At 41.8% G+C, this 144,179-nt stretch overlaps 4 protein-coding genes across 6 annotated transcripts; 1 reads left to right on the plus strand and 3 right to left on the minus strand.

The window, feature by feature from the left end:
• Nucleotides 1-33,572: 33,572 nt before the first annotated feature.
• On the plus strand, nt 33,573-39,276 carry fgf16 (fibroblast growth factor 16). The gene is made up of 3 exons (XM_026191110.1): nt 33,573-34,512; nt 35,903-36,006; nt 37,839-39,276. Exons 1-3 carry the CDS (start codon nt 34,239-34,241, stop codon nt 38,082-38,084), a joined length of 624 nt encoding a protein of 207 aa, XP_026046895.1. The 5' UTR covers nt 33,573-34,238; the 3' UTR covers nt 38,085-39,276.
• Nucleotides 39,277-42,666: 3,390 nt separating this feature from the next.
• Nucleotides 42,667-77,558, minus strand: atrx (ATRX chromatin remodeler). The gene is given in 35 exon segments (XM_026191120.1): nt 42,667-42,912; nt 43,419-43,547; nt 43,621-43,716; nt 45,987-46,103; nt 47,725-47,874; nt 55,219-55,410; nt 56,950-57,127; nt 57,273-57,381; nt 58,153-58,253; nt 58,338-58,488; nt 60,211-60,350; nt 60,473-60,567; nt 60,831-60,923; nt 60,925-60,962; nt 64,849-64,966; nt 65,060-65,235; nt 65,332-65,469; nt 65,833-66,010; nt 66,095-66,241; nt 66,476-66,585; nt 66,709-66,850; nt 68,438-68,614; nt 68,878-68,977; nt 69,069-69,183; nt 69,297-69,461; nt 69,563-69,705; nt 69,986-70,058; nt 71,209-73,133; nt 73,245-73,312; nt 73,420-73,529; nt 74,098-74,178; nt 74,265-74,380; nt 74,506-74,555; nt 74,652-74,713; nt 77,261-77,558. Coding segments are annotated over 35 exon segments (6,024 nt in total). The 5' UTR covers nt 77,277-77,558; the 3' UTR covers nt 42,667-42,687.
• A 5,070-nt stretch (nt 77,559-82,628) lies between these two features.
• Nucleotides 82,629-97,365, minus strand: kif3a (kinesin family member 3A). Of its 3 annotated transcripts, XM_026191162.1 has the most exons (19): nt 97,181-97,365; nt 96,431-96,704; nt 96,131-96,275; nt 95,239-95,323; nt 94,841-94,946; nt 94,402-94,541; nt 94,080-94,277; nt 93,626-93,800; nt 93,420-93,527; nt 92,787-92,855; nt 91,277-91,285; nt 90,610-90,766; nt 90,333-90,513; nt 89,437-89,547; nt 89,092-89,217; nt 84,386-84,439; nt 84,213-84,281; nt 83,976-84,106; nt 82,629-82,950 (listed from the first exon to the last, which is right to left on the minus strand). In XM_026191162.1, exons 1-19 carry the CDS (start codon nt 97,184-97,186, stop codon nt 82,902-82,904), a joined length of 2,193 nt encoding a protein of 730 aa, XP_026046947.1. In that variant the 5' UTR covers nt 97,187-97,365; the 3' UTR covers nt 82,629-82,901. The 3 variants fall into 3 exon arrangements, with proteins under 3 accessions (XP_026046947.1, XP_026046929.1, XP_026046939.1); XM_026191144.1 differs by lacking the exon at nt 92,787-92,855 and having other exon boundaries at nt 93,429-93,527; XM_026191154.1 differs by lacking the exons at nt 91,277-91,285; nt 92,787-92,855 and having other exon boundaries at nt 93,429-93,527.
• Nucleotides 97,366-105,547: 8,182 nt separating this feature from the next.
• sh3rf2 (SH3 domain containing ring finger 2) lies at nt 105,548-125,280 on the minus strand. Its single transcript, XM_026191133.1, is given in 12 exon segments — nt 105,548-106,142; nt 106,243-106,544; nt 106,691-106,950; nt 107,036-107,310; nt 107,543-107,713; nt 107,863-107,984; nt 118,389-118,772; nt 119,803-119,898; nt 121,855-122,136; nt 124,194-124,568; nt 124,571-124,628; nt 124,971-125,280. Coding segments are annotated over 12 exon segments (2,541 nt in total). The 5' UTR covers nt 125,006-125,280; the 3' UTR covers nt 105,548-105,961.
• Nucleotides 125,281-144,179: the final 18,899 nt, after the last annotated feature.

Raw genomic sequence — 144,179 nt, forward strand, 5'->3', positions numbered from 1 at the left:
AGGGGTTTTCACTTTCATACTTTCATGTTTTAAATATTGCAGAATTAAAGCCACTGCCTATTTATCTCTATTTAGCAAGCTGTGAAACATGCAAGGTCACTTAGTTGAAACATCTCTAAAAATATGACACTATGCATCTTTTTCATTTGTCTTTTATTTAGCTAGCAATAGTTTTCATGCTGAAACAGCAATGACTGATGGCATAATGTAATGCTGGGAAAAGAATGGGATCCAGATCATTACCTTCTGCGCTGTGTCGTCTCTACTGATGCGAGATTACGAGTGCTGAAAGTGAAAGTCCATCAACCCATCATAGAAATCAGAGGGAGGTATAAGATTTTATGCCCATTCCAGTTCAGTAAAAACAAAAAGAGTACAGCTGTGCTTTTTAAAGTCATGTGAAAGGACGAATGCAGGAAGAGGATCCTCCAACTTGGCAAACTAAAGGTTCTTGTTAGAAATTTCTAAAAGGTTACAAGATAATTTATTAACCATCTATATAAACATGAGTTAACTCGTAGCAGTAACTTCTTAGAAGGCGCCAATTTTATTTTATTATTTTATTTGTCGATAATTGATTGGGTTTGACAAAAGTGATTCACTGGTTTTTAACCATTTTTATACATAATCCCCATTTTTAAAGTCTCAAAAGTAAAAATTTTACTGGCAAAAAGTTTCATGACCTCGTGATCTTTCTTCATCATGACAAATGAACAGAGGAGGGGAAAGTACAGACTTTCTTTACTTAAGTAGAAGTACAGATACTTGGGTTAAAATGTACTCCAGTAAAAGCTGAAGTAATGAGCCAACTTTTTTACTCAAGTAAAGTGAAAAAGCTTCATCGGGTGAGGGCCTCCAGCTCGCACTGGAACGGTTCGCAGCTGAGTGTGAAGCAGCGGGAATGAGGATCAGCACCTCCAAATCTGAGGCCATGGTTCTCAGCCGGAAAAGGGTGGAGTGCCCACTCTGGGTCGGGGATGAGTTCCTGCCCCAAGTGGAGGAGTTCAAGTATCTCGGGGTCTTGTTCGCGAGTGATGGGAGAAGGGAGCCGGAGATCGACAGATGGATTGGGGCTGCAGCTGCAGTAATGCAGACGCTGCACCGGTCCGTCGTGGTGAAGAGGGAGCTGAGTGTAAAAGCGAAGCTCTCAATTTACCGGTCGATCTACGTCCCTACCCTCACCTATGGCCACGAGCTGTGGGTAGTGACCGAAAGAACGAGATCACGGATACAAGCGGCAGAAATGAGCTTCCTCGGAAGGGTGGCTGGCCTCTCCCTTAGAGATAGGGTGAGAAGTTCGGCCATCCGGTAGGGGCTCAGAGTAGAGCAGCTGCTGCTCCACATCGAAAGGAGCCAGCTGAGGTGGTTCGGGCATCTGACAAGGATGCCCCCTGGGCGCCTCCTGGGTGAGGTGTTCCAGGCATGTCCCACCGGGAGGAGGCCCCGGGGCAGACCCAGGACACGCTGGAGAGATTATATCTCTCGGCTGGCCTGGGAACGCCTTGGTATTCCCCCGGATAAGCTGGAGGAGGTGGCTGGGGAGAGGGAGGTCTGGGCCTCTTTGCTTAGGCTGCTGCCCCCGCGACCCGGCCTCGGATAAAGCGGATGAAGATGGATGGATGGATGGATGGATGGATGGATGGATGGATGGATGGATGGAAGTGAAAAAGTACAAGCTCTGAAATGTACTCAAAGTAAGAAAGTAAAAAGTAACTCCTAAAGGACAATTCTAAACATTACTTTTTACAAAGGTAACTGAACCTTATGCTATGTTAATATAATGTTACACTCAACAACCAGAAGGCCAGATTAGACTTTGCCAGAAAACATCCAAAAAAACCAAAACCCTACGCTCTTTTAGTATAAATCTTTGGACAAACTTGTACCAGAATGGTAGTAAGAGAAAAGCACGGAGAAAGAGACAAACAGCTCATGATCTAAAAAATACCACATATCTCTCAATCATGGTGAAGGTATTGTTATGTCATAGGCTTGATCGGCTGTCAGTGGACCCAGGTCACTACTGCTTATTGATGATGTGACCGCTAATAGAAGTAGTCGATGAATTTTGAAGTTTACAGAGCCATGCTCTCTTTTCAGATTCAGCCATATGCTGCAAATGTAGTTAGAAATCTTTTTACAATGCAAATAAATAATGACCAAATCGTCCTACACAGAGTTTCACAAACAAGCAGCAACTGAAGGTGGCTGCAGTTAAGACAGAACGTCTCAAGAAAGGAAGTTGTATGTGAACAAAGAGAAAAAGAATCAGCCGTGAAAGTGTCAGTGTGGAGTTTGTGACGCATTGTCGATTCAGGGTTTGCCTTCTCATGCAAATGGGTCTCAGGGGCTCTTTATTTTTTAAGCTTGACTGCAATTTGGATAAGCGAGCCAGTGGTCCCAGGGAAAGAGACGCCAACCCTGACAAGCTGCTGGAGGAGCCGTCCACAGGGTCACAGAGGCAACCCCATCTCCTACGACACTAGAAGACACCTTATGCACGTGCACACACTCGCTCGGCACACATGGTGCACACACACTACATGTCCTCGTGAGCAGGGGAGCTCATCAGTGTGTGGTTGTTTACTGTGTATTATTTCCACTACACTTATTTCTGTCTTATTCACTCCTCCACCATAACAAAAACCCCATCTTAAGCCATGGAACGCAGCTGCAAGACAACTTCAAACGAATGATTTTCCAACTATTATCCCGTTCAAGTGTATTCACAGAGACACAAAAATTGTTTCCCTCATACTGGACAATGCATGGACTAATTGTCAGGCTGGTACTTCATGTAATGTAATGAGGGCAGCGAATGTTTTGATCAGGAAATTCCATTATAACTGCAAAGGTTAAGCCTCCAAAGTCTGGCTGCAGACTGGTTGATGGGATTAGAGAATACATAATTATTTGCCAGTCACATGTGTCATAAAAAGACATGCCAAACCCTTTGTAATGAGGATTATGTGTCTTTTCCATGGATTCATTTCTCCACTCCGTGACATTATTGTGTGAGCTGTGGGGGCCTGTATCTCTCCCATCCTAACTGTCTTTCTCTGAATGCACACGCGGGCCAACTACCTTGACTTTCCACTGTGCACTCTGTTTTTTACTGGTCAATGCAGATAAAGAGCACCACTGGCCAAAACCTGTAAAACTAGCACAAGCATGTTTCATAGCACTACAAGGTGTGAACTAAGAGAGTCTTTGAGTTTGGCAGCAGAGAAACCTTGAAGCGAATCCTTGGACCTTGACTAATAATTGTCTGTTATTTAGCTTTTACTCAGGAAAAGTCACGATGGTTTATGACGAAGGACACTGGAGGAATTTTCTGTTAAATACACGTGTGAAGCTGTTTATTGCTCGGTATATTAATTGACTGTAAGTGCTCCCACAGGCGCCATAAAGTCAAATTAAATAGCCACAGTTGTATAAATTCTCCATCAGAAGGTGAATACAAAAACAAAAAGAAACCTCAAATAATCAAACAGACAGAGAGATGGGAGGAGATGGTAAGAGAAGCAGACATGGATATGAATAGGAATGGATTATTTAATGTTAAATGGTGTAAAGATGAAGAAATGAAAGCTCAGTTCACTCAAAAATAACTCACTGTGGACACACTAACATCATTTTAAATGTAAGGATTGGTTTTTAATACTTGGATGAAAACCCTGCTCTGCCTGGCTGTTGCTTCAGCCGTCTTCAGTTGCTGCTTGTTTGTGGACTTTCTGCCTTCAGTTTGGTTTCAGTAACTGAGAAGCTTGCTCTTGTGAGTTTAGATCAGGTTGACTGACTTGTCTTTGAAGAATATCCCATTTATTTGCCTTGAGAAACTCTTGGTTGCTCTTGCAGATTGCTTTGGGTCTTAATCGATTTGCACCATGAAGCGTTGACCAATCACATCATCAATAAACACTATTGGCCCATTTCCACTGGTAGCCATACAATAACACTGCCTCTACTATGTCTGCAGATAGTGTCATATGCTTTTTATCATAAGTTGTTTCTCTGATTATCCATAGTTTTCACTTCCTATCCTCCATCTTGGTTTCATCTGTCCAACGCATGTTTTCTTGGGTTTTTTTTAGAACTACGCAAGTGCTTTTATATGTTTTCTGGCAAAGTCTGGCTTCTTGGCTTTCTTGTTACCGAGTGTAACCAGTGGTTTGCACCCTGTTGTCTTGTTTCCACTCGAGAAGAAGTCCGTGTTTTGACTTGGTTAGATAAGTTGTTTTTCTTAACCATGAAAAAAGTTCCATCATCATCCGCTTTAGTTCCCATCTGTTGTCTTTCAGGACTTTTGGTGTTGGCCAGCGTATTCCATCTTTTCAAGAATGAACCAGATTGCCGATTTGGCTGTTCCTAGCATTTTTCCTGTCTCTCTGGTGGGTTTATTTTGATTTTTCAGCCTAACGATGACCTCGCTTACATCAACATCTCTTTTGCCTCATATCGAAAGTTCCAGTGAAGAGCAATGAAATTCAAGTTCAATCAACTCCAGATCTTTTTGTAACAAGGGACCAGGCCTGAACTAGCTGTGAAACTTCTTGTCGGTCAATTGTCAAATTATCTTTAAACCTCTGAAGATGAGGAACTGCGCATAAAAATTCAACAAGCAGCGAATGAAAGCTTAAAGTCTTCACTCCAATTACATGTTTATTGATTGATTTAAAACCCAGTATGGTAGTATAGAGAGGCAAAATACAAAATAAATGTATGAATATGGACTGAACTGCACTTGTCTGCTTTGACCTTTTGAGAATTTTCACAATTGTATCCTGTCCCCCCTCCCTGTTTCTGTTTTTTTCTCCCACTTCTCTGCCCATTATAGCCTACTCCTTTTTTCTCCTCACAGTCTGTTGTGTTGTTTTTCTGTTTCTCACTCCTGATTTCTATGGTGACACTGCACTTCCCAGGAATAATGGAGGCTGGGGGATTGGAAGGCGTGAAGGCGGATGGATGGCTTTCTCATAAAAAAGGTAAAGAAACTCCAGGAGCTAGATGGATGGGATCAGCAGATGTGTGACATGAGCTCAGGCTTCTAATTGGAGACTTTTCCTCCACTCTGAGGCACAGGAAACCAGGAAACATTTTCACAGGAGAAAGACAGACACCTACCTTCATGACATCTTGTCTAAACTAAGAGGCCACTCTGTAACACCACTTTATCCCTGTCATAACCAAACACGAGCAATACACACACCGAATGCGCATGTACACATCCCCATGTGCTCCAGCAGGTAATGACATCATCAGATGCCACTTGCAGGTTTCATCACAGGGAGGCTGCATGCTGACAGGATCCCATCCAGCACTGTTCCAAATGTTATACGAACCGCGCACACACACTCACACTGCAAAAACCTCAAGTCAAAACACATCAAATAACTCTCTCACACACACAGAGGCAGCAGGCAGGACAGGAGGCTGAACAGAAAAAAAAACTGGGCATGTTTAAAATCCAATTTGACTTTTCGGTGTGAGGAATTCGGGCTATTGGAGAATTTGTATGGATGTTTCACTGCACTGTGCAATAAATCTTACACAGTGTGAAAAAAAGGAGTTGAATTTGTGGTTATGTCAAAGGAAATGCCAACTTCTGTGGTGTAACACTACTGGCCTTTAGAAAGTGAGAGGCAGAGACAGTGTAGCTGCTGTGTGTGTGTTACTTAGAGAAGGTTTGTGTGCTTGAGAGCCTAAAACATCCAGTGGCTGCTGTGCTCCATATTTGCCTGACCGCGGTAACCACAGGCGAGCCACAGCTAAGCCTCCAAAGCCAGTTAAAATGTTATGAAGTGCAGTTCGCTTTATTTATTTATTTATTCCTCCTGGCGGTGGAAACAGCCAGACAGTTATTGTAGCTACACAAAACTGGCTGTGAGCATCAGATCTCCACCTCCTCCCGCCGCCTGTGGGAAACCTGCGAGTGGAGGTCCCTCTGAGGTCTGGCTGGACACACCAAACCTCCAGAATTTTTGAACAGGCCGTCAGACAGAGTTACAGCAGAGAGGGGAAGGCGTGTGGAACTGGTTGCCGTGAAGCAGACATCAGACAGAGGCCACAGGAAAGGCCTTCTCGCTGCTCTGAGACTTGCCTGCTCTCTGCATACCGAACATATTGCGCAGTGACGCATGTGGCATTGACCAGTAACCCTGCGCCATCAGAACTAAAGCCTGTAAGCACCTGTGTGTGTGTGTGTTTGAACATTAAAGGAAGAGATCGCCTCCCTTACAAAAACATCCTGCAGGTCCAGCTGAACCCATAGAAGGGTCCCCAGCAGCTCACAGCTCCACACACCGCACTGCGCTGGCAAACACACACACCCCCCAACCCTCGTCTCCAACTCGCCCAAGGGAACCTCAACCACACTTTTCCCAGGCTGTGCTCACTTTGTGTGTCACAGGTGTTTGAGTGCAGAAACAGCGGCGAAGCCTCAAAAATAGTCCCGCCGCACACGCCGTCGCAGGCGTGAGAGAACATGCTTTATATTGCCTTGGCAACATCTTTATTTCTTTGCTGTTTTACCTTCGCCCCGACAAAATGCTTCTCACCTAAGTCCATGTACAACACCAACACCCTGCAGATGACAAGGCATCACCTGAAGTAATACCCAAGTCCTGATGTAATCCACCTGGCCTCGCTCTGCAGCACAAGTATGCCTCTTCTGCTTGTGTGTGTGTGTGTGTGTGTGTGTGTGTGTGTGTGTGTGTGTGTGTGTGTGTGTGTGTGTGTGTGTGTGTAGGTGTGGAAATGAAGAGCTCTTATTTCTCTCTTTCTCTCTCTGAGTTTGACAGTGTGTCTGTGTGTGATAGGCACCACAATCAGAGGGATTACACCTGATTGTGTCTACTATCTTGCTCACTGTGAACTCCTTTATCTCCTTGTTCCCTGTCTCTCTCCCTCTGTCATTCTCACACACACACACACACACACACACACACACACACACACACACACACACACACACACACACACACACAGAATCCCTCAGGGCTCCTCCACCTCCTGATTGAGGAATGTTTTTCTCGCTCAGCCATCAACATAGGGGGGAAATTGTTTGTGCATGTGCCCATGTGCACAGGCTCAAGAGAGACAGCTCGTAGAATGCCTAAGTATTAGCAGCAAGACAGTGTCTCATGTCTTTGCAGGTCGAGGAGACAAAGTAAACAGCAAGCAAGCACAGTGGGAACATGACATACTGTGCCTCGATCAGGCGGAAAGTTCCACTGCGCACGCATTGTTTTCCGTCCGTAATTGTGCTATCAGAATAGATCACATTTGACTCATTATCGTTCCGTTTGATATGTAAGATGCATAGCATGAGAAAATCAGCTGCAAACCAAATTACAGAATGGAAAAACCTTCTTTTTTCTTCTTCTTCTCCGTATAATGGCTGAGAAGACATCTTTCATCTTTTAAATCACATGTCAAATTGTTTTTTCTAGTAACCACTTGAGGCTGTCATTCGCTCGGAAGGACAATTTGTCAAAACAAAATACAAACGCCCAGTGGATGAGGTTATGAGAAGGATGCTCTGAAAGGAATGAAGGAATTCAGATTGCATGTTCTGAAAGAGAAAGAGATCCAGCTCTGTCCGTCGCTTGGATGAAGAATGATGATGTTAATGGTGCTCTTGTGGGATGATGAATGTGTAAAGACTTGTGTTTCTCCAGCGCCCGAGAGGTGTGCTTCCTCGCTTTCCGAAACCTTTGATATCACGACTTCCCTGCAGCGTGTCCGACCCTGGCAGGAACACCAACACTTATCCTCCCCTCTGGAAGGAGTGGGAATATTTGTATTTGTCAAAATGGTAGGAAAAAAAACTTTGCAAGCCAGAGAAAGACTTTTCCCACAGATCTGAGGTGCAACCTGGAAGCAGCCCTGCAGCAGCTAAAACTGGACACAATGGTGCATGTGTAATTGTGTGTCAATAAAGATATAACAGATGAAAACCAGTTAGCGTCTGTGGAAAAGTCAAAACAAATCCTGACGACTGTAAAAGTGTCTGAAAAAGAAGGGAGTTCCTCGGGCTTTGGGAGAAATTCTAAGATTCCCAAGTCCTCCAAAAACAGCTAAGTGTATGATCCAGGAAATACCACAAAGACATAAAGTTGTGTGAGGAGTTGAGAGGCTTCATGTGTAATTAGCTCTGCCTGTCCACGCTCCACTTTTGAGTTCAAGTTCTTGGATGTATGCACCAATTCTCAAACAAGAGGTAAATATTTCAGTGTGACCGTAGAGCCAAACCTTACATCTGACTTATTTCACATAAATAAAGATACTCAAGCAAACGAGATCGATCAGATCTCCGTTTTTCACATTTATCAAAGCTGGTTGAACGCAAGTTGGATTCATATCTAGAAACGTCTTTGATTCGCTTTTAGTAAAAGAAAACATTTTTTCCCTTTGCTTTAAAAACAAACAGTGGCATTCTTTCCAATCGAGTCTACCGTATGTGCAGGCGCATATTTCTTTCCCCTTTCTCTCCCCTCCCCCCACCAATTCCAATCAATTCCTGATGGAATTACAGCATTATTCCATGGAAACTGCCTAACATGAGCAGGTGTTTCAGACTCTCGAGCTGATTGCCAGGCAGAGCAGGCCGGGGTGCAGCTGACTGTTAGCGCTAATGTGAAGTGACAGGGCCTCTGAAGCTGGGAATGGATTCATTGTGCTTTCCAGAGCCGCTCTTAGAGTTATCAGGTTAACCACAGGTTAAATCGGAGAAAACACTTAGATCCAACGTTGGTGTTTTTTTCTGCCTGACAAGCCAAACTGCAGTTGATTAAACATCAGTGTATTTCATTGCTAAATGCACTTTAAACACTTGATGCTGTGCTAAATCATAAAGAGATGAAAGTAAAGAAGTCTTGGTCAGGACTGCCAGAATAAAGCAAAAGGATTTATTAATGATATATTCATCTTAGGAGTGTATTCAAGTGAATCATTTTTCACGATAATACTTTTCGTTGCATACAAATTAATGATGGATGCTGTTTCTACTTCAATTATAACGCAGCATCTATGACACACATTTGTCTGTTTTATGAGGATTAAAAAATACCCATAAATCACACGCTGAACAAAAGCAGTTTTTCTTTCCGCATGTCTTTCCATCCCCTTTTTAATTTTTTTTGCGTCTGGCTTTCTTCTGTACGGCAACGCCAAAGACACGAGAGTATCAACTTTGATTTGACATCCGCAGCAGGTGATTTGAAAGCACAGACACACTCCATAAATCCAATGAAGAACATGTTCACAGGCAAACAAAATGTCATCAATTCGACCAACCACCAGGTTTTCGATCGAAAACAGAAACCAGCAAGAATCTTGCTCACATCTGTTTCTTGTGACGCCAGTCCGACAACAGACATGAAATCACTCGCTAGAGAGGCGGAGTGGGTTGGAGGGAGAAAGAGAAAGTCAAGGTGGTTCTAATAAGAGAGCTATAGATAAACCTTCATTTATCTGAGACTAGGCCTCAAAGAATGTTAAATTCACACCACTGGTGAAAAGAGTCTTCTTTAATAATGAAAGCTGATACGTCTATCAGTCCTGGGCATCATCATCAGCTGTAGGCTGTTTTTAACCAGCCATGCAGACAGCATTAAGGGTAAACACATGCAAAGCCTGAACCTGCACTCCCTGCACTGAACCCCTGAAAGGGAATAACTGAACAACTGCCATGGCAGCCTGGACGAGGAACAGAGACAGGACCACATCTGTTAGGCTCATGACTGCACCGACTGCAGCCTGTGCCCCTGCGCAGAGAGAACAAAGTTTAAAAGCGAAAAGTCACATCCACCTTCAGACTTCTTCCACTTCGCCCCCTCATCGAAGCCCATCCAGCTCAAATAAACCCGCAGTTCATCCCCCAAAACATGATATCCCCAATAAAGACCATGCTGTTTTGAAATCCGACTGTCGGGACAATAGTATACTGCAAAGATGACAGCACCTCTCAGTTTAAACTTCTTGTCAGCATTTAATATCGCAAGGCAGAGGGCGTATGACTGAAACCTTATGGGCCAGGTGCATCCGCAGGACAGTGTCACAGTCTGATTGAGGCACAGGCAGAGGAGGCAGACAAAAAAATGGGCTTTTGTGAGGACAATGAAAAAGCCATGTGTCTGTGGGTAGCTGCAGATCCCAAGGGTCAGAGATGTAAAATTTCATAATGTGGAGATCACTCTGCAAAACCTAAACAAGGCAGATTTTAACCTTAGTGCTCTCCTCTGGAAAATGCTTCATGTCTGGACCTCTGGAATGTGTTTATGGAGGGCTGTCCACCTGACAAAACCATCGCCAGATATATGAACTACTGTCACAACTCACTTCAAAGGTTATGCTTATATCTTCCGAAGAAGCTACCGCTGTGTGTGTTCTGTCTCCATCATCCTAACATTAAAGTCGACAGAAGGAAATGTACTTATCACCACAAATAGAAACCACCAGGCCATTGTCTCTGTTTCCCACAGCCTGGTAAAGTCATCACTGTTTATTAGTATTTTAGGATAACTAGTAAAGTTACTTAGCATCACTGCTAACAATAAGGGGAACATCATTGACCAACATTATGTTTGGGTTACAGGCTATGTGTGGGTAAAAAAAAAAATGTGATCAGGACTACACTGCTAGATATTTATTGGCAGACTAGCTCTGTCCTGATCTTTAGTGAATTTTGGAAAATTTTACACTCCAGGTTATCATTATTATTATTATTATTATGTAACTTGTAAACCCTTTATAAACCGGAACACGTAGTAATACTAACTGCAAGGATTACCTACAGTGGAATATACAATCACTTTATAAGGTACAGCTGTTCAGCTGTTCATTAACACAAACATCTAGTCAGTCAATCACAAGTGGCACTCACTCAAGTCAGATGAGAATGGATCAGAATCAGAATCAGAATCAGAAAGGGGTTTATTGCCAAATGTTGAGCAGGTTTACAACATTAGGAAATTGCTGCGGTGCTTCAGTGCAAACATAGTGTCATAAATAGCACTTAAATAGACATGAAAAAATAAAAGTAGGGATAAGAATTAAAAGTGCTACGTAGAAAGATATGTGCATGAGATATACATGAGATATATACATGAGAATAAGAATTAAGAGTGCTACGTTGAAAGATATATACATGAGTGCAGGTGGTGATCAGTGCCAAACATGGAATGATGCAGTGATAGACTTTTAGAAATGATAGGAAGACAATGGTAATCATTCATTGCAACCAAGGTATGCAGAAGAGCATCTTTGAACACAAAAACAAATTGAATCTCGAAGCAAATGGGCTACAGCAGCAGAAGACAACACTGGGTACCACTTCTGTCCGCAGGAATGATGGAAAAGGAGGCTACAGTTTACACCAGCTCACCAAAACTGGACAATAGACGTTGCCAGGTCTAATAAGTCTCAATTTCTGCTGCAAGATTCAGATGGTAGAGTCTCACTTTGGTATAAACAACAGGAAAGCATCGATCCATCCCACCAAAAGTATCAGACCATGTAATAGCACCTATTTAAGTAACTGGATAGTGTACATGGAGAAGCTGTCTCTTTGTTTTAATGTTACATTGTTTTCACTGCTAAATGTTAGTGTATTGCACCAATGGGTATTGATAGTGTATTGCTTCCCATTCAAGTCCATAATTTGAGCTACAGTGGGTACCATAGGGCAAATATGTTTTAGTCAGCAAAGAAAGATCAAAAACATTAAATTTAGACACACTCTTTTATCCTATATCTGTGAAAAACTGTCAGTCCACTGTTTACCTCAGCTGTCAATGCCAGGTAAGAAATGTCACCTTTATTTACTCTTGTTTACTCTTTACTCTTATTTATTCTTGAGGAGGCTGTACTTCGTGAAAGGAAACAGAGATGCTCACTTCTAAACAATGACACACTTTTTTTTTTTTTTTTTTTTTTTTTTTTTTTTTGGCCTGTCCCGTTTGGCTCTTTTGCCATCAGAATTGTTGTCTAAAGGCAAAGAAAGATGCCCAACGGATTTACTTTACCAAACTGACCATCCCAGCCTTGCCGTAATGGTCCATTTGATTCACCTTTTATTGTTTATTTTATTTTCACTTACTGAATACGGGACAGACTTGACTGGGGGAAAGAAGGGGAGAAAGAAAGAGGGAAAGAGAAACAGCTGAGAAGAGGGACGGGGGAGAAGGGCAAAAGACAAAAACCAACAGAACGGGCAGAGAAAAAAAAATGCATATATCAATCACCTGGATCACCTGCTGAGAAAGAAAAAAGAAAGCAAGCAGAAGAGGACAAGAGTAATAGAATAAACAACATACAATGATATATGGGAATATGACAGTAAATACTAAATGTTAAACATTATTGTGCAGCACATAAGATCAACAGAACACAGTGTGCTTTGAGGTAGGAGCCAAAAAGGGTGTAGTTTGTGGGTGTGATCACCCGTGTGTACACCTGTGAGCATGGACGCGCTTGTTTTTTGTTTTTTTTAAAAGGTTCCTTCATGTAATAATCTGCTAGAGGGTGTGGGGGGGCCACAGCCCCGTCCTCCAGGGCGTGAAGCAGGTGTGGAGGAGATCAAAACTCCAGACATCCAGAGGCCCCCAGAACACAAGAGACCAAGGAAGACCAACAGAGGGGCAGCTGCGCCACTGTCCCGGAAAGAGCTGAGGAGAGTCCCAGATGAGGGCTCACTCAGCAGCCGCGGAGCAGAAGCCAGGGGGAGTTGCAGTGACGCGCCCGTGAGCTCCGCCAGCAGCCAGCTGCGCCTGAGTGACCGAGCCCCAGGCCGAGAGGCCGGGGGCACCCCACCTCCGAAGTGGCCCGAGCGAGCCCCAGGCTCCAGGCCCCGATAAGCGGCCGCCAAGGAGTGAGCCGGTGTGTACCTGGACGCCCATCCCCGGACACAAAGAACCACCAACGCACCGATGTCTGAGGGGGTCCGCCACTGGCAGGGGAAGTGGTGGTGGGGGGGAGATAGGCCTCCAAACCTTGGAGGGCCTGAGATGTCCCCAGAGAGGTGGCGCCTGACACCCAACCTGACATATAGACACAGACATACAGGCACACACAGATACAAACATCCATTCCCACCCTCATGCTCTCATATGCACTTACTCCACACTCAACCAACGTGGAGACAGACATAAAGAGACGTTGTACACACGATCACACTCCCCAAGCGTACTCTACAAACCGGGTCTAGGTGCCCCCGCCCCTGGAGGGGGGAACTGCACCCAGACCCAGGTGGTGTTTCCCTTTTCCCTGCGGTGGGGGGAGGCAGACCGCCCCGACTCCGCAGCAGCAGGAAGGCTCCACACTCCAGACCGCAGTCGGACGGCCAACTCCTCCTCCTAGTCCTAGCCCCCCTGCTCCAGCAGGTCGCAGAGAACGGGGGTGAGAGAAGACTCCGAACCTCCCTCCACCCGCTCATTGTAATGTTGATGCATGTGTGTTCTAAGGTGCATTTAAAACCCAGGAGGGCTTGGAGCTACCTGCCAGAGAGCAGCAGGTAAGCGCATGGTCCCTCCTGCTAGCCCTCAATGTCTACGTGTATTTAAATTGAGAGGTGGGCAACGATGCCAGGGGTGGGGTGTACACCCTGATGGTACTTTGGACTCCGTGTATCGTGCCCACCCCCAAGATCCTATATGTATGTGTAATGAGAGTGTGAGTAATGTGAATGTCTAAGTTGTGGGATAAAATTGAGGCAGAGGCAGCCAGAAGGGGACAGAGGGGGGGTAGCCTCCTCTGCACCCTGGTGACATACCCCTACTCCAAGGCCCTGCATGTGTGGGTGGTTGTGGTGGAGCGGGAAGAGGGAGGCAGCTGGAGATGGGGAGGGAAGGAAGGGAGGGGCAAGTGACCCCTCCCTGGGGCCAGCTCCCCCACTGACCCCAGTAGGCACCCCCATACTCCGCGACCCGCCAGGGAAAGGGGGCCCAGGCCCATCCAGACCGGGCCCAGTGCAGCAGCGCCGCCCGGCCCCACAGAGCCCGGGACAGTCCACCCAACCCCACCACAGAGAAAACTGCACCCACCCCACCATCCACTCATCTTCCAGACTACATAAGACAATAAACACCCAGGCTGAGATCTTCCTGTCGTGGTCTGGGTGGTTTTCCACAGCATCAGCTCCTCCCCACTGGGTGGAGTCTTTGTTGTTTCTCACCTGATGGCAATCGGACCAGCAGTATTTATGACCGGCGCACTCAACTGGTCTTCGCCAGATTATCTGCCAACTTTAGTCAGTTCTCGGCCTCACGTCCATTCCTTGGTGACTCATCAGATGTATTAACCGTATCTCTGTTTTTCTCGTCAGCCGCGAAAACCCACCTACCAAGCTCTCCTGGAAACCAGTTTGCTGCCGCCGGTAATCCCTCTCCGTGTCGGAGCTGCCATTCTTTCCTGCCTGCCTCCCTGCATTGCATGCAGTACCCACCTGGACCTCTCCTGCCTCCCCCCTCCACGCAACCCTCACCTGCAAGTTTGTAAGACAGCTCAGTGTACTATCCTTAGATTCACTCGCAGCTCTCTGTGGGATTCCCCTGACTGCTCTCTCCTCTGTTTCAGTGCCCTGGCCCGCCACAGTTTCCCCTGCCCAGTACCTGCACTCAGTTATCCCTGCCGTCTAGTTATCATCACAGTATCTTCTCTCGCCTCAGACATCTAGTTTATGTTCATTGATTCTAGTCTGCACTTTCTGTTAGCCTTTGAGCATTGTAAAATAAATATCTCTTTTCGTTACACCTCACCCCTGGCCTCCGGTTTTGAATCTGCACTTGAGTCCCTTCCATTTCCACGGGCCACTGCGCCTGACACTTCCTCCACCTCTCCTGTATCTCCCCCTCCTGCAGAGGCAGCTCCTGAGGAGAGGAAAGCTCCTGCAAGATGTGACAATCTCCCCCACCAGTTGAAGAGCCCCCCAGGTGGCTCGACGCACCGGCGGCACCCTGCTCCAGGGCTGGGCCCCCATGCACCCACCCGCCCACAACCCCGGCAACACACCAACCAGGACCCAAGCCCCCGAGGCCCGGTCCGGGTCCCAGCCCAGAGACGGAGCGCCCCCAGAACCTCACGCCCATCCCGGACCCACCCAGGAGCAGCCAGGCTACCAGGTCAGTAACCCACGTCCGTCAGCACAGACCCTCCCCTAGCCCCGCTGCACGCAGCCGCGAGGAAACAGTCACCGGAGAGCCAACAGAGCCCCTAACCGGACATGACCGCTACCCCGGGTTGAGCCCCCCAAGGAAGATGCCTCCGGGGAACCCCCCAACGCCCTAAGCCTGTCCCTACCCCCACACCAATCACAACAGTGAAGGCGGGACCAAACTATGACCCCCCACCCCCACTAGGTGATGGAGCTGATCAAAGGAGCCCAGAGCAATTGATCTGATGTGGTGGCAGAGGCTGTATCAAGACTCATGTAATCTAATAGATCATTTCTATATTGGTTAGAATTAAGATTATTTTTATTTTTCCAGTTCATGAGGACTGTTTTCTTGGCTATGCATAGGGCAGTGAAAACCATATGGGCGATATTCTTTTCTGAAGTGACATTATCTAAGCTGCCCAACAAACACACTAAGGGGGAAGTTGGAATGTTACATTTCAGACACTTCGATAAGTCTTCACATATCTCGCGCCAAAACTTCTGAACTGGTGGACAGAACCAAAGAGCGTGGATATAATTGTCCAGTGAATTGGTTTGGCAGTGTGAGCAGTTGTTGGTAGACGTAAAGCCCATCTTGAACATCCGATGACCTGTATAGTGCACTCTATGTAATATTTTGTATTGAATTAATTGAAGACTGGGATTTCTAATTAGATGAAAGGTTTTTAAGCAAATCTGAGACCAGAAGTTTAGGTCTAAGTTAACTGATAAATCCGCTTCCCATTTTGCAATAGGAAGTGATATTGATTCATCTGTTTTAGAAAGCATTCTGTATATTTTGGATAGTAATTTGGGGGGTTTAAGAGTAAGAAATTGAACCACACTTGGTGGTGTTTGTAGTTCAACTTGACCCGGTTTAAATTTCTTTTTTACTATGGATTTAATTTGTTGATATTCTAAAAATCTTTTCTTGTTGATCCCATATTGTGTAACTAGTCCGTCAAATGAAATAAATTCTGTTCCTTCTAGTATATGTTCTAAATATTTGATTCCTTTATCACTCCAATCTGAAAAGTTTATCATATTATTGTTTTGTAATATGTCAGGGTTGTTCCAGATAGGTGTACGTTTGCATGGGATTAATGAAGACGCCGTCAATTTTAGAAACTCCCACCATGCTGTCAGAGAAGAGCTGATGTTGATGCTTTTAAAGCATTCATGTCGTTGGATGTTTGAGCTGATAAATGGTAGGTCTGAGATCTCTAGATTATTGCAGAGTGCTTGTTCTACATCTAGCCAAGGTTCATCTAAGAGGGTGTGTTTTAGCCATCCTGAGATAAACTGAAGCCTGTTGGCTAAGAAGTAGTGCTGAAAGTTAGGCAGTTCTAGTCCTCCTTTATCCTTGGTCTTTTGTAGTGTTTTTAAGCTTATACGTGGGGGTTTATTTTTCCAAAGGAATTTGGACATACATGAATCTAGAGATCTGAACCAATCTTGTGGCGGTTTAGTTGGGATCATTGAGAATAAATAATTTATTTTTGGTAAGACCATCATTTTTATAGCGGCAACCCTTCCCATGAGTGATATGGGTAGACATTTCCATCTAGCCAGATCATCTTCTACCTTCTTTAAAAGTGGGATATGGTTTAATTTAGTTAGATCTGCAAGCTTGGGAGAAACATTAATACCTAAATATTTTATATTTCCCGATTGCAGTGGTGTAGAAGAGGAATTATGGAAGGAGCAATTAATCGGTAGGACTGTAGATTTTGACCAGTTAATTGAGTAATCTGATATTCTTGCAAAAGAGTTTATCAATTCAATCACCCCAGAGATATTGGTTTGTGAATTTTGGAGAAAGAGTAACACATCATCCGCATAAAGGCTGATTTTATGTTCCACGTTCTTGCATTTTATGCCCTTAATTACTGAATTCTGTCTAATTGCTGCTGCTAGTGGTTCAATAAAAATTGCAAATAGTGAAGGGGAGAGTGGGCATCCCTGCCTGGTGCCCCTCAAGAGACAGAAGCTGGAGGATGTCTGGTCATTTGTTCTAACACAAGCTGTTGGGGAATTATATAATATTTTTAACCAGTTTATGAAAGAGGATCCAAAACCAAATTTGTGTAAAGTTGCAAATAGAAATTTCCAGTTAACTCTGTCAAATGCTTTTTCTGCGTCTAAAGAGAATATTGTAGTTTCTAGGTTTTTACTGTATGAGTAGTCTATCAAATTAAGTAATCTACGTGTATTTGTTGATGAGTGCCTACCTTTTATGAAACCAGTTTGGTCAGGATGAATTAAGAGGGGGGTTATTTTCTCCAGTCTCTTTGAGAGAGCTTTGCAGATTATTTTAAGGTCTACATTTATAAGGGATATTGGACGATAGCTTGAGGGATATACAGGGTCTTTGCCTGGTTTTAGCAGGAGATTAATGTTTGCAGAATTCATATTTGATGGAAGTCTGCCCTTTTCTTTAATTTCCAACAACGTTCTGTAGAAAACTGGTGCTAGAATCGACCAGAATTCTTTGTAGAACAATGACACACTTTGACATTTGATATCCTCAAATGTCAGGAAGTGCTGCTGTTTTTGCCGCTGTTAGCTTATGTTTGTTTCTGTTAACTAGCCCCTGTTTGCTACTGTTAGCTGGGGTTAGTGAAACTGTCTTTGAAGTGGATGTAGTTTTGTTGGACCAGAATGTAACCAAACTGTTTGTCACAGGGAAAGTTTGATTTTTCGTACACTCAAGCCTAAGAATAATGTTAGCTTATAACTAGCTATTCGTTTTTAGCTAGCTTGCTGTCAGCTGTCCGGAGATGTTGCATGTCTAATCTGCTGACAATAAATAAATGCAAAAATGAACAAAGGAACAAATGAGCATGTAAATACATGTTTTCATGTGTTAGAGACCTGAGTTCAAAGCTCAAAGATGGCACCTGCTCACTTCAATAAAAGTTGTGCTAAAATGGTTTGTCTTCTAGGTTTCCTTTCATTGACTGAATAAGAAAATCAGAATAAAAACCATAAAGCCCACAATGTTTTGTAGTTGCTTTCTATGGTGCAAAAACTCATTATAAGATAGCTTTGTTAACTCAATTAGCTAACTAGCTACTGAACTAGAAAAAATCCTACCAGGTCTAAGTGATCCAATTAACTCTGTACCCTCACACACCCATGCATACATTTACTTTGCTCTTTTCTTCAGTTGCCTGAGCTCTCTGATGAAACGGCATTTTGTGAGTAACACATCACTCTGAGGCACAAAGGTCTATTTCTGTCTCTCTCTTTATATACAAAGCTGCCTGCTGCCTCTATGAAATGCAGCTGTTGCCTTTACTAGAGCTGAGGGACCATGATAATTAATAACCTCACTTGTGCCTCACACGCAAAAGCCAATACGAGCAAGTTTAAAGTCAAAATACACACAATGCCATGACAAATTGTTCCATTTTTCACCCATGAAGTTGCTGTTTTGGTTTGCAATAGCCAGCAGTGTCTCGTATTCACTATGGAGAGCTTGGCATGGAGTTGATGTTGTGTACTCTGTGTTGATTTGTTTGAGGTTTTTGGAAACGCAAAAGAAAGTTCATGATATCAGAGGATTTTAGAGGGATGCTGTCAGACTTTCAGAACAAGTGAAGGATGGAGAGAGACCAAACCACTTGTGGATTCGACTGCTCTTTTCAAGTTTTGGAAAAACAATATGAACACATACACACAAGCAAACACAAAGCAGATATCATACACGTGTACCTAATCTCTATGGTTCAAAATAGAATGAGATTGTTTGAAAAAGCTGTCTGCTGTCTTATCCCACTGACAGATTTGAACCTGTGCAACCTGAACCACAAAGGGCAGACAGAGTCCAGGTTTGATTCAAGTGTTGCATTGTAAAACAAAAGAAGATATGAACAAGACTTAACTACAGAGACAGGGCCAAGAGGGCAGTTCTGTTTAAAACTGATATTCTGTACTTTACCGTCCAAAATATTTGACTACTAGAATCGCAGACTGATCACATCCAAGTTAAATAGTTGGACATTTAGGGAAAATATGCTAGGTTAAAAGAGAACACTAATACAACCTCATGTCTGCGTTTTTAATATGTTGTTGGACCCAGCAGTCAGATAAAGTAAGCTTTTAGCCTTTATTATAACAGAACGGTAGAGACCACTGGGGAAAAAAGGACTGTGGAAGACACCCAGTAAACGGTTGTATTCAAGCAGCCCTCTGCTTAGTCTTATGACATACAGGTCACTTGCTAAATCTGGTAAACTATATTGACACCCAAAGTAGTAGTAGTTGTTAGCTTAAAAAACAAAGCAGAACTTTAATAAACTATGAATAAATACCACAAGATATCATGGCCTTTTTTAATCTATTATTACAGCTACTTTTGGCAACCAGGGATCTGACTGCAAGGGTCTCTAGCCTACAACCCCTCCTCCAGGTGTGGGCCTACAGTGGGGCAAGACTGTGTTTTGGTGTAGGACCAGCCAGATCCCTATGGGTTAAGCCCTGGATGCTAGGTGCTGACCCTCAGGTTTTCTGCCAGTCTTGGTTCTTCAGTAACACTGATCCTTTTCTTCATAGGGGTATTATTATTCTTAGTCTGGCCCGTCATGCAGGGTTAGTATTCCTGTCAGCGGCAAATTGGCTTTGACAACATACCTCTTGGTGTCATACAGGCACACAAGTGGAGAGTAGTTGGTGCCCCAAGTGGAGTTTAGGTACCTCATTGTCTTGGTCATGAGTGAGGGGGAGAATGGAGTGGAAGATTGTGCAGGCTCACCTTTGGACAAAAGCTGTGCAAAATAACAGAAAGAATTAAATTGTAGACACAAGTGTGAAAATGACCTTCCTCTGTAGGATGGCTGGGTCTCTCTTAGAGACAGGTTTGTTCATTTGAGTAGACCCAATACGTCTCTATATTAGAAAGGGTCCAGTTGAGGTAACTTGGGCATGGTAGTAGGACATGGGCATCTCTGCTTAGACTGTTGCTCCTGCGACCCAGAGCTGGCAGAAAATGATGGATGGATGGATGGATGGATGGATGGATGGATGGATGGATGGATGGATGGATAGGTGGATGGATGGGTGGATGGATGGATAGGTTTTACTGTGCGGAGTGTGGTGGGTGCATCCAGATTCAAATGCAGAACACACTAGATGGAAGTGAACATAAAGTTGAGCCTACTTGCAAACCAGAAACAAACCCCACAAGGAATCACTGGGGAAACACCAGAGAGAGCTGGTATGACTATGCTGGCATGACTCAACAAAGGACAAACAAAGGGGAAACTGAGACAGGAGGAGAACGAAGCTGAAGCTAGTCATGAACGACAAGGCAAAATAAGGGAAGTAAAGTGAAAAACCCCACAAGATGCACATGACCAAGGTTACCAAAGTAAGACGCAGTGAGTGATATAGTGTAGTGGTTAACAAATTCACCTAACATGTGACAGACACCTCCATTCACGACCAGGAAGGGACACAATGTTTCAGTGCTGAATTCCTGCCTCATGTCTCTGAAAACAATGAAAATGAAAGCATATTGTGAATTTTCTCAATAACCTTTTATTATTCATTGCATTCATTTTTGTAAGATCTCCTGAAAAGCTCACTTTGTTTTCATTCTTTCCTCTCTCTTGCCAGCCTAATCTGTAATGTATTATGTCTTTTATTGTTTTCTTGCCTGTGTAAATAAATGTACTAAATTACACTTTCAGTTAGAAACCAAAAAACAAATTAGCTTTTTATATTCCTACGGCATTTACTAAACTTTGTGAACAAATCCAGCCCGAACCAAACTGGAAGTTCACCACAAAGACGCCGTTCAAAGCGAAATGGAAAATCAGAATAAACCAAAGAGTCATTGTTCTACCACCGTGTGTCTAATAACTACTTTTATCTTTGCCCACATTTTTCTTTCTCTTTCTAATCCCCTACACGTCGACCCAAACAAGGAAATGAAAACTTCTACTTGATTCCATAAATCCATTTGGCACGTAAACAAAGCCTCCTCTCAGTGTGTGATCCCAAAGAGAGGCAGTGCCTCATCAAATTACCACCGCTATTCATATCTGCCTCTGCCCTACTGGAAAGATTTAGGTAGAGACCAATCCCATCTTTCTTCAGCAATCTTAATTGTCCGCTGTTTAACGACTAGATTAAATCGAATCAGATAAACAGCCGGCGAGAGTGAAATGAGCCTCTCATTGTAAACTAAACAAGAAAAACTCCAAGGCCATTTCACTTAAACTGTTTAATGCTTCATATTTAAAACCTCATCTCTTAGTTATCAGTTATCAGTGTTGCTGCCTCACTCTCGTTGCTGTTTTCTTTGAAGCTTCATGTCAGCCACAAGGGGGCAAAAATATGAGTAAAGGTTTAATTGTACCTTCTGTAATTACAACTTCCTGTTTTATTGAGATAAATATTTCCAGTGGAAGAAAGTCTTGATGCATTCTGCATTCATCCAGGAAACGTTTTGTCACTCATCCAAGTGACTTCTTCAGTCTCAGCTGACTGCAGGTTTCCCCAAATCTTATAAACAGTAAATTTGCATAATGACTGAAACCAGCCCACTGAAGGAACAATGGGCTGGGAGGTCAGTTCCTTAATCATAATTATCCAAATTCTCATCACCATTGATCAACAACCACAGACCAAAACCCAGTGGTCAAAGACCACTGATCAATGGCCATGAGTACCATTCACAGAGAGTTGGGGAATGGCTGCAATCACAGCACTGTAAGATGGCGAAAGATGTACCCTTAGGCCCCCTCCTCGATTCAGAGATGGTCTTTCCTTTTCACGTAAATGGCCTCCTTGACTCCCTTGATTTGGGGAAACCTGCAGTCAGCTGAGACTGAAGAAGTCACTTGGATGAGTGACTAAACGTTTCTCCCACAAAACGTTACGTCCAGATGAACAGAATCAACTTTTGGAGAATGGAAGAAAGTGTTTCTACAAAATACCTAAAAGTCACAGTGGTATTTATAGTGTGCAAGTGTTTAATTTGAACCAAATCACTTCATTAAATTACATTAAATAATGTAATTGCTGGCCCTGACTTACTGTTCCTCAGAATAGAAACACAATCAATCACTGTTGCCCAAACAAAACTGATGAAATGACCAAAACAGCCTTTCTCTAGAGTTTCTCGAGCAAACATCGCCTCCGCTTGTTTGGAGAGTCAGACATTTCGGTTTGTCACAGCAAATATGGGTCAAATCGATCCGTTTGGCAGGATCCAAAACGTGTGCAGGTTGTTATTCTTAGTACGATCTCTGTGGACTGCAGGGACGGAGAAGCTTGGAAGTTTTGAAAGACCTTTTCAGTTGGAGCTGCACAAAAGTCCAACAAGTACATCCTGTTGTCCTCCAGGGTGACGTTTCCGCTTTATTTATTACCTTACTAGAGGCCACCTACAGCTTAGCACTGCTTTACTGTCGCACTCATTTTGCTTCTGATTGATGGGGCGTGGGAAATCATATCTGTTTCACATACTTTCACAAGTTTACTAGGTCTGAACTTTTGTGATTTTGAGTAATCAGTGCTTTGGCATCTAGACAACTCAGCTGGCCAAGTGCAAAACAGCTCTTTTTTTTTTTTTTAAATCACATAAAATTTACAAACTAAATGCAACATGGCATTTGTGTTTGTTTGACTGCAAACACCTAGATTGATTAAGCCTTTGTATGAGAGTGGAACAACAGGTGTCTTTGTGTGTAAAAGGCTGCAGTGAGCAGAGCGCGGTCGGCGCTTAGGGTTTCATGCTTTGAAAGTGATATGGGTGAGCTGCTTTTCTCAGGCCTAACCCCAGATCTGCCGCTGATGGACAGACCACCCAACTCTCGGCGCTTATAGGCGCACAGTGGGGCCACTCACAGCAGAGGCAGTCCCCCTGTCATTCTCCTTTGCGAAGGAAATGGATCAGCCGACTGTTTGTCAAGTACACTGTCAGGGTCTCCTTCAGAATCAAACAGCCAGCATTACACTAATGGATACCACTAGAATGCATTCAGTGCTTTGCAAACCCCCAACATTAGTCTTCCAAAATGGTTCAAAATGTGACAGCAGAAGCAGCAACAGGAAAAAAGATAACTCCTGCTCTTTGTTGAAGTACAGAAAACTAACTTCAAGGGAAAGCAGGACAATGTGACCGAGCAGAATAAAAGATAAATTGCATTTTTATGGTGATCGGTCCCCCTCGCCTCTGCAGCTCAGTCCAAGGTTTCTCTGTTTCACTGTTTTGTGGGACTTTATAGGAGCTTTCCGCCACGTATTCTGATCAGAATAAAGATTCCCCCAGGACGTCACCGTGCCAGAGCGGAGGATGCCAGAGCCATTGGTCAGAGGCGGAGGAACAGGGCTTAGCCTCCCCGGGCTGCTCAACTGACAGCGTGTTGTGGCCAAGAGTGGACTCAGGCCGAGACAAAAGATTCACACCCATCCTCTCCTCTCCAGAAACATCTTTTCCCTAAAGTCTTCCTGATAAGTCACAGGGCGAGGAAAGCCACCAAATACACGTGTTTTCTGTCTGTGTCCTCCATGATGCTGAATTATAAAAACTGAAGAAAAAATAAATGTAAGGTTTCAAGCAGGGATCTGGTTCTTCTTCCCAGGAGGAAAGGCCTGAGAACAGCCAAATGTTGCATTAAATCTTGAGCCAAACAAGCTGCTCTACCTCTTGTCCTGGCACATCAGACCTACTATCTTCTTGGACAAAACCCCTACCATGTATCTCCCCCGTAAATCTTTTTTTTTGGTCTCTCTCTCAGAAAAATGTTGATAAATACATACACTAAGCGGCCAGGAAACAAGTTGTATTTGGCTGGTAAAGGGGGCAACCCTGTAAGTCCAAATCCTAAACATATGTTCCCCCCCTTCAGTGGTTGAGATCTGAGATACTGATAATTATTTTCATGGCTTTTGCCTCTTATGAGGGAACCCCTCCCCAATTAAATCAGGGCCCCATGTGTCTCTCCGATGAATAAAATGCGAACTGGACTGAACACTTCAGCCAAAAAAAAGAAAGAAAGAAAATGACAATAGTTGGCCTCAGTCTAACATGGATTAAATCAGCGTAAGTGCATAATCCATATGCATATAAAAGCGTGAAATGTTACAACTATTTCTAGAGCTTCGGCTCAGCTTCGAATCGGTGACTCTCCTAAAGTAATCCAGCCTCCAGCCCTGAAATAAATCAATCTATTGCCACATAAATCATAACAGCGTATTAAACAATGGGGCTGAGAAAAAAAATTAAGCCCATGATTAATTTTTCTCTGGACATTTTTTGTCAAAACGCTTACTTCATCCTATTCTTTATTCATTACTCAAACACATCTGGCTGACAGGTGCCCCGTCTGTTAAGCGTTGAGTAATTTCATTCCAGCAAAGACGAGCAAATGGAGAGCAGCGGAGGATAAGGTACTCTATCTTCTATCTGTGATGACATCAGGGCTCAGAGAGCTTGTTAGAGATGGGGAGGTACAGCGGCGTTGCTCGCTTTCTACAGACAAGAAATAGAGCCCCGCCGCTGTCAGTGCCCTTTCAAAAGCACTGATTACTCCATTTCCAAGGGCCTAATCTCTGTAAACAATCTCTGTTTTCATTATCTTTTAAACTGATTAGCCCGATGAACATAACTTTCCAGCGCTGGGCTCAGACAGAAAAAAGCTTTGCCATATTGATGCCAGCTGTAGCTGCATGACCTTACAAGAGAAATAAAGCTGTGATACAAACACAGATAGAGGAGTGGGCTGCGGAGGAACATATGTGGCTAAAACATTGCTTGAAAAGTATGACAGACATTGGATTAAAAAGAAAGACTTCCTGAGGGAAAATCCTTTAACCTGCTTGTGGTTTTGCACAATTTGCAGCTGGAGATTATGGCCGAAACCTGGGAATAAACAAAGTCTCAACCGTTTTCTCTCAGACTGGATTGACAGTTGAAGCACATAAAGATTTGTTTTTTGTGTGCTCAGTGTTATATATTATCTTCAGCTGTAGGGCTTGGACAAATGCTAAAATTAAATTTTTGATTGATTTCTCTCTTATCTTCCTCTTTCCCCGTCTTTGTATCCCAGCGTCCTTCGTGCCGTTGGAAATTAGATGTTGCTTTCTACCCCGTCCTTGCTCTCTCTCCCCTCTTTCTGGTCAAAGTGAGGTAACGTTTGCCAGCACATGTCTCCATCTGTTAACAAACACTTCCAATATGTTGAGAACAACATCTTGGCCCTCAGTCTCCTCCATCAGGATGTGATGAACATGGTGCACCTGTCTCAGCCTCCAGCCTTGTTTCTGGCAGCGGAGAGACTGTCTCAACCTAACAACTATTCACCCCCGCAACATCAAAGACGGAGAAGCTGAAGGCTTCAGATGAAAACAGTGAGTTTGCGAGCTCTCTTTTCCATTTTAACCTCCCAATACAAATCATCAACAATGAACCCGCTGCCCCCATTAGTTCCTCTGGCGTTTTCTCATTTGCCAAAAATCACTTGAAGTCAATTAAAACGTCTCTTGGGGAGAAACTGTTTAATGTCGATGAGCACGCAAAAGACATGCCTTGTGATAATCTTATTTGGTCCACAAATGGTGCGTTCTGAGGCGCAGGCTCGCACAATCTAAACCTGAACTGTAAATCACTCAGGACACTAAATTACCCCTACAAATATAGCAGATCTAAGAGTTCGCTTAAGTCAACAACCAACCCAACAACAGACGGGAGAATAACAATGAAAACTACGTCAGAAACTGAAGCGGCCTTGATTACAGAAACTGAGAAAGAACTCGACCAATCACGCCAGGGAAGTCGGAGAGTTGGACCCGGCTCCGCTTTTGCATCGTGACACGGAGGAGGAATGTTTAAGAATGAAAGCGAGAAAAGAGAGACGACCTGCATCACCCTGCTCTGAACTCCCCACTTTAATTAACTAATGTATCTCCATTTGTCATAGCGTGACATTGCATGATTCTGAGGCAATCTGAGATGTTGGCTGAAGCTCTGAGAGGGAGGGAAGCATCAGCACCCTCTACTGACAAGCCAGCCAGCTTCAGGGCCCCGGTGGACTTTGATTTCATTTCCTTTCATTTACATGAAAGCTGCTTGTCTAATTATCATCTTGTGATAATGCTGCCACCGAGCTGATGTTAATGAGCACCAGATCCCTCCCAGAGCGAGAAACCTCTTTGCGCTGCTTTGCATCGTTTAAGTCACTGTGACTGTTACTAAACCTTAAGGAATAAGAAAATGACATAAATGCAGTTAAATGACAGAGCCACACAAAGAAAGCACACTTAGGAGTCAGTTCTGGTTGAATGAATGGAATCTGTCCACGCTTGTTTCACTGTGTCTCGCAATGTTTGGCTGTAGAACAACTAATAAGAGGGGGAAAGAAGGGGGAAGAAAGGAGGGAGGGCTATGCATCTGAATTACAGGGATGTGTCTCTAAACTTTTGTCATCGCGGATTTCTTTTTTTCAACTCTTGTGAGCTACAAGGCATAAAAGAAAGTTTGGCCATTTCTCCACCCCTGTCAAAATTTTGCTAACTGAATGTTGCATGAGAACTGTTTTACTAATATGTTAATATTTGTGCAACCGTCCTCAACTGCTAATGCATTTCGGGGTCGCTGTGGCTCAGGAAGTAGAGCAGGTCACCTACTAATCAGAGGGTTGGTGGCTGCATGCCTCTCTACGCATTTTTTGGTGTGAATGCACTTAAGCATAGATAGATGAATAAGTGGCATATACTTATTCCCTGGTTTATAAATCAAGCACCTTGGCATGCAGACTGCTCCTACAAACATTTGTGAAAGAATGGGTCATTCTCAGGAACTCCAGTGAATTCCAGTGTGGTAAGTGGAAGCGATTGGGAACAACATCAACTCAGCCATGAAGTGGTAGGCCATGTAAAATCAGTGAGTGAGGTCAGCAGATGCTGAGGTGCATAGTGCACAGAGATCACCAACTTTCTGCAGAGTCAACAGCTACAGGCCTCCAAAATTTATGTGGCCTGCAGATTAGCTCAAGAATGGTGCATAGAGAACTTAATGAATGGGTTTCCATGGCTGAGCAGCTTAGTCCAAGTCTCATATCACTGAACACAATGCAAAAGGTTGGATGCAGTGGTGTAAAGCAAACTGCTTTACACCTAGAGCAATGGAGACGTGTTCTCTGGAGTGACAAATCAGACTTCATCAGGCAATCTGATACACGAGGCTCTTTAGTTCCAGTGAAAGGAACTCTAAATGCTTCAGCATGCCAAGACATTTTAGGCAACTTCATGCTCCCAACTTTGTGGAAACAGTTCGGGAATGGTCCCTTCCAGTTCCAACATGACTGCACACCAGTGCACAAAGCAAGGTCCATAAAGACATGGATGAGCGAGTTTGGTGTAGAAGAACTTAACTGGCCTGCACAGTCCTGACTTCAACCTGATAGAACACCTGTGGGACGAATTAGAGCAAAGACTGAGAGCCAGGCCTTCTCATCCAACACCAGTGTCTGACCTCACGAATGTGCTTCTGGAAGAATGGTCAAAGAATCAAATAAACACACTGCTAAACCTCGTGGAAAGACTTCCCAGAAGAGTTGAAGCTGCTATAGCTGCAAAAGGCGGGTTAACATCGTATTAAACCCTATGGATTAAGAATGGGCCGTCACTTAAGTTCAATACTTTTGGCAATATAGTGTCATTTGGCTCAGTTTTATTTATATAGTCCCAAACCTCAGTAACAGTTGGCTCAAGGCACTATATGTTGTAATTTAAAGACTAGAATAATACAGAGAAAACACCAAGCATCAGATGGCTCCAAGCACTTGGCAATGGTGGGAAGGAAAAACTCCCTTTCAACAGGAAGAAACCTATGGCAGAACCAGGACTCAGGGAGGGGCAGGCCCATCTGACGTGACAGGTTGGGGGTGCTTTGAGTGCTAAGGCAAAGTAGAGAAAGAACTCAATAAGAATCAGTCCATTTACTTTGGTTATTAGTGAAGATAGCTGCACTATTATTTTAGACACTGAGTTTGTTGCCGCTTTTTCTCCAACTGAAGGAGAAGTTATCGAGGCCCCATTCTCTGCAGTCATTTGGGCATGGTCCCTTAAAAAGCTCCAACTTTACAGATGAGTTAAATTAAGCTGAATAACTCACTTTACAAATGGCTTTCCTCTAGCTATGCAAGAAGTGGAAGGCATTTTATATCGCCTCACAAGATTAGTGAGAAAGCAAACAAAAACTCCGATTCCAGGAATGATTCTCATTATAAATCCGTCTCTCCCACATCTGCTTGGACTAGAGGACTATAAGTCAACATAGCAGGTAAAGTTTTTCGGGGAGGTGGATATATTTGGCTTTTCTGTGAAAGCGACCAACTAAATATAAAGTGTGTGGGTAAAGGTTTGCGTCACCCCCGAGATATTCTGAGATATGGGACGCCTGGCCTTTTTCATCTCTGCGTGAGCGAACCTGCGTCAGTATGTCACTGTCTCCTCAGCTAAACAAATTTGTACGTTTGATTGATCAAAGTTTATACGAGGGCAGGTATTTGATTTCAAAATGGGAGGGGAGGGGAGGAAAGGGGGGCAGGGAAAGCGAGGGGATGTAAATGTGTAGACGCGGGCAGAATGAGAGGGCAAAAGGAAAGGGAGGGTTTGAGAGCAGGAGAGAAAAAGGAGAGAGACTGAGCAGCTGGATTGCCATGTAAATAGCTGTGCAGATAGGTAGGGTTGGGCTCTGTGCCAGAGGCTCTACAAAGGGCTCCTAACATCTGTTTGAGACTAGATTCCTGCTCTGTGTTGTAGTAAGAATAATAGTCTCACTCTGAGGGCTTGTTCCCTCATCAGACAGGATCATGAGCACGCATATACAATCTCTAACATCAGACCGCAGCCCTGCAGAGCTGAGAAACAGCTTAAACGCTGTTCTTGGTATTCATACACCGCACCTCAGCACGGGTGGACAGGTGGAGCATCACTTGGGTGACGGGGACTCGCTCAAAGCAACAGCACAATTAAATTAGCAAGAATCAGGTCCAGTATAATGCTGTAAATGTCCACTCGTGATAAGGAAGACTGAGCCAAAGAACATCGAGGAAGGAAAAAACTTATAACTCTGCTCCTTGTATCATGGATAAGAAGGAAGTTTATTCCACGAAACACAACTTTTATTGTTCCAGTTTATAGTTAAGTCAGGCCTCTGATGAAAAGAGAAAAACCACAAGTTTGGAGTATGGATAATTAACTGCTAAACCAAAATGTTAGAGACAAACTTGAAGTATTCCTACCAAGGTTTTCCCTTCGGTTTAAAAAAAAAGGGACGTCTCTGTTGGTGTCATAACAAGGATCTTTTTTTCCCCTCTCCCAAGAACATATGTAAGCAATTTGTATAACAAATGTTGGTTTTAGACCGTTTCCCTTGCATACAAGTGGCTTCTCAAAACCTACAGGGCTCCATTCGTTAGTGCTTGAAAGCAAAGCAAACAAATTAATTAACACTATCTTTACATGGGGTGGCCAAGGAAAGCAGGCGCTGAAATGTTACACCATTACCTAAATTCGCATCTGTCTATGCCCCCACCCCACCCCATGCCTGCCCTAGTCCTCCCCCCCAATGTGTACTCTCCCAACCCTGCCCCAGCGCACACAGCGCCCTTGAACAAGGCTGAAGGACCACCTGTGTGAAAGAGGAGACCCTCTCTGTTATGTCTCTGCTAGGGAATGAAATAACATGGAATCCAGCTCTGCAAATAACTCACAGTGAAGATCATTTTCCACATGCTGGTTGACAAAAGGTAAAATAAGAACAGATGATATCCCCTCTCTCTCTGGATGTTTGTAGCTCTGCTCTAAGGCTTATGCTTCGCAGCCTTTCTTTACACTTACAGTTGTCCAGCTCTGCGTGCAGGCAGACGGGAGGTCCTGACCCCTTTAGCGGCCTCATTAGCTGAGCAGTATGCGATATGAGGCCTCAGTCTTATACTGAGTCAGCCTTTTTTTTTTTAAATGCCCTCACTGGGGTAAAGTTGAGAGGGTTTTGAGGAATCTGATCCTAGATCTGTGTGCCATCATAAGAAGCTGGAGGTCTTCTTCTAAACTGAGCATCCGTCAGAGTGAAGAGGCTCCACTGTGACTCTGGCCAAGACGTAGTCCAGCACGTAACCTCCCGTGAACCCTGTGTTATTTTGAAACTCGGGTTTTTGTAGCGATCAAGCAAACAAGACATAACATGGTAGGAACTGAGGCGATGGTGGGGGAAATGGAGCCAGCAGATCTGTTTCTTCTTGTTTCCAGTCTTCATGTTAAGCCAGGGCTGACTCTAGCTGTTTTGATGCCCTAGGCAAGATCAGAAAGCAGTGGCCTCCAACAGCTGTAATGAGCTCATATCAGAACCTGAAGATGTCTGCTGCGTAACAAACGATCGGACTGTAAGATTGGCATTCTGTGTGTGGATCTTACAGCTGCAGGTAACCCCAAAGAAGCTGCAGGTATTTAATAAGCTCAGAAGAAAGACTCCTACAAACAGCAGAAAGCAACAAGCGCTACTGTCGCGTTTAATTTTATATTTACAATCTAGTGATTCTTACCTCCATATTCTTCTGTCTTCCTCCCCTTCCTCTCTCTTTTTTTTGCGCCACTTTCAGCGCCTTGTGTTTCTGATCATTTTAAAACCTTTCATGAGTCATTTCGCAGATGTGATTCGAAGGCGGGATTAGACGCAGACATGGAGGATAGCGCACATGCTATCAGGAACTGGTTTCGCGTATCACATCACGATAGCAGGCAGTGTTTACTCATGTTGTGCACATGAGACTGACGGTTCAAAAAGCGCACTAGATTTATTATTGTAAATAAAAATCTACTTTTGTTGATGATGTTGTTACTGATCTCTTGGCCTTTCAGATCCTAGGCAACCAGACCGGCTCTGTGCTAAGCTAACCAGCTGCTTGATTCTGTTTACTGTGAGACCTGCTTTAGTCTTCCCACCTAAATCTGGGCATGAAAATGTATCTTGTGTATCATAAGAAAAACTTTAAACTTCAATAATGACTCTGACAAGCATCTCCGGAGAGATTCATAATCAAATTAAGCACACCTCAGTCTGTGCATTTCTTTTCCTTGCAGGCCTTTGTTCACCTCTTGGAGGAGGACACATAAGAAGTTGCTCTAATCCAAATAAACAGGTGAGGTGCTTATTAGCCCCCCTGTTCCCAGTGCAAGTGTAACTTCATTTTCAATTCTGACTCTCTCTCTCTCTCTCTGTGACTCACGGGAGAGCAACTTCAAAGCTGTAGCTTAATGCACTTGAGGTCATTATCTTCATTTCTATATCCTCTGCAGGTTCTCAGCATATGGGAACATTTTGACTCTGGATTTTTTTTTCATCTGCAGCCATAAATCTGCCATGTCAACTATAAAATATGGCAGACCAGCAACAGATGTAGCTCTAATAGCTACCAAAAAAGAAAAAAAAAAAGTAGAAGAAATCAAAATTTACCACCACTACATTTTTATTCTAACATAGATTGATTTCAGTTTTGTACAGAGGTGATGGACACCAAGCGAAAATCAGAGGAGGCCCGTGGGGAGGGAGGAAAAGTGTGTTTCCTTTTAATGTTCTGTTATTCTTGCTCAGTCACTTTCTTTCTCCTCTTCCCCCTTTTCTTTAATCCTTCTCCTTCCACCCTTTTAGCTGAGACCAATTCTCCTTTCATCCTCCTCGGCAGCGAGGGCCCTGGTGTCTGTTCACACAAAGCCTGCCCATCAGTGACTCCTCATCAACCCCTTTTTGCCCAATTCATCAAGCAGAGGCCCATGGGCATTTATCACCCCTACCACCTTTCATATCCTGCACCAGCTGAAAGCCACTGTCCCTCCTCTGACTTCAATGCAGCCATGACACACCCCTAAGATTTATGGAGGCATAATTAGTAGCAGTGAAAAAGGCTTGCATGCTTTGGAAGGTCAATCATACTGTATCCCACTCCGAGAAACTCTGAAAGCCGCTAACATCTGCTTCAAAATAGATTGCGCCAGTGCCACAAAAGCTGATAAATTAGCCCCAAAAAACAAGAAGCCAAGAGATCCATCTAAAGCCTGACAGTGACATCAAAACAATCATACACACTTTGGGTGATTTTAACACGCTGTTCGTCACTGTTCATTGGAAGTGAGACACTGTCATAAATCCCCTTTCTCTACAGGGAAGCTGCTGCTGCTGCCTGTGATGAGCAGCTCTGAGGTGAGAACTCCCCCTCAGGACGGGGGTTTCTGAAAGCAGCTTGAGGGAGGTCTAAAACAACACACCTTAATAGTTAAGTGATGTTATTCATGTAATCACTCCCCTCTCCTTCCTTCTAAACCCATCCTGCTGTCACTGATATCTCAAGAACAGTGAACTAATTAAAACGCTCCCGGAGTTTAGTTTTGATCTTCGAACAGGAATACAGTCTTCACCAAACAGCTTTGTTTTTCTCTCTCTCTCCCCCCCCCCCCCCCCCCCCCCTGCACAGCTACACGTTAGGACCTGTAGTGCCATTGTGCCCAGGAGAGATGCAAAAATCCCCATTCAGAGCCATAAATTACACCTATTATTCATTAGTCCTGCTGTAACTTTCTCTGTGTTCTTTTTCACGGGCACGATGGCAAACATCAAATATTGTGCTCCTCTTGATTTATTTGACAGCTGTAGTTATTAGTTGCTTTTCAGATTGTTATTTTACATCTAAAACATGCGACTGTCTTTAAGACTAATTTAACTGAAGATGAAGAATGCACAGTCTTGGCCAGGCACAGCCTAGAGGAACTTGGAACAATAATTTAATACATTTTCTACTACTTCTACTACTCTGACATCTAACAGCTTCTGACTATTGCTACTTTTAGTTAATTAAGTAAGAAGCAGAAATATTTCCTCCCCGAGAATGGCTATCTGTGGTGTTTGGTGCTTACTCTCTTGATGTATTTAGAAGTTTTCTGTGCTGCTAAAGTGACTGTTTAAGACTCTGCACCAGTCACATTTAATGCTACATGTCATCAGCATTTGGATTTTCCTTCTTCTTCTTTTTTTTACACCCCCCCTCCACCCCCACCCCTTCCTTGCCAGTAGTAGAAGTGGTTAAGCTCCTGGTTTCGCTGAAGCACGCTGCAAACGTTGTGCAGAGGGGCAAGGAAGCACCTGCTTCCAAGAGGAGGTGGAGAAAATGCTCTCGTGAAAAGCTCCAACTGCAGTGGTTGGCACTGAAACTTGTGCGGGAGGTTGGATTACTCCGAAAGTATGCACAGGTTATTTTGATAATCTTGTGTGTGTGTGTGTGTGTGTGTGTGTGTGTGTGTGTGTGTGTGTGTGTAGTGTAGGGTGGGATGGGAGGGGGGGGGGGGGTGAATGTTTCTTTGCGGTTTTCCTTTGTGGCTTCCAGGAGTCTGTGGTGTGACTCAAAACCCAGTCAGTATACATTATGGATTGGCTTTGTGGTGAAGAAGTTCTCACAACTTATGGTGCATTTTCGGCTTTACGCCAGCTGTCATTTGTCTTTTGGCCATGGTGATCTTTGATTCCGCTCCACAAACTTTTACCAGACTTTGCTGCCCTGAAACAAGCGGTGCGGTTTTATCCGAAAGCCACGGAGCGCAAAACGGGGGAACTACGCGAAGAAGATACTTCTTGACCAGGATTTATTTGATCGGAGGATCAGATACGGCTCTCTGAGAGGGCAGAGACACGCACGCACGGACAGCGGCACCATCACAAGTAGAGAGAAAGAAGAAAAAAAAAGTTGGACTGAAAGTGCACATTAAGTAAAGCAAACTGATGCGCGTAAGAAGGGATGCCAGCCAGGCGTGGCTTGTGTCTGAATATCCAATGTGAGAATGCGTGGGGAGCATGTATATAATAGAGTCTTTCTATTTGATAAACACAGATATCAAACTCATGATTGCAGCAAAGCACCATCAATAAACTGAGAGGACTGCGCTGATTTGGAGGAGCAACGGCGCGCTGCGTGGTACGCTTTTTGGCGTGCATGGACCGGACTTCTGTGAACTTTTCTCTCCTTCCTGAATTTACCGATTACATCCCAAAATACCGTCGTTTAATTTGACAGCTGTGCACACAATGGCAGAGGTCGTGAGTGTTCTGGGGACGCTCGGCTTGGATTTACAAAGCACTCTCTCTTCGGTGGGGACTATGCCCGTAACAGAGTCCCCCATAGGGCTGAATGAGCGACTGGGGCAGATTGAAGGCAGAGTGCAGCGCGGGTCGCCCACAGATTTCGGCCACCTCAAAGGGATCTTGAGGCGGCGGCAGCTCTACTGCAGGACCGGCTTCCAGCTAGAGATATTCCCCAATGGCACAGTGCACGGGACAAGACAGGACCACAGCAGGTTTGGTCAGTATTTCTTTATTCTTTGATCTATTATTTGGAGACAGAATTTCATTTTAATCTTTACCGAACTATTTTTAATACCCCATTTATCTCCAAAACGGTAAATGAGAAAGGGGTCAACTTTCCCCCATACATATATACCCGGTTAAGAAGGGGTTTTATCAAGAAGTTTCTTCTGAGCGTCCCCGGTGAATACTCGTTCGTGCGTCACTGTCACCTGGCGCGAGGGCACACACCTTTTTCTGGCAATCCCCGCTGCGCGTGGGCCACAGGTGTCTCTAATCAGGCGCAAACAAGCAGCGAGCGCGCGCGTCCTGCAGCGACAGCAACAACAGGCTCGCAGGCTCTCGCGCGCGCAGGTCAGAGGGTTTTCTCTCGTTAATTAACAGACGTTATTTCACAGCAGGAAACACAGGTATGTATATGATATCATTAAAAAATAACAGTACTTGATTTAATTCTAGTCTCGTGGCCTGTTTTTATTATGTTTGTATTAACTTTACAAATAGAAGGTTGAAAAACTGTGTGCGGCTCGCGCGACACGCGAATCAAACGAGGTCAGAGGGCAGACTCGCACATGTCTCGCGCAGACTCGTCACAGGTGCAGGCCGGGCGAAAACGGGTAAGAGGGAAAAAGGCGGAATATCTCTAAATTAAAGCGTGACCACTGCGGAATTCAGAGAAGGTTTAATGTTCAAACTTGAGCCAAAACGAGCCGGTTTTAGAGACATGGGTGGTCCGCGTGTTTGTTTCTGGCTTCGCTTAGATTTAAAGTGCAAAGATCTTTGTGAGACCTGCGTGGTTTTGATTAGAGGGGTATGGGACACACCCCTCTTCAAATAAATAAATAAATAAATGAGAAGGATCTTCTATGTCATCCTCTGACATGGGATGAAGTCGCGGAGATGGGGACCAGGTGGCTGTAGGCTGGCCTCTCTGCCAGTCAGCACAGGCAGCTGGATCCTCTCTGACTAACCTCCGCATCAACAGTGGCTTTTAATTTTACCAGTTGTTTCCCAGCCTTTGATGTAGATGTTCGCTTTATTGTAACTTCCTCCGAGTCAGCGGTTCACTAAACAAGTAACCCACGTCTCGGCTTCATAAAAGCGACTTCACAGCCTGCGGGGGAAGTCCCAAAGACAGGATGAGCGCATTTATAAGCTATTAAAAATCTCATAGGTAGGAGAGGCAGCCCTTCGATTGCTTAATGGTCTTAAAACGGCAAATTTTCAAATGAAGTCTGGAATAGCTGCAGGATTTTGCATAAAATGACAGTAAGGACTGGTCTGCAGTCAGATTAAAAGAGGCCACCTGCTTGCGTTCTTTAGGGGTGATCACACTGAGTTTGTGGGCTTGTCTCACCAGTGTTTCCATGTTATGTGTTTGACCTCAGGTATCCTGGAGTTCATAAGTATAGCAGTAGGTCTGGTGAGCATCAGAGGGGTGGACGCTGGACTCTACCTCGGCATGAATGAGAAAGGAGAGCTCTATGGGTCGGTGAGTCAAAAACCCCTCCTTTCACTTCACCACCCCTCACCGACAACCTCTCTTAAAGAATATACTATCACCTAGTCATTCCCAAGGAATTAAACTTTCCTTCATTCATGTGTCTTTCTTTTTTTCTACAACACATGTCAGTACAGAGCTATCAAAACGTTTAACAAGGTTCCCATATGCAGCAGATGGGCAAAAGCACAGTCAGACAAAACAAGTATGTTTCCTATTACTTACACTTGTTTTCTGTGTGAGGGGAGTCGAGGATAATCAGCTTTTAGAGTGAAAACCAACCACTTCATTTAGTTTTGAGATATGCGGAAATATTTACATATTTTCCCAAAGTGGAGACGGGAAGGGCTGACGTTACTCTGGATGTGAGCTGTGTGTGAATTTGGTGGCGATTGCACCTCCCTGCTCTTCAGTTTGACCTGCAGTGCTGTAAAAAACATAGAAGAGAGATCTGGTAGTTTTTCCAACAGCCTCTCTTTCCGACCGACACATGGTGCATACCTGCAGTCACAGGGAGAGGAAAGGGAAGAGATGAAGACAATGAAGGGGAAGTATGTGAGGCTTTACCTGTATCAGGTGTCCCAGGGCATTACCTGAGGGGGCCTCTCAGGGCTCAGACTACCCCGCACCTCCCCCGAGCATTTCGAACAGAGGCTACTTTTAAGCACGGCCATTATGTGGAAAGTGCAGATATTGTTACTGCATACTATCAGAGTCTGGCTCCCATCCTGGAGCTTTGACCCGGGGTGGTGGTGGGAGGCGGTGATTTGGGGGTAATTGCACACCTGACTGAGTCATCTGACTGACAGAGGGAGCCATGTAGACATGTATGAGTCTGAGGGGCCAGGGAGGGGAGGATAGCGGGTAAAAGGGTGCTTCCGTCCAACAACCACCAGACCATGACAAGCGTTTGATCCAATGAGGTTTGCGTGTGTGTGTCTCTGAGAGAGGATGTGCACACCTGTATGTGTGTGTGTGTGTGTGTGTGTGTGTGTGTGTGTATTAGGATGGAGCTGGCCCAGTCATGTGCCCTCTGGGCTGTGTTTACAGACAACAGCTTCGCTACACAGCCGCAGCCAAGCAGAGCCTGACAGCCAATCAACAAAATTGCTTCTGGAATAAAACACGGCAGTCTCGCACAGATGCTTCTGAGTGTGTTAAAGGCAGAGAATGAGAAATATTTCATGTTCTGTAGATGTATTTTCTACCAAAAAACACAAAAAAGGAAAAAGAGCAAGCAAACATTCAGAAGTGGTCCTCCGCTGAAAACCTTTTACTTGACAGGGTTCGACCCTCTTTACAGACCAGCAGAGGCTGACTGGTCTTGGCAGGAAAGCAGCTCAAACACTGATGTCTCTTATTGTTCCCACCCATCACCCAGCCAGCATGCTCTCACCTGCTGAACCCACAGCCATCGCTCATGCTGTTCTGTCAGTGAAGGCTGAGGCTTTGAAAGCTGCTCTGTATATATGTGTGTGTGCATGTTTGGTTCAGAGGTGGGGGTGGAAGACGTCCGCTTGGCGTTGTCATTGCATCACAGGGAGGGGAATAGTTCTCCATGCACAACGAGAGGTTAACAGGTCTGCGGAGCATAAAGTGAAAATCCGCTCGTAATGACTTCGCTCCTTTTGTCATAATGAGCACCTGCCTAAATGAGTTTCCACTGGTTCATTTCCACTTCTAAGTGCACAGTGTACAATAGTTAATGACAGACATAAGCTGGTGCATCAAGAGGAGAGGAATCTGCATGCGAAGCTCAGTCTTGACTGCGTTTTTTGCAAATGTTTTCTGCATTTTCAAACCTGTTGTTTCCTCTCCTGCAGAAGAAGCTGACAAAAGAATGTGTGTTCAGGGAGCAGTTTGAGGAGAACTGGTACAACACCTATGCTTCAACTCGGTACAGGCACACGGACACGGGGCGCTTCTACTATGTGGCTTTAAACAAAGATGGTTCGCCCAGGGAGGGCGGCAGGACTAAAAAACACCAGAAGCTCACCCACTTCTTACCCAGACCGGTGGAGATTGAAAAGATCCCTCAGGAATTCAGGGATTTATTCCAGTACAGGTGACCAGTGCTTACACTGGGAGAGCTGGTTATTTCTGAAGGAACAGAGATAAAAGAAAAAGACAAAAATGAGGGGGCGGGGGAGGGATATTGCGGATATTTTGGACCTGGTACAGAACTGTTTACCCTCACCCCCCACCTGAGGTTACCATGTTTGCATCATCTGCAGCGGACTTCAGAGAGGAGATAAAACTCTCTTATAAAACCCCTGTTATCATGGACAAAGGAGGCCCTCATGACTGCCCAGCTGTGGCTGAATCAGGAAAATCAAATCAGGTGCCATGTTTTCTCTATAAATGCATAACAGAGGTTCATGTGTAGATACCGAAGAGGCAAAATGGGAGTGGTCGCTCTTGATGGTTTTGGCCGGGACAAGGAACAGTCAATGAGAAGTGACTTTTAGGAGCTAAGGACATAAATCCCTGCATGATGTCACAGTGTGCACACTGTTATGGCAACATTAAATGTAAAGGAGAGGGAAGGAAAGCACATTCCACATATACAGCAGAGACGTGCAAACTTTGTGCTACATGTTTGTTAAGCGGTAGTTTGGGATATGTGATGAGATTGTCTTTGAGTTAGCTACGAGCAAGTTTTGTTTCAAATAAAAGACAAAGGATGGGAATAATGTCTCCGACTCTGGGATCAATCGAACTGCACTTACTGCACATCCCAAGTCTCAGCGTCACGCTCGGTTGGTCTGAGTTTAAACATCAGATTAAATTCAAACAAACACAAAAAAGCTATGGGAATTTAATATGCAAAAAACAAAAGCAGTTAAGCTCGGGCTAAAAGCACTTCATCCGACTGGGGTTGTGAAGACTAAAGAAATGGGTGTTCTTTTTAAGGATGATGACTTGTAATGTTCAGAGCATCGGGGAACATTATTAAAAATGCAAGCAGCTGAGGTGTACATATGGGTGTTCCTATTTATGAGATGTACAATATATTTATTTTCTACATATAAAGTATAAATGTAAATCTATATATTTATTTATTGCAAAGACTTTATTTTGTAATGAACTTGAAGTTATCTGGACTGCAGATTCTACTGAATTGACACCAAAAAAGGCAAACAAAAAATGAAGAACTGCAATGAAACGTGACAATAAAATTGTCCTGCTATCGCAACGTCATTGTGAGAGACCATTTTTGCTTGCATTAAAGTCTGTACCAATTAAAACCAGATATGTGAATCCTGCATGTCTTTCCTGTTATTTCAGCCTATTGTGGCAAAATATTTCACTTTTAGATGCTTCTATCACTTTAACATTTTCACTGACATTAATGCCAAGAGAGAATAAATTAAAAAAAAATGTCAGATTCTTTCCCATACCAATTTGCCCTCGTAAACCCCTTACCAAGTGAAGGGTTACATTATCAAGTAATGTGCACAGGCTCTGTCTCCATGAGGTCTTAGCCAGCCTACATCCACCATACAAAATCAGATTCCTTATGCAACCGGATCCCTAATTGGCTTTACACATCAGCGTGGATTAAGAGCAGTGATTGGTCGTTCACTGCAGGGGCCTCACGGTCTGGCCCTACAGCGGGTCTTTTCAACAGACAGAAACAGCTGCATGCGGTGCGCAGAGAACCAGCAGGGATGTGCTGCAGACCTGGAGTGGTGGCTCTGAAGTTAAGTGAGGATGGGATCAACATTTCAACATCTGCAATAGTTGTAATGTTTCTCCACTGGCAGATATCTGTAAGCTGGGAGAGCAAGCTCCCCTGGGGGGGAGGGAATGGAAAAGTCAAAGACATGCAGGGGGAAAACCCTGGCAGGCTGAGAAATGAAAACAATACCAGCAGAGGGGAAAAATAGATGAAAGATTGAAGGGAGAAGAGAGTGGGACAAAAGGCACTTTGCTGTGGGTGTGAAATACAGGGACGCTGCATCAGGATGAATCAGCGTCCCAGCTGTTAAAGGAATAGCCGTAAATTTTGGGAAATGATTTGCTCTCTTGCCAAGAATAAGTTAAGAAAACGAATACCGCTCTCATATCTGTCATAAATAGGAAGCTGAAGCCAGGAGGCAGTTCATTTAGTTTAGCATAAAGCCTCAAAGTTTGCCTCGTAGTAAGTTGACGTCATACACCATATTCAACCCAATAGCCCCACCATCACCTTTATAGTGTTTTTGCTATGATAACCTAAAGTAAGTAGCTGCTGACTGTAGCTTCAGATTTACACTACTGTGCAAAAGTCTTGAGCCACACCTCAGTTCAAGGAGCCAGACCACTTTGTATTTTTCTCTGGTCTTGAGTAATAGTTCTCCAGGTTTTCTGAAGGTCTTTTAAAGTTCTTCTTTGGCGTATTATTGGCTTTTTTTTTTTTTCCCCCATTTGAAGCCGTTCTTAAGATTGACTGAAAACCAGTGGCAGCTGATTTTTATGGAAAGATGAATTCAAATTTGAAATGGTTAGTTCAAATTGTTGTCAATATGTATGAAAGAACAACCACGAGTGTCTCCACAGTGGAGGCTTTGTCATGGTTTGGGGCTGCATTTGACAATGCAGCAAAAGCAGACCCGGATTACAAAACAGTGAAACACTATCAGTCATGGATTGGCCTCCCCAGAGCCCAGACCTCAACATTATTGAAGCAGTTTGGTCTCACTTTGCAGAGAAGGGAACAAAAGGCAGCCAGCAGTAAAAGAGGAGCTTTGAATGTCCTTCAAGCAGCCTGGAGAACTAATCCTGAAAATGACTTAAAGAATATACAAGAAAACTGCCTGAGAGTGGTCAGGCTGTGTTAATGAATAAAGGTGTTTATAACAAACACACCTTGTTAAATAAACCTTGTTAGAACTGTACAAACTGCTTTGCCTCATTTTTCTTTATCTCTTTTACCCATTTCCAAACCAAATATAAAGAAATGGCAGGTGGCTCGGGACTTTTTGCACAGTACTCCAACAAAGACAAATGTAAGTGGTAACAATTCTGTAACACTTGGCAAGAAAGCAAATATGCACGGTTCACAAAAATGCAATCAAAACCATTTCCTGCCTATTAGTTGTGCATTTGTTTCCTGTGTATTATTCCCCATCAGTCTCCACCCAAACTCTCCTGTCTAATAAGGCATAACATGCAACGATCATCAAGGTGGAGCTAATCAGAGAGAACAAATGTGCAACCAGCATTCCTCTTTGTAAACTCAGCGAGGTGAATCAGTGGCAAGTACTTCAATCCCTTTAATAAAAAATAAAAATAAAAAAAAGACTCCAACACATGCACCGGTTATACTTTTGGTCACTTTATTAAATGTTATATTAAATACTTATCAAGATAATAGCAGATCAGATTCATGGCAAATCATGTTGGTGTATTCGCTAACGTAAGAACATTCTTAGACAAGGGCAAAAAACGTTTTCTACATTTATGAAATACACCTTGTGCAAACACAGGAGTCAATCGGAGAAGGCAAGTCGTCTCTCCGTGAGAAACGTTCATATTCCTCATGTTCAACAGCTACACCAGTTTAAGCATTTAGAAGCATGAATGTGCCAAAGTAGAATACAAGTAGTCTGGGGGCCTGCCTGGTGAGACTAAAGTGTCCAGGAGAACATTTCTCACAAAGCAGAGGACACAAATCAGCCAGGTATAATAAGATTTCCAGCCTTTACTCTGTCAATCCCATCTGGAAACGCATATTTCAAACGCTGAAAGATGCTGAAAGGTAAAAGTTCTGGGCCCTCTGTGACACCTGGCTGAACCGCCTCCGCTTTGCGAGACCCGGCCTCTCACCCAGGCTCGGGGATCAACACAAGTGGAACGTAATGAACGAGACGCACGGTGCTATGCTAGACGACACGTGACAATGAGGGTGACGTTACAAAAGGGTCATAGGAACTGGCAGGCAGTTTCTGAACAACACAAGCATTCCGTTACCATGTTCAGCGACAACTAATGTAAACACTTAAAAGCATAATAGAAAAGATTCTCAACAAACCTCAAATCTTTACAGAGCTTTTTTTGTTTTGTTTTTTTAGCAAATCAATAAGGCCATATTTTTTTTCCCCCAGTACCCCCCCCCCCCCCCCCCTTTTATCAGTTTCTCCCATCTTCCAAAAAGAAAGAAAGAAATAAAAAGCAGGACTTGCAGCACCAACAGCTGTCTGCTTTGCTAGATAAAGGTGGAGGAATCTACTGGAGTTCATCATCGTGTAGCGCTTTGCATCAGAGTCCTGTCACCAACAATACTGGTCCCACTCAGGTGTAGATAGTTAGGCATTTAAAACCGTATAAAAAAACTGAGCTGGAAATAATAAGGAAACCCTTTTTTTAAAAAGGGCAAATCAATACAATGCCTTAAAGCATTGGGGGTAAAACTTTAAATACATGAAAAATGAAGATATAGAACTTGAATAACATTAAGGCGGTATATACATTTTTTTTCCCCCTCTCCTAACAGACATTTCACACAGTCATTTATACATTACATCCTCTCAGTGAGTTACAGAATAAAGCACTGAGAGTCTCTCTCACTTGAGGCTCCAGTGGACAGCAGTCCAGTCTCAGTCTCTCACCGACCCTCTGGCTCGTTGCATCTGTGTGTTTTGAGCTTCTTCTTCTTTTTTTTTTGGGGGGGGGGGGGAGGAGAAGGACCTACAGGCCCTTGGAGGGGCCAGGATTTTTGCCCATACCCTGATGGCCGCCGAGGCCGTGGAGCTGCTGGTAGAGAGTGAGCAGGTCCATCTGACTGAGCCCGCCGGCTCCCATCATGCCATTCTGCAGGGCCAGCTGGTTTAGGTAGCTGGCCTGATTGGCCATGGCCAGCTGCTGCTCCTGCACCTTCCTGTTGGTAATCAGCTTCTGCACGTACATCATCAACTGAAACACACAGACATTGAAAATTAACACAATTCAAAGGTAAAAAGTACACTTTGCCCTGTCACGGTTTAACACAATGACAACAATTATAGGAAGTAGTGAGGGTGGCAGTCCCTTGTCCTCGTTAAAACCCAGCTCAACAGCTGACATCAGAGGTCACATATAGTGGTGTCTCTGAGCTGTAGTCAAGGCTGAATCAGAGCTTTTAAGAGGTCAAACTGCCTCATGCTTTCACAGACAGACAGTAAACAGAGATACTACTCCCACGCTAACCTTTTTTCTTGGCTGGTGCAGGTAAACCAGTATAGCCCTCTCAGCACAAAATGTTGTGATGCACAGTGATATTATTGCCAGTTTTTGGCCTTTTGACTGTTTGGCCATAATGGATTAATTTACAAATTACCCTGTTTAACCACCATAGATAAACTAATGAAATTAAACTACTGTGATGATTTGTTGGCGTCATTCAGTTGTCTGTTCTGTCTCGTATACAGAGTGGCTCTTACCGACTGCTGCCTGTTGAGGACATCCCTGTAGATCGCTTCCCTGCGTTTAAGCTCTAGCTCCACGGTGGCCTGTCGCCCCAGAGCGGCAGCCTGGACCTGGTTCTCCGTAAGCGCTGGGTTCTCTTTCCACTGTGGTGAGAGGCAACAGCCATTAAAACATACAGTGATCCCTGTAAATGGAAAGTGATTTCAAAGACCTCACCACTCTGCTGATTATATCTTCCAGCGACTCCCGTGATAAAGACTTTAAAGCATTTGTAGCCTCGATGACTTTCTGTCGGCCCTGGTTTATGAGATCCTGAGCAAAAACAAAACAAGGCAGAGAGAATACACATGAGACGAAGGCAGGTGATCTTTGCTTGTATTCACTGTGTCGAGTACTTGGTGACCAACAGTAGAGCAATATATTCAGCTGCCTCTTCAGTGAGCCTCTCTCATCCATCACAACTCCCCCAGAATGTTAGTTAGTGTTAGTCCTTCCCTTTCAGCCATGATAGCACCAGTTCTCCACCTGCTCAGGAGCAGACCTCACAGCAAAGACCAACACATCCTCTTCAACCTCAGGATAACAGAGTGAATGTAGAGGCCGCTCTACATTCACTAGAGGTGCCTCTATTCACACATTCACACAAAATAATATCACCACTATGACTGATCAGCCTGTCTTTGGGGAAACAAGACAGGAAACCTCTGAGCTAGTTGGCTAATAGCAGCAGAACTTCAAAATAAAAGCAGGGACTCTCCCATAGGGCTGCTCGATTATGGCAAAAATGATAATCACGATTATTTTCACTGAAATTGAGATCACGATTATTTGACGATATTTATTTAACCCTTTAAGACCTACTATAGAACCAAGTCCACCAGAGCTTATATTATTTTTTTTACATGCTGTAGTGCCATTTGTGGGAGCATTTCAAGTTGCTATACATCAATACAACTGTTATAGCCCATATTTTAATAATATGTATGCATTAAGTCCATAGTAATTACATAAATTGCAAAAAAGTGCAATAAACTAAAAAAAATTGAAAATCGCTTTTGTTTTGTTTACATATATTTCTACTTGGAGAAATTTAAGAGGTTTATCCCTCAAAACTTTAAATACAATAAAGTTGCAAAAAATAGTTTCCCACCACAGGAAATTTATTTTGAGTGTCTTCATAGTTTTATTTTGGAGATACAGCAATTTTTATATACTGCAGGAAAAACAAAAAACAATCCTATGAAGCAAATTTGCAAAGAAAACAGCATGTGCATCATTTCACTGTGGGAAGTGTTACGAACAGCTGATAGGAACGGCAAAGCCTGTTTCTGGAATATTATGTTTTTGTTCCTGCAAGCGCTTTTTATGCAGTTTTTGCAAAGCTATATGTGGAACGAAACCGTGACCGAGGACAAGCTGATGGCATCAGATGTAAGTACAACTCCTCCGGTTTCATATGCAAAACAAATTATTGCGCTAGCTTACACGGTTCAGGTTCTACAGGGATTTAAAAATAGTTACGCAAAACGGAGCGTGCTGCTCTGACCGGATCTAAAGGGTTAACAATGACTTTAAAAAAATAATATAAAATAGTGTGCAACACCACTGAAGTTTTTTTTTTTTAAACTCTTTTCAACCAACGGCAGTCACTCTCCAAATAACTTCTGCTTAGCTTTCCGAGCTTCCCTCGGGTCCTCTTAATCAGCGGTCTCCAACCTTTTTTGCGCCACGGACCGGTTTATGCCCGACAATATTTTCACGGACCGGCCTTTAAGGTGTCGCGGATAAATGAGGGAGGGGCTAATAATCGGCGCAGTCATTTTTAATGATCGTTGAAAGCCCAGATCGTAATCGTGATTAAAATTCGATTAATTGAGCAGCCCTACTCTCCCAAACAGATGGCAAAGTGAACAAAACATTTAAAAGATGCCAGATATTGTACCCTATGTATGGTAATCTTCAAAATGCGTAACGTCAAAAGGTGAATCATCTCCATCTGTGCAGCTCCACAGAAATCCTTCTAGCTTATTATTTGTATTTACAGCCCGCACATTTACTGTAATGTTGAGTCTCACCACTTTCAGCAACAACCAACAAAAAAAAAAGAAAAAAACCTGTAACTGATTAGCTGTGCCCAGCACCGCACAGCAGACAGATAAAGTTTGCGACCGTCTAATACAACAGTGAAAACCAAAAGTAGTCTAAATATTAGATTTTCATTAATCGGATGACCTGATGCACATGAAAGCATGTGTCAGCAAAATCACTTTTGACCTCCAAAACCTGCTTTGCAGAGTCTACTGCTTTCCGCTTACATAATGTCTCATATGTGATTATTTAATTTATAAAGACAGCGTATAGTAGTTTAAATTTTAAACAAAAAGTTCTGTTCACTCCATCAGTTGTTGTGCATTAATAGCTGCAGACGTTGAGCAGCGTGGGGCAGAGTTGGGCTGATCTGCTACCAGGACTGCTGTCACAATTAGCTGTGGGGTTTGAGGAATGTGAGTCGCCATGCTGCGGGGGGAAGGAGCGGGACGGGTGTGAGGCAGCAGTGGTGACATGTGGAGCTCATTACTTACCTCCAGCTGCTGGTTGGTCATGGAGGGCAAAGCTCCAATGTTGTAGGTGAAGTAGCTGGGGTTGTTCATGTCCGCGTGAGCGTATGCCGTCTGGTAGTTGGTCCTCATGGACATACCCTGAGAGATGAAAGACAAGAGGAAGAGACAGAGGAGGGAGTGAGGAAGCAGAGGCTAATTACACAGGTGTTAAGAGCCACTGAGGCCATGATGGGAAAAACTAAACAATCGGCGAGGCTGACGAGAGACGACGGCCCACTTTGTCTGTCATATTTAGTCGCACATTGATGTGATGAGGTCTTCACTTCATGTTGAGTCTTCATGAAGTTTTCATATCTACACAAATAACTCCAAAAGCAACAAGCTGTCCAACATCAGCCCGCTCCCGCAGTATTAAATATGTGTGTGAAAGTAGTGACCTGAAGTAAACAGTCTCGTCCCAGCAAAGGCCAGCAGGATGCCGATGTTTGTATGTAATTGAGTCTCTGCTGCAGATGGTTTTCCCGTGCCCTGTAATCTGGCCATCCGGTATGCAAGGGGGGGGGTGTGTCTGTGTGTTTGTGTGTGTGTTGGGGGCCAGCAGGGATATTTGGACCTGGTCAGAGACAGGTGTGCAAACCTAAACAGTACAGAACTTTCAACACACATTAATCTACGCACACACACCTCTTTAACTTTAGCAGCATCCTCCGATGCTCTGCGCCTTTCATACGTTTTCACACAGACGGAAACCAAATCTAGCCTTTGCTTCCAAAATTCAGTATCTGAAATCTAAATTTATGGCATGAGCCTCGGTAAGCTTTGTACCAAGCTGAAGTCATCCCAGTGAGAACCAGGGCTCTTGGGTTCAATTTCGTTTTGGGCTCCCAATCGCATTCTCAGTTTTTCCCATTTCCCTGAGTTGCAAATGTGATATTCATACATGCAGCCCTCTCTAGCCGCCGCCAGGCCAAACCTTAAGTTGTGAAGACATTAGCAGAGCTTGGGTTACGTTCCAGTTGTTTCTCCTGCAAAGCAGGGCGTACAACACGATACCGAACAACCTCTTGATGATGATGGTGACCATTTCTGCTCTTTTGCTGAAAGACAGATCGAAGTGATGGGAACAGACCCCTCTCTTTACTGCGACTGGGAACCCTCTGTTCTCTTGAAAAGCAGAAGAGGCTCCAAGGGAAAATCAGCTTAAGGCATAGAGGGCAAAGAAGGGTAGAGTGTGTTGGAAAAATAATCATTAGTGTGAATTAGAATCTAGGATTACTCGAGGGGCGTAGAGGAGACCTGCTCTTGTTCTCTTACAATATACACATCTCAAAATAAACCCCACTAATTGCCCCACAACAGAGTGAAGGAAGAGGGGGGACAGTTATGTGTGTGAAGAGGACAGGAGTCCCTAAACCTCTGTGGTCTTACAGTAAGTAGCGCTGACACTGCTTAGACAGCCTTGGCGATTTGTACAGCAGCTCACTAGCCTGATGGTGGGCCAAAATGACCATGAGCAGAGCAAGGGGGAGCCTCTGTCATCTGCTTACTCTGAGTGATGAGAGGATTATACAGATCCAACACTAACTCGCACATCTTGACAAACAAAAGCGGGGCCCTGGTTCACCTCACACATTACTGTCAATGTTCTGGAGAGTGACAGCCCCGAGGCCTAAGTGCTGTACACGTGGCCCTTTGATTTTGGATCTGGTGGATTTGCTGGTGCGCGTCTGTATGCATGCGTTTTCTGCTCGCCGCCTACCTTTTTCTCTGCTTCATATTCAGCCCAAGCAGCCTTGCGGTCCTCCTCGCTCAAGGCTTCCTCCTCCTTGTGGTCCAGCAGAGAGTCGTGCTCGTGGTAACACACAATCTGGTCCTTATTGTTCTGCAGCATCTCAGCCAGAAAGGGATCCTACATCAAGGAAAGATGAGAAAAAAATATGGTCACGGTGGGTTTGAAATCATCATCATTAGAGGGGAAGGAAAGATTACTGTGGAGGAGCCACAGACCTCTTGAGCACTAAAGGTTCCTCTATATTCAGACCGCAAAGTACAAATCCTTTTTTAATTACAGAGGATTTCATGTGATGTGCAAAGAATGCAGCAAGAATACCCATGAACAGAGGTGCATATTTGCTGGATTAAAACAATGTGTTTCTCAATAAAAATGTTCTGTGAGCTCCAAACAGCTCTCTCTCTTTTAAAAAAAAAAAAAATAAAAAAAAAAATCTTTTGCTTAATTGGCAGTTTTTCAACATTCACTTGAAATTAACTTGTTACATTCAAAAGTTTCCATAAGCTCCATCCTTCTGTCTTTATCCACTGACCTGTGATGTCCCTGAATGGTCAATCTTCAAGACTTTTCTTTAAACTCAGCAACATTATCATCCACCTTACTCCTTACGGTTATTCCGATGACCTGGTCTGCAATTAAATATGGCCAGCAGCTCACAAGACTTTTTTTTTTTAAATTTGGAAACAAGAACACTCTTTTCTCCTAACCCCGTGGTTAAACTAGAAAACAAAACGCATGTGGACTCATCAAAGTGGCTACACCAGATCCATCATCCATACAAAGTGTACATGGTCTTTTTACACAGAAGCCATGAAGCATTTATACAGGAAATGACTAGCATGTGCACTTATGTTGCCAGTAGCGCTACCAGCTACCAGTTCCTTTGAATAAAAGAGCGCACACACCAAAATTGACATTGCAAACTGCTGCTACGCGATGCAATTTAGTGTTTTTTCTGTTTGTCACGCATTTGACTCTGAATATTTCTCACCTATGATTTAACTGCAACAGCTATATGGAGTTCAATTAGGGTCAGAAGTTTTATGCATGTGAAAAAGTGATTTGAAACTAAAATTCTAAGTTTTAAAGAACAGCAGCTCAAACAAAAGAGTAACCCTCAGATTTTTGACACTGCCCCCTAGTGACAGTAAACAGCTACAACCTGTAGACAACAGTGCAAAGCTGTGAGTTGGCTCTGCAAACCATGCTAAGCCCAACTTTCACAGGACTGGCTACAGGCGACAACCCCAAGTGAAGCCTGGCCATCTTGTTTTGACTGTGACCCACTCAAAGTGGATTCATTCTGTTGCACACACACTACCAAAGCAATGTGCATTTCATGAGAGAATTAAGAGTTAAAGGACTACAAACAAAATAACGTATGGTTAAATGTCACGTTGAGCAGTCAATAATATCATTTTTTTTTAAACCAACATTTTAGCCCCTTAAAAACAGAAAAGGTTCCAGATGCAATGCTAATTTTTCTCTACAGCACCTTGAATCTGCTTTTTTTGCAGAAACCTCTTAAGTTACTAAAATTCAAAAAACACCAACACTACATTTAAGGCATCAAATCTTCTCTTAAAGCAGATTAGCACGCGCTCAAATGTCAAACAACTCCAACAGTGACCTGAACGCACAATTCAAGAAAACGTGGAAAATTCTGTTCTGATACCAAAATAAAAAGATAAATACATTTATTTTTTCAGCACATGTGTTTTGAGGTTTCCATGGCTACACTGTTATTGAAAACAATACCTGTGAAAAATTAAGAGTTGGGCCAGGCTTCGCTCACACAAACATGGTTTAAATTACTCTCTGTGCAGCATGTTTGCTTTTCTTTGTCTCAACTTAGCTTTACATTAAACTGGAACCTTGCAATCTGGAGACGTCATACAGAAGTTGCATCATTTCAGCTCCACACGAGCCAATTCAGAGGGGCTCGGCCCTCCTCCCTTGCTCTTCGTGCTCTCAAGCTAAACAGTGACAATGGGTGAGACGACACAAACAAAATTAATCATCAATATAGTTAGCAGTAAGGAAAAGGAGGGTAAAAACAAAAAAAACAAAAGCCCCCAGAAACAAACGATAAAATTAATAGCGGATTGCAACCATTTCAAAATAAAAAGAAGAAGAGTGGTAATATGCAAGAGCCTCCCTGACTTCAGAGAGTAAAAAACAGGTGGCTGAAACAGGTAGAAGCAGACTGGGACACAGTGTTTCTCAACCCTGCACACCACAGCCTCCAACACTTGGATCCTGAAGCCAATTGTGCTCCTCATTGACATGTGTTTATGTTTCCCAGCCATCACACTCAATCAGGACAAAACCAGGCCACCCCTGAACAACCAGACATTTCAGAGCAGCAGCACAGGCAGCGATTCAACTGCTGCTTTACTCTCTAATTAGGACATAAAAGCACAGAAGAGCCCGTTGGTCTGACTTGGATAAAAGACACCCATCATGGTTTGTTCTGCCAAAATAAGTCCGCATGAGGTCAAATAAAGGTCACAATCAAGGCCACAACAAACACTTGGGATGCAGCATGCACGGCTCAAACAGCAGCATTTTACCGATTTAAACACCAAACTGAGTCTAGTGGTAAAGCTTTTATCTCGCTGCTGCCTTGTCTGAAGGGCAGATAGCAAAAGGTACACAACGACTGCTGACAGCTTTGCATCAGTCCTTAAAAGAATTAAAACCAACACACACCCTGTTTTCTCTGCTTAAAAAGAAATATTACTGCTTTGCTGAACAGAAACATGATTTTGAAATTACCCCGAAGGTTTAGGTGGCAAGAAGAAAAAACAAAGCTACCATCTGAGCGTGTAGAGAATGTGAGGTGTTTTTATCCAAATGAATGAAAGAGGAGTTTTTCTGACTGCTGGTCGAGTAACGGGTCAGTGGAGCTGCAGGTCAAATGACAGTATAGGCGCTCCCACTGGAACACTGTGCATTCTGGGATACCCAAGTAATCCCTACCAGCAGTGGCTCTGGGGTGGTCCGGTCCATCTCCCATCCTAGTGCTATGTGTGCGTGTATCCTGAGGCGGCACTAATGACTGTAGGTAACCTGACCTATGCTATTGTCATCTGTATGGAGCTGTATGTGGAAGACTATCAATTTACTGCAGGGAGGTTGGGGCAAAAGACTGCGGGTGGGCAGATGCTCAGAGTGGGCGGTAAATCAGCCAATTCAACTCCATTTGAATGTTTTCTCCCTTTTGAGAAAAGCACAGGGGAGACATTTGGTGCGCGTTTGCTCAGACGCAGCACTGGAGGTGGCAGGTAATGTCTGCAGGCGACCTCTAGACGTTCCTCAGTTAGGACACAAACTGCTCAATCGTAAGAAGATCCTGATAATCAGATGTTTCAAATCCAAGTACAGGAAGAGCCTCTGTAAATGCAAACTGAACCAGTACTTTCATTAGAACCTGCATGGTCTACTTACCAAACAAGGCTTTCACTAAATTTACCAATGCATGAGAACCTTTCCCAAGGCATGCATCCTTTAAACCAAATACTTGCACATGTATAAAAACAGCTCTCCTGCCAACAGTTCACAAATTATGTAAAGGAGCTTTCAAACGTGGCTGCCTCACACATCACAAAGATGAAAACTTGGGAGTCCATATAAGTGGGCCTCATGTAGACTTTACTACTTGGCACAGAAGCCTACGTATGCTTTACAAACAGATTTTAGGTGGCGCTTAACTGTAAAGAGGTATGATGCCATTAAAGTGCCGCCTACATAACAGGCAGCAGTTCTTTGGCCACATTATCAACTTTCTGAACATTTTCAAGCATGTTAACTCCATTTCCAAACTCCTAAGCGATCAGTTAATATGTTGACAATGAGGTTTCTATTATACCTGTCATTGCCACAATAGTAAGCCTCCACCAAGCCATAAAATATGAAGGATGAAAAGGGAAAAGAAAGCAGCAGAGCAAAAGAAATTCTCAGTTGTTCAGTTACAACAACTATTCCCAAATTGTGCACGAGTTTTTAATGCACTGGCATGGCTGTGTGTGTGTGTGTGTGTGTGTGTGTGTGTGTGTGTGTGTGTGTGTGTGTGTGTGTGTGTGTGTCACAAACTGCTTTTGACACACAGGTGCATCGGCCATAGCAACTAAGGGGTCTAAAGCAGGATCGCAACAGCAGGAATGTGAAGGTATGGGATATTTCTAATACCTAAACATTAAGTCCAGTCAAAACTCTCTCTCCCCACCAGCTGCACATAAGTGACACACAACTCTACCAACCTGCACTAAACAGTCTCTTCGCACAAATGTGCTCAACTGCTGCTCTTGTACCTGACATCAGGAGGCCGCCCCTGCCCTTAAAACCATGTTGTTTTTACACCCTCTGGGGCCTAAACACAAGTCAGAGGGTTTATCTAGCTGTCAGTCAATTAACAAAGAAACAAAAATCATGCATGTCATAAAGGGCTAAAAAAAGACAATAAACATACCACATTCCAATAAAAACAAGCCTCAGCTAGCAGCAGTGAAGGGTTCGCTACAGGAGACAGCCAGCTGGAGCGGAGGGTTGAGAGGGGGGAGATGAGAATATAAAAATAGGAATCAGTCTCTGAACAAGCCTGAGGTGAGAAACGGGTGGGAGACGAGAAGAGGCAGACTGCTGCTCTTTTCAGATTCATTCATTGGCTCCAAAGTCTCGCTACAGTCAGAATAAAGATGCCAATGCACTTCGATCAAACAGCTCTCAGGTCAGTCAAACAGTTTCAGTCTCAAAATCTGGAGTAGAGAGAAAGACTTTATGCTGTTTCACACGGTGATTTGTAAGCTGTGGGGTGATGAGAAAACAAGTGCAACTCTATGAATGACTGATCAGTCTCAAATGAGTCACTTTATCAATACAAGCCTTTAATGACAGATGAATATTCTGCTCATTGACTGGCAATGCCACAAGCAAAGTCAAAATGATTTCCTGTACAAACACCTACTGCATATAAATCATACCGAGAAGGATTGATCATAGAAAAGACAAATAAGTCGGAGTCTCTAAAGGTGGTCCCAAACAATCAGAGTATAGCAACAGAGGTCTGATGATGACTTCTGATTCTCCCCACCACCACCTGCAACCACTTAATTTCTTGCTTTAACTATAATTAGTGCTCTCTCTACATCAAGCTCAGGCATGTTTTCTAAAAGCAGGCAAAAAGCACTCTGGGAAGTAAAAGAAACAGTTTATCCAAGGAGAGATCGGCCTAACTGAGGGCAGGTAATTTACAACAACAGCATCACAAAGGACCTCTGTAAACTACCGATCATTCATGTAATGCTTGAAGACTATCTGAGGGAGATTCCCCTCCCCCCCTCCAAGGTCAAAAGTGACTTCCTACCTCTAATGAGACAAGCATGGTGTGCTTTATAGCTCCAGTCTGCTCCTGTCTATACTGTAGTTTAGGCACAGCCTGCCCACGGCCTTTCAGCGTTCCTAGCAGAGCCTAATGACCACTGTAGCCATGACCTGCTGAGAGCACGCCAGCCGGGCCGAGAGCGTACAATGCAGAGCACGTCTGCACGAGATGCTGGAGACTTTTATAAAAATTGTTCAAAGACTACCAACATAACTTTAAGTACAAGTGGTAGCATGTTAGATGGAAGTGTGTGATGAACAGGAAGTAGGCAAGAGTGTCTCAGAAAGAGATGGGTGGAGAGCAAAAAATCTCATGTCTGGGCTGAGAGGGCCTTCTTTGTCATTAGCGGGAAGCACGCCTGCTTCCTTTGTCTCCAATTAGTTTTTCTGAAGACTAGAGAGCCATCTTTAAGAGTGGGGTTTAAATAATGACCTTTCATCATGCAGGGGGAGGCCAGGGGGCGAAAAAAGAAAAACAACTTTACTGAGTTCACTTTGAACATTTGGAGGTAGAGAGGCGAGTCATAGTAGCAGATGGTCACAAAGATGGCAGAGAAAAGAAATGGCATGGATGGAAGAGAGAGTGGGAACATGAGTAAAAGTGCAACTATAGGTACAGTATGAGGGTTGAGGTATGGTCAAGTTAAATAAATATCCATAACAAAGCTTTGCAGAAAAAGAGCTAAATATCAGCTTCTCTGCGACCTAAGTCTTTTCTGCGTGGAAAAAAAACCCTGCACTTCACAGTGTGAAGAAATGGAGGAAAGAAAGTACAAGCTCTCTCGTTCTTGGCTGAAAATGATGGAGGGTGTCTGACTCATCTTCACATCATTCCAGATGGCAAATTCCTTCCGTAATACTGCAGTCCTGCTGCCACATCATAGTTAACCCCTTGGCCAAAAACAGGTTGGCTTTATAAGAGCTTGTCAGCTTCTCCGTCTTTAATACTGTGTCATATAAATGTCACTGGGCTCGTTAAAGATCATACACATCTAACAGGCCGCAGCTCAGTGAACACATCTTTCCTCTTCAGATCTCCAACTGTGCTCTGCTGCGCTCTAAGTAGGCTACTCTGGGTTTAGAGGAATATATGTGGTGGGAGAAATTATAGCAGCTGCTCACTGAGGGGATTCTCACACTGCTCCTACCTGATAATACTCATCAAGAGAGTGGCAAATGCAAATTATTCTGTCAATGTCAATAAAAAAACAACAAAAACAATTTCCAATGAAGGTGAACTGTAAGGACTTTTCTCCAATGAAAGAGCATGCAAGCTGTATATACAGTGGTTTTTTTTAAACCTGTCTGTTTACAAGTTTCTGCAGAGTAACCCGGGTCAAACCAAAACAAAGAGGTAAAACCACTTAAGAAACAGATCTGAATAAACCCAGAGAGTTCAAAAAAGGGAATGAGTGGGAAAGGAGGGGAGTAATTCAAAGATCAACAGAGAAGTAAAAAGCAGCAAGGAATGAATGAAAAAAAAGAGGAGTGCAGGTTTATAGCAGGGCAGCAGGAGTGTTGCAATGGGAAGACTATTTAGTAAATAGCAGTAAACAGACAGATCTGTGCAGCTGTGCTGGACTGGATGGTCCATGTAAGCGCTGTGTTCTTATTAAACCCCAGGGGGCCTAAATAGTGACACTGCACCTGCATTAGAAGAAAAGAAGAGGCGAGGGCAGGATTATGAAAGGAAACGAGAAGAAATACCGAGATCCCAGAAAGAGGCTAAGCAGGATACAAGCTGGCATTGGGTTTAAATAACAGTTTATCACTGAAGTGCAAAACTTCAAAAGGAAGAACAAGCTACTCGCTGAAAGTATGGAAAAAAAACAAGCTTGGCAATTATAATAGCATCCTGTGCCATGTTTGCTGAAGGAGAAAAAAAAAAAGCTATTTTACTACTGTTAATAGGTTTCAGCCTGTTTTCAACATTTCCTTCAAAGAAAAGCATGAATTCTCAGTCAATGATTCATCAAAGCCAAATTACATGTCTGATTTATAGTGTCAATTTAACTTAGGGTTAGGGTTGCTGAAAGCCCACCTTCTCGATCTAAATACATACAATATATGCATCTTTACCTTAGGAAGCATGGGTGTGGCTTTCTTGCTCTTCTTTTCAGAGGGATCATCCAGCAAGTCTGGCTCAAAGGTGTAGAGTTCGGCCAGCTCGTTCATCGTAAAGTGCCTCTCAATCTGCTGCTGGTCCACAACCCGGAATGACAGAGACTGTTTGGTTACCTGCCGCTCATAAATCTTCTCCTCCATTGTGCCCTAAAAAGGGAGAATGAAAAGAGATGAACAAAAAACGGAGGTTTAAAAAACATCAAGTGGCCCAGGAGTCAATCAGAATTACACAAGCACATCACATCCACCCTATACTGGATGAACACAGAGGCATCAATATCAAGACAATGCAGCAAGAATTCCAAGTACAGTTTAGTGAGTTCATTACCAATCTGCATTTCCTAATGAGGTAAAATGATGATTTAGGTCATCAATAGTTTGCCCAGCATGAATCCAATTCTATTGTCTGCCATACTCAAAGAGGTGTATTAGCCTAACAGCTCAACACAAATTGGTGCAGAGTTATTTGGAAGTAGAAACCGAACGATTTTCGCCTGATAGCAAATATTAACTGACCAGATTTCTTTGCTTTTCTATTGTATTTTTAATAGTCAATAAATTAAAATTGCCAACTCTTCATTTAAAGAGATGGGAGAAATGCCCTTCAGCAATGTTTTGTGTCAATGTTGCATAGTTTGTCCACCAGAGGGCACTCTGCAACAGTAAATAAGTATAAGTAAATATAAATAAGTATACAAAAGAAATGTAACAGAAATGTGTCTGTTTAGAATGTTTGAAAGAAAAAAAACGTAAAAATTGACCAATATACTGGAAATTCGGCCAACACCGCTTATACATTTGCCATCACAGGAAACTAACTAGCATGCTAGATTTCTTCGGTCAGCACGTACCATTTAGCTGATTGAAAGGTAAGCACTTCAAGCTATTTTACACTCACAACACACTAGCTAGACTTTAGAAAAAGTGTCTCATATTTCAGCTAAATTCAAAATGGTCAGAGTGAAACCAAAAGTCAAAAAGTTAAACAGAGTTGCCCGAACACCACCTACAGTTCAATGCCTCAAGTCAGCAAATCCACAACTTCCCAGCCCATCGATGCTGCATTAGTCACCTAATTAGCCATGCATTTATCAAAATCTATATATAAAGTCAATATTAGTCCCAAAAATTCAACAGCAGCTCATCTCTAGCTGAATTTCACAAGTCTTAATTGCTGTCACCTTAACCTTCTAGGACCTGGCGTCCACATATGTGGACATTTTGGGTTGTCTGTACCTAAAAACACTAATGTTTCTCTACGAGGGCCTGATATCCACTTATGAGGACATTCTAATGCCACTGTTCTATCAAAATTTAAAACGAATGTCCTCATATGTGGCTCTCATTTTTCTTAGAAACAAAAATCAGGTTAAAAAAAAAAAAACCTGGCAATTCTTTGTTTTTACATTCATGAGGTCCCAATATGCCCAAATATCAAAGAGAAATTAAAAATGCATGCCATGGAAGAGCTCGGGTCTTAGGAGGTTAAACCATTCTTATACTTTGTTGTGGCTTTTCAACGTTTGCTGGCTTTGCTGGTAAATGTTGTAAACTTATACAGAGCATCTTGCATGAAACTGTTTATACTCATGAAAGTCTTAATCTATATACAAAGACCAACTACCTGCTTGCTGGTTATTGGTGGCTAGTTTACCTGCAAATGTATTGACTTTTATTAAACTTCACCTGGGCAAGCAACCTGTAGACGTAGACAGTCTTAAGCTGCCCAAAGCGGTAAACCCTGAAGATACTCTGGATGTCATAGGATGGATTCCAGGAGGCATCGAAGATGATGACCCGATTTGCTGCCACCAGGTTGATGCCAAGTGAACCAGCTCTTGTAGAAATGAGAAACAAACGGCCTCTGTGTATGAAAATGGAACAAAAGGAGACACATCACAATTATATCCTGTGTCACGTGCAAAAATGTTGCTTTAAGATTCTCATGCTCTTTTTTTGCAAAGTCGCTGTCATCATTTTGCATTTTGTAAACACAGCAAAGATGTCACCTTGTGTTACTGGTGTCATTAAACTCCTCGGCCCACTTCTTCCTGGTGGTGGCATTGGTAGAGCCGTCCAGACGATAGTAGTCAATGTTCCTGAACCACTTGCCTTCACCTTCACAAACACGAGAGGAACGAAATCTGATTTGCCATCTGCCGTCTACGTTCAACAGAAACTTCAAAAGCACATGTATCTGCGTCAGTGCTGCCTTTTGCTTGTCAAAGAGACTTAGTTTTGGTATTAACAGGCAGCAGATAGATGGCTGTGTTGGTTAGAGGCCAGCCATGTTTAGCCTTCAAGATGGCCAAACCAACCCCTCCCACCAGCCTTCATAACCAACATTTCAGCATGTTTCCAATTACGGCACTGTGATCTTTTCATTACAAATTACAAACCCTTGAGCAAACATTTTTTGTCGAATAAAAAGTCAAGGTCTAATCATTTTCAAAATGAAAGCAAAAACAGCTGCTGAAGTTTAATTAGGAACATGACCTTACACCAGCGGCAATGTGTGTATGTTGGTGTGTGTTTAAGAGTAATAAGCACACCAGTACACATGTAAGAATACATGCTGCGTGTGGGTTGACTTATGAGTCGAAAACCTGCATTTCTATGAAAATGCTTCATCCTTATCCAAGGCTCATGTTAAAATTTTTTAACACAGTTTCTCTCATACACACATACACTCACTCACACACACACACACGTCACTTTAAAAAGCGCAGTGTAAAACCACAAAAATGAATCTTGGGACAAAATGAAGCTTGCCAATCTCAACTCGCTTATAATACTAAAACAGTGCTTGGCTAAGTCTAGCAAGTCAGAAACAGGGCATAGGTTCATTTTTGCATAGTGTAATGCTATGTAAAAATGCCCAAAACATACCTTTGTATGGAGAAATTTTCTCTTCATCTTTAGCTCTGCAAGCCAACTCTAAGAAATCCTCAATCAGATCCAGAGAGATGAGAGACTGACTGAACACCAACCTAAAGACAAACACAGAGACACACCTTGCAATGACACTGCAAACTGACAAAGGCTACGCTTGCACACAGTACAAACACACTTACACTTTGTCGTCTACTTCCTCAGCCATGCGCAGGATCTCAAAAAGCAGCATTATCTTCCCTGAGTGCTCCAGGATCTCAGCGTCAGCCTCCGTGACAAACTCCTTGTGCCAGTCAGCAGTGGGACTTCCTGGTGCAGAGCCAGAGGGCCGAGCTGTTCATAATACAGAGTTACAGATTAGCCTACATGCATCTGACAACAACAAGCCTGTAACAGACACTGAGTTTCCAAAGCTGAGGCCCACTATTACATGGTTGTCTATTGTGTTACAGCAGTTAAGTGTGTGAAAATTATTCTTTTTATTTAGTTTTAATATGTCTGTAAACTCAACCAAGCACTTAATACGTGGATACTATTAGTGATTCCAAACTCAAGCTTCTACTGCCACTGCTAGATCTGCATATGCAAAATTGCTTTTTTTGCATAACACAATGATGCCAATAGCATGCTGATCATTTTGATTTGATACATTTTGACTAAGTGATTAGTGGACCTGGGTAGTAGATGATCATCCTAACATTACTGGCACTGTCATAATTTTGTCCCAGACCATCTTCCATTACATGACAGTTACTGCTACATTTAAACAGCTCTCTCAGTATTATGCAGTACAACTGCTGGTGCATGATATAGTGTACCTTTGGAGTCACGGCCAGTCCCACACATGTGTACAAAATCAAGCACTTAACCATGCAGTCTGCCTTTACCAACATTTATGAAAGAACAAGTCCTTCTGAAGAACGTGGTACTGTAATAGGATGCCACCAACGCAACGTGATCCCCCCCCCCCCATTTTCCACGATTAGCTATAAGTGGTGTTACTGCAAAGTGGAAGTGTTTAGGAACCACAGCAAGTCATCCACAAAGCAGCAGACCACAAAATGCTACAGAGCCGGGTCACCGAGCGCTGAGCCACACAGAAGTCGCCAAGACTCGCACTTAAAACCTGTAGAGTTCCAAAACTCCTCTGGCATTAACCTCAGCACAGAAACTGCCTCATTTCACAGGTTTCTATGACCGAGCATCTACAGTAGGTGTGATGTATAGATGGCTCTGTACTTTGATCCATATACTGTATCTCCATGAATCTTTGACTTTAAAGGAAACAGAAGATTTTAGACTCACTCAAACCCACAAGTAGCTGCTCATCCCTACCAACCAGTAAAGTTCCAGTTTAAATCCAGGTATTTTCAGGTGTGACCCTTTAGGTATAAAAGGTCATCACTTTTTCCATGTCATTCTATTAGGCCTTTAATTAAAACTTTTGCTTAATTAGCGTATTGATTTTTTTTTTTCTTAATAGGCATAAAAATTCTCACATTATAGCTAAAAATGTGTTTAAAGACTTTGAATCAAATCATCCTGGATTAAAGTGAGAAGTCAAGACATCTATGGAGACATCGGGTTCATGAGAATGGGATGGAAATGCGTGCATTTCATATTTGTTTATACTGAGAGGCGCACTCATCAACAGCTTCTGCCTGTAGCAGCAGCTGGATGTGAAGCCTCCTAATTTCTAAATAAAACAGAAGGATATCACAATATAATCATCATTCCTCAGTATGTGGGAATGAATAAGGACAAGGGCAAATGGATCAGCTTGGAGCCTAAAATAAGGCTGCAATAGGGGCTTTTTTTTCCCCTTCTTTTTTTTTTTTTTTTTTTTTACCTAGGCTCAGACAAGCAGGTAGTGTGCTTGGTTCCCTGAGGTCAGTTCTGATAAAACAGATTCCCCCTCTCACTAACTAATTACTTAGAGAGTAGGAAGGACTGAATCAGAGCCTGAAATGTTATATAGATATACAGTACAGTTCATGACCCTCTTAAACCCAGCCAACCAATCGTAGTCCCCTCTGTGTGTTATTGCACACTCACGTTCCTCTACAGTCTCCGCTCTGTTTCGGCCCTCGCCGTTCCTGCCACGAGAGCTGGTGTTCCACTCTTTGATGACCTCAACATCATCACTGTCCGAATCGTCAGATCCCCTCTTTTTCCCTTTTCCCTGCTTCTTTTTCCTATTAGCCAGGAGGCACAGCGAGACTGGGTTAGCAAGAGTAAGATGCCGAGTAGAAAAGCAGTTTAATTATGTCATATCTGTATAAAGAAATAAATAAATAACAAACAAACATGACTTTACTTTTTGATCTTCTCATCTTCGGAGGTCAGACTCATTGAGGATTCTTCTGTTTCTGAAGCGATGAAGTCGTCCATGCTGTCCTCGTCAAAGAAACCCTGCGGGAAAGTACACTTGTGTGAGATTCAACTGTGCAGCAATGCAGGTCAGCTGTACGCAGGGCTCGATCTTGGGCAGCAGAAACGATGCATAAGGGGAAAAGTTTTGCTTCAGTAGCAGTATGTGGTGTTCTTGCTCGAAGCGTGACCTGTCAGCAATGTGTTTCTATTGTTTTGCTACAGTGTGCGCAATTTGTGGGAATGTATTTCTAGTTTTTCAGTCAGTGTTTGCTGTGGTTTAGTCTCGTCTTCCCCAGCCCTACCCTGTTTTCTTTACTGATGTAGTCCAGCTGAAGGCACCAGGGATGGGTCCAGATTCTGCTGAGCATCTGGAAATCCTGGAAGAGTTTGGTCCCCTGCGCGGCCCCGGCTCCCCTCCACAGCATTCCCCACACCTGCACGCAAGGGAAAGAATATGAGGGAGAAGATGGATGTGTGTTTGCATTACGTACCTGACAGCATGCTCTTAAACCTTTTATACATACAGACGATAAGAACAGGAGCAACTGAGTTTAACTCTCTGTAATCTTTCAAAAAGAGGAAACCTGACAAACTGACAGACAGCTAAACTTAACTAAGAAATTTCTGAGAACACCAATCATAATTTCGTTTTCATTTTAAGGATCACAAACCACTCTTTCAAACTACATATGATCCATTAAGAGCTTTAAATTTACATGTTTTCACAGCCCATCATCAAACAATGTAAAACAATAAATAAATAAACTCTTGTTTTTAATAATTAAAAAAATATATTTTGGTCATGAGAGATTGTTAGAAACACAATTCACACCTTTGTCAGTATTAAGCCTTTAAGCTGTAACCACACAGGGCTGAATGGCAGGAGAAGTAAGAGTGGCATTCCATGGTGGTTCAAAATCTCCCATCTGCACTGACACTGTACCGCCTCTTCCTTGGATCTTATCCCTCCTTCTGAAACCTCAGCATTATCATTCGCTTCTTTTTTCACATCTTCCTCTACCTTTTCCACCACTACTCCCTCTCTCCCTTGTATCCAATTCATCATCTTCCTTCCACACCCCGTGCCTCAACTCCACTGTCTAAAACGTGCATAAGTCTTTTAGTCGGAATAATTAAACAGTTTGTTACTGTCAGCAGATTAAACATGCATTTCTCCCCAGTAAATGAACTGCTCACAACTAGCCAGCCATAACAACAAATGAGCTTTGACTAACCAGTTTTGGACTCCTCCACAGTAAACAGATATGGAAGCTTCACACAGCTGAGGTAAACAGTAATTTGACAGTTAATACAGATTAATGCTGGCCGGAGTGTCAGAGGTGGATATAGCAAAATATTTAATTGGTACTCAGAGGTTGTTTTTTTTTTTTTTTCTCCATAGTGAACAAGCTCTAAGCAATCCCAACTCATCTTAAAAAGGATTCAACTCAATTTTAAACCTACACACAACACTGAAAAAACAACAAAGCAAAAGGTCTGTGAAGGTTCTCAGTCATCCAGGTCATCATAGTCTAAGAAGCTTGGAAAGAAAAGCGTCTGGACTTCTTTAGGTTGCTTGAAGACATTTCACCTCTCATCCGAGAAGCTTCTTCAGTTCTAGGAACTGAATTCAAGAACGGAAGAACCTAGAACTGAAGAAGCTTCTCGGATGAGAGGTGAAACGTCTTCAAGCAACCTAAAGAAGTCCAGACGCTTTTCTTTCCAAGCTCCTTAGACAACAAAGCAAAAACAGCATTTGGAGTGAGACTCACATTTGAGCTCTAATTTTATCAATTATCCTCAAGACGCTTTTAAAAGTTGATTCGAGGTCAGCGCTCCACCCATCAGGCCTTTATAGTAAGAGTAGCCAGGGGGAAGTCGCTCCTGTCTAAAAGACACATGACAGCCTGCTGGGAGTTTGCCAAAAGGAACCTTAATGACTTTCATACAGTTAGAAGAAATATCGTCTTGTCTGACAAAACAAAGATTGAATTATTTGGTCACGATATCCAACAGCATGTATCGTGGAAACCACAATTCAGGAATGCCTCGTTGACACTGTTGTTACAGGTCAACACAGCGGTGGCTGACTGTGACAGTTTTTCTGTTACATAATGTGGGAGATTAGCTGGACAGACGCATAGAAAAAATGGATTTAAAAAAAAAAAAAGTCTAACTTTACTCTGAGATCCTGAGAGCTCTAAAGTGTCCACGTCAACAAGATAATGACCTAAAAGGTGCTGCCAGATAGATACAAAAGTGGCTTGGGTTGAGCTCTAAAATGTTTTCCAGAAACAATTCTGTTTTTGAACAGTTATGAAAAAGATTATCATCAGGAATATTGTGCTGCATTAGTTATTAATCTTTGACTTCTCTTCCACAGGCTGTATTTTATCCTGTCTTCCTCCCCTCAACCCCAACTGGTTATAGCAGACGGCTGCCCCACCCTAAGCTTGATTCTGCCAGAGGTTTTTCCTTCCCACTATTGTCAAGTGCTTGCGCATAGGGGGGTCGTCTGATTGTTGGAGTGTTTTCTCAATTATTTTAAGGTGCTTATCTTACAATATCAAGCTCCTCGAGTTGACTATTGCCGACATTTGGTACTATATGAATTAAATTTAACTCTTATTTGCTCTCGTCGTCTTATAGCATCATGTTTCCCCCTCTAATTCCTAAAAGGGCAAACTCCCTCACCATTTAGATCAAACTGAGCCAAGATGATAAAAATCGCCTCTGAGAGCTAGAGAGTACAGACATCAACGAAATACTCAAAGCATGCCCGGAGAGACCTGAAAATGGCTGTGCACATTATCGGCACATCAAACCTGGTTGAATTTTTTACATTTTTCTGCCAAGAAGGATGGGAGATCACTTTTAATATGATTTGAGGATGGCTCAGCTGCCAAGACTTCCTTCAACAACAAAGTACAAATGCAAAGGTCGGAATACTTGCAAATTAGCCATTTCATTATTTTTCTTACATTTACACAATACCCAAAGACCTGTTTTTGTTTGAACACGGTTGAGTATTGTGTGCAGACAGACAAGAAAATAAAATAAATTCGATCCATTTTAGATTAGTCTGAAAATGTGGAAAACGTGCAACGGCCTGAAAACTTTGCTTGATTTTGACTGTGCAGCGCATTTACAAAGTAATTGTACAGACAAAACTAAGCAATAAGTGCAAATCATTCTTCTCAAGGAATGAACACTGAAACCACAAAATCACAATAAAGCCGATGATTAATAGCTAATTCTTAGCCTTATAATCTGCTCCATCAGCTGCTTCCTAGAGCAAAAAGCAGTCGCTAAAACACTAACGTACCTATTCAGGATGCTGACCTGCACTGACCCCAAGACATCAGAAGTTAGTTCAAGTTTTACATAAGCAGTGGAATTAAAGGAGAGAATATTTATGGCTATTCCCACCACAACCCGTGGTGGTCTTTAGTCTGAAGACACCACTTTAAAACACTAAATCCTCTGTCACAACATCAGCGCTGTGCACTGTGGACAACCCAGCCTAATGAGCCACAACACATACCAACAATCCCTCCAAACACTCCTGTTCTTAAATACCAGCCCTCCTGTTCTTTGCTTTTGGTGTAAAACCTCTGGCCCCTTCTCCCTAGAAATTTCTTTCCCTTCCCTTTATGCCCCACATCCCTCCCCTCTTACCCCACACCCTCACTCCCAGAGCTCTTCATTAGGGAGACGTGGGAAACTGGGCTTAAACCCTGCCTGCGGCACTGTGCCAGCTGCCACTCTTTTTTACACTCACACTCACACACACACACACACACACACTCTCAGAGGAAAAGTTCACTAAATGACTTACTGCGCCACCAGAAAGACCCTCCATTTATCTAAAAACCTTGTCTGAGCAAATCCAGTAAGGAGAGCGCTTTCAAGAGAAACAGAACTCCCGCAGTAGGATTTAACCTAGTCCTAGCCTATACATGTTTTCCAGTCGAATTCCCTAATTTTGTTTTAGTCTAAGCGTGGTCTAAATCTTTGTATGAGCAATCAGATCAGACTTGTCACTGGGAAAGCACTGCTAGCAGCCACAAGAGTCCCTGCTGTTTATAACCCCCAAAGATCCAAATAGTTTAAAGCAGTGGTTGTCAAACTGCACCATGGGCCCACACTGGTGAGGCAGAGAGCCACTGCAGCAGGGCGTGAATAACCATGGGAAAAATATGGGGAGTTAAATTAACACAATTTTAGTACCAAAGAGTTTTCCTCTAGTTGGGACTAAAACTTAGGGTTGTTGAACATCAACAAAGCAAAAAACAAACTGCACTAAAGCTTGGTTCTCACCTGTGAAGTGCTCCAGGTAGTATCTGTAAAGTTTAGCCTGGATTGGAGTCATTCTGACTGACAACACATACTCATGCTTGGGAGGTAGGAACTTGGTGAGTGCAGTGTAATCTTTTCTCTGTAGGAAAAGCAAATGCATTATTTAAGCAGGAAGTCAAAGGAGGCCTGAGAGAATCATTTCAAACACAAAAATGTTTTTTTAAATATATACCTGGACGCATCCAGCAAGCATCTCATAAAGAATGTGAGCTCTTTTCTTCATGACCCGGACATCTTGTAGGGTGGAGTCAGCACACTGACCGTTCTGGATGGGGTTAATAAAGCGGTTCCTAAACTCCTTAACTGAACCAAGCAGGTTTTCCTTAATGAAGTTCACCATGCAGTGGTCTGGTAAGGAGACAAAAGTCAGAAAAGTTATTTTTAAAAAGTAAACAAAAATCATCCATATAAATGATTCACATGGATGATAGCAGGAAGTCTCACATTCAATAAGGTTATTTTGCAGCGGCGTTCCAGTCAGCACAATCCTCCTCCTCGTCCTGATAGAGTTCATTGCTTTGGACACAGCAGAGGCCTCATTCTTCAAGATGTGGCCTTCATCACAGATCACCAAGTCTGGCCCTAGTAAAAATGAACACAAGGATAATTTTAATGCAGCCAATTTCAGATCAGGTCACACCGCTGGAATGGCACGCACATCGAAAAAAAAAAAAAGGGGTTTACCAGTAACAGGCTCAGATGTAAACAAAAGAAAATGAAAACAGTTTGGCTAATTTGGTACATGTGGCCACATTAGAACAGCTAACGTGCAAAAAACAACCCCAGGACTGAGTCTACATTCAGCCAGAGATGTACTCACTTAAAGTGAATGTTTGTTTTAGCTTATATCAGTTTAAAAAAGGATCATTTGGACCACAAGATTGATTTTTAGGAGCACCGAAAGATAACCTAAGTCCATAACATGTAACGTAAAAATCACTCTACCTGGATCTACCAGAGTCTTCTGAAAAGTCTCTTTGAGCTTCTTGCTCTTGATGTTCCTGCCCTGCGTCAGGTTTCGGTACATTTCGTAGCCCATGATCATAACGCCGCCCATCTCCTGCCATCGCTGAAGAGCGTACGCTCGCTCCTGTGGCCTCTTCACTGTAGCCAGCTCAGTTACCTGTTGAGCACACCAAAGGTAAATATGCTAAGCAACGCACTGGAAACAGAAAAGGCTTGAAAGGTCACAAGGGCAACCCATTACCTCTAAACTCTCTTCATCCTTCATTCCTTCTTGCCACTTTTCAAATTCATTGAGCCAGTTCAGGACAGTGTTCAGAGGGCAAACCACCAGTGCTGTGCTGAAATCGAGCTTCTCACAAAGCAGCAACGTGTGAAGAAATGTCACCACCTACAGGACAAAACGAGTCAAATGTTGCACCAACAGCACAGAGCTTTGGAACATTTTTATCAGACTGCCTTTTAATATAAGCACTGATTTTGACAACTGCTTCTCTGTGCTGTTCTAAAGTTCCACAGGAGGTCATTTCTGTACGTTTGGGGCAGCTAAAAACATTGCATTACACAACTGGTGTAGTTTGTACAAGAGTGAAAATGAACAGACAATATAAGGCAAGTAACTCACTTGCAGAGTCTTTCCCAGGCCCATACAGTGGGCAAGGATGCAGCCAGAGCCAGAAGACTTCTCAATTTTTTTCACCGATTCACAGCAGCAGTCCCATATAAACTGCACTCCTGACAGGGACACAAAACACACACGATAGGAAACATCAGTGCCGAGCACCTCAGGCTTGCTTTGCTTTTTTTTTTTTCTCCAGCACCTACCGGTTCAAAATTCTTTGTGCATTGTGTCCTTACCATCAACCTGGTGAGGTTTGAGCTTTGTCACCAGGTTCCTGTGCACCTGCACCAGAGGCTCTTTGGTTTCTTCGTCCTCGTCCAGCACCAGCTTGGTAGTGATGGGGCAGACAACCTGGGAAGACTCCTCCACCACAATCACCTGCAAAATGAAGAAGAGCCAAAAAGATTATTTTAATTCTAAAATCTGGAAATAACGTCTTAAGTAAAAGAAATATATCACTAATTCTTCCAGTATGTTAAAATTCTCACTTTGTATCTCCAACAAAATACCTCGCTCTCTTTACGTCTGTGTATGTGAAGGAAGCCCGTTTAGGCTAATGCATGGTCAATTTCACAAATTAAAAGAAAAATCCATCATGCACTTTTGGCAATTCTGACTAAACCATGGCGCATTTTATTCATTTTAATAAAAAAAATAAAGTACTTACGGAAACACCCTGCTGCTCGTTACACTTTCATTTTCTAAAAATGTCCTTTAAATGTATTTAACAGCAGAGCTACCCCTGAATTATGAGCACATGGCTGACTTTTTACATGGGTCGTTAATATTGGCAAACAATGTAGCCACCACAACTGGCACTTTGTATGCTGGATACATACAGGCTGTTATGAAACCATGCTAACGCTAATGCTAACACAACCACCAATAATACAACAGGGAGATAATAGAGAACAAGAAACAAAAATGGAGACAGCTGTGAAGCATGTTGTGGTTCTGTGTGGCCCTCGTCTCCCCAACATCTGCTTCTCTCCAGTAAATGTTTGATTTGGACCAGCAGCCTCAACCCACTTACTTTGGCAGTACTGCTCCCAGAGGCAGCCATCAGCGGACTGCTATGGGCTTCTTTTAGATGAAGGTTTAAAAGAAAGAAAAAAAAATGTGCCACTGCAGGCAAAAGAGGATGAGCAGAGTGGTTCAAAGGCCACAGCTGCCAGAGAGTCCTGGTACAAACACCAGGAACATTTTACATCATATGCAGGAGTTACAGGACAAGTTCTCAAATGTCATGCACCACAAAAAAGTCTAGCCCATACACTATAGATCCCAATAACAAAAATGTTATCACAATTAAATTTGTGACTGGTCCACATGGCAGTTTAGCAAATCCCTTTATTGTAATTCTTAATTTCTCTACCAAAAAAAACAAAAAAACATATCCATTCAACTTGATTTCACTCTGGATTTTTCTTTATTCGTAGCCATTTACCACCCACAATGCAGCAGCATTCCCACCACTGAGAACCAACTCAAAATCAGCAGGATGAGTTCTAACCTACCAGGATTTGTGCCAAGTTTAAATTTGTAGTAATAGGGAGATTGGTCAGGAAATGTGTTATTGGCCTATTAAACATAAATTTGCATTGGCATACACACCAACCATCAAAGTCCAGGATCCCTGTTAGTTTCACACCAGTGTATTTCACAAGCTAGTTGACAGCCCATCTTTTCACACTAACCTTTCTGAATCTTTGATTCATATATTTGTTTTATGGTAATTACTATAACTTCCAAAGCAGACTCTCCAACTGCTTGATCTGAAAAACTTAAGACACATGATTTGATTTAGCATAAAGTGCAAATAATGAAACGTACTGCTCATCATTAGATCCTCTTACAACTAATATTCACTGGAAACTCTTCATTTTCTTTCCACTTCCTACAACAGCTCAGGGCTTTGAATATCGAGTCTATACTCCTGATAACAGCCGCACATTTCATCTTTACCTCTCGAAGTTTCTCCCTGAGTGCCTCTCTCTCTGCTATGCGCTTCCTCCTCTCCTCCTCTTCTTTCAGAGCATCCCTCGTCTCCGTCCGCAGCTTGTCATCCTTCAGGATTTTGCGGATCTTCTTTCGGCCTTTGCGTCCTTCTCCATCTTGGTCCTCCCCGCCCTCCTCTCCACTCTGTGGAAATGAACATCAAGTTCAGCCCTCTGATGTTCAGCCCTTAGGCTACGATCAGTAGCTGAGCAGCCCCATGATTGGTTTGTGGCCTCAATAATCCCCACAACACACTCCAGGGTAAGTTGAAATAACATTTTAAGTGTCGTGCATGACTTGACTTGGTAAATTTCACATGGCTCCATTTCCTCTACCTAGTAATCCTACTATGAAAAAAGAAGCTTTGGGACAGTTTAGGAGCACCAAGTGCACTGCATTTAAAACACCTTCTCATTGCTTGAAGAAGAATCCTGAACTTTGATCCTGCGTCGCTTCTTCTTCTGAGCATAACTTCTCTGTTTTTCATCATCCTTCTTCTTCGCAGCTCTGCAGGAATAAAAAGAACAATACTAGATTTGTCCGGATCCACCGGCAGTGAAATAAGTCACCACCACTGGTTGGAGTTCTTTCCTCTCACCTGGTCTTTCGACGCTTGTCTTCATTGTCTGAGTCGCTAACTACCTCACTCTCGGCCGACTCGCCACTGGACTCTGACTTTTCAAAGTCTGAGTCTGCAGAGTCATCGCTGTCCACTGAAATGCAAATAAAAAAACAAAACGAAAACCTGTCATCTAACAGCTTCTTCAAATATTTTAACCTCAAGTAGGACGTGGCACAGACACTGAATTATAATTTCAGAACAAACCTTTCCGTCCTGACTTCTTTTTGCCCTTCTTCTTCTCTTTCCCAGCAGCCTTCTCCTCTCCTGATTCACCCTCACTCAGTGAGAGTTTATGACGAAGCAGTTTATGGCGTCTGCCACTCTTCTTCACTTCGACATCAGAGCCAGAGTCTTCTGTATCCTCATCATCTTCATGGAAAGAAAAATTTGTTTTGAAAATGTTCATGAAGATGAGTATTATTAAAAAATAAAATAAAATAAAATCCTAGGATTATTTAACAAATTTCTACCTTGCTGTTCGTCTTCTTCATTTTCTTTTTTAACTTTCTTGGAGGACTTCTCCTCCTTTTCTGCCTCTTCATTGTCAGAGGAGCTCTCTGCTCCCGAGGAGTAGTTCGATTTTATTTGGGCAAGCAGCATTTTCTTTGCAATCCTGCAGGTAAAGAGAAATAAAATCATAAAAACCTGATTTTACAAAAACATTCTAGCCCCCCAAAAAATGAACAAACAAATACAACATTTGTGTGGAACCTTGTAAAGTTAGTGCAATATAATATAAATCAGAGCATTCGAACACCAGTTTCTCCTTTGAGATTGTTTCAATGCAGCTGTTCGATCTGCTAACGCTAAACCTCGCGTTTCACTGTTGGGACTGAATGATGTTGATACCCACTTGATGCCTAGTTGGAAGAATCAATTTCTTTTACAAGTACCTGTTCTCAGGATCGTCGTCATCATCGTCGTCACAAATCCCAGTAATTCCCTCTTTAGTGTCCACTTCATCTCCTGTACAAAACACCACACATTATAGCAAACCTCTCCGACATTTAAACAGATCAAAGACATTATCAATATAAAAAATTGCTAAATTAGAATGATTCCTTCACAATTTTCTTTTATATTGCCATGAACTTGTAGATGACTTTAATAAGAATAAAGAGAGTAATCAAAATTATCGCATGTATATGGAAGTATAATACAGAGTTTGAACAGAAGTCAGGGCTAAATGTCGCAATTATTTAGGTTACTACAGCTGGTCAGTTCCAGTAAGAAATAAATTGCTGATATGAATCATTCTGGCTGAGGAGATATAAACTGGAGATATCTTTAAGAGGAACTGCCTTGGGTCAAAGCTGTTGGCTTTGATGGTAATAGCTCAAAAAGATGCTGTTGTTTTCGCTGTGGTTAAAGATTAAATGTTAAAGTAGTTTTCCATACACACGTGTAGCTAACTGAAGGCCATGAAGGTCATTACAAGAAAAGTTTAACACATCTCTGTCCTCCTGAAGCGCATTCATCAGCACATTTCATTTATTTAATTCATGTTATAAAACTTCCAGGTAGGGCTGCTCAATTAATCGAATTTTAATCTAAATTACGATCTGGGCTTTCAACGATCATTAAAAATGACCTCCCTCGTGCTTTACTCTCGCGCTGCTCCGTGTGGCAAATCGAGCGCACCTCTCTGTGTTTCGAACACATCACGCGTCACAACAATTAAGAGGACCCGAGGGAAGCTCGGAAAGCTAAGCAGAAGTTATTTCGAGAGGAGAGTGACTGCCGTTGGTTGAAAAGAGAGGTTAAAAAAAAGCCCTTCAGTGGTGTGGAAACATGGGTTCGCTGAGTCAGACGTGGATCAAGTAGACAGTGTGTAAACTTTGCTACTGTGTCGTAGCTGCACCACAGAGCAACACTGCAAAGTTCACTAAGTATAGATGTTTACATTTTTCATTTATTTTTTTATATTGCTAACATTTGCACTGTTATCAGTATTTGCACACTATTTTATATTATTTTTTGACAATCTTTAAAGCCATTATTCAACACATTGTTATTGTTAAATAAATATCGTCAAATAATAGAGATCTCAATTTCAGTGAAAATAATCGTGATTATCATTTTTGCCATAATCGAGCAGCCCTACTTCCAGGTGTACCTGAGGATTGAATAAAGGCTGCACTGCCTGCCAAAACGTTATCCTCCACAATAGGTTTGATCTTTTGCTCGTCGCTGTCCTCCCCAGAGGCACCTTCAGCCTCCTCTTCCTCATCACTAGAGGTCAACTGTAGCTTTGAGGATGTTCCAGAGCCCTTTCCCTTGCACTTCTTTTCATAGGACCTCTTCGGCTTCGTCTCAGGTGAGTTTTTGCTTTCTTCTTTTGTGTCATCCTGCTTCTTTACACGGGTAGATCTCCTCCTCGCTACACGCGCTTTACTGTCCTTCTCCTCAGAGTCCGAGTCTGAGGAGTCTGAGCCGTTCCGTTTCTTCTTCTTGGAAGTCTTCTTACCTTTACTTGCTAGGTCTGAATCGGAGCTTACAGACTTCCTTTTGCGTTTGGACAATTTCTCTGCGTCTTCTGTGGATGGCTTTAGTTTGCGCGAATGCTTTTTAGAATTGGCGCTTCCCTCATCAGTGCTGTCGCCTGCTGCGGCTTTTTCCTTCAGTACATCAGGAACTTCATCCGAATCAGAGTCAGCTGTCTTTTTATCAGAAGCCTTGGCCTGTTTCTCGTCTTCCTTTTTAGTGCTCCTGGATTTCTTGGAAGACTTGACCTTGTCTTTGTGATCTTCCTCTGACTCTGAATCCGAGTCAGAGGACACATTCTTGTCCTTATTCTCAGTCTGCTTTCTCAAAGGAGTAGTCTTCACTCTGCTAGAGCGACGGCTGGGCGGTGGGCTCTTGGTTCCATCTACTTCATCAGAAGCAGCATTTTCTTCCTCCTCGCATTCTTGTTCAGACTTTTTTGACACCTCGCCGCCCTTTTCCTTGTTTTTGGACCTGGATGACCTTGACCCACGCGTTGTAACAACTGGGACAGGAGTCAGTTTCACTATAAGGTTCTTTACCTTAGGCTGGGGCTGAGTGTCTGCTGGGTTTCCATTAGACTGTGACTCGGCATCAGTGACCGAGGTTGTGTCAGCCTGTGACAGCATTGTAGAATCTGCAAGACTCTCCACCATCTGAAAAAGCTCTTCAGGAACCGAAGGCGGCACAGACATAATATCATGATCTAAGGACATTTCACCAGCAGACACCAGCCCATCTTCACAAACTTCTTTTTTAACTGTCCTTTCGGTTGCGTCAGTTTCTGTTTGGTGCTCTTTCATTTCACTCTGTTCTGACACCTGATCTTTTACCACATCCTGCTCCTGAAGCGTCTCCTCATCCGCCTCTTTAGGTGGATCGCTCTCACACACCGAATCTGCAGTGTTGTCCATGGTATCATTTTCTGCAACTGCCTCAACATTAGTGCTTTTTCTAACAACGTGCTGGCCTTCATTGCCATTCTGCAACTCCATGTTTCTAAACTCAGGCTCCAAAGCCTCCTCTAAAGCACTGTGAGCTTTTCTCAAATCAGAAAGCACGGCCTTAAAGGCTTTCAAATGCCGATACCTGATAGATCTATCTCCCTGGTCCTCGGCTTCCTGTTGAATGAACTGAATGAAAGTATTGTTCAACCCAGTTGTAGTTTCAACAAGCTTTTTTGCTTTCTTTACAAGTTCTTTTGGTATGTGCAGTTTTCTGTAGGAGAATGTCATGGTCCCCGAGTCTTCTGTGTGTTCTTTTCCATTGACGACTGCTTTGTGCTCTTTGGCTGCTTTGTTCTTATGCTTCTTGCTCTCACGTTCCTCCGTCTTCTCCGTTTTCTTTTGCTTAAGCTGCTGTTTCTCCATGACGCGACTGCATTTGGAGACCAGATCCTGGAGGGGCTCTGATCTGCAGACATAACAGTGCCACTTTGAGTTCTCATCAGTAATCCCTGACAGCTCCTTCCTGCCCAGGTTGCGCAGAATGCACTTCTTGCAAAAGGCGTTGTTGCAGTAGTCACAGCAGATGAGTTTGCCGCCTTCAGCACACCACCTGGAGAAAAAATATTTAACATGGTTTGAGGGCAAATAGCAAATGAGGTCCTCAAAAACTCTTCCAAACATTACTTTAAAAGAAATTCACTGTTTTATTAGTGTAGTGTACCTGCACTGCTCATCCATCCCATCAGAGTCTCTGCTGATGTCGTCACTTGTATAGTATTTGTAGCATGACTGGAGGAAGAGGAAAGAACGTAAATATTAAAAAAAAAATAGTGAAAATGGTAGAACTTGTAATAATATGATGAAAATATGTGAAATGTCCATCTCAGAGTCTCTACCTTGCAAATAAGTACTTTGAGCACAGGATGAACAAACACAGAGTTACGCTGGAACTGGTTCACTTGTTTTCCACAGGCAGTGCAGTTTACCTTCTTCTGCAGGGCATCATCTACAGCAAGAAGGAAGAAAAACAAAACAAAACATGACTTTCACAATCCACTTCATTTACTTTAAAATCTTATCCAGGTTCATTTTCAACAGTCAACATGACAAATCTGTCTCCCCCCCCCACGCACGTTAAAAAAAGTCAGCATTCTTTTAGCGGCTGTCCAAGCATATATTAATGTTTTCCTCTGTCTGAGAGAATGACAGAATTCCAATGCCCTCACCCTTACTTTAAAAGTTTAGTTGCCTCTAACCAGTTAAATTACTGTCTCCAGTTATTTAAATGCAAGCTAGGCAGATCTCATGGTAGTTTGAGGTCACGTGCCTGCACTCTGTGGACTGCAGCTGGCAACAGGAGAATCAGGTCTACTATTGCCAGCTGCACTTTTGGAGTACGAGTCAATCCACTAGACGAGGAACTCACTGAAGAAGCAGCTGATTCCTATCACCTTATTTATTGTCACAATGTACGTTTACTTTTACACCTCTTTTTGTACCACACCTGCCAAAAATCAGATTTAATTCTGTAAGAAACACTGTAAACACACATTTTTAATCAGAAATATAATTACCTGTTTTTTTCTGTTTGAAATCCACTCTGAGCTTCATAGCACCTTTGTTTTCATTCCCAGCTGGCCTCATCACTAAAGTGCCTGAAGAACAAAACAGCTCCGTTTGCAACCCAGACATCCACGACATCTTGAATAAAAATTCAGAAATACCTTCGTACAGTTCATACCTTTAGAAACACTCCCCGTGTTATTGTCTGAAGGATTGTCAGAAGTGGCACCTTCACTTTCAGCCGAGGACTCGGATCCATTCTGGTCCGTGTGCTTAGCTACAGAGGTGGGCTTCCTGCAATAAGTCAGGGAATCAACTTTAACATTTCAATCTGCATCATCTCTGCGAGCTATTTTGACCGCATACAAGTGCATAAGCAACAACAAAAGGCTGACACATTTAAGAAATCTGCTCCGCACCTCTTGTTGCGAGAAGAGGAGGGCTTCATAGTTTCTGCTGAGCTACCAGGCTGGCAACGATATAAAATGTGTTTTAATTGCTTGAGAATGAACAAGTTTCAAACATTTAAAAAGTCTAAAACAAACAAACAAAGTGGTGAACTTACCTCCTCTTCCTTTTCCGCCATTTGGTCTAGGTGTGATTCTGAAGCAGCCAGACTCATTTTACCTGAAAAAACATTTACAAAAAAAGTTTGCATTCTGGTACCATATTACATCTGACAGAACAGTCAGAAACTAGAGGGAAAAACACATTTAAAAAAGTACAGCTACATGCATTTACTGTATGAATCTATGTTCACATTCTGCATTTAAACTGAGCTTTTGTCTTTAATTTCAATCTAAACAGTTCATATCTTCTATTGTACCATGGTGCTCTGCTCTGTATAAAGCCCAAGGCTACGTTCACACGTACACGGGTATTTTTGAAAACGGAGATTTTCCGTTTTCGTTTTAAAAAATAATCCCGTCCACACGTAAACGCAGAAATGAAGGAAAACGCTGCTAGGAACATGCCAAAGCAACAGGTGGCAATATTTTCCTTACCGTGTAGAAATGAAGCCTCGATGGGAAATAGTAAACAAGGATGGGGCATAGAAGCAGAACCGAGTTGTATGTGTGGAGGGACAGTAACTGTGTGTATATGTAAACATTTAAACACTGCAGAGAGTACAATTAACAGTAACAGTATTGTAGAAATTCATTTCACCGAAACAATAACGTGGCGCACAGTGTGATGTCAAAAAAGGCGCACACCTTTGACGCTGCGTTTTCTGCGTTTTTCTCGTCCACACCTAAATGCAAAAACGGAGTTTTCAAAAATATCCACCCTGGCCGGAGTTTTTAAAAATCTCCGTTTTCAGTGACCGAAAACGCCGTTTACGTGTGGAAGAAAGGTGCAAACGCATCGAAAAATCTGCGTTTTCAAAAATACCCGGGTACGTGTGGACGTAGCCCAAGACCAACAGCATATCACTACTATAAATATAGAATAACAAGAATATCAACAGCAGCAGACAAAATTATGATACAAAAGACAAACACATTAAATTTTTCTTTAAGGTAAGGTGTCCAGCCCATTGGATGGCTTCAGAAAATATAAAGGAGGGCAAGAATTTTGGACTTTGATTCTGACGTTCCTGCTTAAGGTGACAAAAAAAAGAAATAACTAAATGTTTTTGCATCTGTCCCAATTTTATAGCTATTGAGAGTTATATCTTGAATAAACTGGAGTTAATTGCATTGTGGTGCTCAAAGTGCCAAAACACCAAAATATGGTCTGTTTACTTCTTTTTTTTTTCTCCTTTTTTTAAGGATAGTCCCACTCCTTGTTTTACAGTAGTTACTATTTCTCCCCCCCCCCACCCACTGTGCATCTACTATGATGAGAGGCTCCAGCTCTTCACACTGTGACAGGATGTACTCTTTCATGTCCTTCAGGTGAAATGTAACGGTTGCTAGGTCTATGCTTTCTGTGGTTGGCGGATGTAGACAAGTACAACAGGAAAAAAAAATAGTTCCCACATAAAGCCACTCGCAACAGAGCTTTTCTTTTAATAACTATGGGGTTATTCTTCATGAGTGTATTGAGTGAGGCTTTAAGAAAGGGGAAAGTGGCATTTAGCTTTATGATATTCAGAAAAGGGCCGATGTCTCCAAAAGTGCGCAACTCAGACCAAAACAATCTGTATTTGCTTGATAGGCCAACTGTTTCTCTAACGGCGATTTTATTTATATATTATTTCCAGTACACCACAGCATGAAAACAAAGCTATGCCAACATTTATGTGCACAGTCTTCCGTAAACAAACTCCGACAAAACTGAACTAAATGCAGCTAAATGAGCTCCTGATGACAACAAAAGCCAAACCGCAGGTTTTGCGAGTCCGCACAATCACGTAATTAAATATACCGCTGTGACCTACATGTTTTATAGGCACATCTTTGGAGCATGCCGCTCTGCAGACAGAGCCGCTGCTGTTTATTTTGCCCCTTTTGCGTCATCATAACGTGCTGATTAGATGCTACGAGATGTGGTGAACAATCACCCGGGCTTGCTAGCAGCAGCCGGCCGTACAATTCTTACTCAGTTCTTCCGCGGGAGAAAGAAAAGAGCCCACCTATCTGTATTTGCAGCTTCTTTATCCTCACCGAAGTCTTTCCGGGTTTTGACAAGTCACAAAGTGTCGACTATCAGGGATGCCAAGTTCAGCTCTGGTAATATTAGCCCGTTTACTTCTTTTCACTGCCCCCGTGTTGCCCTGGCAACCTTGCAGTCTCGGCCGTTCACACAAGCTCCAGTGCATGGGCATGCACCGCTGCATGCACAGGCCTTTTTCTCCCTGTGACGATGCCATGACACCAACCCGCGCGCTACCCGCAGACTGGCACTGCCTCGTATAGCATCCCGGCTAGCAACATTTAGCTGGCTCCAATTAACACAACGAAAACTACCACTCAATAAAAAAAAATCAATCACATTTAGGATTTTGATCACTTTGACAAACATCCATGTATGCGCATGTGTGCGTCTGAATAAGCGTGTGCGCAAACTTGAGCATTACCGGCCGCGCAGCTAACGGCTGCAACCAAGCTAGCCTAGCTTGCTAACTAGCAAATAGGCTCCTATGGCCCGGCTCGCCGCTAGCGAAGGCAAGCACGGCAATCAATGCAAAACTGACTTGTCTAAACAAACAAGACAAGTGTTCGTACCTACTTCTCGCCGTCGTCATTTCTTGACTGACAAACACGGGTTTTGTCTTTGGCCCAGGCAGCCCAGCTCAGTCGAGCATACAGATTTTCACTAGTGTTAAAGCAAGAAGAAGCAAGAGAAAACCGAAACAACTCCGGTCAGTGGAGACAAAGCAGGGGGACCATCTTGCCGGATGGCTGTGGACGCAGTAAAATGGCGCATCTAGCCTCAATCCTGTGCGGATTCCTATTGGCTGACAGGCTCGTGAGCTTTGGCGCTCTGAATGGTCCAGGCTCTCCGGAGCTGATTGATCCTCCGAGCGAAAGCAAACATTTCCTCCATAAAAAACAAGAGCGGCAGCTGCTTTTGCTGCTGCTCCTGGCTGGGTTGTCATTCCTGTTGAAGCCTATTTACTGATAAAGGTGTACAGCACACAATTTCTATACATCTTTCTCGAGGACGACAGTTCAAGTAAATAAACATGTAGGATCTAAATACACATACCACTGTAAACCTCAAAAGTTTACAATGGAAAGATAATATAAGGCATGTAGCTACAAAAAAGGTGGAAACCACTGTTTAATCTTCAGCAGTAGAACTGACAACTTATATATTATAAAGACATATGACACAATGTTAGAATGTGACAATGTACTAAGTTGAGCTTTACAAGCATCTAATGGTTTAAGTAAATAAACATGACTGTGTTGCACATTTGGTGCAGTCTGTCCTGTTTGACTGTTTAACCATTTATAACCAAGATTCATGCAGACCTTATGGACTCATTTTGAAATCTTGGCTTGGTAAAATCACTGAATAATTCTCATCTTTCAGGAACTACTTGAATGGTTGAGGAGCAAAGTATTGTGAAGTGCACGTGATTGTTTTGTTTCTGTGTTCAGACAGCAGCAGCTTGTGAATGCCTACTGCAATACACTGAATATCCTTAAAGCTGAGTTACTTAACAATACCTAAAGGTGGGGCCCTTTCTCAAAGGATGTCAGCCTCTCCGGTGCAAGGGCACAGCAATAACGAGTAGAAGTGTATAAATGTAAGCGTATTTAAACTGCAAAAAGGTGTGTGCTCGAGCTTCAGCATATATAAAAAAAACATCACATAATAAACCAAAAATGTTGCAGCTATCTCTCAGCTGCACTGGGTGTGATTGGTGGAGGCTGTGACTAATTCTACTAATTCGAGTATTTTTGGCTTACTGTTAATGAAAGCTAAACACTGTATTAGTTGTAACTAACTTTTAACTAAATAGTTTTAAATAAATAATAATTTAGTTAAAACGAATACAGTAATACACTACTACTGTTGTGTCTAATAATGACATAATTGGAGAGAGGGGAGCAGGGTGTGTGTGTGTCTGTGTGCGTGGGTGAATAAGGGTGTGTGGGGGGGATTACTATACAGAGTAAAACTGACATTAGGGCTATTAGGAGTTTTCTCTATCAGTCACATTTTCCTCTTCCTAATGTGTGTGGGATTGGCTTAAGTTGAAATCTTGACTCAAAATATTTCCCATGTGCCTACACATTACACACCACAGTCTGATATGTCACACATTAATGGCTAGACACTAATACTAATAAAAATACTAATAAATGTTAGTAATGCCACTTGCTACCACACGCAAACTCTGCTTGTACATTTAAAGTGCGATAAGTCAAAGTCCCAGTGGTGAAAGTAAAGGGCGCACCAAAGCTGCAGTCTCTGTGGTAAAAATATACCTTAAGGTGTGAATATGGGGGGGTTAGGTTCTTGATTAAACTTTTCAGGAAAGGTAACTTCTTAGTAATCGATGGAGTTCAACTAGTGGAACATGTAATAATCATCACGCCTTATTTGGTGCTTTCCCCCTGTGACGTGGTCATGGGTGAGTTGTATAAGTACCAACAGTAGTAAGACTATCTAGGGAATTTACCTTATTCTACTCAAGCTGACACTTCTAGCTCCGGAGCTCTTTGAAAGACATGAAGAACTTTGGTATTGAGTGTCTTACACTGTTGATGATAGCTGTGATGGTCTATGCAGCACCAATCAACCCGTGTGAAGACAAAAGGCTGAAGCTGAAGCAAATTAGAGAACATGCCAACAAGGCATTAAAAGATCATGTAAGTAAACTTTATGTTTCTCTGTTAGTACGCCATATATTCTTTGTTGATATACTCACATTTTTATCTAATTATCCTTGCAGCTGCCTGACTTCAATGTGCCTAAGATAGAAAAATGTGTGGTAAGTTGAAAATGTTTCATATTTTACTCTTCACGGTGTTCTTTGACCTCTATAACAGACAGCGGTTACCACGCGTTTGTTATGTTATGTCATTCAGTTTCATCTCCAGCATGTTGGGCACCGTTGCTTATCACTGTTTTCTCTTTGCAGGAAAAATTCTTCTGCTTAGCTGACAAGGCGCTGAACAAATCTCTGGAAAACAATTCAAATCAGAATCTGGCAACACTTGAGCATTCCCTGCGTGTGTACAGCAAGGTAAAGATGCATATTTCTTTCAATGCATTTGTATGGCAGTAATTCAAAAAACTGACTGTGTTTTAGTAATTAACACAGCAAATCGCTGATGTGGTGATAAAAGATTTGTGTGTGTGTGTGTGTGTGTGTTTAGTTCTGTCTTCAACTAAATTTAATGTTCGAAACATAACTGGTAAACCTGATTTTGTTGCAGGATGAAAACTGTCACCTGCACACGCAAAACCAATATAATATAAAAGACTTTCTGGAGAAAATTGTGCATTGTGTTGACGTCGCCTTGAACAACAAGAGCATCATATGTCCACATCATATTAAATGAAGAGTTATCCCCAAGTTTATTGCAACTGTAAATATATTTATGGACTTATTTAATGACATATTTATTACTTTTTTCACGTTTTCTATTTATATACAAATAAATTAAAACAAAAAGGAGCACTTGTCATTACTTTGATTTTTACACCTATTGATGTGTGTTTGTGTATTTATTACTCATTACTGCCATCAGTGTGTAACGTTTATGGGATAATTATGAACTTCAGCCAGGCATGTTAATGATTTAGACATGTGATCACTGGATTTATAGCCTATCTTTATCTCTTTATTTAAAATTAATGTGTGCATCAGTCGCATGCTTCTTACCAATATAAATGATTAAATTATTAAATGTTTTTTAAAACATGTCATTCATAAATAAACAAACAGGGCCTGCCTGAGTAGAGCGTAGGCTTCTTTGTCTGCCTGAGAAAGCGGTCTGTTGATGGTGACCACTTCCCACGCAGGAAAGCAGAAACAGCCCATTTGTAGCACCTCATCCCTCTTTGAGCCACCTCTCTGCGGGGCAACCCCCGGTTCATTTACTGACACAAATACCAGACTTTCACAGTTTGAAAGTCAATAAATAGATGACAATGACTCGGCTATGTGACCCGTTTCACATCACCATGAGCCGCCAGTTGTAACTTTTGATTTGATGCAGTGAATGATGCCTGCCTCTGTGGTTTCCAGCAGGATGTCACACAGATAGCAAGCCCTGCTGCATGGCTGCAATGTAGATCGAGGTTAAACTGGGACGAGCCGGAACCTTCGACTAGTGAGTGAATGTTGAAATCCGCTGTTACATACAAAATGCTTTCTGGCGAGTTCATTTCCTCTGCGCTGAAGCCTAGCGTTGCTTCCAGCTGACGGCATGGCGATAACTCCTCCATCAAATTCAAAAGCAGTGTGCACATCCTTTTATCCCTTTCATCCCCGCTTTGCCCGATGATGTGCAGATTTTTAAGTCAGACAGTGGATCTGTACATGTGTCCCTGAAGTTATTTCATATTAAGAAATGACCTGAAAACAAATTGAATCACTGGAATTTTGTGCTATTGAAATATGGTATTTTAATGGTATTAAAATATGTGGAAATTTAGTGCAGTTTACACTAATGGACTATACTGGACTAGTGTAGAGCAGGATGTGGTGTTTAAGATCACTTTTTGATTAGATCTGTGGTTCTCAAACTGTGGGGCGGACCCCACTGCAAGTGCACTGACAACCATCTATAAATATGATGTAAAAATAATGTGAATAAATATGATTTATTTCTACAAGGAAACATGAGAGTTTGCTGATTCAGTTGCACTGAAGACTTTCAGCTTTAAGTCTAAAACAAATTCTCTTATTTTTAATAAGATAGCCGATCATTGTTAGGTGTTGTAGCAAACCTTTTCGGCTTCTGAAATGGGGCGTGTAGTTTTACTCATAAGATTGTACCTTTGATACTGCCTGTGAGCTGGTAAGGAGCTGTGACAGCACATGAAATGCTGAATTCAGACGGTTAAATCCACAAAGAGCAGTAAACCTCAAGGCTGACAACAGAACAGATCAGCTGATCACAGCCTGCACAAAGAATACAAAACATTCACACAAATGAAGTTATCGATGGACCATTGTGCTGGGAATGCTCATGCAGATGATCAGGCGTGTGTAACATGTCCGATCATCTTTCATGTGTGGTGCCATCATGAAAAGAGGGATCAAGATCACTTCCACCTGTATTCTGGTTTGTCCCACAGGGGGGATCAAAAGAGCAGGGGGCGGTGGGGATCCTTGGTAAATCACACCCTGAAAGTATTTGTGGGTAAAACTGTTCAGTAAAAAGTTGTTTTATGCAAAAGATAAAGAAAAAACAAATATGACATCAATTAGGTTAGTTTAGAAATTCATTCTGAAAGCCAGCTGAGCTGTTTCTGGTGTGGTGGTGTAATCATGATAATCTCTTCTAGTTTCTAACATTTTAATTCTGAAACACAAAGAGCATCCAGAATGTGAGATAAAACATGTGGAATAATTTAATAAATAACACCCCCCCCCCCCCCCCCCAAAAAAACAAAAACAAAAAAAAAACCCAGTGGTTTAGGGATTGTAAACAGTTGACAGTATGATAATACAGTATGATACCAAATAAAAGCCATTTTGCCTCTACTATAAAACACCATGAAATGAAATCATCTTCACAAAAATTCCTACTAGTGCATTATACTAAGGCATACCATATGCATGTAGTATCTCGTTATAATAATATAACACAGTGTCCTGACATCTGACAATAAAAAGATGACTTTCCTATTTTAGCTATTAGCAGTAAGAGTTGACTGACATGCATGCTCCTATGCTCCTTACCTACAGGAACGAGTATAAAGCAAACTTTTCGTGTATATAATTATTTAAATACTTTAACCTTTTACCCAAATGATTTCTGTGAAATTGCACACGCAATCAGAAATTAATCATAACACATTAATATCCGCACGAGCCACTTAACACAAACCAGTTGGTCACATCGCAGGAAATCAGTTTAGAAGCTCACAGCTCTGTTTCTGTCAGCTTCTGTCAGGATTTAAGACATTTTCAAAAGAGAAATGTATATATTTATGGTTATGGTGCAGCTGAAAAATGTCCCAAAGCAACATAAAAATACCACAATACATATAACAGGTCCTCCAGGCCAAGAAGTCTAAAGTCCTATCACAGGTGCAACTCTTTTACATGTAAAACCGTATGAGTTATTTAAAGTATGCAGATAATCTTTTAGATAGTGTTTGGTCATAAACTGGACCAACAGCTTCTTTCAGGTAACACGAGAGTTGCAGTGCACTGGGGCTCTTCTCTGTGCTGTCATCACTGCAGAAGGGATTCGATCACAGCGTCTGGCTTTGCAGATCTTTTCCTGTGTGGAGATGGGTGTGTGATAAACGTTATCAAGCATTTCAAAGAGCTTTTCAGCCTGCTCAGTTCTCAGAAAAGCAGCATATCATGATATTGACTAACACCATCATGCTTACAGCTCATATCAAACTGCTATAAATACACTAATTATGAAGAGTTGCTAAATGTTTGAGTTCCCAAACGATATTCAGGAACTCAACGCTATATTTAAATTGATCACCCTGTTCTTCACTTGGACTGCATGCACTTCATATTCATGCAGTCGAACTCAAGAACAAAAAAACAAAAAAGATAAAACATAAGTAGAAATGTCACTGATCTACAAGTACACATGGAGATAACCAGCTCACTGTTTAACAAATTATTCTGAACCCTGCATCTAAAGAACCCATTTACACTTGATCTGTTTTTGCATCTAAGCTTAAACTAAAAAAAAAAAAACAAAAAAAACAATCAGTTTGACCTGATTAGTACTTTAACTCTGCCTCAGTGTAACTACGTGAGGAAGATCTTCCTCTGTGATAACTGCAGCTGGGGTAACAGAAAAATTAAGTAGAAATCAACCATCTCTCTCCATGATAAGCAAGCGCAGGAACGCGATTGCAACAGTCAGCCAGGAGCAATAATCTGATCCAAATTCAGCACTAAGGGAATAAAAAGGCCAACATTAGAAAGAGGTGCAAGTTTGAATTTTGGTGTTGTTGGTTAATGGTAGCTATTAGCTGGCCTGTTAAAAAAAAAAAAAAAATTTATTGTGGAAGTTTTTTTTTTCCTTCCTTTTTTAACATTTCGGTCATTCATCTTGCAGACAAGATGCAGTCCAACCCATGCAAACCAAACTGGGTCAAATCACATTCAAGTACATTGTACATTCAAGTTCATATTTGTTAACTAAGAGGAAACAGAAGTGTATTACATACTGCTATGACAAATGTAGATGGGGGAGGAAAATGTGTGTGAACTACACAGGGGACAGGTAGTCAATATTAAAACACAAGGTACTGATTTGTGTAGAAAGCTCTCTACCTTCGCCCCGTCTTGGGACGGCCACTCTTGCTACTTTTAGAGGTCCTGGGCCTCTCTAGTTTCATCAGAGACTGCCGCATACTCTCCTCTGTGTAGGCTAGATACACATGAGACAGATCCACCTCAAATGGCTACAGTGACAAGGAGAAAAGAAAAGAGGTCAGAATTACAATGTAAAGAGAGAAAAAAAATCCACAACATCAATGATTACATTAAAAACAACTTTCCACAACTCACATCTTTTTCTTTTTTGTCTGGAGCAGGGGTCTGTTTTCTCATGTTGTTGCCAGTGTAAGCCACACATTTCTAAAAGAGAGACAAATCACCAGAAAGAAGGAGTGAAACTCTTTAAACGGATGCTGATTAGACTGTGCACCAGTGTGTGAATTAGCTGTGCAAAGTGAGCTCACCAGCTGCCACTCTCCAATGTCCTCATTCCAGTGCACATAGTTCTCTATCATCTCCTACAAGCAAAACATGAGAGATTATCAGAAGCACTATCTGGAAGTTGAAGATGAGATATGTTGCATGGTGAGAAAACAGCAAAAGTAACATTTCTTTCTGCTTGTCAAAGAAAAACTGGTCAGCTGACAGTTTTGTAGGCTACTTGGAAGGCCATGCAACCTTCCTGTTTGCCTGCTTCTCAATGAAAATGTTTAATGCTGGTAGATGTTGCTTCCCATGTAAAAATGTAATCGTACAGGAAGCTCATTACTAATGTTTGAGTAAAGAAAGAAGCAGCTTTTCCAGTTTGTACATCTGAGTTTAAATGCATGTATGTCTACTAGATTTTGAATTGCACCACTTTTGAAATCTGTTATCTCTTTTCACATCTACTATGCACATATACACGACTTGGACAAAATACTTGGTAACCTACACACAACACCTACTAGAGCTGCTCGCCCATGGAAACCCATGCCTAGCTAGAGGCACATTAGTTTCTGTGATGTTATTACTGGCAGAGGAGGCTAGGAGCTCTACAGTTACTGGGTCATCAGAGCGTGTCGTGCCCTTTCAGCACTTGACGATCCTGGTCTGTGACGTTAATTGGTCTGCCACATTTTCATAAACCCCTCCAATTCAAGCTCAAAGTCTGCGCTTCAATCACATATTGATGGATTGAAAATTCACTGTTGTGGTGTACAGAGGCAAAGCTACAGAAATTATGTGTTTGTCAAACAAATTACAAACGCAGCTTTTTGTCTTCCTGCTGATGTGCGCACACATACTGTGAAGAGCACTATCGCACAGTCTATGTCTTTTTGTAGGTACTTTGGTAAAAACAAATTTGGCTTGTATATCTGTCACAACATCTCATTCAGCACTACAACATAGCTTTCTAACAACATCGTACTACACAAACATCCTGTTTTAAATTAGTAGATAAACCTTAATAGCTTCTTCTCCTATGGATGTGTGTTGGCCAAAGTAAAGCTGATTAAATCTGACCCTGTGTTACTCTGTTTGCGGTCTACTCTACAACATCTTGCTTGGATGCTCTTCTTTTAATTTCCTGGAATATATGAAACAAAATTTAAATGTATGTTTGTAGATGTGAAAAATAATTATTTGGTCACAACAGTCACTCTGTTGCTGGTTGGCAAAATTCACAAAGGTCCAGCAGTAACAAATCCTCTCTCTTATTAACAAAGGCACAGATCTTTAGGAAAATGCTATTCATTACTGTCAGTGGCATGTCATTACAACTGACATCTTCCTACAAATACCATTTCCCCATTAATAATCGTTAATACCATATCAGGATTAAAGATTTACAGAAGTTCACTAATAATCAAAACTTTCATTATGTGGATCAAATATGTGGAATTTCTGGAAAAAAAAAAACAACAACCAAAAAAGAAACAGAGGGGTTTGTTGCTACTGTGAGACTTTTGGTTGTTTTTTTTAATCATTGTTAAAAACATTGGAAAAAAATATGGAAAGAACAACAATAACAATAGGGTTTTATTTAGAAAATGTGATATTTCTAAGTATATCCTTCAGTTTTTAATATGGCTTTTATTTTGAAAATCTCACACAATCTGATCATCTTGATAACTTCAAATAAATAATTGGCAGCTATAATTATCAAAGCTGACATTTTCAAGCATGTTGGTTAATTCCTGTAAGTAAAAGGAGGGGTCATTCAGCATACAAGACAAAAATTCATGCCTAAAGATTGAAAACTGTGGGCAGGTTAGAGACAATTGTTTTGATTCTAACATCTGACAGTTAATTAGTCCAATTCAGACCTACCATTACTTTGAGTAAGGGCAGATTTTCAAAACAAATTATTAATTAAAAATTATTAAATAATTCAGAAAGAGTAAAACACATGCACAAGGTGTCTGAACTGTGTCTCTATGACAAAAGATGTAGAGCAGGGGTAGGCAACCTTTCTGATGACGAGTGCCGTCTAAAATTTCCTCAGAAGTCAGTGTGTCATATGATTGCATTAGCAATAAATTTAATAACGCTCTATATTAACAGTTACACACTATATAGAACCACTTCATAGAATTATATTTGTTTGCAGATGTTTGCAGCTATCAGCGAATAGTTATCAGCTATTTTGAAACAAAAAAAAAGACACTTTTTATCCATAACAAGAACTCCATAACAGCAAATGAACTGTACAACAGAAAATGCTATTTCCTCACAACAATGATAAGAAAAATAAACTGAGCCAATATGGCATGTTTGTTAATACAGGGATACACATGTTAATGTGATCTCTGGTCTCCCACTCAGAGACACAGGTCTTCAAGTGTCCAGCATTCAGACGGCTACCTGAGGACACTCTTCATGTGAGAGAAAATCTGCTCACACAGACGTGCAGAGCCAAATACTGTCAATAAGGCCTCTGCAATGTTTTGAAGACAGTTAAACTTGTCAGGTAGTGATGTCCAGCAGGTGAAAATGCAGCTCCATGAACACGCACAGCTGTGGATTCCAGCTGCTTCGATGTTGCATTAACTGGCATTAACTCAGCCAGTTAATGCAAGACAAATCCAGCTGCTCATTAAAGCTTTCTGGTGTGATCAGAAAATAAAACATTGGTCCATACACCTGAAAGTCCCAAAAACGAGTCTGTATCCGTGTATTTCCATGGTGCTGATGCTGTGCTGAGCGGAAAGCTCCTGAAGCTTTTGAAGTGTCGGAATGTGGAAAGCTAACAACATCCCTCTCACCAGTAGGCTAAGTTATTTTTAGCCAATTACAAGTTGAATCTGGTAGTTGGGGTTGTTAGCTAAGATACCGTCATTAAGAAGTGGCACAACTAATATGTCTATGCAGCTCATTTCTGATGTGCACCGCTGGCGCGACCATTTATTTTTTAATGCACCTTCTCAGATTAATTCACTGCGTGTCTTGCCCAGGGCTGGACTGGGACAAAAAAAAAACAAAAACAAAAAAACAGCCCAGGCATTTTGACTAGAGACCGGCCCACCAGGTATTAAAGCTATAAAGCCTTTGAATGAAAACAAATGCTGTTGTGACAGTGATGTACAATCTTGTTGGTATATGTATGATTTCTATACATTTTACGTCAGATAAAAACTTTGGTTGTAAGCTTCAGATAATTATTTAATAACAGCCAGACATTTTAAATGAGAATAAGAAAGTTTTTCTTTGTGCCCCACCTTTCCCTGTAAATGCCCTGCCTGGCCCCCTAGCAAAACTTTGCTAGACCCGCCCCTGCACAGTTACCAACTGTCAGTTACATAGAAAAGGATGCTGGTGTTATTTGTCTCTCAGAAACAGTTCATAACTTCCCTTCAACTCATTCATGTCACCTAAAAGGTAAACCTGTTTCTCCATCACCTGTTCAGCTCTGATGATTCAGTAAGAACATCTCCTGGTTTCATCTTCATGTTTCCCTCTCACCACATATCCAAACCGACATCATGACCAGCAGCTTTTACGGCTGTGGCTCCAGCAAACATCAGCTGATACTAGAAATTAATATTAAATAAATTCTAACAACAGCTGATCAAGCTTGAACATGCTGCTGTTGTTTAGCGCGAAATCCAGCGGTTTCCTCTTTCTGGCGCAAAGTGGGCGATAAACAAACAAGAGAGAAAAGCCGATCAGCTGCTCATTGATCAGTTTCATGATTGAAGTAGCAACAGGAGAGGGAGGGGAGAGAATGAGAGGAGAAGATGCAGCTGACAGCATAAAGATAGAAAAACTCCAGCTTTGTGCCTTTTTCACTGTAGCTGAAGTACAGGACAAACTGTGTTCCTTTTCAGCTCAATACGAAACGCGTAATATTTTCTCTGAACACAGGACGATTCCGTCTTTTTACGGGATGGTTGGCAACTCTACTAACTAACCGTATGAATAAAATAAAGTTCACTATCAGTAACATCAAAGCACCCACCCAGCTGTATAGAAACTCTGTCGTGCTAGCTAGTACGCAGTACGAGTTATTGTAACTGACTGTAAAAAGTCAGCACAACGAAAATAAACTCCACCTAAACTTGGTTTATATCTGACCCAGATAGACTGCAAGTCATAACTTCTTACCTAAAGTTCAGTTCACCTGACACTCGGACCGGCCCCGCCTCTGGTCTCTCCTGTTGCCTCCCCTTTCTCTCATCCACCTGCTGGCCACCACTTGCTAATATTACTGAATCTGTGGAAGCTACGCCATATCCACCACCAAAAACTGAGTTATTTTTACACACCGGCCAGCATCTGGCCAATCTACTACCTTTCATTGTTTATACCGTTACAAAAACAAACAAACAAAAAAAAAAAATCATCGGCCCACCGAACAAATGCCCGGTATGCCCGATGGCCAGTCCAGCTATGGTCGTGCCATCACTTAACCCTGGCACGGGTGCCTAGGGTTGCCGACCCCTGATGTAGAGGAAGCAGAAGTAAAACAACAATAAATAAAGCCAACAACAATATAAAAACAACCCCACTCAATTCATGTCAGATTTAGATGATGTATGCTTAATGTGTGTATGTTTAAATAACAGGTAAATACAAGTATCAGATTAGCCTTGTAACTAAAGATGTCTAATATTACAGTACTTCTACTGTCATTGCGTTATCTGGACTTCTCTTAAAAGCCCACACATGCGCACGCACGCACACACACCTGGTATTCCTGGGGAATAAAGTTGTCTATGATGAGCATCTGGAGCCGGAGTTCTCGGCTCAGCTGGCGGATATTCTCGAGGAGGCCTTCGATTTCTCTGTGATGCTCTTGCTGCAGATCTGCCATCTAACCGATGAAAAACAACAATGCTAGCGGATCAGTTTCTGCTAAACTGATAATACATCTAGCCACAAAGAGCTATTTGATTAAATCTGAATATACATGCTGCATACACAATTAATAATAGCAATACTTTAGTGTCTCATAATGGTCACCCTTCTGTCCCGACAGGGAACAAGTCAAAGAATAATGATCATTTATGGTGCAACCCTTTGTTAAACTTACTTCAGATTTGGCAGCCATCAGCATGGTCCATACTTTCTTCAGCTTCTTGGTCTTTCCTTGAGCCTCTTCCTGCAGGCTAGTATACTTCTCTTCTATATCCAAACGTTCTTGCTGTTTTAAGAGGGACGAGGTTTGTGATTATGCACAATCAAGGTACTTTTGCAAGCTTTTGTTTGGGTTTACAAAAATATATTGTGTGTATGGTAAAGGACATTATACCATCGAGCTGCAAGCAGGAACAGCCACAAATAAACAGCAAAAAAATCAAAATATCACTTTTAATAATAATAATAAGAAAAAAATAAAGCTTTCAAATATCTTTAATTCAGACATTAAACTAAAAGGACATGAGTTTCAACTTTTATCTGAACATCGATCATAATCAATTTGCACATGAAAGTGTGTAGTATTAACTTCTAACCATATTTCCAACCACAGTGATGCAATAATTTCTCTAAAAAACAAGCAATGTAACTGTCAGCATATCCTGTCATCTCAGTGAAGCACGACAGGATAATGGTTAGCTATGAGTGGCAAAAGAGTCGCAATTTTTTGAAGCAAAATGTTGCCCAAAAATAAACAAAAAAACTAAAACAAATTGTAAAACTATTAATTTAGCTGGTTTTTTTTAAACCACTGGTCAGCAAGCAAACAAAACATACATACATGAGGTATTCTCTCCAGGGTAGCTGACAGATATGGGTTACAGGTTTAATTTCCGAATGTATGTGTTGCTTTATTGTGGTTACAATGTGGTACAACAGGTAAAGAAGAATTTCCCAAGTGGTAATGCTGATTCATTATTGTGACATTACCGTCAACAGCGTGACTATCAGCTGCCAAACTTAGGAAAGGATGAGATAATGCGTGGATTCAGTGACGTTATTTATCCGTACCTCTTTTTCCTCCAGTTCCTTCCGCAGCTGCTCTGCTCTCTTGCGACGCTCTTCGAGTTCATTGTTGGACTCCTCCAAAAGCTTCTCCTGCTCCTCAGCTTTGGCCAAGAGGTCCACCCCACCCACAATCACCTTCTTTTCTAAAGCCGACAATTTCTCTAGCAGGAGGTGATGCTCCTGCCTGACATTTTAAAAGGCCCACCAATTACCAAAATTAGCAAATACCACAAATGATTTTTAATCAAAAATAGAATTTATTTTCTCTTTATTGACTCACTGGGCTTTAAGAAGGTCCTTCTCCCTCTTCTCAAGCTCTGCTCTTGCCTTGTTCCTCTCCTCCTCCTCCATGTCTAGCTTGGCCTCCAAAGCCTTTCTTTCCTCTTCAATCTTTGCCTGCATCTCCACCATCTTGTCTGGGGAAACCTTCTTCCTTCCTGAACAGACACACATAGGACAGCAAAGAGCCTTAGTGGTTGTTTAACAAGCACTTGTCACTGTATAGGTATTGGATCATTTAAAGGCAGATTCATTCCTCTTTAACAATCAGCATTAGTATTATTTAATCTGTGCAGTTTCTGAGCAAACCTGTTGGTCTTCTGAATGAGTCCTTATAAAGGGAATGCTAGTAGGATCCATGTGCATATGTTTCTAGCTTGCTAGTGCACAGTATTAAATAATCAAAGTTAGTATATGCAAAACCTATGAATAAGGGAAACTATAAGAAATGCGAGGATGATATGGTGCTTATGAAAAGAGTAAGTATTAAGGGTGGCAGTCAGACAATGGACAAACAGAAAAATGCTAGCAGTGCTTATACAATCAGCAGTTATCCAATCGGTTAGTGAAAAGCTACTAAAGCACGTGTTGGCAATCTTGATCATTTTAAGTGAGCAAAAAACATTGTTTGTAAAGGACAGTTTGACCATGTAGACTCTTACACCAACCTCTTTCTTCTTCAATTAAGAGGTGTATAGCAAGTCAGACAGGCATCATTTGCACCAAAAGGAGGAGAAAGAAAGAGCAACACATTACAGAGTGATTCGGAAAGTCTTACATCTCTATAAATTGAAACAAAATTATTTATTTATATATATATATATATATATATATATATATATATATATAAATAAAAATGCTGATGAGATGAGAGGCATCTTTTAGTGATGCCAGTCATAAGACACACAGGAAAGAAAAAAAAACCCATAATGAAACATAATGTGGGTGAATTAGGTCTTAAAGAAATCACAATTTGAGCAGGTATAAAGTGAGGATATTGAACTGTCATGCACAAAAACTGATCATTCGGGTCATCTGTAAAGAAGAATAATAGAAAATATTCTTCAGATAACATCAACCTTTCACAAAGAGTTGTCCAGCTGGGCAGATACCCCAAATTAATGGACTGAGTGGATTCAGGAATCTGCAGCATGAGCACCTTCATTCAACGGACAAACTTGCAATCAGTTTTATGGAAACCCTAACAAGGCCTGGGAGATGACAATGAAGGTGTGTGGAGCAGTCGGGAAGCGGGATTACGCTGTGAGCCTACAGGAGTGGCAGTGTGTCAAGGATAGTACAAAGCCCCTTTTCACACATGTCCTGTAATTCACAAACACAATGTAGAATTACCAAACTAGGATCAACACCCCAAAAGATTGCATGCTTCCTTGTAATCCAGCAATGCAATCCTGATGCTAATTGTAAATATAATAACAAAAGAAAAAATAAAGGGGTTTAAGGCTTTCTCCATTACATCAACTGATCAAGGCTTTTAACAAACAAAGAGGACATTAAAAATATATATGAATTTTCACTAAAAATAGTGAAAATTGAGAAAATCTTCAGAACCCAGACAACTGCAATAACCACAGTGAAAAATAGTAACAGGTAACTAGGTAAGCTGACCACTAAAGAGGAAATGCAGCAAATTACTTGAGTCATTGACGGGACATCGAGGGCTTAGGAAATCCCCTAAAGAAAACCACCTACATCCACGGCATGAAGAAAAAAAAAATTCTGTCTTTATTAGACATGAGGTTGGTATTCAGCTTTCATTCATGCTCTTTTACAGAGCATAACAAGAAAAACTATAAACAGCATACAAGCCATCGTTTAATCTTTATTTTAATCCCCATTCGAAGAGTTGCAACAAGCTAATTAGGAAATACGGAGGGCAAAAAACTTTAAAAAACTAGAAATATAGACTATATAATTACGGATCATATTTACTTTACTGTGAAACTGCTTAGGAGCATCTGTCTAAAAAGGTTACATTGTTTGGGGAAACTAAAATGGGAACAAGACTTGTCAAAGAACTGCGTCTAGTATTCATGAAAGCAAACAGCCAATAAAGCGCAAAAGTACACGGCACAGCAAATGTATCTGTCTCATGTGTGAAAAGGGCTTAAATTTGTAGGCAGGTGGGTTGGTGAGCAGAGTGCTGCTCTAACTCACTATTCTGAGGTTTGTCCTCAGTGGACAGTGGCACTGCGGAGGTGCAGTCACAATTTGAACTGATGTTGTCTGTAAAGGAAAAGAGGAAGTACTATACCCAACAAAGCCCACAATGAGAAATAAAAAAAGAGAGATAAGGTCTAGCAGCGTTTGTTTTGCAGTTTGCGGGTATATCAACTGCAGCTCTGTAATGTGCACATATGCATATAAACAAACATAGCAGACGAGCTTACTCACAGCATACGGACAGTCTGGCTGCTATTAATTTAGAATAGCTTCATACTATATCAAGTAGAAAAGTCCCAACTGAAAAATATGCACACACATCAATTTGAGATAAAAAAAAAAAAAAAAAAAAAATAGAACAAAGCATCAAGAAAACATCCAGCACTGCAACACATACCGAATTCATGAGTATTTAACACCTACTTTTTAAAAAAAGAAGGTGAGAATACCAGGGAAACTAAGAGGTCTTATGTTTAAGGAAGACTGTGAACATTCAAGCAGCATCAAAGCAACCTCAGTGCTGACTCATAATAGAATGATGACAGTGATAAGGCCTAAAACATCTCTTATGCAGAGCATCACTGTAAGCAGATTTAAGGTTGAACGATCTATGTGCTCATTCACAACTGTTTTTACCTCTTCTTCTCCTTCGACCATCTCCTGCCACCCCTCCTTCATCGTCACCTTCATCCATCTCCTCTGATGCACTGCCATCAGAGCCAGAGATCTCTTCACCTAGATGCGTCACAAAGTGGCATTTCACAAAGACGTGGCGTTAAAAATTATATGCAAATCAAAAAGTGCAATGATTTCTTCAAGCTCTGGTTTTTTACCTTCTTCCAGCTTTTTCTTGAGCTCCTCGATCTCTTTCTGAAACTGACGCAGCAGGGCATCTTTAGGATCCTCGTTGATCCTGGCTTTGTTTTTGATGTTTTTAGCCCTATTGGCATAGCGAAGGGTACTGATGGTCTCATCATAGTTGTAGTCTGCAGGTCCTATATTTGCACACTGGAGGGAATTAAAGTGTTGCATTTAAAGAAGTGAGGCAAAAACTTTCAATTCAACATTTAAAATACTGTAAAAATCCCCCTCAATTTAAGGGTTAGTTGGCTTTTTAGTTAGGTCAGGAGTTAGTTGTTTTGTGGTGTTACAGCAAAACAGATCACCCAAAGTATTTTTCAAAAACACATCTATGGTTTAAGCAAGAATTCAAGGTTTCTCTAATTATAATAAATCCTTCCATCCTTGCAAAGACAACAGCACGCTGCTTCCCAAATTTAGCAGTACCATCATTGTTTTGGAGTTTCCACCGAGTGAATCCTGGAGTAGTCGGGTCAGTTTTGAGTTCCTGTAGGGAACGTGAGTGCTCTTGCCATCCACCAGGGCTGAGATGACATTACCCAGCGTGGAGAGAGACAGATTTATCTTTGTTGCTTCCTTTAAACGCTGACCTGTGGCTCCAGTCTTGCCCTGTCTTTCTGAGCCCTGTAAGTAGTGAAAGTCTATATTTAATTAATGGCAGTGAGGTATATCATGGACTGTAAGAATATAGTACATACACCCAATATCAATATCATCTCCTTTAGTTTAGTAGTACAAGAGTACATACCGCAAGGTCAACCAGATGAAGTTTTCCCATGCGCACATGCTGGTTGCCGTCTACGCCCTTCTCGCTGCACTCGATGGTGATGGTAAAAATAGCATGAGAGCGCGAGCTATGTTCATTCATGTTTGTGGCTCCAACAGACCCTAAAAATACCACAATAGGGTTTGACCAGACAATATAATTACGGTGATTGATTCAGTAACATTAAAACAGAACCTGAAATTAAAACTTTGAAAATGTTATTTTTGCATATTTCCCCATTTACTCTTTAGCAGTCACCATTTTCCATTTACTACAAGTAGGGTGAGAGCCTTTTACTCTGACGTGTGGTTTTTTTTTTTTTTAATCACAAGAGATAAATATCTCAGTTAGGAGGAATGAAGATCAGCATTTAGCTTTGTGGCATCTATTTCACTTTCAGTACTGCCTGTGTTCTGCTTACGGTTTTTGTGGCCCAGTGTCATGATCCTGTCCATGTCATCAGCATTGTTCACGACGTAACCAGACAGGTCTTTTATGTACACGCCAACATCTGGTCTTTCTTTCACCTGTCATAAAAAAAAAAAAAAATCAACACCATAATGTTGAAAAGCTGCTGTCAGAAATACACTAGCAAAACACTGAACATAATCAAATTAATTTAGCCATCTTCTGGAAGGTTTCAGTTCAATTCAATTCTATTTAAAAATCACAACAGTCGCCTCAAGGCACTTTATATTGCAAGGTATAGACCGTGCAATAATATACTATAGTCATATATGGATAAGACTATAGTGTCCTTAATGCCAACTTTATCCGAACCGCTTTGTTAAAAGTTACTCATTGTAAATGCAGTGTTACCTCTAGCCTCTGCAGCTGGTCCTTTCCCAACAAATCCCGCACCTCTTCGTTGTAAATCTCCAGGTATGAAACACGAACTAAAAACCTGTGGAAGGTAAGTGCAAATCAGACACTCACTAAGACTTCAAACTGTAAATTGTAAATATTTTACCTGTAACAGTTTAGGTCAAAACCTTTAAGAGCTCTGTTTAGAGCCCTTAAAGGTTTGGAGCCTTTAAATAATTTGAATTTAAAAAAAATCACCTGAGCCAAGGTGTGAAACTGGGTGTGGCTCAGGCGATTAGAGGATCATCAGGGGGTCCTTTTGTCCCTCTGTGGGGGGTTACTCCCACTAGGTTATATCTGGGACTCTCCACCATTTGACCTTAGAACTGAAGAAGCTTCTCGGATGAGAGGTGAAACGTCTTCAAGCAACTTAAAGAAGTCCAGACGCTTTTCTTTGCAAGCTCCTTTGATCAACACTTGAGGATAAACATCGCACTTCACCAAAGACTGAGTTTATGTGAAGCCAGTTACAGACATCCTCATTACACCTTTGACATACACTACTGTGGCTTCTTGACAGCCACAATTTATAACAAGGCTTCAGCTAACCATAAATGGATCAAATGAAAGGGCAGTTGAATCTCTTAGGTTGTGTGTCAGGTCTATACTAGTTGCCAGGTTTTTGGCTAACAGCTGTTTGGGAATCACCTTGCTGGTGCAAAAATACTATTTTATGTCTGTCAAACAGTGTTATCTTTGGCTTTTGCGTAGACTAAAGAAATGGAAACAAACTATGCATTTTAGTGACAATGCTGCTACTAACAAAAGTCCTAAAGATGTAACTTGTTCTTTGCCAAGTTGTCTGCAATTGACTGGATCAATTGTGTGTAACTGATTGTGGTCTTACCTTGTGTCACCCTCTGCCTTGGCAATGTGCCCAAAAATATGAGCAAAGGAATTTGGGATTATCCCTCTGAGCCCTGGCACCGCTCTCACACCCTCCATTGTGAAAGTTTTTCCTGTGCCAGTCTGCCCATATGCAAAGATTGTGCCTGAAATGGACAGAAGAAAATAAAAATCATTACTTCAAATAATGCATGTGGAAAATAAGAAAGAAGAAAAAAATGCAAAGTTTACAATCCAATAAAGAGAACAGCAATGGTTTCTTAATTTGAAAAAGCAATGTGTGTAGTCGCATTAAATATACCATTGTAACCCTCTAACACTGAGTCAATGATGGGGCGGGCTGTGAGATTGTAGACATCCAGCTGTTTACTGTCAGGACCAAAAACAGTGTCAAAAGTAAAGGTCTTGGGAGGTTCGTGGGGGGTCTCCAGCTTGTTGACTGTGATGGTCCCACGCATCTCATCCACTATGACGGCCTGTTTGTGGCCCATCGTCGTCTCTTTCTGGTTGAGGGGACGACATCTCACCACGACCTTAACGTTATCGCTGACCTCCTGCTTCTCAACCTTATGGCTCTGAAAAAAAAAAGGACCACAATACCATAATAAAGACAGTTATTTCTAGTACGTAGCAATAACTTTTATTTTACGAACATGGATATAAGGGCAGAGCTGTCAGGTCGATTCAGTGGAGCTAGTTTATTAGTTTGGACTAAATCTGAGGGTAACATTTGTAGAAGCTAGCTAACGGTGAGGTTATGCTTGAGTTACCTGCTTTGCATTTGCCGCTAGCTTTTTTTGCTATGCAAAAATACGCTTGGACTAGTAACATAAATGACAATGCTAGCTAGCAAGCACCACTCAAGAACACCAAATCTGAGGTGACACGCAAAACCCAACGTCGGAAGAATGAGTCTGCGGGGTTTTTTGTATCCTACAGCAACAACAACGGCTAGGTTAGCTGTGCTAACCGGTTAGCATCACATCAGCAGAGGAAGGGAGGAACCCAGTTTGCAAACAAAACAAAAATGCAAACATGCGTGGGGACTTACCGGCATAGTGATAAGGCCGAAATGCAATTAAAGTGCACGTGTAGTAACAGTAAAATATTTTCAAGCCTTTGTTCATTTGACTCTACGTTATCCGAAGCATTAAAATACCAAAGCTATGCCCATATTACCAGAATCTCACAACCGATCGCTTGTTGTTAGGTCTGCTTGCGCATGCGCTAACCGGTCGTCACTGGCTCAGTCAGCTGCAGTTTAATATTAAATGACATCGAGAATTTAATGTTACGGAGACAAGTACAGGTGGAAAGTATTGGGAAATATTTTGTTATAGAGTGATTCACTACACACACACACACACACACACACACACACACACACACACACGTCTTTATATCTTTGAATAATACCATCTGCTTGCCCAGCAATGTTCCCTCTAATTTTTCATGTGTCTAAGCGAACACACAAACTCCCTGAGAGGACACTTGGATCACTGTGAGCAACAGCAGACGTGTGCACTGTGGTCACGCCAGCATCGAATCCATCCAAGTTACATGGTTTATTAAAATAATCAAATTACAACATTTACGTTAGACTATACTTTAACCCACTTACAATGAAAATTAAAAAAAATATATTGTTCATGACCTGTGCAGTTTGTTAACACTATTGGAAGTAAAAATAATAATAACTTGTACTCCAATTTTGAAAACACAACTTTCTTTTTTTTTTTTTTTTTTTTTTTTTCATAAAGCTCTGACTTGTATTATGAGTATGAGTCTGTGGTCTGGGAGAGAGTCCTGTAACTCTCTGTCTGCAAAATACAGTATATAATGACCAATGTTGGGCAATTATTTATATAGTTACTTCTTCAAAAAAGTAAAAAGTTTTTTGCAGCTGTTTACCTAAAAAGCATCCAAGGCAGTTTTTTAAATAAACATTTCAAACTATTTACAGAACAATCATCTGTTCTGCATCAAATTTGATGCCACACAAATTATTTGTGCCACTCCAAAAAATAATTTCTGTCCACTATGAGATAAAGGAGAACAACAGCCTGATACCTGCAGGCCTGACAACAGGAGATGTATCACTCCTGTAACACCTGTAACATTCAGCAGTCGCCTCATTGTTCTGACACACACAACAAAACTACTGACTACACTACACACTAACTACACAAGATTTGCGCTAAACGTCGCAAATCTCTCACATTTCAAAACACCACCATCACTCCTAAAACTTCCCTCTTCCTAAACAACTAAATGCCTTGTTGCCATATCATTTTTTGATTGGAGCGTTTTCCTCATACGCCGTTTTTCTTCCACAGTAAATATAAACAATGATAATATTCAGGAAGAAAACCAAACATTGCATATATTTTTTTTATCATAACTCTGGTTTTACGTGGCCTATCAACACAATTTAAAAACTGGTATACAGGGAGTGCAGAATTATTAGGCAAATGAGTATTTTGTCCACATCATCCTCTTCATGCATGTTGTCTTACTCCAAGCTGTATAGGCTCGAAAGCCTACTAACAATTAAGCATAATAGGTGATGTGCATCTCTGTAATGAGAAGGGGTGTGGTCTAATGACATCAACACCCTATATCATGTGTGCATAATTATTAGGCAACATCCTTTCCTTTGGCAAAATAGGTCAAAAGAAGGACTTGACAGGCTCAGAAAAGTCAAAAATAGTGAGATATCTTGCAGAGGGATGCAGCAGTCTCAAAATTGCAAAGCTTCTGAAGCGTGATCATCGAACAATCAAGTGTTTCATTCAAAATAGTCAACAGGGTCGCAAGAAGCGTGTGGAAAAACCAAGGCGCAAAATAACTGCCCATGAACTGAGAAAAGTCAAGTGTGCAGCTGCCAAGATGCCACTTGCCACCAGTTTGGCCATATTTCAGAGCTGCAACATCACTGGAGTGCCCAAAAGCACAAGGTGTGCAATACTCAGAGACATGGCCAAGCTAAGAAAGGCTGAAAGACGACCACCACTGAACAAGACACACAAGCTGAAATGTCAAGACTGGGCCAAGAAATATCTCAAGACTGATTTTTCTAAGGTTTTATGGACTGATGAAATGAGAGGGAGTCTTGATGGGCCAGATGGATGGGCCCGTGGCTGGATTGGTAAAGGGCAGAGAGCTCCAGTCCGACTCAGACGCCAGCAAGGTGGAGGTGGAGTACTGGTTTGGGCTGGTATCATCAAAGATGAGCTTGTGGGGCCTTTTCGGGTTGAGGATGGAGTCAAGCTCAACTCCCAGTCCTACTGCCAGTTCCTGGAAGACACCTTCTTCAAGCAGTGGTACAGGAAGAAGTCTGCATCCTTCAAGAAAAACATGATTTTCATGCAGGACAATGCTCCATCACACGCGTCCAAGTACTCCACAGCGTGGCTGGCAAGAAAGGGTATAAAAGAAGAAAAACTAATGACATGGCCACCTTGTTCACCTGATCTGAACCCCATTGAGAACCTGTGGTCCATCATCAAATGTGAGATTTACAAGGAGGGAAAACAGTACACCTCTCTGAACAGTGTCTGGGAGACTGTGGTTGCTGCTGCACGCAATGTTGATGGTGAACAGATCAAAACACTGACAGAATCCATGGATGGCAGGCTTTTGAGTGTCCTTGCAAAGAAAGGTGGCTATATTGGTCGCTGATTTGTTTTTGTTTTGTTTTTGAATGTCAGAAATGTATATTTGTGAATGTGGAGATGTTATATTGGTTTCACTGGTAAAAATAAATAATTGAAATGGGTATATATTTGTTTTTTGTTAAGTTGCCTAATAATTATGCACAGTAATAGTCACCTGCACACACAGATATCCCCCTAAAATAGCTAAAACTAAAAACAAACTAAAAACTACTTCCAAAAACATTCAGCTTTGATATTAATGAGTTTTTTGGGTTCATTGAGAACATGGTTGTTGTTCAATAATAAAATTATTCCTCAAAAATACAACTTGCCTAATAATTCTGCACTCCCTGTAAAGTCCACACTTTTTCCGTCAATTGTTCCGTCTGTCCTGCTCACATCTCCAATGGTTGTACACGTTGTCATTAACGTAGATTCACTCCACATCAGCCGCTTTGCTAGCTAAAACACCGGTGTCGGCACATAAGGACGCTGTCATTATGTCATAGCCTGTCAATACGAATGTGAATCGCATCATTGGCTGGACTATGGGATAAGGTGGCATCGTTCTAATCCCATACGGGAGCAGCCATTCACTTACTGACTAACACTGCAAAACAGAATTGTTAAAGTTTTAATTTTAATTTCAATTCAGGTTAGATTTTTTTTTGTGCGCAACGCAGATTTTCTGTGCGGAGAGACCGTGCCAGCAGTGCGCAATTGCGCACGCGCGCAGTTTAGAGGGAACATTGTGCCCAGTATCAGCTTACACTTCATCTATAATATGGAAGAAACTGGCTACATTGTATACATATATTTGGGCAAATAGTGCATAAATTTCCCTTTGTGCAGTAATGTCCTCACTGTTTTGGAGGGTAATAAGTTGTCAGGAGTGGGTACTGAGATAGGCCTTCCAGGCTATAAAAGCAGGTCCAGATAAACTGCTCATGGATCTATCTTACATGCCACTAGGCATTAACCCTGTGTGGTGTTTGTATTTGTTACATTTTTAATTTTACATTTGTTGTATATGTTAGTATTTTTTTTTTATTAGAAAATGGCCATGTCTGTGTCAGCAGTAAAATCAAGGCTTTAAATTTCCCTAACCCTAACCCAAGTTTTTTGGGACACAAGATAGTGTCTAATTTTTGCTTGGTTATTACATTGTTAGGATAGTAATAGTAGCGCTATTTTTTGTTTGGTTTGCAAACATATTAAATTCTTTTAGGATAAGTAGAGCCGCATAAATGTCCCTTTGGTAGACTTAGGTAGGCAAACCAAGCTGTTTTTCAATTTAATGTGGCAAAGAACATAGCCAAAGATAATGTTTGGGAAGTATTTCCCTATTTACCAGAGAGATACCATTTTATGGTTGCCCTTTATGCCAGTGGAATCAGTGTATCTGCCTGAAGACTGGGGCTGAAACTAGTCTGGAATGGTTAGCTCATTAGTTGGGCCTTTTACTTCACCTTTGAATTTTCAGAAGTAAATACACTGGTATTTGTCCATGGGTTTATGGCCTTACAAAATCTATGGCTAGTCTTTAAGAAACATGCTATATGATATGTTGGTATTCAGTTAGTTAAGCAATGTTACGTACAAAATTTTTCTTGCCAAGGGCTAATTTGCAAACCCAGTCCTTGGTTGGACTTTTTTTAAATTTAATTTTTATTTAACCTAAATTGCCCTAGTGCCAAATTGTTTATTAATAGTGTCAACTAAATACATATGCTGGAACAGGCAACATACTTATTTGGCTCCAAAAATGAGGGAAAATAGTTGGGAGAAATGGTGTTGTTATATTTTGGCCTTGAGGACTCTTAACACTTTGGAGAGTAGCCTTTTCATGTCCATATGTAGAATATATTTGTTTCTTCTTCAAAATATGCAATTCTGATTAGACTCTTGCATTATCCTATGAACTCTTGTTCTGTATTTTTGTAATGTGGATAAATTATAAATGATAAATAAAGAAATTATATATACATATGTATATTTATATAATTTGTGCTGTAGATTTCCACTACATCCTGGGTCAAATTTGACATTTCCTTCAATTATAAAATATAAAATTCGATTTATTTAGTGTATGCATACATGTCCATGTTATTGTTTAGTCAGAGATTTTACTCATATATTGGGGTTACTACATTTGCTAGGAAATGTGATGATGTCAGAGGATGAGCAGCATTATCATAGATGTCAGCTTCAATCAGGCGTAATGAAAGTTTTTGGGTGAAAATTGCTAACATGATACGATGCTTGTATAAGGTGTTAGGTGCACAGCTAGGGAACATGAGAACCTAGTCTCTGATATAGATTTAAAAAAAAAAAACTTCCGGTCTTAATATCTGTGTTCCCATCTTTGTTGCTCAAAATCAGATTGTGGAGGTTGTCTTTCTATGTGAGCTCTGCAACACACTGGTGAACTTTCTAGGGTATACCCCACCTCTTACCTTTTGACAGCTGGGATACACTTCAGTTTCCTCAAGAGCCTGAACTAGATAAGAAGAAAAAATGGATGGATTACTGATTGTGTAGGTATTTTTTACAGACAAACAAATATAGATTTTGTGTGGTATCATCTAAACTATGATCTAACTATCATAAACTGACACTTTGCTCAGTCCTAAAATGGAAAATTACCTAATTGACAGTCTATCCTATGTCAACAGTGGAAATTTCCTTTAGCCCTAAAACAAAATTGCTATCATGCACAGTCTATCCTGTGTCATCAGTGGAGAATTCTTACATTCAGTTTATTTTAGTCTACCCTATATGAAATTCACTGACACTGATGTAAATCCCAGAGCAGAAATTTCTGATTACATCATATCCTCAGCATTTGTGTCATATTGACAATAGTGCAATGCTTTGTGTGGTAAAAATGACTAAACAACTGCTACACCAACACGAAGAAATACATTGTGATTCTATACAATTTGAACAGGATAAAGTGGAAGAAGATGGATGGATGGATGGATGGATGGTAAGTAAATAAGTAGATAAGTAAATAAATAAAAAGTAGATACTGTTGGAGCATTTTACACAACTGTGTGTTCTGACTCAAAATCAATCAGCAGTCTATAAAAACTACTATGACTAAAAAGTAAATACACTTTTTCTGTTTGCTGACATCATTTGACAGTCATATGGTTACTTCATTAGCCTTGTGTCATTAAGTGAAGTCCCTCACATTATTTTTCTTTGAATAAAGTTCAGAAGTTCTTGTTTTTCTATCTCTATTTTCATCTCTTTTGTGGTTGCTCTAGCTGTTGTTGCAAGAACTGACATGCATGTTGCCTCCACCATGGTTTAAATCCTGCAGTGGGTTTTTTTTTTCTTTTTTTGCTCAAAAATGATCAGACTTTAAACTTTGAAGAAAATTTAACTCAGAAGGAACACAAAAAGTGCACCTTTGATGCTGCAGCTCACCACCAGCCTTCTGCTGTGAAGTCAGTGTGGTGTGTATAATCCATATATAATCTATTTTGTCTGACCTCTAGCACATTTCTGTTTAGAGAAATGCAGTTTTGTTATTACTGTTTGTCGCCACAGACTGCTAGTTGTCTGTGCATGTCTTCTAGAATCAGTGTTTCTGCGAGGTGCGTGTTTATTTTTAACCAACTGTTGAAAGCTTATCAGGGCTATACATGGCAATTTCCTGGACATTGATACTAGAAAACACTGTCCAAAACACTGCTCCTGAACTGTACATGTATGGTTTTTGTCCAGATATCATATTTTTAGCTGTATTAAAATAGTAGACAGCTGAAATATTCGCTCATCGACTCAGTATTTGCTTTTTATTTTTCAGAGTAAGATACATTTTGAAAAATAAATAAATAAAACAATTTGTTAAGCACCACCTCATCTTTTCCGCCTGACCTCTTTATTTGTCTTTCACTTTCTATTGACCAAAAATGAAAATTCAGTGATAACTTGCGCTCGGTACATGGGTATATCTTCTGCAAGACATCTTCTGTGCTGTAGCTCGGCGATAGAAAAAAAGTAGAGAACAAGAATCTTTCTGCTGCTTTCTAACGGTTATCCAGGAAGTGAATATGAAGAGCATGCATTTTACTTGACTTAAACCAAGAACAAAGATCCACCTCCCTTGCCCATAAAATTCAGTCATAAAAGAAACCTGCACAGCAACAACGATCATGAGGACCTGCTGCAGGAGCAGATGGTTTGTGCAAAAGTTAGCCTGTGCTGTTGCCGTATTTTTAAAACAGTAAATACATAGAAAATTTATGAAACAGCTGCAAATAGCTTTTTTAAAATGCCTTTTAAAGCTTGCCTCACAGCAAGAGGTTTGAATCCACCATCTGGCTGGGTCCTATCTGGAGTTTGCATGTTCTCCTTGTGTCTGCATGAGTCTTCTCTGGTTAGTCCAACTTCCTCCCACAATCTACAGACATACAGCTCGTGGGGTTAGGTTAACTGGTAGATTTCCATTATATCATGAATCAAAATGGGCATTTCCTTCAACTATAAAATGGAAAATTGTGTGCACTTACTATATGAGTACATATGCATGCTGCTCTATTGGTTAGTCAAAGATTTTACTCATATGTTGGGCTGCTACAGTTGCTAGGGAGTGTGATGATGTCAGAGGATGGATGTCAGCTTCAATCAGGCATGATGAAAGTTTAGCATGATATGATTCTTTTATAAGGGCTTAGGTGCACAGCTCCTACAAATAGGTCATTTTACCCCATAAATAAGTGGTTGCAAGGGAACACGAGGTCCTAATATCTAATATAGATAAGAACCTTCCGGTTGTTTTCTGTGTTAGCCCTGCAACAGGCTGGCGACTTTAGTTTTGAGTTTACTAGTGTCACATCCGAGACCAGAATTTTTATTTTATTTTATCAGTCTCTAAAACAGTTTATAGTGTTGCTGTGCAGAACTTTGAATGGGGAGAGGATGACTCACTTTGTTAAATGCTTGTTGCCTTAAAATCTCAGAAGCAAAGAGAAGAATCTAAAAAATTGAGAGAGGGGCTTGTCTCTGCTTTTTCCCCTTCTGCCTAACACGACCTGCTACAGCACGGGTGTCAAACGTAAGGCCCGGGGGACAGAATAAGCACAGTCCACTGGACTGCTTTGGAAAATGCCAAGAAAGGCATACATTTTTTTCCACAGGTTTTACAGCTTTTACTACTATTAGAGACCTCTTCCATTCATACACAAAAAGTTAAACAGTTAAACTGTATACAAATTTCAGTTTTTGTTGTTTTTTTTGACAATGGGTTCACAGTTTTGTTTTTTTGTTTTTTTAAAAAGGTACCTTTTTAGCTCCAGGATTAAATGTACAGTTAAACCTCTGCATAATGACAGAAAGGAGAATTTACCTGGTCTGGCTCACTTAAAATTAAAGTGGGCTGTATGTGGCCCACAATGTAACATGAATCCCTGTTCTACACCTGCAGAGATTCCTCTGGGCTTAAAGGGTGTTTTTAAAATCTCCTCAGTCTTGGAAAGTTCTTGCTTACAGAGCACCAGTGGGTTTCTCTCTTTAATATTGAAAGGTTTTTACCTTATGAACAGATGACTGTTATGAATTAGTAGTACATGAATATAGTTGAACTGAACTGAACTAGTGTGCCACAAGAAAGTTGCAGTCAAAATCCAGGCTGCAAAGCAAGGTTTACATATAGAACAGGTCACTACCAAAGTAACATGCTACAATACGCTACTGTTGTTTCGTATTGTTGATGTCAGTTCTATGTCTGAAAGATGACATGAAACTACTGATGTCAAGGAAGTATACTTTATTACCGGAAAGGCATTTCACCTCATAATTTCTCTAATTATGTACAGATATAGTTAATACTTTCTTCATGGGTTTTGACAAAGGCACTCACAATGCGTGTAACATGGGTATAAAACGAGGAACAGTCGTTAAGTGTTTTTTTTTTTTATGTGCAAAATCTTGTAATAGTACATGTGTAAACAAACATGCATGGACATTAAAGGACGCAACAAATATTTCCAGAGAATTTACCCATACTCTAACTCAGAACAAAAATGAACACCTTCCACCTTCCAATTGTCGTTTGGCAGCATTAACCTTTGCAGCTCTAGGCGCGTCACCAGGTCTATCAAGTCACTTGGCAGTTTTAAAACATGGTATTTAGAAATATACATCACTACAGAAGGAATGCACGGTCAGCTGAGGCGTTCGAGGGATTGAAGAATACTGCTCTGGAAAAATCCTGTCTGCCCGCTGCTCTCCTGAGTAACGAGAACCCGCCCATCAGGTCGCGGTCTGTGGACGAGGACAAGCTCTCCTTGAAGCAGACTGAGCTCTGAGTCTGTTTGGGCTAAATGTGTCGCGGCAACTCTGTGTCTGTGGGGGGGGGGGGGGGGGGGGGGAGAAAAAAAAAATCAGTAATGACTTTCAAGACTGTATGATCAATCACTGCTCCAAACCCATAAATCCAACATACCTACTTGGGCTGAACTGTGCTGACACAGCTGACAACGTTGGCTGTGAGGTTGTCGGCTTCTGGTTAGTATAAAAATCTGTCATGGCCGTTTCAAGCCCCTTCCGGAGAATAGGACCTTTTCCATCTTTGAGGATAATCCCAGGTCCGTCCCTTCCCAATGTGAGCGATGGGGCCCACACTTCTAAAGGAAGGGGCCCGGGTCGGCTGTTGGAGAGAACCTGATTTCCTGACGACCAAGAGGCGGTCCGATGTCTTGGGGGAGGGGAGCCTTCATTTGTGACAAACCGCACAGACTTTGCCGGCTATGGAAATAAAACAAACTGTAAATCACACAAATAGTAGCGTGATTTAAATATTATATATATATATATATATATATATATATATATATATATATGCAAAAGCAAGATCAACTTTAATGACACTGATTTCATAAGAATGGCATTACCTTCTCTGTACTGGTCTTGTGCATGTCAGGCTTTACTAGAATTGACTGAGGGGTAGTGCTGTCCCTGTCCTTCATGAACACAGCAGAAGAGGGCGCTGCTGGATCAGTCATCCAACCCAGCGGTACGTTAGCATTGGATACAAAGCTGCCGCCCTTCTTCCTCTGCAGAGCAGGCGAGTAGCCAGATGCCTGATGTTGTGCAAAGTGCTGCGAGTTGGAGGGAACGTGGGAACTGCCCATGTGGGACGTGCGATTTGAGCCTGAAAAAAAAATAAAAGATCGTCACATACCTGACAAAGTGCATAATTCAATCAAGCCAAGAGAGTGTGGTTGTTTGACACTCGCCTCTGTGTGGGTGAAAAACGCGCCTTACAGTCTCCCAACCCTGTGAATCCCCGTAGAAGGAAGGTTTTCCAATCCCAGTGGGCGACATTGCATGGTGTGCTCCGTTTGGCACAGATGGGATCTGTCCTGGTGAGTATATCGCTCCATCACCATTCACCTTATCAAGAGCAAGGAACACAGTAGGGTTCTTGGCAGCTGTGTGTTTCTTTGCAGATAAAGTGCTGTACTGCGAGGGCACATTAGGCGCTTTGGTCTCCAGCAGTCTGGCCGAGGTTCTGTATTTTGGGAACAAAAATATTAGTATAGTGATAGTGATGAATGTCTACTTTCACATTGTTGCTATATATGACAAAGAAAACAGCAGCAGGCCGTGACATGCAGCTTTATATTTCTGATTCATAAATAAGTGTACAAAATAGCTCATCTTCATGCCCACACTATGTTACTATCTGAACCCAAATAGCATTTAGCTCCCATTTCCTGCGGTCAGCGATCGCAACCTCTCACCTGAGCACAGGAGTGACGTAGTTGCCGGGAAGAATGCCCACTTTGCCCGTTCTCAGCGATAACCCACGCAGCCAGCCTTCTTTGAATGTTCCGTACACGCCCACCATCTCCCCTTTCCTCAGCTCCAGCTCCTCTGGCCGGCGTGGTTTGTAGGAGTAGAGGACAGCACACCTGAGAAGTCAAAAACAATATACATCCAGATTATTCAGCCCTTTTTTGGCCACATATAACTGTTTCTTATTCTATTCACACCTCATAGATGTGACATTATACATTATAATACCATTAACACACCATGACTTTTCAAAACAGTGACTCACACACTGATGGAGAGCTGCTGTGTGGAGGAGTTTTTGCCATCTGCAGAGGCAGAGGGCATCTGGGGGTTCATCAGAGCCATAGAGATGGTGGGCGGAGTCTCGCTGGTCATTTTCTTCTCGCTCTAAAATGGGATAAATTCAAAATTATCATATAGGAAGCAAAGGACACCTCATGGTACATCGTTTATTATTCATCCCGTAATCACAATCCCAGCAAACTTAACAGTGTGGGCCAACAGTGGGCAAGTGTGGGTAAACAGTGGGGCTGGATTTCTATGGGCAACCTAGAAATTCTATATAATGACCCCTATGGGGTCATTATATAGAAGTGCTGTCCATTCTAGAGTGCTGTCGGCACCATTTAGGCACTCCCAACTGGGGCCTGCTTGGGATAAGTGTGGGCTTGCCCTGCCAACACAGCCCCACAGTTCACCCACACCTACCCAATGTGAGCCCGCATAGGCATGTTTGTTGGCACATTAATAAGGAAATATCATACAGGGAAATGTGACCGTTATGGAGATACTTAAACGACAGACCTTATTCTATTATGCGGTCAGAAATATGAGCCTGGGAAAAACCACCGATTCAATTTGGAAGTTAAACTGATCCTATTAAAATACTGCAAAAGAAGTCAATTAGTGAAAGAAATCAGGACCTATTCCATTTTCTAATAGACCCCTATTGATAAAGAAGTCACTAAAAGTAGCAACATTCTGGTAATAATGTACCACAGAGCACATCTGGGCCCCAGTAGGACAGCCCACACTGTGTGGGCATACCGTGGGTACGATCAGGCCCACAATGGGCCCCACTGTGGGCCTCTCTTTGCCAAATTTCACACTGATACTGTGGATGTGTGGGTTTGCCCACAGCACCCCCCTCACATAGGCCCCAAAGAGGGCCGCTTGCTGGGATGGCTGTCTATACCGAATGCAATTTTAATTCACTTAACAGTTTAATGTCGACAATGTGGTAAAATGATCAGAAGAAGGATAATTTACTCGATTTTTGTATTTTAGAATGTTTATTAACAGTAAAAAAACTTCAGGATGCTGATTTTTTTAATGAACAATGGCAAACATGTAACATGATCAAAGCAAAGACAAACACTTTTAAAAGAATAAAGAGTTTTTATCTGCACAGACCCTGATCTCTGAATCTATTGTCTTAATTTCTTCTGATTTTGTTGTGGTCAGCGTGTAATCCTGACTAATAACAGCCAGAGTTTATAAGGATATAGCAGCCAGGTTACATTTCTGTCTCCAGCTCTCTGCTCTGCTAATCTGCGTCATGGACGTATAAAATAATGGACTCAAGAGGTGCACATCAGCATGTTTGTTTGACTGGCCACACACACGTTGGCTGCATTCACACAAAATTTTCCAAGGTAGTGCCTTTCTGCAGGGCTGTGCAGAAGTGTGGGCCCATTTATTTCTCATGCTTTAGAACGTTACAGCTACGATGCAATCAGGAAATAACGTTTGATTTTTCTAAATCTCTGCTTTGTTCTGCTCAACACCGCTCCCTCTTTCGCTCGCTCCCCTGTTGAGCCAGGGAGGAGAAGTTTAAATGTTGTTGTGTTGTTAAACAGCGGCCTACGCACTTTGCTTGTTATGCCTTTAAGACAGGCATAATGGCACGTGAGCCTTCTGATAATATAAAGCAGTATTATGTAACTTTTACGCCTCCAACACCTCATTTTTGGGCACTACGTAACATGGATGAGAGGGTGTGAAGGTGCATTAACAAAGACCTGCTGCCATAGCTCACCACACACAAGGCTCTGCAGCAGGGGACCGATGTAAAAAGCTGAAGATATAAGAGCGTGCATGGAAGCAGGTGGCTATCAGCTGAGAACTTTTTACTCAGGCACCTTTCACTAAGTGGGGAAAAAAAGTAGATCTGCATCACAAAACTTGAGTACACAACAGGAGCCGAGGACGTGTTGAGCTTTGTCCGACTGGCAGCCAAGCTGCTACTCTCTTTCTGCAAGCTGACACTCCTAACACTAATTTACCTGTTGTTGTGTATAGTAAATTGCTGGTTTGTATCTAATACACCAATACGCCGGCTATGTTAACTAAATTTCAACTCATTTGCCCAGACATTGGCAAATAAGTTGACATTTGGCGTATCAGTGGTGGATGTTTATCTCTTACGTCAAATCAGTTTGTGCCAAGTGTTCAAAGACAGTGTGATTAAAAGCTAAATCATTCATGACTTTGGTATGTTGCCAGAATTTCACAATCGGTTCATTCCAAGAATGCAGCGCATTCAGTCTCTACATTTCTCCTCATTTCTTTAAGTTTCTCTTTTAATCTGTCACACGTTTGCACATAAGAAATGATTCATTGGATTTTCCTCTGAAATTCTTAGTCATACTTTGAAAAATGTAAACAGACTTCTTTTGCAGTGTATCTTTACAGATCAAAGCTTGTCTACTTAAAGCTTAGAGCAAAGAATATTTTACAGTGATGAAATCAGCAGGATGTGAGTCAAACAAGACTCAAATAAGGTGTGTTAGGTTAACCTTTATAAAGCCTGGCCTGTGTGCTGCTTTTTTTCCCCTTTAATCAAACACATTAGTCTTTCTTACTTAAAACAAAGATGCAGAAATAACATTGCTATGCCCATCTTCTCTGCTGATTCCTGCTTGTATTTACAGCACCACCACTAAACTGCTGCTCGAAGCTTTAACGATAGCCTTTGGGCTCAGAGTTCCTGCTATTACAGTATGCGGCTGGATGTTGCAGTGCTCTCACACTCTGTAACTCAACAGCACAAAGAAAGATGCATCTGACAGACGCATCCAGCACTGTAACCGCAGTCTCGCTTTTTTAAAGGCAGCGCTGTGAGGCAGAAGTAAAAAGTGTAAAAGTAAGGTTGCGTGCACCGATTCCTGAGGACACGACAGACTTCCATCATATGTGAGAGGCCACGAATGAGCATCTCTGTCATAAAGAAAACAACCATGTTTTTAAATGAATGAAGAAGCAGTATACATTATATTTGGACAAAAAAAAGAAAAGAAAAAAAGATGCAAAGCACTGACAACAAAGAATAACTTAATGTCTTAAATTATTCATCTCTTTCATGACTTTGTGTCCTATTTCTATTCTTAGGTTTTTATTTTAGCCACAAAGAGCCGGCTTTATTTATACTGCAGTCACGCTATGGCCAGGTGCACTGACCCAGCAGCTGCAGCGGCTAAAGGATATTGAAGGATACTTACACAGAGAAACTAACTCTGATATTAGTCAGGCAGAAAATAAAGTCTTATTTAGAGTGAAAGGTTGGCTTGCTCCTACAGTCTGAATCCTGCTAGCACAAACACGCGCATTAATTTAACAGGATATTAATCTGCAGCTTTTTGCCAACATCCTTTGACCTCACATGAAGTGAGACAGTTTGTATGGATGCCCAAAAAGTGTAAAACTAAATAAATTAATGAGCTCTTGTGAAATATTATAATGAATAAATGTAAATAGTTCATCAGTGAGGTTGCAGACGTAGAAATCACGTTCATATTTTTGACGGGGATTTTGATAACGAGCTTTAATCCCATGACCATCCAAAGTAAGTATGAGCTACTGTGTGACTTTGTGAAATAACGTCAGTAAAGTCATCAGCCTTGTCTTAACAAAAAGCACATTTTATTACATTTTATTGCCATGTTGTGGAAAAGAACTACTCTGCCTTCAAATAGTGTTGTTACTATGGAAATACCTGAACTCCAGGTCACTTTGTAAGAATAATGAGGAAATGACTTCTGGAGCCCTTAAAAACAATAAATTTTATTATATTAAAAAAGGCTTTTTGTTATATCTGCAACCTGTATCTTCTGAAATGATCATTTTACCGTCACAAAAGCAAACACTACCAACACCACGTCATAATGTGTGTCTAAAAATTATGATATGAGGTGAAAACATTCACAAAAGCTCTGACCGGACAGGTCTTTTCAGTTATTATGGATAAGACTTCTAGTCAAGCTGAAGCTGGTTAGCGGATATTACATGATGTTTAACTGTGATCAAAAGGTGCTAGGCCTGCACAGAATCAAAAAACCACCAAACAGCACATGACACGTTTGACTTCTATCCAGCTTGATCTCGAGTCACCGTGGCATCATGCCGACATCATCAGGAATTACCTCGCGGGATCACTTGCAGCTGCACTTTTCTGAGGTTGCTCTCCACTCACTGCAACCCCCCCGCCAAGGGCATGATAGAAGGCACGAGGCTTTTCCCTCATCCAACCAGCTCAGATGTGTGACGTTGTTACGTCTTCTGCGTCATTTTCAATATTAACATTTTATTTGTTAAAATTGCACTATTCAAGTCTATTTTTTTCCTGCTAAAAATGATTAATGAGGCCAAAATGAGATTCGAAACAACTGCAATTTATAATTAATTTAAAGAGACATAGAACTGTTGTTTAAACATGTGAAGACATAAGATCTGTGCAGACTGATTTCAAACCTCATTTGATTGATAGATTTGATTGATTTATTGGTCTTTGGATTTTATTTCGAGTGTTTGTTTATGAAGTTTATATGTATGACATGTTGGGAAGTATAAACCCTGTCAACTCATTATCATGGATATGTTCTCTTACATGTTTATGGTTATGGAAAAGTTTTTCAATTGGGTGAAAAGAAGAATAACCTTGAACGCAGCTTTTGTCCCCCACCCTAGTGTACTCACTAGCTTTCAATCACTTTACAGGTTCGGGATTTTATTCGAGTTCAGTTTTTAAGCTTATGTCTCCACCCTGGATGTGTTTAATGAAAACTCCAATCAGACAACATAAATTAGCTGTGCAGAGGGACGAGTAAGCTGAATTTCAAACAGCCAGTTAGAGGGTGAGGATGATTTATATTATTGACTAGTCTCCCTCTTTAGTAACCAATTAATGCTTTGGTTTTTTTAAGCTAAAAAAAAAAAAAAAGAAAAAAAAAAAAAAGGGAAAAATCAATGACGAGTGAAAAGAGGGAAAAAAAAAAAACTTTGTGGAGAAAAATAGTATAACTTCCCCACACTGTCCCGCTTACCATTATTTTTTTTATTCAACTGCAACGTGTCAGTCTGTGCAACCTTCGTCAGGTACAGAGAAAAAGTGTTCATGCAAACATTTGCACATATATACACATTCAGAGAGATTCAGCCAATTAGGGACTCCTCCATGTATTCTTTAGTCAACTGAGTGATGCATAGTGTTTTTAGGAAATGCAAACATCACAATTCAAACCACATACACCCCAAAAAAATAATATAATGGAGAAGCCACTACATAACATTGAGTGCAAGTTCATCATTCAGTCCTTTAGGTGACAATATCTGCGAGGTGAATGCCTCTCTTCTCTTCACTAACAAGTCATGGTTTCCACCCATTGGAGGTACTGGAACATGCTCAGTGTCACAAAATCATAAAGATGCAGAGATCATGTTTCATATCATTAAAAAAATGTGCTTCTACTGAATAATTTTGTCACATCGGTGAATCGCACTTTTATTGTTAACTTATTCTCCGTGTGGTTTTGCTGATATGTGCAAAACCACAAGGGCAATGTATCATTTATATATAATTTGAGTAAATGCACATGTAGTCACACTTCTTATCGGAAATTTTTTTCCGGTATGCGACTGAAAAAAGTATGTAGTTTTACTAGTGTTGTGACACTGGACGCAGTGTCCACACCAGTAATTTCCATTTGCAAGGGCATTCAAAGGGGTCTGACACGGTGTTCTGGGAATCCATCCTAACTCACAAGCCATCCTACCCATTGTTTCTGCACATGTGTACAACACAAAACCCACATTTACTTCATTTTTTTTTTTAACCCATTGCCAATATTTCTTATGGTTAGGGTTATGGTTTGGATTAGTCAGAAGTCACCATCAAATTATAATACGGGTAGGACGATTTGTGAAAGTAGAACGGTTTCTCAGAACAACGGCTGACTATCTCGTGTTTTAATGGAACCACGTTGTCCTTTAAATTTCGTTCTTATTTATATACAAACAAAGGTGGGAGATTTAAAATGGGATCTGATTTCAAAATTTGGCAGTGCTTAAAAAAACAAAACAAACAAACAAAAAAAAAAAAAAAAAAACCTGACCTCCCTCACAGAAGAATAAGTAGTTACAGGTCAGTTCTCTATCCCTTGCAAGAATTTAGATTTTATCTCTATTGCTCTTTCTATAAAGTCCTCTGTGGTTTTGCACAGTTGGCGCAATCTAAAAACTGACTTTTAGGAAAGCCTTACTTAAGTAGGCACAAGTAGCTAATAATAATGTATGTCTATCAGTATCTTGTCGACATTGTTATACATAACCCATGTGTCAATGAAAATAAGTGTTGTACTCAAAAATAAACTTATGGTTATTTTTAAATGTACAGGGTGGGCCATTTATATGGATACACCGTAATAACATCGGAATGGTTGGTGATACTAAAGTCCTGTTTGTGGCACATTAGCATATGTGAGGGGGCAAACTCCTCAAGATGGGTGGTGACCATGGTGGACATTTAGAAGTCGGCCATCTTGGATACAACTTTTGTTTTTTCAATAGGAAGAGGGCCATGTGACACATCAAACTTATTGGTAATGTCACAAGAAAAACAATGGTGTGCTTGGTTTCAACGTAACTTTATTCTTTCATGTTTCTCTTTGTTCACAGCCATTGACATGTCAAAGAGGTTAACACGTGAGGAGCGGATCGAAATTGTGTTGATATCTGGTGAACGCAGTAACCGGGTCATTGCAGCAGATTTCAATGCAAGACACCCTACGAGACGACCCATCTCCCATGCTACAGTCAGCAAACTGCTTGCCAAGTTTCGTGAAACTGGTTCAGTGTTGGATTTGCTAAAATGTGGACGCAAGAAAACTGTCACTAATGAAGAAACATCAGTGGCTGTCCTAGCTTCATTCAGCAAGAACCCACAGCGTAGCACTCGCCGCATGTCACTGGAGAGTGGCATTAGTCAAATATCCCTTCGGTGGATATTAGTTACTCACAAATGGCACCCTTACAAACTCCAGCTACTGCAGCATCTCAGCGAGGATGACCCAGATCGGTGCACAGAATTTGCAGAATGGTCAAAACAAAAATTGGAACAGGACCCTCAGTTCACGCAGAAAATTTTGTTCAGTGATGAGGCAAACTTTTATGTAAATGGTGAAGTTACAAACAAAACCATCGCTATTGGTCTGACACTAACCCACATTGGATGGATCCCTCCAAGACTGTTGGAACAACAAAAGTGATGGTTTGGTGTGGTATATGGGGTACAACGATAGTGGGTCCATTCTTCATCAATGGAAACCTCAAAGCCACTGGATATTTGAAATTGCTACATGATGATGTGTTTCCCTCTTTATGCACTGAAGCTGGCACGTTCCCTGAGTTTTTCCAGCAAGAGGGTGCACCACCACATTATGGGTGCCAGGTCCGAGCATTCCTAGATGAACAGTTTCCTGGAAAGTGGATTGGTCGTCGTGGGCCAGTTGAATGGCCCCCAAGGTCTCCCGATCTGACCCCCTTAGACTTTTATCTTTGGGGTCATCTGAAGGCAGTTGTCTATGGTGTGAAGATACGAGATGTGCAGCACCTGAAACTACGGATACTGGATGCCTGTGCTGGCATTTCTCCTGCGGTGTTGCTATCAGTGTGTGAAGAGTGGGACAAGAGGGTTGCATTGACAATCCAACACAATGGGCAGCACATTGAACACCTTTTATAAGTGGTCAAAACTTGTAAATAACTCATGAAAGAATAAAGTTACGTTGAAACCAAGCACACCATTGTTTTTCTTGTGACATTACCAATAAGTTTGATGTGTCACATGACCCTCTTCCTATTGAAAAAACAAAAGTTGTATCCAAGATGGCCGACTTCTAAATGGCCAACATGGTCACCACCCATCTTGAGTTTGCCCCCTCACATATGCTAATGTGCCACAAACAGAACTTTAATATCACCAACCATTCCCATGTTATTACGGTGTATCCATATAAATGGCCCACCCAGTATATTCAGATCCTCTTCATTTCCTTGAATGAATAATAACAGTAGAAGCAAAGCTGTAAATGTAAGAAGCTAAAACACATTTATGTCAAAATGAAGATTTAAAATAATTAATTCATACTTTCATGTAACTTCATCTAAACTAAGGTAATACCCTCCTTGCTGCATTAGCTTAACAATCTACTTTGCCTAAAATGCCACTAAGCTTTTGACCAGGTCACCTACAATCCATCACGTGTGACTAATCAAAATCTGAATTTAATTCAGGTTTCCTGTTTTGTACCTCTGCACAGTCAAACAGTGAACTAGATTACAGATCAACTGCAGTCGTACTCAAACACAAAGCCTCAAAGCTCTTCTGATCTGCGTTTACCTAAACTTTTATCTGTCTATCTTCGGTCTTCCATCTCCGATTAAGCTTGAGATTTGAAGAGAACCGTCTGCCACTTATCTTGTTTTTACTTTTAAATCTATTTTTTCTGTTTTCGGAAGCACTTTGTGACTCTGCACTTGAAAACTGCCGTATAAATAACTCAGCCTAATTATTTCTGCTCTTTTATGCAGTCACTTTGCAGGGTGACTGCATAACCACTGATAACAATTACAATGATGTCAGATATTCTGGTGAAGTATGATAGGGGAGTGAACTTTTTTTTCAAATTAATCCTAAAGTTTGCTCTTACATAACTGTGCAGATATTCACACTAATATGCATTATTTCATCCACAGTGGGAGGGAAGCTGCAAAATAAAAAAAAAAAGAAACAGGCGAGAGTCAGAGGTAAGAGCCGATGGGAAGCGGCACCAAGAATAGCACAAACATGCCGTCTAGGTCACTGGAGAGCTCAGCCTCAGCTTCAGGGACACGGCCCCTCCGCTCCCTTAAAAAGGGGGAAGTGTGTGGCTCGTCTGCCATTACAGGCTCGCTGATGTGAAAGGGAGCGTTACCTGCTTAGTGAAGAGGAAGGAGTTTGAAGGAAGGGCAGAGAGGGAGAGGGGTCTGTTATGTAAGCAACTTCACTAGTGACTCATCATCATCATCATCAGCATGAGAGCGATAAGCAGACACACTGAGGGACTCTCTGAGCCTCCCACTCTCCACATCTATTTCTCATTTTTTCCTCCTCCTTCTTCCCACTTCATGCGTTTTTTGTTTTCGCAGCCTGAAAATGTGTCGCGTTTCTCTCCCTCGCTCCATACCATTTTCTCGGACGCTCAGCTTTTCCTCTTCCTGCCGTACTGCCCCGTTTCCTCATTTCTTATCGTTCCCCTCCGCCTCCCTTCCTCTCCTGTTTCTCTCCAACCTGCATGAGGTTGAGCATTTCTGCGCTCTGACATGTGTAATTGCAGGGCAGAGCCGAGACGTTTGAAAGGAATCAAAGGAAATCGCTATTCTGAAGGGCAGGGAATTTGGCAGCGCGTTACATTATTAAGCCTTCCAGAGGCTTTCATGCCAGCACTGTACTCTTAGGCCCCGTGACTTGGTGCCACATCACCGCTGTTTTCTAATGTGAAATAACAGCACTATGTCCGGTTATTTACTCCAACGTGCTAATGATTTATAGGAGCTTTTGGGTCATTTCCCGAGTAAGTTTTATCACAAGCTTTCTCAGAAATTAACTCTTCTTGTCTTGGTTAAAGCTATGTGCAGGGACATGTTTACCAATCATGCCTCGCCCTGATATTGCTACACATTCTTCATAAAGTATGCAGCAGATATCATGTTAGTGCCGGAAAAGCTATGAACCCAATAGCCTGAAACACTAACATTCCCAAACTCCAGCCTCACTAAACAATGAAACAGCAAAAAGTCTTCAGTTTCAAGACTGTTAATGACTTCTAGTCTTCTAGAGGTAATAATTAATTTAGACAGTAAAATTGACCTGCTTTCTTCTGTGCTCCCTCAGAGTTAAAAAAAAAATAAGTTAATGAGTCATTTTAACAATCCCATCAAATCAGAAGAGATTTCCTCTTTTCTCTCCTGCTTGACAGTTCTCCCTGTGAGGATTCAAACTCGCACAACATCACAAACCACATGTCCCTGAGATGAAGAGAGAAAAAAAGAAAACCCACCCTGTGGAACTATAATTCATCTCAGACGGGAAATCCTGGCTTTTGTCCCAGGACTCGTGATTAAAGACCTCTCAAAAGTTACGGTCCACTCACCTCCACTCCTCACTTCTTTTGTTTCCCTTTCCCACATGTGTCTCGTCTTAATGAGAACCACTTAATCACAAGGGCGATCTCTTTCTCACTCATTCCTGCAGCTTACAGTGTCACGGTTCCCTCCCTTAACCAGAGGCCAACTTGATCAGTGACTCAAATAAACACCTCTTATTATCGCACATAAAACCATTTCACCTTTTTGCCAACAGCATGTTTTCTGTTATAGCAAATCACTGCGAGCAAAGCCAAACCCAGCTTTAATTAAAAGATTAGAGCAGAGGTGGAGAAAAGAATAAATAAATAATAAGAGAGTTATGTGACTCACTTGTAACAGGTGTCTGTGCGAATCAGAGTGGCGTCTTCGCTGAGAGTTCACTCTGGAAGAATGAGAGTGGCCCCGGGTGGTAGTGGGCACAGAGAGGCGCTGCGTCTGACCCTGACGGTTGTAGCTGTTGAAGGTGTTGTTGTTGTCTCCTGTCTGATAAAAGTTGCTTCCTCCGGCTACGGGCTGTTTCCGTTGGTTGGAGAGGGGCAACGTGCTGATGACGGGCGTCTTAGCCGGGGCTTGAGGGACTCCGTAATGGGCAGTCCTACTGGATGCGTCAGTGGCCTTGTCTTTGCCCCCGCTCGAAGTCTGATGGTGAAATTCTGCTAGATCCCCCCCCCTCCGACTCTTTCCCTTCAGCAGTTTGGCAGCCACAGAGTTTGGCTGGAATAGGATGAATGCATAAAAACGAACCACAGTAAGAAACGTAACACAGGAAAATCCTCAGTCAAGAAAAACAATTCCTCTCAAACTTGCTCTAACCTGCGCCTGCCAACCTCTGCTCCTGCTGACCAGCTAAAAATCTGTCTAAATACACCCACTTATCACCGCTATGCTCACCCCTACAACTTGTTGGACAGGCAGGCAGCAGAGAGCGTGAGAAGTACCAGCCAATAAGCCAGGCAGGGTTGGATACTGCTGAGAAATGAGCCGCGCAGACAGACAGGCAGGCAGACAGGCATTGGCAGGGTTAATGCTTTCACTCTCCACAGTGATGTGCTGTTATGCCACCCAAGCAGAGAAAGCATTACTGTGTCTTTACGCCTGGCTGCACGACACAGGAAGAGGCTGGCTCAGAAAGGAGAGGAGGAAAGTGGAAAGGAGAAAGATAAAGAGCATCACTGAAGCAGGGCTCGAGGAGAAGACATGGGTGAGTGGGAGATAAAAGTATGCATGCATTAAAGAGAGGACTAATAAGAAGAGGGGGTATATTAGTGAGGAAATCACAGCAAAGCAGATGACAAGTTAGGAAAGTAAACAGGAAGTGAATGAGGCATTGACCCCAGCGACTGAATGAACAAACACAGCCCCCCTCCAGCATGGGTGAAGTTAATTCCTGGAGGCAGAAAGTGCAGAGGAAAACAAATGACAGTCAGCCAGCTAAGCAAGCCCCGCAACCCTGAGTAAGCCACATAGTCACAAACTAATGAGCAGCTGCAGACACAGCAGGGCTTCGCAGATTAGCTTTCTGCCTCAGCACTTTACAGAGCAGGAGTGACATTTACTGACAAATCAGAGATTTGAATGAAAAGCAAGTTAGCGTCCCGGCAGTGACCTGGAATTAATGGCATCCGGCGACGACATCTGCAGTTCAATTGATTACACTACCGGAGAAAAGTGGCTAACGGCAGGTGTCGACCTCGATCGCGCTGAAAAGGTCACAACTCACATCCAAGGAAGAAAAGAAACTCACCTCTGTAAACTGCTCAGGGCAGAATCCCACTTTCTCCCCCAGCTTGGCCTCGATCCAGTTTTCATCCACCCGCCTGATGAAAGTAAGAATGTCTCCCTGTATGAAGCACAAAATAAATAACAGACTGAAAACCACACACAAGACGGGACACAAGATGGATTTAACAGAGTGCGCTTGCCCCAGAGACTGAGCACTCAGCTCGGAAACTCTGTGTTTCTCCGCGAACATGTGACATAAGCTCCCTTTGTGTCTGCAGGCCTTGTCCTTTTCTGTGGCCAGCCTCTTAAAAAAAACAACAACATTTGACCACCTAGATTGAGAAACAAAAGAGGCTCGGTCGAGGGCGTTTTAATGGAGGGCACAAAAGTACCCAGGCCCTTATATAACTGCCTCAGAAATCCAGGGTAAGTAAGAACTGCTGCAATGGAGGTCTGAGCCTCCGTTTCCACAAGTCTCAGTTTTCAGTCTCTGAAAACAGTGAAAAGAATAAAAGCGGTGATCCTTATGTAGCAGTCTTTGCTGGGGACTTCCTGCGCTCTTTGTATTCACAGATTGCTACAAACACAGGTTTAATATAAAAGAAAGCAGGATTAAGTTCAAGGGGTTAAGCATCAATTCAAAACTGCTGTTTCCCTGCCATGACAGAAGATAAGTCAATACACCAGTTGAAAGGCTTCTAACATCCTAGCCGACGGCTAACTGACAGATCTGTCCTTTATGCATCTATGAAATCTAAACCGAAGCAAGTAGTCAAACCAGCAGCTAAAACTATGACCGTATGACTTTATCGGTGTCTCAGATCATTGTGGAGGAGTTTTGGTCCACTTTTTGTTCATGCACAGCTTCAGTTACTCTGTTGTAGATTTGCTGCTGTACTGTCCCATTTTCAGCCAAGCTTTAGCTGTCAGCCACATGGCCTCACATTACCTCTCCACCATCATCTTGACAGCTGGTATGAGGTGTTGATATGTTGTGTTTGGTTTCCAAACATGGTCCTGTGCATTATGACCAAACATCCGCACACTGGTCACTGAACAAAGCATAAAGTCTTACGCTTTGTTCAGAAGCAACTTTGCAAACCTCAACTGTTTGGTAGGGTTCTTCTGGCAACCCTACCAAACAAGCCTAACTTGTTCAGTCTTTTCCTAATTGCATTGTGGAGTCTGAGATTTAGCTCTTGGGTTTTTTGTTTTTTTTTTAAGTTGTTTCCCTTGGGTGTAAAGTCCTGGAAAGGACTTTCTGTTAAACACACACCTGAATATATCAGACTATCAATGAATAAAGAGCATTTGACTATCAGCAAATGGCTGCTGCTTACACTCTCTGGACCAGATTTACTAATATGTTGCTCCATAAACTGGGTTTTGGTGTAAAAAAGGTGTTTACAGGGAGAGCGCAGTAACAGATTTGCGACTGACGCTGTTAAACATGTGTCGCAAGGTGACCTCATAAGGTGCAAAACGTAAGAAGGAGAATATTTAAATCAAGCACAAAAACATTTACTGATATTTGCGACACACAATTTACTGCTAATTCTGCAGATATTTAAAGCATGTCTCATTTTTACCAGTTGATATTGAAATGAATCAACTGTGCCTGTGTTTAGAAAATAGCAAACACCTATCAGCGCTGTCTGGGGATTGAGCTCAAACGCTACTTTGCCCTGTTTAGTAAATCTGGCCCTTAATTCTATGGAAGCATTACCGACTGCACAGACCCCTTTGAAAACTGTCTTTTTCACATTACTGGGGAGCTTACTGAAATCATAAAGAAATAAAATACAGGTGCTTTTTAGCCACAATAAATATGTGAAGTTTGGTCCATTTGTACCGCCATGGTGGTCTGTAAACTTCAGTGCATGTGCGATAACTGAATTTCTAAAAACGAGGCTTGTAGCATATTTCTTGCAGAGGAACCTTTATACTTTTTCACTCTAGAGGTTCACTGAAGTAAAACCTATGCTATTTAAAAGGTTTAAAACTGTGCACACACAATTACCCCATGAACACTATATTGCCCTGCTGCACTAACTCAGCAGTCTGAGTGGCTCACCTTGAGGAAGCTGAGAAAATATCTGCTGTCTTCCAGATTCATTTCTTCTGGTTTAAAGTCACACAGTGCTCTGCACAGAACTGGTGCTTGGAGCTGCTGGAGGGGCTGCAGCTGAGGTGTCTGGCTGACGACCTGCTGAGCACTGACAGACGCACTGCTACTGTCGCCGGCGTGCCAGTTGTCATCCCCTTTGTGTTTTGGTGTGATAGCGTTACCAGCCGAGAGGAACATCTCTCCTGACAGATCACCTCTGTGGCTATACACTGATGCTCTGTGAGCAGCCTAAAGTGTGGAAGAAAGTCAAATTTCAGCTTCTTTATGTTGAAATAATTAAGATTTCTTACATAATGTAAGATTTTAAAGATCCCACACTCTGCAATTTCATCTGTAAAAATCCCCGGCTATGACACATTTTAAGAAAATAAGTGACAGTTGGTGTGAGGTGCTACAGAAACACTCTGCATTTAATTTGTGCTTCATCTTGTAATACGAGTTAGATTGTGGGATGACAAAACAATTTTGCGCTGAACCGGCACTGATGCACCACTGAGATATGAAGATGACTTTTATATGACACATCCTTTCTTTTTTCTTTTTTCCCCCCTTTCAAGATTGTATCAAGTTTACACTTCAGTTTGGAGTTTTTCGAAAACGGCACAAAAGCGATTACGCTGCCTGAGAGGGCACAAAATCTGATTAATATGGACTTCAAGTCATACTTAAAGTAACAATTTCACAAGTCTCCTCGTGATTTCCGTAACTAAATGCAGGCTACACCCTGAGCTTCACTGATTATTACCAGTGGAAAATGTCATATGTGCAATTTAAATTGATGGTTTAGGGATTTTGTATCAAGTCTGTAGATAAAGTGTTTACATCCACTTTACGGCCAATCATCGTAGCATTGGGTTACAGTTAATCAGACTGACACATACTGTATCCATGACAGCATTCGGAAGAAGCCAAAATGATCACTAACTCGGTTTAACGAAACAGGCTCAGCTTTCTGAACTGTGACTGAACTCAAATCAGGTTTCAAGTAGAATACTGAACTCTTCTTGTTTAGCTCGCACATGTGAGAACGCAGATTTGTGGACTGTAAAGTTTTTGCAGAGATGCATATAATACTAATTTTTAAAAAAAAAAATGCATAAGAAATAGTCAGTTCACTGGGCTTTGTATATTTCCCTCTTCATCATCTTCTTCTGCCTATGGCAATCTCTAAATCTGCATGCTGAATTTGTTTTTTGTTTTTCATTTTGCACACAAATAAAACTGTCGTCCAATTTTTTCTGGTGGCACCCAAAAGCCTGCATCACTGCCAGAGAGCCAAAGTTGGAGGTCCAATTGGGTTCATAAAGTGGGAAAACACAGATTTTCTAACTTTACCACCACCACCACCACCATAGAAAACAGCAGACTTTCAGCATTAATTAAAAGGGTTTTACAAAAGCATTGCATTAACTGATTAATTTCACTGACTTTTCAGCTAAAAGTCTGAACTTTAGTCACATGATGATTGTTTGATTTCAGATCCACTGTGGTGATGTGCAGGGGGCAAAAAGTGTATAATTGTCAAAAAATGCTTATGGAGCTAGCTGTATTCATGTGCACTTTACTTCACTTTCTGGCATATAGAACATTTTTTCCCCAACTTGTTCTACGGCTTGGCCCACCTTCCTAAGAATGCCCATCATTTGTCCCCTCAGGGGCATTGCTTTAAGTAGAAATATGTTTTCTTCTTTAAACGCTTTATTTTTAATATATAAACACCAGAATGCTAGGAATATGAAGTACTCTGTTTTGCATGAGCCACAAACTTTCAGATGTATGGAGATTAGTCGAAAAATATCGCTTAGCTACTGTTGGAAATATAACCGAGCAGTAAACCACAGCTCTCCATGGAGTTGACACACATATTATCATCTGGTTGGTTTTTCCCTCCTGTTGCCCTGCATGCGTGTGGGTGTATCACTCAGCAGCACTTCTATAGATTAACGGCATAAAGTGCTATCTGTTTTTTCCCCATCACTTGATAATTATAGTATTTTCTATAGTTTGCTTAAAGGATCTTATCTACATCCAAGATTGATATTCCATCATATTAAAAATCCCCAAAGTTCAAAGGTTAGGTAGTACAAGTGAAAGGGCAAACACTTGCATTTTTACTACTGTGTAAAACCCTTCAGCCCGTATAGTGTAGTGTAGTGTTAATAACAAATAACTATACTTGTCAGTAGTGATGTGCAACACTTGAGTTTGGGTTTCACATATTAGTTTTTACAGTTCCACTTTGTTTCTCATATAGCTGTAGATGACTGGGCTGAGGCCTTACTCACCTCATTGTTCCCCTGCTTCTCTCTGTTTGGACTTTCCTGGTACTGTTTATCGTCCCTGGCTGTTAAGCTCTCCCGGGACACGGGCACTGCATAGCGGGATTTCTGTGTGTTCTTGCTGGGGCCCGAGGGACCGTTGAGCCCCTCCAGGAGCCGCACCAGCAGGAGGTTTGTCGGCAGCTCCTCTGCGGTCCTGGCCGGGACAGGAGCGCGGCACTCAGGGCAAAATAGCTGGTACTGGTCAGCCTCGTGCCTCTGCAGGCAGGGCAGGCAGAAAGTGTGCTGACAGGGAAGGACCTTGGCTGACGCATCCAGCTTCTCCAGACACAGAGGGCACTCCAGCAAGGCCATTAGAGCCAGCTCCTCCATTTTAAAACTTGTTTAAAACTGTTTGAGAATAGGACTTCTGGTACATCGGAAACACTATAATCCACCATTCTGAGACAGAAACACAGAAAGGAATGAAAAGCTGATGTAGTGAAATAAGTTACTGCCAAAACACAGTGAAGCAGTTACAACACGAGTGACCAATGTCCTCGCACATGACAGCCAGTAGAACTCCATGTCCCACCACATACCTCCAGACAGCTTTGATAAGGTCGAACTACAACCTAATAGAGCGCCCCACGCGCAGCTGCTCGCCCGCGGTGCTTTACACAGGTGTCATGTCGGCTCACCTGACTCCACAGGTAGGACAGAACCAGGAAATAACACAGTTCTTCCATATTTGTTTACAAGAAAAACCCTCAAAGAACAAAAAAGCACACACGTGGTACTTACACGTTTGCTTCCTGCCAATCAGAGGGACAATCCATAAACTTCGACTATTTGGAAATGCGCAACTTCTTCCCCGCCGTCGTCGAGACGCGGTGCGCCGAGCACGGGGCACAAAGGGCGCATCAGCTTTACCTTAAACCCGTGCCAAATATCACGACGACATTTAAAAAGAAACGCACCTGGTAGAATTCTACTCAAAACAAACTCCTTAAAATGTCCCAGCCGCCTTCGGGCGCATCCATCAGGAACTGTCTCGGGTTTCAGTGTCTTGACTAAGTTTAACCCTTTACAGCTGATCAGCTCGGCTACACCGTTCAGGGTAATGACACGGAATATTTCAAGGTGATGTCATGCAAAGGATTAAAATGGACGTTTAAAATCAAATCTCCTGTAAGACAAATGCTTTTTGCAATTCCTACATTTAAAAAAAACATTTATTTATTTATATATTTATTTTTAACTGTATATGTTTTGCATAGTCTCAAACAAATCCTTAAAAACACTAAAATTAAACATGGCAGACATTGAAGCTTTTAATTATTTTTCCCTTCAAATGAACCGTCTGAGCATGCCCATCTTTATTGATTAAAACATGTATGAAACGGGGAATTTTGGGCATCATTTACAGCGCAGTCGTGTGACTTTGGCTCCCTCTGCTGGTGCATACACTCACCGCACTCCGCAGCAGTTTATAAAGCCCCACAGCAGTGCACATCAGTTTGAATTGAGTAAAGGGAATATCAAGCATACCTGACATTCACCGGCACTCCTTTCCTCCACCACAATTTTGCCAAAAGGCATTTAAAGCAGTTCACAGTTAACATGTCGCACGACTTTTAATTGTTGCTCGGATTACAGCAGCACCGCCCAAACCCCAAATTCCCTTTCTTGCACCAAAGTGTTAAATAATTCACCAGTGTGGGCTGTGTACTGAAAGTTCAGGACATCAGTTTGAATTTTTTAAACAAACATGAATCTTTCATCTCTTTCCTCACGTCAGCAGAACTCGGGGAATTCTAAAAATGTACATATGGCTTTTACAGAGAGAGAGAGAGAAGAGGAGAAAGTGAGGGGGAGAGATTAGCCATGGCTTATTTACATGCTCACCTCAGTGTTGATACAGGGCCTTCCTCCTAAGAACCTCATAAGTGTAGACACGAGGGGGGCCGAACTGCACTTGATTTTAGTTTATTTTTAGGTCTTTTTTTCCTTACTGGACTGAAACGTAACCTCCTGATGACTGTAACACTCTCGCGTGTGAGTGATTGATCTCCTGTAATCCTTTGAAAGATGGAGAAGGGAGTGTGTTTGTTTAGTTGTTCAGAGGGAGTCAGTACATAAGTGCTTATCAGCTCCTTACAGCCGACGATCAGTCTGGCCTCCACTGTGGAGCCTTGCATGTTGCAGGAGTGGGGATCATGTCTGATGGTTCTGATATATAGTCTATCTGATGGAGAGTTGAAGGATCTCCCCCGGGGACAGCTCTGAGCTGGCTGCCCTGTCTCTCAGAATATCATGGCTTGCCACGAGTTGCTGTATATAAAGTAGTGACTTCTTCTCCAGCTTTCATGTTTTATTTAAAAAGCTGTCTTGTTCAGAGAGCGCTGCTAACTCATTGAGTGTGATCTGCCTCAGCATTGCCTTCACCCCCTCGACTTCTTTTTTTGTTTCTCTCTTTCAGGCCTCTTTCTCCTCCTCTGTCTGCCGCTGTGTTTGATCATTTCGGTGTGGTACATGTGCAGATGTACTTCCAAATGCACGAGGATGTGTTTCAGCAGTTTCACTCGAAACAAGGCAACGGTAAAACTGCGTAATCCTCGCGCAGCAGTTCGGTGAGGATTAGCCACAAATCGAACAGCACTTTAGGTGCGTCACAGCCACATAATCAACTTCTTCCTTTCAGAGGGGAACTAATCCTCCACTCCAAACCTAGTGGCTCTCTTAGCTGCGGCAGTTCTCAGGTGCTGATTTGATGACTTATTTTTTGCTGTTTTTCCATTCTTTAATGAAAGATCCACGGACAGGGCGGGAACCGGCTCTTTTTCCCACGGAGTAACGTGAGATGTGAGATGAGGCCGCCGGCTGTGTTTGGAGGAAAAACACAGTACTCCAGTCAGACTGGCTCAACCAGAATATCTGTAGTTTTTTCCGAGTCTGCGTTTCTGTGTATGGCACACAGACACATCCTCCTTCTTTTATTCAGGTACTCCCTTCAGTTGTCTGAGAGAGAAAGTCCAGCTGACAAAAGAGTGAGATGTTTTTGGCCCGCAGTGCATTGTCACTCTCGGTCTGGGACTGACTCAGCCGTGACTGCTTGAAAGCCCAGAAATGTAATTTAGGTTGCAAATGTATGCAGAACAGCAGGCAGCCCTCCACCAGATGTTTTTTTTTTTAATTTTTAAATTTTTATTTTTAACATCCATCTGCAAAGCAACTTCTGCCTGGTCTTCCTCTACCAGCAAATTGAATCCTATAAATATTTTACATTTGATAAATAAATGAAACAACCTCTTTTCTTACTTCTGGGTAGCGCACTAAGTTGCTCTCCTACCTATGGCTTATTACTGCTGCTCTGACATTGTTTCAGTCACTGTCAAAACGAGGCTCTGCTCAGGGATGTTTTGCTTTATTTTTGAAATGAACATGCACTCATTCTGCTGGGAACTACACAAATAGTTTTTGACTTAGTCTGAAGCCGTTATTAAGGTGGAAATTTTAGATATCCTACAGCATTTCATCAATGAAATATTCTCTTGTGTTATATTTTGTACATGCAGGGGACACAACAAATACACTATTGATATCCCTGAGTGACATCCCAGCTACTTCTGTCATTAATGACCCCCTTTGGCTGTTTTCTCAGCCTGTCATGGCCCTCCATACATTACTCACATGGGACACAGGCTATTTACGACTTTCTTGCTTCTCAGGCTGCAGGCGGTATGTATCAGCCGCGCTCTCTGGGTCATGTGACTCTACCCTGCACCCCACCTTTGTGTTCGCGTCTTAAACTTAACAGAAGCGCAAATCGGGTGATGCTGGCGGGATTTTAAGCTCTAAGCCAATAACAGCTGAAACACCTGAGCCAGGCTGAAGTTTGAGTCTCCCTGTTGCGTGGATGTGCAGGAGGTGTGCTGAAGTTTTTGTTTTTTATTCGTGTGCAAATGCTCCAGCAGCTGTGTGGAGTTTGAGATGTGCATGAGGGAAACTAAAAATAGGACGCACACACCTCCGAGCCAGCTGCTTCTTCTCTGCCTTTGGGACTGCCTTTGCGTCTCCCCTCTTGCTTGCCTCCTTTTCTCTGAGTAGCTCTCTGTTCCCGCATTCATCTCTATTTTCCCACTTTTCTTTGTCCCTGAAAAGGCCTTGTGTTCCCGGCCAGTCCTGAGCTGACATGAAAGAACTGAAACAGGACACTGCCTCCCCCGCACTGTGGTCCATTATTCAATCTGAAGAGAAACTAGAACACGTGAATCAGTACTGAAAATATGAAGTCTCGATCCCACGAGTCTCAGAGAAGCACCAGTAAATTTAAACCCCTAAATAAAGATCTGCAGGTATATCAGAAACTGTGTGTTTGAGAAGGATCCTGGAAAACTCGAAAACATTTATACTTGTATTCCAAGACTGGCAGGACATGAAGCATGCTTTGCTGCAGTTGGAACTGCAGCTTTATTCTCCATTCCTGCTTAATAACACTTCTTTCCAACAGAGAAACTTCTTATCTCGCATGTGACAAATTTTGGTTTTGGCATTTTCATGGCTTGTTTTGATGTAAAAGAAAAAATGCTGGCAATGCATTTCTGTAAACTAGCTAAAGCCTGAGCTTTTTCCCTCCTGCTGAAAAACTTCTCAGCACTTCCCAGCAGACGTTTTCCAGGCAGATACATTGTTTGTGGACAATTTTGCAAGACCCTGTGTTATATTGAGGACTAAATTCATGTGTCGTACTGCTATTATTTTCATGACTGATCACGCATAGGTGTGATTTCTTGGAAACAGTCAATCATCAAAATAAAGACACAACAGATTCCAGAAAGCATGAAGTTTTTTTTTATGCTGTTGTGCAACCACATGCTGCTAGAACAGCTGCAGTGCATGTTGGCATTGATTATGCAAGTCCCTGGAAATGTACTGGAGGAAAAGAGCTGCAGTTTGCTGAGAAATATTCCCTCTATTAGTGTTTCGATGCTGCTGGTGGAGAATGCTGCCCAAAACGTTGGTAAATAATATCTGTGGCTGTTTAGCTGGGCTGAGATCTGGTGCCCATGGACCTCCTTGTGCTCTGTGGATGAGGGGATTACCCATCGAGATACAGTCCTGTGATAAACTAAGTACACCCTTACTGCTTTAGGAATGAAGAGGGTAAGTAGCAGCCACGTGCTGCTAATCAAATGCACTTGATTAACTGATCATCAGCAGGCATAAATACTTCTTTAAAAGCAGAGGTTTGGGCAGTTTTCAGGTCTGATGCATTCATATGTGTGTTAACACAGAGCCACAATCTTCCCAGTAGTGGATGTCCAGATGATTCACCCCAAGGTCAGACTGTGTAGTGCTCAGGAGCTGCAAAAAACCCAAGAGCTCATCTGAGAGTCTACAGGCCTCAGTTAGCATGTTAAAGGTTAACGCTCATGACAATACAAATAGAAAACGACTGAAAAGAGAAGCTCAGCTTTGCAGGGCTGGCAGAAGGAATGTGGCAGAGTGCAGTTGCATCTGAACAAACCACAAGATTTTAATGAATAATGTCTTTTGGACTGAGACCAAAGCAGAGATGTTTGGCCTTAATGCACAGCGCCACATTCAAAGAAAACCTAAAAGAGCATATCAGAGGATACACCTCATGGACAGCTGATGATCTATGCTTGTTAGCAGCCACAGGACCAGGGCACGTGCAGTTGGCTTGGCCTAAACCATTTCAATGGGTCAACAATCCCAAGCACAGCAGCAAATCTACAACAGAACTGCTGAAAAGGAAAAGAATCAAGGAGTTGCAATGACACTGTCAAGACAAGAATCTGATTGAAATGCTGAGATGGGACCTAAAGAGAGTGGTGCATAAACAAATGCCTGCAAACCTCAATGAAATGAAGCAACACTGTACAGCGGAGTAGGCCAAAATTCCCCCCAAAAAGTGAGACTGATGAAATCATTAAGAAAATTAATACTTATATTCATTACTTTCACAACTGTAAATGGTTCAAGAGGATAATGATGAATGAATGTCTATAGATTTGCTGTTACTCTTCTTCAAAAAGGAGCCAAATGGCTCATAAGCATGACAGTCAAATGTACCCGACAGCATAACAGAGTTATCTAATACCCACAGCAAAGAAGGGCAATAACCTTTGACCTATAGGCCCTGGTTATATTAATTCTTCTACACCTACTTTAGTTAGTTATAGCAAAAACAAACAAACAAACAAACAAGAAACCCATAAGAAGATACCCAAAGATAAGTTTAGCAAAGCCACTCAAGCTAATAGTTGCTAAAGGGAGATATATTTTGCAGGAATAATACAGTATGTGTGTGTGCTCAGGGCAGCTATTGCTCAGGAGAGAGTAGGAGCGAGTTACCTACTAATCTGAAGGATGATAGTTCGATCCCCAGCTCTTATAGTCTGCAAGTTAAAGCATCCTTGGGCAGGATACTGAGAGCTGCTCCTGATGCATCAGTGTGAGTGCTTAAATAGTTGAAAGTGCTACATAAGTACCAGACCATTTGCATCACGTATGCTATGATGTGCAGTAAAAATCTGTTTCCCCTTTTTATTATTGTTTCTTTTTTATTCTTGTTGCACAGCTCATGCAGTTGTTGCAGGATGTAGGATGTAAGAATTCTAGCCCTTATATTTAATGAATATAAAAAAGTATTAAACTGGGAAAGAAATTAAAATAAACCCCAACAACTGAGTGATGTTTGCTAAAACCTTCAGTCCCAGGCCGTCTTTGAAACTGGGTGAATTTCACAGCGTGGCGCGTATATTTGTGACCTATTTTTTAAAAAGATTTACATTTTTAAATTGAACAAATGGCTTTGGGCTGAGACAAAAGAGAAGTTGGAAAGTATTAGGAAATGGATTAGCACACTGTTGGTTTTTGTTTAAAAAAAAAAAATGCAGTCCTTATCCTATAAGTAGACTGACACGCAAAAAGCTTTTGTTCTCTAAGTTCAAAGGTGAAGCAGCGTAAGAGACGAGATTTTCCTCTAGCTCCGTGAAGTGCAGACATCGAGCAGGTTTGTGTGCATGAGTGTTCCTCGGGCTATGAATAAAAAAAAAAAGTAGCCTCTGTTTATTGTCCCTGCAGACTCCGTGAACGGGAAAACTCTCTTTCACCGAGTAAACGCTGTAACATGATTATTATGGCCTGCCCTGTGTGCGCGGGTGATGAAAGTAATTCACATTAGAAATGACTGGCTGAGTTTCTTTCACTCATCTCCCGTGGAACAAACCCCCTCAATCACACCCTTTGATGTGCTTCTGTGTGTGTCTAATTCCCATTCAGTAGGCAGATACATGTGTCACACTGTTTGCTTGGTATCAGTTTTGGAGAAAGACTGGGAGCTTTCAAAATAGGTTACGCAACCCTTCTCCTTTCTCCCCTCTGCCTCATCATTATTCATGCATGTTCATCACAAACATATCTGGGATGCAGCCCTCAAATCAAACGGTTGTTTGGGGTATTACCTGCTGGGCTGACCTTAAGTGGATGATTGGCGAAAAGAGAGTTGAAGATACCATAAAAAAAAAGTGAAGTCTGTGTAAAAAAAAATTAAAAAACACGTCGGGATCCTCTGTCCTGTGACAGTCTTGGATAAGTGGTGCATGACAAGTGTGTCACCAGTGATTAAGGTGACACTGAATGCCATCTAGAGGCCGGATCACGGCTCCTGTTAAACCATGGAAATAATTTGTATGGTGCAGAAAACCGAGAAATATCACCAGTTCCTCGAAGCGGTTTATGTATTTGCTCAAGGCTCTTCTACACACACACACACACCCACACACACACACACACACACGCACGCACGCACGCACGCACACACACACACACACACACACACCAGCAGAATAGCATTTTGTCAGACCCACTTTCTGTCATGGCTTGAGTGTTTTTCACTCTGATTTACCAAGAGTTCTGAATGGTTGAATCATACATTTCTATTCAGCCCGTGTGTGTTATTAATCTAAAAATAAATAATACATCATGGGAGAGTGGCTTTGTCAGGTTTTTTAGGGTAATGGGCCCAAATGAAGCTCACAGAGGTAGAGCGACAAGAAGGAAATGAAATATAAGGATCTTTAGTGAGCAGCTGAAAAACATACAGGATATATGTGAGGGTAGCAGGAGCCTCCAGCACAGACAAACACGGGCAAATAATAGCACAAAACATGATCCCAGTGTTCACTCTAAGGCTTAAATGACATCACCTGCGTGTGCAGGTTGAGTTTGAGCTGGTAGAGATTGGAAATTGTATAAACAGAAAGTGGACTGCACTTTATGACTTATGAAGTGATGTTATTGTAAGGTTTCCAACTTATTGCAGCTTTTGGATCATTTGTTTCACTTTATTTTGGTGCTTCCATCAGCGCCCAGTAACTTAAAGGGGTAATCTTCCAGGGTCTCGCTCTATACCGCGAGGATGAAAGTTAGAATAATCTGTTTGTGGAAGTGCTGTACATATGAATGGGTAGGGCTAAAGTCCAGGAGGATTTTTAGTCTTTGAATACATATCACATTATATTTATATCTAGCCGTATCTTGTGTCTTGAATATGTATTTCTATTTTATGCCTTAAGTATTACTGCCTGCCTAGGGACTGCAGATGGAAATTAGCATGAGATCATTGTTTCAGTGTGTGGTCCCTGACAAAAAATAAATAAATAAATAAAAATGAGCCTTAAAATAAACTATGTAATAAAAAAAACCTTTCATGTAACTTTTTTTTTTTGTTTTCTAACTTTTAAGTTGTTTTCTTCTCCTGTCCTCGCTTGTTTACCTTTTTTTTTTTCCCATCCTTTTTTTCTAAGGCATCCCCTGCAACATATTTAACATCACAGTGCTGTGAAATGTGGGTACTTCCCTTTGGCACAAGTCGACAGAAATGTCGACTTACTGACAGTGTGCATAAAGGGCTCAAAGGCCCAACTTCAATCCGTGTCCTACACCCTCCAACTCCACGGTGAATGTAACTCCATGTGGAGTCACATTTGCAGCTGCTGAAGGGTCTCTTAATTAAAGGGCAGAGTGGAAAATAACTCAGCAAGCTTTGGGATAACTTCGCCTTTCTGCAGTGGAAAAAGAAATTTGTAATCAGCGTCTTTATTTGTACAGCTGTCAGTTTCATGTATTAAAGGTTATCACTTATTAGAAAATGGACCAAGTCAGATTTGTTTCCATATATATCTTTCTTGGGTTATCAATTCAAAATACACGCTCACACAGGAGAGATATGTTTATCCCACACTTTTTCCCTTAGTGACACCACACATGTGATCTTCCCTGTCCTAATCAGAGATGGGCAGTAACGCGTTACTTGTAACGCGTTACTGTAATCTGATTACTTTTTTCAAGTAACGAGTAAAGTAAGGGATTACTATTGCAAAAACGGTAATTAGATTACCGTTACTTTCCCGTAGGAACGCTGCGTTACTAAAACCGTGATTTTTTGCGAGAATGTCTCACGACAGTGACGTAAGCGAGTGCGCTGTTAGTGACAACAGCTGTGTGCAGATCAACAATGGATCACATATCGATTGTGGGAGAGAGTATGAGCGTGCAGCGTTTAAAGCGTGGAAGTACTGACCTTACTTTGAGTTTGATTCCATAAAAAGTGACAAAAACATTAGCGTCCATTGTGCGTGGGAAGAAAACTTCTTTTTACAGCGAAAAAAACCCCTAAACTTCCAAGCAAGCACCCAGTGTGCTATGACGTAATGGGAAATTTACAGAGAAACTCGCAGATTCTTCAACTGACCGCTGCGGCACACCTGCACCAGGGTAAACCTCCGCCTACCACAGTCCTGCTTTACAGGTGAAAATAGAGCAACAGGACCGCTGAGTCTTTGACTTTATTTATGTTCTGCTGTGTTTTACTTGCATCTATTTGAAAGACTGAGTGTAAACACAAAAAATATTTTATTTTATGTGCTGGAATGTGCAGAAAATAGGTTTAAATGTTAAACTAATTTATTCAAGTCAGAGAATGTTGCATATAATTAAATTTTTGCTTGATGCATAAAGTTAAAAGATTAAAACTAATAAAACAAGTTTTAAAAAGAGACTTTTCCATTTGATTACATTTTGTATGATGGATTATGTAGAAAAAGTAGAATTGGGCTGAAAGATCTATCACTTTATCACCTCTTCAGGTTGTAAATCGTGTTTTTAAAAAGTAACTAAGTAACTAAGTAACTAAGTAATTAATTACTTTGAAAATAAGTAATCAGTAAAGTAACGGGATTACTTTTTTGGGGAAATAATCAGTAATTAGTTACTGATTACTTTTTTCAAGTAACTTGACCAACACTGATCCTAATACACAAATCCCAAGTTAATCATACTTTATTTATGTAACCCTGATACTATACTTAGTGTTTTAAATGTAGGAACAACATTAAATCCAAATAATAATATATTACTTATATTTCGTACTTATATTACTTATATTAAACAATATTATTACCTTCTCCTGTTGGTGAAATGTGTAATTTTTTCAGATACTGTTTACATTGTTTGAGAATACGAAGATAGAGGTCCAACATGAACTTGGTCTAGGACAGGAGAAGAACGTATGTGCATGACTAGTTTGTGACAACAGCAATATGTTGAATGCATCACTTATGTTAACTGTTTTCTAAGTGTAATCTTTGAAAATTTACCTGTAGAACTTTAAACTGAATTAAAGTCAGACAGCACAACGTGGAGTCGCACTAACCCTCTCTGTATCATACATTTGCATCGAGGGTGGCTGCAACTGACTTTACTTCATTCTTATCCTACCAGCATTTTTAACAAATAAATAAATTAAATTATGGAGAACCTTTCAAGAACATTAGAAACCATGTACAAAATTTCCATAAATGCTATTTCCTTTAGTTTCAGTTTCCTCCATGCTGGACACAAATGTGCTGCACATTTTGCTGGGATTTATAAGCCCGCACTAGTGAGGGCTCTATGTGGGAGAACTTCATAAAGCACTTAAACTCAAGGCTAGGGTTTTAAAACAGCATTTTTTTTTGTGTTGGACTCTCCACATGAGTATTGGTTTAGGTGCCAGACTGGAACTATAATAATAATAATGGATTGGATTTATATAGCGCTTTTCAAGGCACGCAAAGCGCTTTACAAGGCCACTATTCATTCACTCTCACATTCATACACTGGTGGAGGCAAGCTACAGTTGTAGCCACAGCTGCCCTGCCATATTGTGCCATCGGCCCCTCTGGCCAACACCAGTAGGCAGGAGGGTAAAGTGTCTTGCCCAAGGACACAACGACGAGGACAGAGAGCCTGGGGATCAATACGACAGACGACAGAGAACCAACACAGAAACTTGTGAGGACTGACTCTGTGGCACAGTTCAAGTCTGTGCCACAGAGTGGTACACACCTGGGTAATGGGTGGAAAATCACAGGTAGACTCATTTGGATACTAATGAGGGTGGGAAGACGTAGGAAGGAAGTAAAAACACAGGAAGAGAATATCTACAAAATAAAAGATTGAGTAATAAAAAAAGAATAAACTTACAGAGAAAACAAGAAGAAACCGATGGGTGGAAGGCACAGGAAAAAGTAAAACACTCAAAAACACAAGGAGCAATCACTATGAAACTATCACAGGTGTGTTTCATCCTGTATGTAAGCCTTGGCTCTATTTCCTCGAGCAGCTCTGATCCTGCTCGAGGTCTCCTTTATCTAAAGTTAATCACAGAGCAGACCTGCTCCCGACTCGAGGCTGTTGCACACACACACACACACACACACACACACACACACACACACACACACACACACACACACACACACACACACACACACACACTCCTGCCCCTAACACAATCACCTTTTCTCCACTTTCACCTTTGCTTCGCTTTCTCAAACTGGACCTCCTAAAACTTAATAAAAGACAAGAAGTTAATAAAAGAACGACTGTCCAGATGTTGATATTTCTCCTGGGAAAAATGAGATTCGAAGCAAATGACAGACATCCTTGTGGCAGAGATGTAATCAGCCTTACTTCTGAGGCTAAGCCAGGGTTCAGTTGTGTAAGATCCTTGTTAGGGTAAAGTCATGCGGGTGAGCTCTTTGATTGGACCGTGATAGACCGCAGGCTGTCTCTGTGTGGGTGACTAATTAACAGCACCCTAATTTGGAAATCAGACTTTCTTTGGTGTAGAAGCAGGCCGTGATTTAATACCACAATCAAAATCAAACCCAATTACCCAGGCGTTCAGGGAGCTGCAGGATTATTTTTAAGTTTGTTGCCATGGAAATCAAGTCCATGTCATAATGTAGTGAAGGATTAGATGGTGATGTCAGACATCTGTGTCAAATCCCTCTCCAGTTCATTTCAGCCGTTTGTCATGTTCTTGGATGACAGATGACAGGCTGACACTTGCAGAGGAAGTCAGCACGCTGCAGCTTTATAATGAGTTTCAAACTCCTGTTTATACCCCCTCTTGCTTTACCCCTATCTTGGCGTCATAGCCTCCTATCCCTTCACCCTGAGGTAATGTGGCCTTTGAGGTAAATACCATTTATTTTGTGGATTTTCTTATGATGGCAGAATAATGGCTTGAAGTAGGAGGCTAAATGAAAGTCCGAGGCCGGGGATGGGAGTAATCTCGCCTTTCTTTCTGAGCGCTGACACAGGCCAATAGAGATTAATGAGAGTGCCATGGTCTTAACACTTTCACGGCTATAAGACAAACAACATCTGCTTTGTGTTGGTTAGACTTTTACACTCACCACACTCACATTCACCAGCTCCACATAGTTGCACTATTTTAGCATTAAAACAAAGTTTTGATTAAAAAACTCCACCTTATCTAAGATACAAATCAGCTATTCAACTCTTTATTAAACATTATCTGGTTGTTGGCTAGCACTGAATGCTAAATCTTCAAGAATAAAATGAATGTGGGGAACTGACAAGTCATTTATTTGCTGTTGACCTTAAATGTAATGCATTTAAACGCCTGTCTCCTGTTCTTAAAAGCAGTGAAAAAAATAAAGGACATGATCTCATTATTCAAAGTGCATTAAGCTGTTTAAGTCACATTGTATTAAAACTGGGTTTTTCTGAAGAGATTTAAGCATCTTATTGCAGTCAAACATATTTTATTGACGTACTTTTTAATTATGTCATCATTTGTGACCTTTTTAAACCAGCCTCTGCTTACAGGTGACAGCACGAGCCGCATCATTTGCGAGCAGCTTCATTCAGCTAATTTGATTTTTATGCACTGCTCATAAAATTAAGGGAACACTCAGTCATCACAGTATAATACAAAGTCAGCTGAGGCTGTGCTGGGAGGCACACAGCAGATTTTCTTGCAACAGCATGTGTGGAAGAGCCATCCTGGAGGAGCTGGACCACGTGTGAATGTGCTGCAGGTACCGTGTCACGCTACCAGCAGGGTCTCTGAGCAAAAAAGCGAAACTGGAGAAGAATCAGTCAGGAGGCATAAGGTGGGGTAATGGTCTGTGGCTACCACCTGCTAAACCATTTTGGGAGGTTGTCTTGTTGCCTCTCTGGTGCACCTGTTGACACTTTCACTTGTAGGAAAAATGGATTTGAAGGGGTTCATGGGAGGAATGAAGCGGTCTTTGTGGTATACTGTGGTATACCAGTGTTCCCTCTATTTCTTTCAGCAGTGTTTTCTTAGTTAAGCTGCTATAGGTCTTGGCTGTTGGGGACTTTCAATGATGCACTGAGGATTTCTTCTTCAGTCACCTCTTTTCAGTTCTTCTTCTCACTGTCACCAAGTGACATTGTTGGGGTTTTCTGTGTTGTTGTATGGTCTTTACATCACAATATAAAGCACCTTGCTAAATAAATAAACCTGAATTTCAATGAATTGAATTGAAACAACTAAATGGGCAGATTTTGAAAGAAAAACATTTGCTAACATACTGATGTAATGCTAAGAAATCACGAGTTCATTTAATTAATTATTACTTTGTAAATAAAGCAGTTTGAAATAATGATATGTTTACTAGGTAATGGTGCAGGATGCGAAGTTAGCCTTTTACTAAAGTTAGTAAACCATTATTTTATTTTTATGTGGACCTTTCAGCGAAATCTACAATTGTTACCTTCCACATCTGTGAATCATCTCTGAATCCTCTCCCGTGCCTCCTGACTTCAGTGGTTCCAACTTTTTCAGCGTTTCAAGCAATTATGGAGTCCTGGCACAAGCTTTTTGGCACAGACACTCCATGGGCTGCATTCAAATGCATGAAAACAATTCTAGAGTTGGCACCAGGCACTGGTGAAAAAGATATATAGTAGAAGTCAGTGAAGTTTTTAGGATGTATTCACTGCAAAAAGTTAGAAGTTAATTGTTTCCACATCAAACGCCGAGAGCTTGGCTAAAACAGTAGCTTGCTTTATTGTTGCTTCATTGAAATAAAAAAAGAGAAGACTTTCTATCTCACTGGTGTTTTTTGTTGAGATGGGCACTGCACAGAATTGCATTGTAATTATTGCACTGTTATCTGACCCCAGAAGCTGAGTGCTTTGGCGTAGGCCTTCAGTGAAAATATGTGCACAATGTACTAATGTTTTCATGTTTTTAAGCAATCTGTGTGGATATGTTTAGTCCACTGCTGATAATCGCAGAGCAATGGTACCGGGTCAACTGATGTGGATGCAACATGCCCACCATCTGTGTGCAATGTTTAATCTCTGGAAGGATTAATCTGGTACTCCATGGGTGATATGAGCTCTTCCTTACATGCACGACGCACTCAGCTTTGGGAAAATAGTGCCTAATACCCATAAAAACACATCCCGCAGACCTGCATTGGTTGAGTTAAATATCTCTCCAGAGAAAAGAATTTGATTTAATGAGTGTAGCTGGGAAATAAATGCATTTGGCATTAATACGTGGCTTCCGTTTTGTGGTGCTGCACCTCCCCATCCTTCAAAAACAGATTACCACTGAAAATAGATTGGATTATATTGAAAGAACGCGGCATAGTGAGCATGAATCTTCCTCGCCGTCCAGTCTGGATGCCACATGATAGTTACCTCCCAGCTGTGATTTGATCTGACTCAGTTTTTTTAATTGCATATATTTGTGAAGATACGCGCCAACAATATTTATTTTTTCTCCCATCAGTTAGACGTCACATAAAGGCTTTGTTTGACTTCAACTTGAACCTGCTCCATCGCCTTAGAGTCAAATTGAATTCTCCAACTTAATACACAGATTATTTTCGCTATACACTACCAGCTTTGTAATGTATTCAGAGAAGGGCTTCTCCCTGGGCCCTTGTTAAAAGGCATGAAAGAAATTAACAGCCAACAAAGTCTTTATCGCGCTTGTACACTGAAAAGGGTTGCACAGATGGAAAAGTGCTCGGAAGCTATTTGAGGATGTTTTAAAGAGCGACAACACCTCAAGGTATGGTTAGGGCATGAAATTCTAATTGCACATCACTGGGAAAATGTTGGGAGGAATTAAGACAAAGTTCGCCTACTGATTACTTAATAGGCCGACACATTAGCTGAGCGCAGCATATTTTAAGGTACAAAATCAGGTTTAAGGGGACTGTGAAATCTTCCCTTGTGTTTCATAACATTTTGACAAAAGACAGCTCTCTCTCTCTCTCTCTCTCCCTCCCCCCCCCCTCTCTATATATATGTAACGATATATATATATATATATATATATATATATATATATATATATATATATATATATATATATATATATATATATATATATATATATATATATAAGCAGAGTAAGTCCTTGTCTATTCTCTCATAGCTTCATAACTGTTTACCTGTCTTGCTGTATTCATTCTCTGATATCAAACCTCACAGACAATCAGTGATTATTTTCCAGATTTATGATACGGTGTCCTACAGTATTTTATCCCCTGCAATATTCTCTGCTCTCTTCCTTTGATTTATAATACCCTGTGCTCTGCGGCACACATCATAGCGTGCTGCTTTATGCTGTGGCACAGCAGCGCTGATCAGTAGCCCTTGGAGGTGATTTATGAGCAATGAGATTTCCGGTCAGAACAGCTTAATTGAGCCTGTATATGCTAGCAGAGCAGTCCTTGAGGAAGGGATAAGGTAATGAGGTGGAAAATGACGAGTGGGAGACACTTTGGCTGTAAATCAGCCTCCTTAAATCCGCCAAGAGGAAACGTTTTAAAAAAACCAAAACAAAGCATATACACCTGTGCTGATGCTGTGGAGCTTCAAGTTCACTTGACTGACCTTAGAACAATGCAGTGGGGTGACTTCTTGAGTGCACCCTCATTTTTCCTCTCTTTCATCACCCACTTATGTCTCAGATGGATCCCTGGTGAGCCTCTGTATGTAGTTAGCGGGCTCGCTCTTTGCACTTTTACTCTTACTCTGGACCTCTGGATATTACGCATTATTAGGAGCATGGATTTAAAAACTTTATTTTGTGCAGTGGGAGAGGCAGGAGGGATCCCACAGGGGGTTGGAGGAATATCCAAGAATGTAGCTGAGCACATAATCCAGACACAAGCTGCAATGCTGACAATGGTCGTCTGAGGTGGGCGGGAGGGTGGGGGTAAATTTGTCAAACCTCACTACTGGCGCCAGAGGGGAGAGCTGAGGGAGGAGATAGGGTGCCGAAGAAGTGCAAAAGAAGACTCGCATTGGACTCAGTGACTGCTGAAGTCAGCGGTATTGACTGACACCTGTCTTTGCAGTATTCATTGTGTGTCTATGTGTGTGTGTGTCTATGTTTGTGTGTGTGTGCGTGTCTATGTGTGTGTGTGTTTGTACCTGGAGTAATGAGAAGAGATTGCAAGGGGTTCTAGATCAAGAAGGCTCTTAAGGTTTTGTGCACACTTTACTGTGTGTCGTTGCGTTTTCAAAATAAAGTGCTTCAAAGTCAAAGAGTGTGTGGGTGTGTATTGTTGTAGCTTGCACAGGGCGATCGTGGCTCAAGAGTTGGCAGTTCATCTTGTAATCGGATGGTTGCCGGTTCGAGCCCCAGCTCGGACAGTCTTGGTCCTTGGGCAAGACACTTCACCCGTTGCCTACTGGTGGTGGTCAGAGGGCCCGGTCCGGCAACCTCGCCTCTGTCAGTGCGCCCCAGGGCAGCTGTGGCTACAATGTAGCTTGCCATCACCAGTGTGTGAATGACTGAATGTAGTGTAAAGTGCTTTGGGGTCCTTGGGGACTAAATAAAGCACTGTACAAATACAGAGCATTTACCATTTAATAATCATTAGCTGTTGGCAATGGTGAAATTGAAGTGAGTTAAAGGAAATGGGAGGCATAAAGATTTAAGGTTTATGTTTGAACCACTGCATTCTCACAGGGAAGTCCTGCCACTCAGGGTGTCGCTCCCTTTTTTTGCTGGGGCTATGGTGATGATATTTATTGTCATCCTGTCACTTTTCCCCCAGAATTCATTGGTACTCTGCTCTGTTGGTATTTCTACACATTGGACTTGGCAGAATCAGGCCAGTTTAAGACCCCCAAAAATGCATTTCTCCATAGCTACTTCCCCGCAGGCTCTCTATGCATGTGCGAGACAGTATGTAAGTTCAGTATAATCACAGCTCGCAGCACAATGTGGCATGCAAGGGAAAATTGGCCCCATTTACAATCATAAAAGACAGTGAAATCTTACATATATCAAGTAATATGACACTGAAGGGAAATCAGGGCTCCAGGGTGGTCTTTCCATTAAAAAGAAAAACAAACAAAAAAAGCCCAGTATGAGCTGCAAGATTTTTTTTAAATCATTTTTTATCATATTATCAAAGGACACGGTGGCGCAATCCTGGGAATACCCTCTTCTGCCATAGCAATGAGGAAAGATGCAAATAAACAAAGATACGTACCACAGGAGATAAATCCTAACTTGGAAACATTTCCATTCACTTCCCCATAAAACCCAGAGATGTCAGTCATCTAAAATTTGACGAATGAGTTGAAAATGGATATTTATGGAAACACAGTGAAACCTCTCCCTTAAGAACTGTTTTTTGTCAGAAGAATGAAAAATTGCATAATTCATCTTTTTATGCCAAGCTTGTCAAAAAAAAAGGGAGCATAGGCTTGTTTATTGTATAGCTGCCTAAATCATTCTTGTTGCAACAATGACACCAGTTATCAGGTTGGATTTATAACATAAGGAAGAACAACATAGCCTCATCTAAATCTCATACAATGCAGAGCCTAATCCTCACAGTCCTTGTGTGAAAAAAATATATGTAATCCCGTTTGCCTGGTTTTACATCATACGTCCATTATTTCTTTTGTGAATAACATCCTTTCTCTGGTCGCCTAATATCTGATAATCAGGGTAATTCTCCCACTCCTGAATCCTCACAGGCTGTGCTGTAATTTTCTAATACAAGGGCTGTAATCACGCTGTCAGACCTGCCTTGTGCTGAAGAAAGCTGCTGTGTGTAATGCAAGGCCTGCAGGCAGCCCTGGCAGATAATTGAGGGTAGTTAGCGGTGGCAGGGATGCTTTTTGAGTGAAGATTTAATGTTAGCTTGCATCCTTGAGGAGGATGTTGGTTATCGACTGTCTATAAAGACTAGAAAGGCCCGGGCCAGGATCTGAGGGTATTGATCTGTAAGGAAAGCAGAGCGATGCCGGCCGTGTTCAGGTGGTTCTGTGGGATATGTCAGCAAGGTCACCTGTGCAGGGCCAGGCTCGGCCATGCTACACTGTGATGTTGTGCATATTTGATATGCAAAAACAGAATGATTGATTTTCTTTTTTCTTTTTTTTTCTTCCATTGAGGTATTTGGATTCAGATTGTGCGAGGCGAAATGTCATCCAAAGCGGATGTGGTTCTCAAAGTCGGGGAAAGGGACATTGAATTTCAAAGAGATTTCATGCTGCGGTGCTGTTGAATGACGGCTGAGAGGAAGAGATATCAGTGCAGGTGCAGAGTGCAGGAGAGGCGGAAGGACCATGATATCCATGACAAATTCATTATGTCACCGTCACTGAGTTATTACGGATCTAATGCATATTTTTTTAGTGAGTTTCAGAAAGCCCATTTACATCCTTACCCACATCACTTCTTAGTTACAGAGCAGTTAAAAGGACTTTAATAGAGGCTTACAGGCCTGAATTTTTCTCTAACATATGGGTGTAAGCTGATGGTTTTTTGCCCCAGGATTATAGGTTCCAGTTTGCATTTATGCCTTAGCTGACACTGATGGAAGCTCTTGAGAGGTATTCCCCTTCCTCACTTATAATCTGGTTATTATCAAATGCATTTCTGCAGACAGAGCAAAAATCACCAAGCCCTATAACAAAGCTTTTTTCCTTGGAACTTGTGTTGGAGGACACTGGCTGCCTCAAGAGAGAAGCAGGTCTTCATCTATCATCGCAGGGGCTGTTTTTGGGTTGCAGTGATACGCTCCCTAAGCCTCGCTCCTTACGGATGCAGTAAGGAACACTGCAGAAATCTGTTTGCTAAAAATAGTGCTCTCTATGCTATGGTTTTCTTCGCCTTTCTTTAAGATCCTCTCGAGAGGATGAGGCAGACATTAAAATGTCAACAAGCAGGGATCTATTTCACTTCTTAAATGAAGCCAGTTTGTGTGGGATGAGCAGGTGATGCAGTGCATCTCAAGGGAGCATGGTTTTGTTTCCAGCATAGACGAGCTTCTGTATGTGGAAAATTTATAAGGCATCTCTGTGTGGAGGAAAACAGGACATGGAAGGCGTATTTACATACTTCATTTTCAGATGTTGGTGTCAGAAGCAGACTTTGTAAGTGAAAACAACTGCGGACATGATACTGTGCTAAATGTCTGTATCTAAAACTATGTCAGCATCCGCCTTCGATGATCTGTGTAGTCGACCTATGAATAACAAACAGTACTGTTTATTGTAACAACCCTGGTATGGCTGCTTAATAAATATACCTGGATAAGAAGAACAGAGATTACATTAAAGAAAAATGTTTTCAAATCAGTTTGCAGAAATTTGTACAAAAGGAAACAA

The sequence above is a fragment of the Astatotilapia calliptera genome, chromosome 2 (genome assembly GCF_900246225.1).
Source record: "Astatotilapia calliptera chromosome 2, fAstCal1.2, whole genome shotgun sequence".
Lineage (NCBI taxonomy): Eukaryota > Metazoa > Chordata > Actinopteri > Cichliformes > Cichlidae > Astatotilapia > Astatotilapia calliptera.

Coding starts and splice junctions, on each gene's coding strand:
- fgf16 (XM_026191110.1), top strand. CDS start 34,239: ATGGCAGAGGTCGTGAGTGTTCTGGGGACGCTCGGCTTGGATTTACAA. Junction 34,513..35,902: donor ACAGGACCACAGCAGGTTTG/GTCAGTATTTCT, acceptor GTTTGACCTCAG/GTATCCTGGAGTTCATAAGT. Junction 36,007..37,838: donor AAGGAGAGCTCTATGGGTCG/GTGAGTCAAAAA, acceptor CCTCTCCTGCAG/AAGAAGCTGACAAAAGAATG.
- kif3a (XM_026191162.1), bottom strand. Junction 94,542..94,840: donor GACACTGGGCCACAAAAACC/GTAAGCAGAACA, acceptor TGGTATTTTTAG/GGTCTGTTGGAGCCACAAAC. Junction 82,951..83,975: donor CGTCCCAAGACGGGGCGAAG/GTAGAGAGCTTT, acceptor ATCTCCACACAG/GAAAAGATCTGCAAAGCCAG.